This window comes from Mustela putorius, unplaced genomic scaffold (assembly GCF_011764305.1).
Source record: "Mustela putorius furo isolate JIRA1106 unplaced genomic scaffold, ASM1176430v1.1 tig00000224_pilon_pilon_pilon, whole genome shotgun sequence".
NCBI classification, from domain to species: Eukaryota; Metazoa; Chordata; class Mammalia; order Carnivora; family Mustelidae; genus Mustela; species Mustela putorius.
In genome coordinates, this window is record NW_025421321.1 from 26,756,649 (window position 1) to 26,900,827 (window position 144,179).

A 144,179-nucleotide genomic window follows, 5' to 3' on the forward strand; every position below is an offset into this window, starting at 1 on the left:
TGTTTGATGTTTCTCCCGACATTACAGTTTGTTCACTCTTCTACCAGGTTAATGGTTGGTGAGCTCCATGGGTCCAGAGCTTAACACTGTAGCACGATGAGTTCTCAGTTGCTAATATTCCAGAGAGAGGATGGAGATGTTATTAATTTTTTATAAGAGCTTATTGTGCAGTTTATATATTTTTTCAAACAAGAAAGTAATACTTGCTCTTTGGAAAATACAGAGAATCAGAAATCAGAATATAAAAATTGCATAAAGTATACCTTCCATTGTATATTAACCACTTTAAATATATAATGTTTCTCCAAGCTTACTTTCCTCAAAAAAAAAACTATTGAAAAATGTTACTCTTCTAACCAATGAACAGCTATAGACCATTTTTTTTCTCTTCCCCTAAGGTAGGATTTTATGAGTTCTGTTGTAATGCTGACTATCTCTATTTACTGAATCTCTTCCAGAATGGAATCATATCTATCTGTGAGTTCTTTTATTTATATAAATGTAGAGGCTGAATTTTCTCTAAATTATCATATAAGAAAAAAGGAATGGGGAAATTTTTCTTTCACCCTAACACAACTTCTGTTGTCTCTCAGTCATTCTCTTTGCAAGTGGTTTATGATTATTTAGGAATGCTTGGCAACATCCTGCTTATTTTGCTCTAGTTCTATATATTTTTTTCTTCCAGTACATGAAATTTCAGGACGATAATCTTCAGTATCAAAGGATGATGTATAAGATTTGGGCATATCAGTTTTCTTTACTTTCTAAATGGTCCTTAGAAACCTTTTATTTATTATTAAGGCAAAATTTACATGTTGAAAAGGGAAAAGAATAAGAGAGACACAGGGAGAGGGAGGGAGGGAGAGAAAGGGTGGGGTAGAGAAAGAGATTGGAAAAAGCAAATTGAAGATCCAGCTTTTGGATTACATCATGGTACAAATTCCATTTTATTACTTTGAAAATAGTGACATCTAGTGGATAGAAGGCATCAATAGCATGGGTATTGGTGTCAGAATTCACTATGATAGGAAAAAGAAAAAAGAAGTCTAATTACATAGACACAGAAAATTAAGAGGATTTACAGTAACCGAAATTCGCTGGTCCACTTTCAGATAAATGTTTATCTACCAATAAAATTCCAGACTGAAAATGACTTTATTAATTTGAAAGCTTCAAAGACAGCAGAATAAGGGACAATGTTATCAGTTTGGCCTTGAGCAAGGTTAAGGCAAGGTTACAGATTCTGAAGCTCATTAGCAAAAATGCACCCTGTGTATATTATGGGAACAGAGGACTTCCAACATTTTCTGCTGTGTCCATGTTACAGTATTTACCAGCTGCAAATTATTTGTCATATTTGATTCCCAATATATTATCTACAACACATATTTTGATTATGAATGCATCAAAACAGTGGTATTAGGCTTCAAATGGATAATGACTATTTAGTTCACATTATGATTCTTCATCAAAACTACCATATGGACTGATAATATGTGCAGTTTTCAAAGTAATTTTTACATACATTACCATTGAATTCTCATCAATACATATTAATGGAATTCCCATTTTATAGCTTAGAAAAAGAAACCCCTAAAATATTTAAGTAAATTAGTTGAACTAATAAAAGCATCCTCCGTAAGAAAGCCAATGAATCTAGGTAGACAGAGGATGTCAGTTCTTACCTTTTGAAATTTCAGGGCAAGAACAAATAGCATGATACTGGCTTTCTGCATAAAATGACAGTCCAGATTTAGATGGAAAAAGAGCAGTGAAAATGTTAATGACAGCTTCCACTACCATTTATGGAATGCCTTCTCCTTGGCAAACCTACTCTGAGAAATTATCATTCTTAGAGGAAGCATCTGAGATACAGAGGGTTAAAGGCCTCACCGAAGGTCATTAGGCTAGTATCCTCGGGGTAAATATTCTGTGCCCTCCTTCTGTCAGCATATACAACAAGCCACTACAACCTGAACCCGGATTCTTAAAACGAAGGTTGCTCACTTGTGTGTTATAGTTTAACCTGGCAATTTTAGATTTTAGAAAAAATATTTTTATTTTGATTCGATTGTTGCATATGGCTGCTATTTTTTAAATGAGACTGACTGATACGAGCACTAGAATTAAGATTAGAAGATTCAGGCATGCCTGGGTGGCTCAGTCAGTAGGGTGTCTACCTTCGGCTTAGGTCACAATAACCAGGTCCTGGGGATGAAGCTGCTGCTTCTCCCTCTTTCTCTGCCTCTCCCTCTGCTTGTTCTCACACACTCTCTCTCTCTCATAAATAAATAAAAATCTTTTTAAAAAAGATTAGAAGATTCAGATTTTCCCCAAATTCAATTTCTCCCTAGAGAACTCTCTGTTCTTAGGAAATTCATTTAATTTATTTAGCTGGGCTTTTATTTCCCATCTGTAATCCAGAAAAAAAAAAAATCATTTCAATCTCTCTGTAAACCATTGTAAGAATAAACAGTGTATGTGAAAGCATTTTGAAAATGGCAAAGCACTTTACCAATTTAAAATATTATTATAATAATGACGTAGTCATAAGAGTAATTAGGCTGGCTTACTTTTCTAAAGTAAAGTCAAAAGATGATCTGAATAAAATAAGCTCTTGGTGAGTCTTTCAAATTGCTGTTATAGAATTCTAGTGAAAAGCCTAAATTTTGTCAAAAATTAAGAGAAAAGACACCACTAAAATTCAAAAAGTTTGGTGTATATAGATAGATAAATTTATATTATTTCTAAGAGGCAAAACATAAAATATCAGGTGATTTGGCTGTTAGAAAATAAGCAATGCTGTCCACCCCTTTTAAGGAAGTGACTTTGTTTTCACAAGAGTTCAAATATATAATTGTTTTAAAGCCAATATTATATAGAAAATATCAATAGTAACAACTGATTTATTAAAATCATTACTATATCCATTAAGCAAGATTCCTTGCTCCTTAACTGACCAGTTTCTTGAGAAACACACAATACACACGCGCGCGCGCACACACACACACACACACACACAGAGGCATAGTTTTTCATTTGCCTAATTTCTTCCTAAATACAGAAAAATTCCATTTTAAGAAAAATGCATTGATTTCTTTGAGTTAGAGAAGGGGTATTAAATTCATTTGTATTTATTGTGCAGTAAAACATATACAGCATTATAGGAATAAAAAAATAAATATATTAGGAAAGAAGTAAGTTAGTAAATATCAATAAATTCACACTATCATTGGAGGCAAAGGGCTTATTTACCTAATGATTTGATGAATGTCTTTTAAATTCCTTAATATTCAAGGCTTAGGTTGATAATTTCTTTTATTAATCCTATATCAGAAAGGATGCTGCTAGTAGGAAAATGATATTACTATGATGATTGCTTAAAAAGATAGCTTAGAAAGTTGTGACAGCATGGAGAGACTATAAGGAATAGTTCAGCTTGGAACAGCAGGGAAACATCTAGGTTTCTAGCCTGAAAGAGTAGGGGGATGAAGTGGTAACTGGAACCTGGAGACCAAGAGAGAAACAGAGATACACAGAAAGTTGGGACAGCCCATTAGTCTGAGTCTTTGGCTCAGATCATGATCCCAGGGTCCTGGGATCCAGCCCACGCTAGACTCCCTGCTCAGTGGGGAGACTGCTTCTGCCTCTCTTGCCTGTTCTTTCTCTCTCTCTTTCACATTCTCTCAAATAAATACATAAAATCTCTTAAAAAAAAAAAAAAAAAAAAAAGGAAAGCAAAGGAAAAGGAAAAATTGTGCCATCTAGCAGGTATAGCTGGTAAGACACTTTAAGGGACCCAGCCAGACAAAGATGACCTCACATGAAAAAACAGAATGTAAATGCAGTCTCAATCTCTATCTTTCCTCTGGTCCCTGCCATTGCTCACCACTCACTGGACTCAACAACCAGTCAGAGCACGTTGTTGGACAAGAGAGTCTGCTAATGCGGTTCTTACAGCAACCTTCAGGGCAACGTGGGGAAAGGTGGAGAATGGATCTAGAACAAATAAAAGAGATCTACCTCACCTCCCTCCAAAACTTAAGTACCTTTCCTTCTGTGTAAAATCTTAGAGCAATGAACACATGGTGGTGTGTTACTTCCAAAGATAGCTACTTAATGACATTTATTATTTCAATGTTTATTTTAAACACAACCACATTATCACATGAGCAAATACTTCCTTAAGTGCTACCACATTTAAAAAGGTCGGGGGGCTTTATTTTTTAAAGCACTTTTATTCTGGCAACCACTGATTTTCCCATTCTCTCCATAGTTTTGCTTTCTCCGGAAGATCTTATAGTTGGTATCATATATTATGTATTCTTGGTACATTATGTAGCAATATACATTTAAGGTTCTTCTGTGTAGTCCTGTGGCAAGATAGCTCATTTTTTTCATTTATGAAGAATACTTCATTGTATAGATGTACCACAATTTGCTTATCCATTCACCTACTAAAATATAATTTGGTTGATGTGGCGCCTGGGTGGCTCAGTGGTTTGGGCTGCTGCCTTCGGCTCGGGTCATGATCTCAGGGTCCTGGGATCGAGCCTCGCATCGGGCTCTCTGCTCCGCAGGAAGCCTGCTTCCCTCTCTCTCTCTCTCTCTCTCTGCCTGCCTCTCTGCCTACTTGTGATCTCTGTCTGTCAAATAAATAAATAAAATCTTTAAAATATATATATATATAATTTGGTTGCTTCCAATTTTTGACAACTATGAATAAGGCTGTTATAAATATTGTTGTGCAGGTTTTTACGTGGACATAAGTTTTCAACTCGTCCCAAATATTTAGTGTGTGATTGCCTTGTAAGAACCTGAAAACCATCTTCCAGAGTGGTTGTACCATTTTCCATTGCCACCAGCAATACATGAGAGTTCCTGATAGTCTACACCCCATCAGCATTTGACGTTAACAGTGTTTTGGATGTTAGTCCTCTAATAGGTATGCTGTGGTAGGGCATAACTGCTTAAATTTGCAGTCTGCTGATGTCATACATCAAATATCTTTTCATCTCCTTATTTGCCATAGGTATGTCTTCTTAGATATTGTCCATAATTAGCAGCTTCTGATTGTTGAGATTCAAGAGTTCCTTATATATTTTGGATACAAGTACTTTACCAAACATGTATTTGGAAAATATTTTCTCTCAGTCTGTGGTCAGTCTTTTCCGTTACTAATGTCTTTAGCAGAGAAGAAGTTTCTTTTTTTTTTTTTTTTAATATTTTATTTATTTCTTTGTCAGAGAGAGACAGCACAAATGGGAGCAGCAGGCAGAGGGAGAGGGAGAAGCAGGCTCCCCACTGAGCTGGGAGCCCAGTATGGGACTCGATCCCAGGACTCCGAGATCATGACCTGAGCCTAAGGCAGCCACTCAACCAATTGAGCCCACCCAGGTGTCAAGTTTCTAACCTTAATGAACTTAGCAGCTTTTTTCCTTGGATTGTGTATTGGATTTTGTATTGTATCTAAAAAATCGTCATCAAACCCAAGGTCACTTAGATTTCACCGGTTGTCTTCCAGAAGCTTTATAGTTTTGTATATTTCATTTAGGTCTATTAATTTAGACCTATGATTTCTTTCATCAGAATATTGTAGTTTTTCTTATATAGATTGTATACCTATTTTGCTAGATTTATTGGTAATAGATAATTTATTTGTGCTATGTTAATGGTATTGTTTTTTATTTCAAGTTATAATTTCTCATTACTGGTTTATAGGAAAACAATCAACTTTTCTATATTAACCTTGCATGTTGCAACCTTCCTAATTAGTTCCAGTTTTTTGGTGTGTCTTTGGAATTTGCTACATAGACAGTCATATCTACAAAGATAGTTTCATTTCTTCTTTCTCAATATGTATACAATTGATTTCTTCTTCTGGCTCTCTTTCTCTCTCTTTTTTTTTTTTTTTTTTTCTTTTTTGCTTATTGCCTTAGCTAGGACTTGCAGTACAATGTTGAATAGGAGTAAAGAGTGAACATCCTTATATTGTTGCCAGTCTTAGGGAGAAAGCATCTAGTTTTCACTATTAAGTGTGATGTTAGCTATTGGAGGTTTTTTAATTTTAATTTTTATTTTATTTATTTATTTATTTTATTGGACTTTTTTTAAATATATGTTCTTCATTACCCTGAAAAATTCCATTCTCTTTCTGGTTTCTGAGGGTTTTTATCAAGAATAGGTGCTGGATTCTGTTAAATGCTTTTTTGCACCTATTGATATAAATCATATGATTTCTCTTCTTTAGCTTTTTGATATGATAAATTATATTAATTGATTTTTATTAATGTTGGCACAGTCTTGCATACCTGGAATACATCTCACTTTGTTATGGTATAATTTTTAAATATATTGTTGCTAATATTTTGTTGAGGATTTTTGCATCTATGTTCACCACAGATACTGATCTATAATATTCCTTCCTTGCAGTTTTTTCCCCTGGTTTTCATATTTATGTAAAGCTGACTCCTAGAGCAAGCTGGAAAGTACTTCTGCTTCTATTTTCTGGGAGATTGGAGACACTTGGTATAATCGCTTCCTTAAATTTTTGGTAGAATTTACCAGCGAACCCATCTTAGCCTGGTGATTTATGTCTTGGAAGATTAATTGTTGATTCAATTTCCTTAATAGATAAACACCTATTCATATTACCTATTGCTTCTTGCATGAATTTTTTTTCTTCTTGTGTGAATTTTGATAAATTTTATCTTTCAATTGATCTATTTCATCTAAGTTATCAAGTTTGTGTAAACAGAATTCTTCATAATATTATTTATTATTTTTTCATGTCCATGAGATCAGTAGTGATTGCCTCTTTTTAATTTCTGACATTTATGATTTATGGCTTTTCACTTTTTTTCTTAATTAGTCCAGCTAGAAGTTTGTCAACTATAGATCTTTTTTTAAAGAAGCAGCCTTTGCAAAACTAAGAGGCTCTTAGTCTCACAAAATAAACTGAGGGTTGCTGGGGTGTGTGTGGGGGTAAGAATATGTTGGCTGGTTTATGGACATTGGGGGGGATATTGTACTATGGTGAGTGTTGTGAAATGTGTAATATTGATGAATCACAGACCTGTATCCCTGGGGCAAATAATACATTATATGTTAATTTTAAAAAAAGAAACAGTCTTTGCTTTCATTGGTTTTTCTTTAATAATTCCTTATTCTCAATTGTATTGATTTCAGCTAATTGTTATTATTTATTTCTTCTGTTACTTTGGTTTAATTTGCTTTTCTATTCTAGTTCTTAACACTGAAGTTTAAGTTATTGATTTTAGATTTTTCTTCTTTTCCAATGATTGCATTTAATGCTAAAAATTTACCTCTATTTTTTTTGCTTTATCCCATAAATTTTAATAAGTTGTATTTTCATTTAGCTCAAAATATTTTAAAATTTCTCTTGAGAATTTTTGAGCCATGTGTTATTTAGAAGTATGTTTTTTAATCTCCAATTATTTGGGATTTTCTAGCTGCCTTACTGTGATGGTCTAAGAACATAATTTGTGTGAGTTCTCTTTTTTAAATTTGCTAAGAAATATACCATGTCTTTTTAGAGCTCTCAGAACTTCTGTTTATTTTCTAATTTTGCTGGTTGGGAATCAAATGTGCTCCACAAAATCAGACGATGAAATATTTTGAAATGTCATAAGATTTTGCTCAAATGAGGAGGGTACTAGAGAGGTGGGGAGGCATTTTAGAGAAAAACCTCTAATACTTTTAATCTAGCTATTTCACCATTTATTAAATCATTGAAGCAGAAAAAAAAATGATTGTATGCTTCTTTAGGCTAGAGATGACAGCCTAAATATCTGAAATTATCCAGAAGAAATACAAATAAATATAGGTATAGAGCAAAAAATGGAAAGCTTTTTGATTTGGCAAAGGGGATATATGTTGAACATTGTATGTGAATATAGGAAAACAGTAATAATTATACATTGGTTACGAATTTTTAATTAAAATTAAATTTAAAAAATTAAGAAATAGTTATACATTGGCATTACCAAGGAAAACTAAAATAGTCTGAGACGTGCTAGAAAAGTTTAAATGTATTCCTTCTCTCATTTTCATACCTTATCTCTTCCCTGCAGGAAAGTTTTGAATGACCTTACATTTGTATAATGACTTTGGTCTTTTATTCTTTTTTTTTTTCCCCCTAAAGATTTTCTTTAGAACATTCCCCTTCAAGCCTGGAAACAATTTAGCTGGGACCTGTGATAAGATCTGTAAACAGAAGTACATATGGAAAAGAGGCTAGGGTTATTACATCACACGCCTGATATGTGTAGGATCTACTTTAGAACTTGGAATATATGACGTGGGGACACTGAATTTCCTATCATGGCCTACCAAAGGGAAGAAGATCCCTGGGAAAAGATAGTGTAAGGAATGTCTCTTCGTGCCCTTTCTTATTATATGAATTGCCTTAGATATGGAAGTTGAACTTGGCTGGGGAGACTATGCTGTTATTATATTTGGAGCTTTTAAGTCTCAATGAGAGCTTCTACATTTGCATCAGAAGAACTGTGATATTGTCTGAGTCTCAAGCAAGGGTTTTATTATTAAATCTCCAGAGATGGTCCCTACCCAGATAAATTTTTAATCCTCCAGTTGTTTGGCTTTCTTTCCTTGATTTAAGTTATCCAGATCCCCCATGATTGCAGTAACAATGTAGATGCTGTTTGTCTTAAAAAATAATAATAATAATTAATTGGCAATTTTACTTAAGGTAAATTTAGTTTAAAAGGTTACATGATTTTTATTTAGTGTAGGGCATTTCTAGAAAAAGTTGTAAATTAAATTATAGTGAATCCTTATAAACCATTGTGATAAAAATTGTCTCTTTCCTATAATTGGCTCTTTTGGTTTGTTTCAGGAAACGTTAGGAGGAACTTACTTTCCCATGCTGACTTATTAAGGACTTTCATTTCTTCCTGCTTCCTACATTTTGGACATTTCACTGCTCATTAGACTCTCCACCAAGAATAATGAAGGGGACAGAAATAAGAAGAATCTGGCTGGTGTAAGGGATTGTCACAATGATTGATACAGTGGCTAACAAAAAGCTTGCCAAGTATATAGGAATTTTCTTATTATAATGTCTTCTCATGACTCATAGTTAAGATCTGGTTATGCAGACAAGCACTTATTTTACATGCCAGGAATCATTATTTTAATTCACAAGCGGTTTTCTTTGTGTAAGATGCCTTATATTATTTACTTTATAGTGAAGACTTATATTTCCTATGCATGGTGATTTTCAGTTCTGTAGATCTTCAATATTCAGTGATGCTTGTCATTAGTTTCTATCCCATTCTATGCTAAAAATAAGTTTGGTACCCTTGAACAAAGATTCACAGTATCCTAAAATTATGAGTTTTTCCACTTAGGTAATCCTGAAAAATAAAAACCTAATCATCAATAATGCACTTTTTAATGACAAATCTATTTTAAAGTTAATCTTTTTAGAAATGTTATTCTTAATTTATATCTAAAACTTAAGCCATAAATTTTTTTTTCAATATAGCAACAGTCAGATAACCAATCATTAAGTAACATATTTTTCTTTATTTTTTTACGATGCGACACGTAAAATGGAATGAAAGCCCTATGGGAACATCAGTTAAGGAATATATAAGTCCTATACAGAGGTGGAAAAAGATAAGATAAATGAGATTCAACTGAAGAATCATGAGATGAATCCATTAAAACCCAAAGGTTATATAATTCAAGATGAGGGATTTTTTTTTTTAATCACTAACAGCACAAGAATCATTTACAAATGAGGCAAGACCTCATCTTTGCCCATACAAGTAAGAGCAAACTGGTTTGAAGACTCTAAGTTTCAAGAAAGAGCATGTTTACATGGTTGCATTTCTGCAAGGGGTCCCAAGAGCCTCCCCTTCTCACCATTGCAAAAGAATGGCCCCACTTTTTAGGTAGTCAGTGATGTAAGCCTTATTTGTACAATGACATAACATCATCCTTTTTTTCATCAACTAGGACAAGTTCCGGCAGAAACTGAGATGAGAAAGAGGATATACTAGCTGTTTGTTATACATCTGGTGGAGGGAGCAAGCAAAGCTTAATAAATGGCAGAATCCTAGTTAAAAAGACAGGCTCCCATTCCTAAACAAAGGACTACAACAAATAAACAAACATAGCACATGGACTTGAGTTCATGCAAACAGAAACGTCTAAGTAGGCTGGACTACAAGAGGGTGTTCAATCCTATGGTGACTGCCCACTTTTTCCCTATCTCCTTCTTCTGCTTGCAGCTTCCTCCAACCTCATCTCCATCCTCTTTTTGGGAACTTTCTGACAGAGCAGAGAAATGATTGGTTTTTCTAGCTCTGGAATTCCTCATTGGTTCTAATGAAACATTTCATTTGCATCTACTTTGTTTGGTTATAAGAAAAATCCCTGGATATGCCATCTTAAGCATCAGCATCAAATTAATCATAAATTCTTATCAATACTACTTCTGAATATTTCTTTTTTTTTAAGATTTTATTTATTTATTTGACAGACAGAGAGAGGTCACAAGAATGCAGAGCAGCAGGCAAAGACAGAGAGGGAAGCAGGTTCCCTGCTGAGCAGAGAGCCTGATGTGGGGCTCGATCCCAAGACCCTGGGATCACAACCTGAGCAGAAAGCAGAGGCTTTAACGCACTGAGCCACCCAGATACTCCCTGACTATTTCTTAAATCTCTGTATATTTTTCCATTCCCATTACCTCCACAATGGTACAGGCCACCATCATCTTTCTCCTGGTTTTCAGCTGTATCCTGATAACTAATTTTTCTTCCTTCTTTTAAAATGCCAATAGTACTTTACTGACATATAATTTGCCTGTAGTGAAATATACAAATACTGAATGTATATCTCCATGCATTTTCCCAGTGATCCAGTAGTACCCAGCACGTTTTCATAAGCTCTGTGGATATTGTTATATAAAATTTGGTGAAATATCTGTTTAACTCTTTTCTTCCATCTTTTAATTATATTATTTTTCCTTTCATTCTTAAGTTGTAGGTATTCTTCATATAAACTTAATATTTGTCCTTTGTTAGATATATATATTGAGAATATTTTCTCCTATACTTTGGCTTGATTTCCACTTTCTTAATGCTTTTTTTGACAAGCATACATTTTCATTTTTAATTAAATCTAATTTACCTTTTTTTCTTTTCTATTTAGTGCTTCTTGAGTCTAAGAAGTCTTTGCCCAATTCTACACTTGAAAAATATTGTCATATTTTCTTCTAAGTGTATGAAATAAAATTGTACATTTGGTCTGTGAGCCAACTTCAATTACTGTTTATATGTATGAGGAAAGATCAATGTTTATTTTTTCATATGATTACCTATTTTTTCCAGCACTACTTCCTTAAATGAATTTCCTTTCTCAGATTGAATCTGACTCCTTTGACAAAAACCAATTGACTGCATATTTTTAAATCTAGACTTAGAATGCCTATTTTGTGTCACTAATATTTTTTAATCCTAATTCCAATGTGGTCATGTCTTAATTATTGTAGTTTTACAATATGTATTGAAACCTGGTAGAAAAATCCTCCAAATAGGTATTTCTCCTTCGAGATTGTTTTGACTAGTCAAGATGTATGTAATATGGGGTCCTGGGTGGCTCAGTGGGTTAAAGCCTCTGCCTTCGGCTCAGGTCATGATCCCAGGGTCCTGGGATTAAGCCCTGCATCGGGCTTCTGCTCAGCAGGGAGCCTTCTGCCTGCCTCTCTGCCTACTTGTGATCTCTATATGTCAAATAAATAAATAAAATGTTAAGGGAAAAAAAAAGATGTACATAATAAGGATTTCAATTCTGCATAAACTTTAGAATCCATGTATCAATTTCCATAGAAAATTTTCCTAATTTTTTATTGGACTTGCATTAAAAGTTTGAATTCATTTAGGAGAAATAACTTCTTAAAAATTAAGTTTTCCCAGGGTGCCTGGGTGGCTCAGTGGGTTAACCCTCTGCCTTCGGCTCAGGTCATGATCTCAGGGTCCTGGGATCAAGCCCTGCATCAGGCTCTCTGCTCAGTGGGGAGTCTGCTTCCTCTTCTCTCTCTCTCTGCCTGCCTCTCTGCTTACTTGTGATCTCTCTCTGTCAAATAAATAAATAAATAAAATATTTTTTTAAAAAAATTTAAGTTTTTCCATCCATTCATTAGCATATTTTTCAATTTATTTTGAACTTCAATTTTAGTTAGCAATATTGTATAGTTTTCAGTGTGGACATTAAAATGTATTTTAAATTTACTCCTTCATTTCTGATTTTTGAAACTATTATAAATAAGCTTGTTTTTTATTTTTTTCTTTAAATTCAATCTACCAGCACATAGCACATCATTAGTTTTTGATGTAGTGTCCAATGATTCATCAGTTGCATACAACACCCAATGCTCATCACATCATGTGCCCTCCTTAATGTCCATCACCCAGTTACCCCATCCCCCCACCCACCTCCCTTTCTGTAGCCCTCGGTTTGTTTCCTGAAGTCCAGAGTCTCTCATGGTTTGTCTCTCTCTATCTGATTTCTTCCCATTAAGTTTTCCCTCCCTTCCCCTATGATCTTCTGTGCTATTCCTTATGTTCTACATATGAGTGAAATCATATGATAATTGGCTTTCTCTGACTATACAAATACAAATGAAATTTCTGTAATATATAGAGAGCACCAAAAAAAAATAAAAACCGAAATCCTTTTTTCAGAGTATATTACAGAAATTCTATTCATGTTTGTATATTGACTTTTTAATCCGACAATTTTGTTAGGTTGTTATTTTTTAGTAATTTTTAAAAGATTTTATTTGAGAGAGAGTCAGAGCATGAGTGGTGAGGGACAGAGGGAGAGAGAAAGGGACAAGCAGACTCCCTGCCTAGTGGCCTGACTCTTACCAGTCTCCATCTCACATATATCTCTGTTCCACCTGCAGTAAAACTTATTCCTTTTCCATTTCTGAGTATTTACATATGCTAGTCTCTCCATCTTGGAAAACCAGTTTCCCTTCTTTTTCTAAAAAGCTCCTATTCACTCGTCAATCAAGTAACAGCTTTTCTGAGACTCCTTACACCTCCATAATAGGATAGAACCCCTTGTTATAATGTCGTCTAAATGCTTTACAATTCCGCCACTACGGCACTGATCCCCTATTCTGTATTTGTTTAATCATCTGCCTTTTACCACTCAATTGTAACCTGGGAAATACATTGCCACATCCTTCTAATTTACTCCTACACTCTTAAAACTTATCATAATATCTTATACATGGTTTGGCATGCAACAAAGTGATTAACTAATTTGTGTGTTTCTAGGTGCCTTTCGGAGCAGATGTTTTTGCTCTTTATCTTGGGTGAAAATAAAAGGTCAACTTAAAAAATATTCATAAATATTTACAATGTCCTAAGTGTGCTGTAGGTGGTATAAAAGTTTTCAAACAAGTATAGATGAGGGTTTCTTATTTGCTGAAAATAATTTCTAAAGTGCTAGTCAATTTGCAAAGCATTTTGAAAGAAATATAAATATATGCCAGAGAGTTGCTACAGATAATGTTATACTTTGTCAATGTTCACTGTTCTAATATTAGTTTTTGCATAGTTAATTTTTATAGTTTGAAAACCCTTTGACATTTTCTTTAGTTCCCTTCAAAAGGTTTTTCTCTCAGGGTTGTGAGACTCACACAAAACAGCTATTTTTAGGGACAAGAAGTTCAGAAGCACTAGGTTTCTTCATTCCTTTCCAACCGCAGGTATGGAATTCACAGACCAGCTTAGTAGCCCAGTAGCTTACATGAGTATATCCCTCACTCTTCCTCTAAATCCCTTTAACACAGTCTAAAAGGCATTTTCTAGGTTTAATGCCCAAATAAAAGAGAGCACCCAAGGTTGAAATCCTAGGAGACCTCACGATCTGTAATCTCTGGAACCACGCTCTGTTTTGAAAAGTACGGGAATTCAGTTTTTGATCATATGGAAAGACATTAGGCAGTACTCTGAAAATAAAGATTTTATGTAAGAATGTGCAGTTTTGATTTCTTGGAACAAAACTGACACTGGGCTAAGGCATGTCACCCACGGCAGAGTGGATCCCACGTCCCTCAACTCCTAGACCTGCCACCGTGAAGAATTCCTGAAGGATGTAAGATGTCTACATTCTTTTACTTGGAAAATTGGAGAAGTATGAAATAGGAATTTCTTGTTCCAGGTGAGAAGGGACAAGGCCCTTCCTTTTTGACACAAATGACTGTTTCCCCCCTCCCCAAAAACAGTGACGCACACAATAGTGATAAAAACACAAATGTACATGCTGCCCCCTTGAAGCATAAAAAAACCAGAAGGGAAAAAATATGAGCAGGCTTAGTGGAAAAATATATATATATACTGAAGTTGTAGAAAGTCTCTCAGTTCCAGGCAATAGATGATGCTGGGGTAGGGTTGGGGGGTCAACATTGTTCTGATAGTCACATGTCCTCAGAAATCTGGGTCCCTTGTGGAGTGGCCAGAAAAGGAATAACAGTCCTGTCTGAGGACGCCACTACCCTAAGAAGAGTAGTACGGACTGGATACATACTGGATACAGAAATGACTCCTAGCAGAAGAAGATCCAGATTCCCAACTGTTGAGACTGGGGGGCTACCCAACCAGCCAAGTGCATCACAGGTCGCCAGATGCTCAGGTGCTGGGCTCTTTGGGTGAAATTCTCACAGCTGCCTCTAGCCAAGGTGGTATATTGGAAACAAAGTTACCTCTCTCTCCTTCCTAAATTCCCTGAAACAACCAAGAGTATGAAATCAATCTCAAAGTACAAAAAGAATTGAAGAGATCGTGAAAACTACCCAATTTTGAAACTGGCAGGCAAAGGATGAGTGATTCCTTACTGAACAGACCAAACAGAATGTGCAAAGAGCTAAAGAAGAAGCAAGCCAGTATGCACTACAGAACACTGAAGTTCAGAATTTGGAGATATAAATGGGTTCTGGAAGTGAGAAGTTGGTTGGGAACGAATGCCCCACACCGGGGCAGAGAATTTTGCTTGCCTCATAGACATACATATCCATACCATATAAAACAGTGTTTGGCATATAAGAGGCATTCAGTAAATATTTACTGAAGAAATAGATTAATGAACTCAAGTCTGCAGAAAGAGAAACTAGACCCTTGCAACATGATGGGGTAATAAGTTTAATTACTGGGGAGTAGGAAAGAGGAAGTCTGGATTTAGAAACACCAGACACAGTGGAGGGTAGAGGTAGAGATAGGAGTCTGAATACAGCATTTTGAATAATGGGACCCCCAGTCTCTTCTGCTTGGCCCTAGAACCCTAAAGCAGCTTACATTCAGTGGGAACAATAATTGAGGATTTTTCTCTGGGCAAATAATCCTAACAGGAGAGACCTACACATACTGACAGGAGTCCCTAAATAAACCTCTCTCTCAATCTCTCTCTCTAGCCCCCTCTCTCTTTCCTATGTGTGCTATTATATAGAGTCATGGATCACCAGATCCTTGAGGAAAGTCCTTAATATGAAAGACAAAGATCAAAATCAACAAATAGGGGGAAAGAAGAGACTTGGAAAAAGAAACAGTGTGGAAGGTTTAATAGAATTAGAGAGTGGGGAAGCTCTTTTAGGCTGAGAGATAAATGAAATTACTATTTCTGTGAAAAAAAGAGATAGTTACAAAAAAAAAACACAAAAAGAGTAGAGAATTTAGAGAACTAAAGTGCTCTCAAAAAACAAGATATGACAAAAGAAAGGGAAAATTCAAAAGTTTTGGAAAGCAAAACCGAGCAAATCGCCAGAGACTCAAAGTACAGAGAAATAGAAACTTCAAGAGAAGAGAATTCCAAAACTGACCCAGAAAGTCTGATTACTAATAAAATAAGTTCTAGAAAAGGGAGCGGGAAACAGGACAAAATTTAGAGAACACAATTGTTGAAGAAGTTATTTTTTTAAAAGATCCACTATATTCTTTTCAAAATGAATGAGGAATGAACTACATCAAAACATAATTACAAAACTTCAGAACCCTGAGTACAAAGAGATGAGCCCCAAGCACTTCAAGAGAAAACCATAGGTTATATATAAAATATCATGAGTAAGAATTGTTTTAGATTTCTCCAAACAAAACAGAAACAAAGAAACAAAAATAAACATTTACATTGAAACCAGTAAACAGAAAAAAACGATGTATTTCATTTTTTACTTTCTTCTCTAAGTCTCTAAGTCCCAACAGACCATGCTGTGGCTGTTGCCTTGAGTACCATTTTCATGGTCCCTGAGAAGACCTGCCTCTTTCAAAAATTTTAATAGATTGTATTTGAACAAAACTTTTTAAGTTTTGAGGAAAAATTATTTTCCATCTAGCAATTCTTTCTTTATCCAGGTTATCAAACTCCAAACAAACAAAACACCCAAGTAACTTTTCTTTAAAAGGTTCTAAGCAAATTATTCCCCAAATGAAGTCATTTGTATCCTGGGGATACAACACAGAAAAGTGTAGACAATATCCAGGATGACAGCTGAGCAGCAGGCCCAGAGGGCAACCCACCCAAATTTGAGTGGGAGAACAGGGATTGCCTAAAAGAAAAGGAAATGAAACAGAAAATCTCTTGTGTTTGAATGTACTGAGAGGGAATTTTCAGATATCTGAGACTTTAGTAAAGACCAATAGGTACATAGAAATCTAAGCAAAGTTTAAAAGAAGACATATATTAATTCCAGGAAAAGCAAAATGTGTACAAGAAATAAAATAGGGGGCGCCTGGGTGGCTCAGTGGGTTAAGCCGCTGCCTTCCGCTCAGGTCATGATCTCAGGGTCCTGGAATCGAGCCCCGCATCGGGCTCTCTGCTCAGCAGGGAGCCTGCTTCCTCCTCTCTCTCTGCCTGCCTCTCTGCCTACTTGTGATCTCTCTCTGTCAAATAAACAATAAATAAAATCTTTTAAAAAAAAAAAAAAAGAAAGAAAGAAAGAAAGAAAAAAAATAGCGCACCGGGATAGCTCAGTTGGTTAAGCGTCTACCTTTGGCTTGGGTCAGGATCCCAGCATCCTGGTATCAAGTCCGGCCTGGGGCTTCTTGCTCAGAGGAGAGCCTGCTTCTCCCTCTACGTGCCGCTTCCCTCCTCCTGCTTGTGCTCTCTCTCCTTCTGTCAAATAAGTAAATAAAGTCTTTGGAAAAGAAGAAATAAACGAGTATAATGTCCAGATACTCCCGAACCATAAATATAAATCATCTGCAAATAATAGTTACACAATCATAATGGTGGAAACAGAGTATTCAGCCAGCCAAACATGAAATAACTTTCCTGGCTGAGTGGGAAAGACAATTGCACCTGTATATTTAGGGGGATAGTTTAAAGAAGCTAGATCCTCTTCTCGCACAGTATAAAAGAAGTAGGTATTACATAAAGTTAACTAAATAAGAAATTTGTCCATAAATATCCTCTATGGAAATAAGGTTACTAATATAGTTAGGTTTTAACAAGTAAAAAGTGTTTTCTTCTGAGGAATGGGAATGTGTGTGAGGCGCAAAGTACAATAAAAAGGATTGTTGATCTTGGCTGTGAGCCTTGTAGAAATTGGATCTCTTTCACTCCATGCAAGCACATCTTTGAGAAAAATAAAATCAAGTTTAAGAAATTCACCTATCCTTTTGACATGAATCCTGTAATGCTACAAACAAATATTAAATATAGCTCTGTTTCCTGAGTTCAAATTATTTTATTGTCGTCAGTTGTACCAGCCAATTTTTTAACCAAGGCTTAAATTATTTTATAGAATTAGGGGATGTCCCAGAGGCTCCAGACCAGAACATGCAGCACTCGCAGGTGCACGTACACACACACACACACGTATATGCACAGAAACATTTTAGAAAAATAAATAAGAACTTATAAATTTGATCAATTTTTGGGCAAGGGACTGGTTTTGGGTTCAGGGAGCTTTACTTTTCACTGCATACCCATTCAGAGTTTTCATTTACTGTGTGCATATATTAGCCCTTTAATTTAAACAAGGATTTAATTTTTAAAATAAAATTATAGAGTGTAAGAGAAAAAATTGATGCACCCCAAAATACATGACCACTTTCGTTTCTTTTTCCCTCTAATAATTATTTAATACATATTTGGATAAAGTTGCAAATCGATTACAGATTACTTTTGAAGGATGTTTGTGGTCAATGCACACACACAAAAAAACTTGTAAGAGAAACTTTTTAATTGATCAAACAAGGTGCATTTCCTCTTTCTCTCACTTCTAAATCCCTCGAAGCCACATTCATGTATTTGTTTAGAGTATTGTCATTGAATTTTGACTCACTATTCCAAAACCCATGTTTCTGCACGTGTTCCCTAATACATCAGGTCTACGCAATGTTGTATTATGTGGATGTATGGTGTCTCTTTTCATCATTTCTTACGACAGATTAACTTTTTACAACCAGTTTGCTCAGTGTTAACTGTGTATCGTTCGAGTTCTATTTTCTGTTGATTTACCAGTAGGTGGTGCTGGATAGTAGCTGTAAATAATCTGGTTGTATAACATCGCTGGGGGATCTGTGCTCTAATGACATACTCTGTGTGGAACAATGGCACTGAACCAAATCAGGGAAGTAGTCTGCACTGCTCTCCCAATAGCAAAGTGGATTTTCCACTATCCACATTCTCTTGTACTCTTCCTCACACGGGTAATTTCAAATACATTTTCAGGATGACTGCTGGGAAGTAGGAACATTGTCTATGGTTGAGGGGAAAATACAAAGCTCCAGCAGAAGCCCCACCTCTTTATTGATTTATTTTTCCATAGGATCAATGTGCTTTCCCTCCTTTTCTTTTCCCTGCTGGCTCTTCTGAGGGCTGAGTTCCTTCATCCTGCTTTCTGTTTGCCTGTAGACCTCATTTAGATAAGCTTTCTAGATGTTTCCTCAAAGTGGATCTGCATTTTAAAAATGTCTCTATCTTCCTCCTTCAAAATTGCTTTGTTCCATGTCCCCCTCTCCATTGGGACCCCACCTCTTAGTAAAGCACCCGCCTCGGGCCTTGCCCCAGTCCTCGACTGCACTCCACAGCTCCAACCTTTCCACCACTAGTTCCTGAGCCCCGCTTTCTGACAAGCCCTGTCCTGAGTTCTTCCTGTGGATCATCCCCAAATATTTCTCATAACAACCATTTCAAACCTGTGTTATGGTCCACCTGTGTTGGTGAAGAAACTGAAGCCGTTCGACTTTGTACATCTGATATGTGGCGAAAGGAAGTTTCCAGCATGTGTAACCCAGGAAACATGGGTTTGAATTCTGGCTCCTTCACTGAATAATTAAATTGTTCATCTCCATCAAGGGACTTAATGGGACAGAACATTTGTTTACTGATCTGTGAAACGGGAGTGAAAATGTGTGTCTCGCCAAGTTAACTTGGTCTTAAACGAGAAAAGGGATGTTTGGTTCCTACCACACTGGCAGCCTCAGTATAAGAACATTGCAAACACAAAGCTAAAATGAAGCAAAATAACCCCACAAAACAGCAACAAAACAAACCACAAACCAATGGATACTCTCCCTTCTTGACTCAAACACCTTCCAGACTCACCTGCCTTTCTCCTTTAAAATCTAAGTTCCTGCCCTTATATCACCCTCAAATTTTCTATTTCTTTAATCTGTAGGAGAGCATGACCCTTCTCACTCTGGATTAATTGCCACTTCCTGGGGGAAACAGAGGTGGTCATTTCAATCACAGCTTGCTGCTTCTTGACAGGGGTTCCACATTCTCCTGGGATTAGAGGATGTTTCTTATGTGTAGTCCTGTCTTTTAAACCCAGGCTGGGGTTCTATGTTTACTGGCTATTTCACAGAAAATAGCATAGTTGCTTTTTTCCCTTTATTTATTTATTTATTTTGTGGGGAGAAGAAAGACTTTCACTGTTTTTTATCAAAGATGTTACTCTTATGTGATTTTATGTGTATTTTCCCCTGACTTAACACCTCTCTTATTACCTGACTTAGCTTTCAGGTAGCAAGAGAAAGCTACTGTCATCATTTATCATATCTGTTTTCTTATCATTGGAGCGTGCCAATGCATTATAGCTTAATCTTTTCAAAATACTTAACCTAGATATGTGACCATTAGCTCTCTCAACTCATTCACTCTCTGGTGTTCACTTTTGAAAAATCTGGGTAGAATGGTCTATGTGTAGTCTGCAAATAGATAATTCATCAGCAAATAAACATATTACAGAAAGATGTGTTACACCTATATTCCGAAAAACAACATATTTCATTTTTCACTTTCTTCTCTAAGTCCCCATAGACGATGCTGTGACTATGGCCTTGAGGACCATTTTCATGGTCTCTGAGAAGACCTTCAAAATTTTTAATAGATTGTATTTGAACATCTTGGGCTGCCTATCGGTTCATTGCTTTACTCATTTACGAATGTTGGGGTTGCTAAGATGTAGACCATTTGTCATTAAACAGTTGGATATGGGAAATATTAGCCCTATTTGAAAATGGCCAATATTTTTACAAAAGTAACTAATCCTTCTTTTATAATTAGAGCAGGCTTCCCAGCACACCAAACTGCAAGTACCAGTGAGATAGCAGGCCTGAAACTAAATATTACTTCCTAACTTCCTACTATGTTTGAAAACTCTCCAAACTAAAATGCTGCAAACCCTTAATTCCTGGACTTCCAAGATTAGGGTAAATAAGTCAACTTGGAACAATCTGGATTAGATTGATTTAGCGGTATAAATTTAATTTAGAGGACCCTCCTGGGAGCTGCTGAAGTGATAGGGTAGCTTCAGTAGTTACAAGTACCATCTCTAAGTAATGTTTGATTCGTGTGTGAGTTTGGAGACTCCTGGTAGCTCCTAGATTGTGCAAAGAACCATATCTGACTAAGGGATCTGGTCATGCTTTGCCACTATGGGGAATGCAGTCTCTTAAGTCAAGGTGTGCTGGAAATTCAGGAAGCTGTATCTGGAAACTTACTGGTTGCTGAGGCTACTGATTCCTGCCATAGGGTTTGCTGTTGATCTTCTCTTTAGTGTAACAATGCAAGTCATGTGCATGATACTGGCCCAAACAATACCACAACCATCAATGGGTAAGTTAATAGCCTGCCATTAGAGGGACAAGTATTGGAATTTGTCCTAAATACCCACGGTGCCCTAGCTTTAGCTGTTAAGTGTTAAATTGAATTTTATTTGATCATTCACAGGGTTTATCTTCCTCAGACTAGATGAAGAGATATGTAATAGCTTTTCTAAAGAAGCTATGACCCAAAAGGTCAACTCAAAATAGGGTAACAGTGGTTAAAAGCACAAGTTTTAGAAACATAATCTCAATTTGTATCATTTTCATTCTCTTACTGTATTATCGCAAGAAAGTTATTTAACCCCTCTGTGCCTATGTTTTCTCATCTGGAAATTAAGAATAAGTTTATATCACACTGGATTGCTTGGAAATTGAAATGAGTTAAAATTCAAAGCATATTATGTTTGGCACATATTGAATGCTTAGAAATGCCAACTATTACAACTTTATTGAATGGAATCTGTTCCTATATGGGAGATGAAGGGATATATGAGATCCCCTCATCAAACTTCACATGGTGACATTTCTGAAAACCTGGTGTAATTTCTCATACAATACCCATGCTTCCTGTTGGTCCTTAGCAAGTACCTAGAAACAGATTACATTTTATTTGTTCTACTTCCAGTACATATCATTCCTCTTCCCAAAAAGTTTATCTACAAAATGTAGGTTTTATCTAAAAAAAAAAAAAATTTAAAAGTCTATCTTACACAGATGACAATTGTATGTACAATAAAACTACAGGAAAAACAATAAGTACATTTAGCAAAGTCATTGGATAATTTATTTCTATTTGTTGGTTACAATTAACAAATAAAATTTTATTTATTTATTTTTTAAAAGATTTTATTTATTTATTTGACAGAGAGAGATCACAAGTAGGCATAGAGGCAGGCAGAGAGAGAGAGAGAGAGGAGGAAGCAGGCTCTCAGGGAGCCTGATTCAGGACTTGATCCCAGGACCCTGAGATCATGACCTGAGCCGAAGGCAGCGGCTTAACCCACTGAGCCACCCAGGCACCCCATAAAATTTTAAAAGACATAATTTACAATAGCATCATTACATCCAGTCCCTAAGTATAAATTTATTGAAAAACATGTAAACCTATATAAACATTATTGAGAGAAATTCAAGAAGATCTAAGTGAAAGTGCTTATATACCACACCCATGGATTAGAACACTCACAATTGTCAAGAGATTGGTTCTCTCTATATTGTTGTATAGGAATCAGATTGCAATAAAAGCCTGCCAAATGGTAGTTTCCTGTCACCTGCCACTCCAGCATATTTGATTTTTCCAGCCTTCAGTTGAGTTCTTCCACCATTATTTTGATACCAACATTTGGGGAGACTTCATCTTCCCAGCAAAGGACCAGAGCACTTTACAACAGAACAAATCTCCTTTCACATTCCCAATGACCTGTGACAGAACTAATGTATGCCAATTCAAAGGACTGCTAACTTTCTATTGATTCCCAATCTTACGAGCCAACTATACAAGACCTAAATTTTCACAAAGCTGAACCACTCATCTGTGGACAGCCGTGTCCATATCAGAGAGGATAATAACTGGAATCAAAAGCATAGCCACTTCTGAATCTTGGGCCTGCATGTGAACAAGACTGTAAGAATATTCATTTTTAAACCACCCTCCAGGCAATTCTTAAAAGCAAGCACAAACACAGCTCCTCTTGGCTTTAGCAGGTTCCTTGTGATTAGTTTTCTCTGTTCCATTTTCATTTGACCTAATCTCTCTGGTTGCTGGCTTCACAAAATGGCCTTTCGTCTATTGGCTGTACACCTCCAGATTACTTTTTTGGCACTTCCCAAGATTTTGGGTGAGAAAATTCTGTGGTCTCTAGCAAAATGTACCTGGCCCAACCAGTTTCCCTAATCATAATATCTTAACAGATTGGGAAATGGAACATATCCTAGAACAAATACAGAAAAGATTGAGGGGAAAAAAAGACAGAAGAAATTATTTTGGAAAGTTAAATCCCACATAGGAGAGAGTTTGAAAAAAATCATCAACATAACCACAGGGTGTCTCGAGCTATATTCAAAGGAAAAGCAGGAATAGAAATCGTGCTGCTAGAAACTAGTGATAAGGAGGAAAACAAAACTACTGTCTTTTTCTTCAAGGAGAATAATTTCCAAACTGCAAAAAGAGATAACAAAAGTGTTTAAGAGGGAATTGAAAACTCAGATGAGGTAAGGAAGTAGCAAGAGTGCCCCCAGAGACCTTACATGTATTTTTGTCTCTAGACAAAGATGAACTGAATCTTAAGCACCGACATGACTTGCATTTACGATTGTCCGAAATGTTGCCAGTGATGTTTAAGAATCACGGAAAATGGCAGGAGTCCCATAAGAGTGAATATGAAGTACATTCTGAAAAGAAATAAAGATATTGGTTCTGCAATACAGATTAGAGAACTAGATGCCATAACATGTTGGGCTTCTATAATTGGCGTAGATAAAAAGAGGATGAAAACACATCACTTGAATTTTACCTCACATAGTAAGAAATTTCTAGCATATACATTAACCCATCAACACAAGATCCCTCTATACAAGACAAACATTTTTATTCCCAGTACTTTTCTTTCTGTCTTTCTTTCTTTCCTCAAATATGGAAATCGAGATTTCAGAGAGATCGTCTTTGTATGATATTACATGAAATTATCTGCCAGGACTGTTTTAATTAAACTCTTTAGCTCTCTCCAAGTTCCATTGTGATATTAGAATGCTGTTTTAATCATCTGTTGTTCAGCTGGATCTAAAAAGATCTGATTAAAGGTGAAATCAATAGTAGATTATTTTTTTTTAGGTATGACAGCATACATTTTATATACACTGTCTGCAAAAGATTGATATTAAAAGACAAATTTGTGCAATATGTTGAAAAAAAAAAACTAAGTTATCTTCTTGTAAATCAAGAGACAGATTAAATCTCCCAAATACAAAACTGGACAAGTGACAAGTTAGTATTTAAGAAAGCTATTACTAGACATGTAAATAAAAATTAAAATAGAAATATCAGATGGACAATGATTAGAAAGATTTTCAAATTACTTTGTTAGCAAAGATATAAACAAGTGAGAAATCTAATATACTGGAGGTGGCTGTGTAAATTTTTCATGCTTTCTAAAGGGCAATCTAGTAATATATTGTAAATTTTAATCTGTATATAATTTAATTCCCTTCTGAAATTTTATCTTAAGTTGAGGCCAGTGTAAGTACACAAAGGTATGTTCCATGTTAATAATAAAGGAAAAATTCTGAAAATAGCTTGTGTCAGTGAATAATGAATAAATTAAACAAATTACAGTACACCTATAAAGTATAATAAAATCCATACATTAAAAGGGACATGAGTATTATATATTTAAAATAGAAATATATGTATGATATGTAAGTTTAAAAACATAAGTATATAGAGTGTTACCAATTATATAAAATATGTGCATTATAATTCTGGAAAGGCAAACAATAAGTTGTTAATCATGGTTATCCTTGGGAGTAGAATTTCTGGAAAATTGGTTTCACTGAACAGTATTTTCTTTTTAAACCATGGTATTTCATGGAATAGAATAGAAAGTCCAGAAATAAACCCACAATTATATGGTCAATTAATCTTCAACAAAGGAGGCAAGACTATGCAATGAAAAACAAGACAGTTTCTTTAACAAATGGTGTTAGGAAAACTGGACAGCTACATGCAGAAGAATGAAACTGAACAACTTTCTTACACCATACACAAAAATAAACTCAAAATGGATTAAAAGCCTAAATGCGAGACCTGAAACCATAAAAATTCTAGAAGAGAGCACAGGCAATAATTTTTCTGACATTGCCCATAGCAACATTTTTCTAGACATGTCTCCTGAGGCAAGGGAAACAAAAGCAAAAATAAACTGTTGGGACTGCATCAAAATAAAAACCTTCTGCACAGCAAAGACAACAATATAAAAGGAGAACCTGTTGAGTGGGAGAAGACATTTGCAAATGACATATCTGATAAAGGTTTAGTATCCAAAATATATAAAGAACTTAAACAACTTAACACCAAAAAATCCAAATAACCCAATTAAAAAATGGGTAGAAGACATAAACAAACATTTTTCCAAAGAAGCCACACAAATGGCCCACAGTTACATGAAAAGATGCTCAATAAAACTAATCCTCGGGTGCCTGGGTGGCTCAGTGGGTTAAAGCCTCTGCCTTCAGCTCAGGTCATGATCCCAGGGGCCTGAGATGGAGCCCCACATTGGGCTCTCTGCTCAGCGGGGAGCCTGCTTCCTCCTCTCTCTCTCTCTGCCTGTCTCTCTGCCTACTTGTGATCTCTGTCTGTCAAATAAATAAATAAAATCTTAAAAAAAAAAACCCTAATCCTCAAGGAAATGCAAATCAAACCACAGTGAGATATCACCTTATACCTGTCAGAATGGTTAGTGGTTAGTATCACAAACACAAAAAGCAACAAGCGTTCATAATGATATGAAGAAAAAGGAACCCTTGTACACTTCCGAAGGGAATGCAGCCACTGTGGAAAACAGTATGAAGATTCCTCAAAAAATTAAAAATAGAATTACCATATGATCCAGTAATTCCACTACTGGGTATTTGCTCAAACAATATGAAAACAGTAATTCAAAAAGATATATGTACCCCTATGCTTATTGTAGCATTATTTACAATAGCCAAAATAATGGAAGCATCCTATGTCCATCAATCGATGAGTGGATAGGGGCACCTAAGTGGCTAGTCATTAAGTGTCTGCCTTTGGCTCATGTCATGATCCAAGGGTCCTGGGATTGAGCCTCGCATTGGGCTCCCTGCTTAGTGGGGAACCGGCTTTTCCCTCTCCCTCTACCCCTGCTTGTGTTCCCTCTCTCATTGTTTCTCTCCGTGTGTCAAATAAATAAATAATTTTTTTTTTTTTAAATAGATGAATGGATAAAGAAGAGGTAGGGTGTGTGTGTGTGTGTGTGTGTGTGTGTGTGCAATTGAATATTACTAGCCATAAAAAGGATGGAATTTTGCCATTTGCAACAACATGAATGGAGCTAGAGAGTATAATGCTAAATGAAATAAGTCAATCAAAGAAAGAAACATATATGATTTCACTCATATGAGGAATTTAAGAAACCAAACAAACAAAAAAAGAAACAAACAAAAAACAGACTCTTAACTATAGAGAATAAAACTGATAGTTACCAGTGGGGAAGTGGGTAGAGGGATGGGTGAAATAGAGGAAGGGGATTAAGAGGACAGTCATCATGATGAGCAATGAGTAATATACAGAATTGTTGAATCACAATATTATACACTTCAAACTAAGACAACACTATAAACTGTATGAGAATTAAAATGAAAAACTTGATAAAATCAAATCATGACATTTGATTTAAGTGGCACTACCATCTTGAAACCAAGAGTAACGCAAGTATCTATGAGATCATGAGATCCTGTACTTGACTCCTTTCCTAAAAAACATTTTTACCAGAGCTTAATAAATTCACAAAAAATATCGTTATTCATTTTTTTCTTGGCCCAAAACCAGAAGGGCCAAATCATGGGCTAGAAGATTAAATTATAAAGACTATTCCACATTAGATGATGAGATTAAGTTTTTAAAAAGACAATAAATGTATTAATTTTAGAAATGATTAAAGATAGAAATTACAATGGGAGATTGTGCCATGATCTTGTGGAAAACTCTAAATATTTTGATTAATGATTAGTTAAATATGAAGAAATATCATAGTTTACTTGCTAATTTAAAATTTCTAATAAAATTTTAGACTATTGATGTAAAAAGAGTATTTGGTTCTAGGGAGGTAGATCACTTTTTAAAATGTGCACTATAATTACCATGATCCTAAAACCAGACCCCATCAAAAAGGAGAATTACAGACCAATATCCCTAATGGGCATGGGTGCTAAAATACTCACCAAGATCCTAGCCAATATGATCCAACAATACATTAAAAGGATTATTCACCACTATTAGGTGGGATTTATTCCTGGGATACAAGGGTGCTTCAACATTTAGAAGTCAATCAACATAATAGAGCACATTAATAAAAGAAAAGACAAGAACCATATGATCCTCCCAATTGATGCAGGAAAACCATTTGACAAAATACAGCATCCTTTCCTCATTAAAGATCTTCAGAGTATGGGGATAGAGGGAACATACCTCAATATCATAAAATCTATTTATGAAAAGGCCACAGTGAATATCATCCTCAATGGGGAAAAACTGAGAGCTTTTCCCTTAAGGTCAGGAACATAATAGGGATCCCCACTCTTACCACTTTTGTTCAACATAGTACTAGAAGTATTGGCTTCAGCAATCAGACAACAAAAAGAAATAAATGGCATCCAAATTGGAGAAGAAGTCAAATTCTCCCCCTTGCAGATGACGTGATCCTTTATGTGGAAAACCTAAAAGACCCCACCCCCAAATTACTAGAACTCATATAACAATTCAGCAGTGTGGCAGGATACAAAATCAATGCACAGAATCAGTTGCATTTTTATATACTAACAAGGTAACTGAAGAAAGAGAAATTAAGGAATTGATTGCATTTACAATAGCACCGGAAAACTATTAAGTTACTAACAAGAATCCTAGCCAAAGAGGTAAAGGATCTACACTCTAGAAACTACAGAACACTTATGAAAGAAATTGAGGAAGACACAAAGAAATGAAAAAACATTCCATGCTCATGGATTGGAAGAATAGACATTGTTAAATTGTCTATGCAATCTACACTTTTAACGCAATCCCTATCAAAACAACTTTGATATTTTTTACGCAGCTGGAATAAACAATCCTAAAATCTGTATGGAAACAGAAAAGACCCTGAATCACTAGGGGAATATGGAAAAAGAAAAACAAAGCTGGAGCATCACAATGCCTGACTTTAAGTTATAGTACAAAGCTGTGATCATCAAGACAGTTTGGTATTGGCACAAAAACAGACACATAGATCAATGGAACAGATTAGAGACTCCAGAAATGGACCCTCAATTCTACGGTAAAATAACTTTCAACAAATCAGGAAAGAATACCCAATGGAAAAAAGACAGTCTCTTCAATAAATGGTGCTGGGAGAATTGGACAGCCACATGACAAAGAATAAAACTGGACCATTTCCTTATACCATACACAAAAACAGACTCAAAATGGATGAAATACCTAAATGTGAGACAGGAATCCATCAAAATTCTAGGGAAGAACATAGTAACCTCTTCAACATCAACCACAGCAACTTCTTTCAAGATGTGTCTCTAAAGTAAGGGAAACAAAAGTAAAAAGAAGTTTTGAGACTTCATCAAGATAAAAAGCTTCTGCACAGCAAAAGAAACAATCAACAAAATTAAGAGGCAACCCACGGAATGGGGAAAGATAATTGCAAATGACATTTCAGATAAAGGGCTGATATCCAAGATCTATAAAGAATTTCTCAAACTCAACTACCCCCCAAAACAAATAATCCAATCAGGAAATGGGCAGAAGATATGAACCAATACTTCTCCAAAGACATACAAATGACTAACAGAAACATGAAAAATGTTCAATATCACCAGCCATCAGGAAAATACAAATCAAAACCACAAAGAGATACCACCTTAAACCACTTAGAATGGCAAAAACTAACAAGACAGGGAAAAAAAACAAATGTTGGTGAGGATGTGGAGAAGGGGGAACCCTCTTACATTATTCTGAGAATAAGCTGGTACTGCCACTCTGCAAAACAGTATGGAGGTTCCTTAAGATGTTAAAAATAGGGCCACCCTATGAGTCAGCAATTGCACTACTAGTCATTTGTCCTGAAGATACAGATGTAGTGAAAAGAAGGGCACATCCACCCCAATATTCATACCAGCAATGTCCATAATAGTCAAACTGTATCTATTCAACAGAGAATGAATAAAGATGATATGGTTCATATATACAATGGAATATTGCTAAGCCATCAAAAAAGATGAATACTTACCATTTGCATCATCACGAATGCAACTGGAGGGGATTATGCTAAGTGAAATAAGTAGAGAAAGACAATTATCATAAGGTTTCACTCATATGTGGAACATAAGGAATAGCATGGAGGACCATAGGCAAAAGGAGGGAAACCTGAATGGGAAGGAATCAGAGAGGGAGACAAACCACGAGAGATGTGGGACTCGAGGAAACAGACTGAGGGTTACAGAAGGGAGGGAGGGAGTGGGGAATGAATAACAGGGTGATGAGTATTAAGGAGAGCACATATTTTACTCGCTTTGGCAGCACACATACTAAAAAAAAAAAAAAAAAAAAGGAGGGCACGTGTTGTGATGAGCACTGGGTGTTATACACAACTGATGAATTATTGAACACTACCCCTGAAACTAATGATATACTGTATGTTGGCTAACTGAATATAATAATATAAAATATACAAATAAAAATGAAATAATGAAATTTTTTTAAAAATCCTGGGAATTTCCTGAGTGATGGGAGCTGACTTTGTTATGCTAATGAAGTGGGAGGAAAATGTGCACTATTGAGCATACACAGAAACATCATGAAGACAGGGACCCTTTCCTTCCTCTTGTATTCCTCAATGAATGCCTAGAATAATTCCTCATACAAAATAGACACCAAATAAATATTTGTTGAATGAACAAATCAAGAGCAGCAAAAGTATTGTATTCTCAACTGGATACACATTTGAAGAGAGAATTTCACCAATTAACCTATGGCAGGACTATGAAAAATAGAGAAACTATATAGTCTGAGAATATTTAAAGCATTACAAAGTCTCCAATTTCCATCTAGAAAGGCAAAGAGTGATGGACACATGGCAGCTGTCTGTCTTCAAAGATCTGAAAAAGTGTCCCATGCAAGAAAGGCCACACAATTTTCCACATCACCACAGGGTAGGTTTCTGACAGTGGCTTTGGAATTGTAAGAACATATACTTAATCTGAATATGTTGATTTTTTTTAAACTTACAGTTGTCTAAAACTGTAAGTATTAAAATGTTTCTCTCTGACAGTACTCAAACATCACTTCTGAGAAATGATATTTAGGACATCCCTGCATGGTGTGGAAGTTTGAGTGATAATTAAATCCCTTCTCACTCTACCTATTGAAAAATATGGCACTTTGTGTATTTAGTCTCAGTTGAAATAATGCTAAGATATCAGAAATGGGCTTCAAGGCAACATACTTACATTTCCAATCCTGCGCCTCCCAGCAAAACCATCATAATAGTTCTCTAACCCTTTGGTAGTAATGAAATTGATGTCATGAGAATAGACCTCTCCATCTCCCATAAAACTGCATGTGCCTGTGTGCATTAGCACACACACACACATACACACAAATACATACTCAGGACTAGGTGTTTTTTATTGAGTGGTATTTACAATGTGGCTTAAATTAGTTTTAGAGACCAAATCATGATGATGCGCTAGCTCTGATATTAGAACCTTTTCATTAATCAAAGAATTTAGAGTTATATGTTAGCTTCATCATCTGAATAAAAAAATCTAATAAATCAATTCCACACTAGGTTGAGTCCATCATTTTGAGTAACAGTGACTAAAGAAAATTATGGGTTTATGTCTTGTCTGGGAACCTCATAAGTCACAAGTACAATACACTTAAGGCACTTTGAGGCCTCTCAAGTAAGATATATGAAGCTATTACTCATCACAATCTGTAAAGCAGCTATACTATGGCTTTTAATGGTAATTTTGTAAATATTTCAAATTTTTGTTTTTTAAGAAGATTCATTTAACTCAGTGTTATGTGATATATAGATATATATATAGACACACACATGCAATACACATAACTTCCAGCTACATACTTATCTGAATTTACTCTGAAGGAGGCATTAGAGGAAATGACATTTATACAATACTGCCGAATAAAACATAGTAAAGGACACTAAGTTGCTGTCAGTTCAGTTTCTCCTCAGGTTATATTTTAGTGGTTTTTAATAACCCCTGTGAATTATTTTTATCTGCAGGCCAATTTGTTTTACTTTAATAGTGTTTGGTTTCTTCTCATCCTTTTTAAATAATCCAATTTAAATTTATGAAAATTTCTTGATGTAAAGCATGAGCCTGGGTGTCAAGAATATCAGGATTCTGGTCCTGGTTGCCACCCTGCAGCTCATGAAGGCTGTGACCTTGTGCAGAGCACATACCCCTCTGCTGCTCAGTCCCTCATCAATAAAACAAGGCCATTGGATGGGTGGATCACTAAGGCCTTTCTAGCACATTCTCCATCTGTGCCTGTTTAAATAAGAAATAATTTAGGATTTGACTGACAACCTAGGTCAACATCATGTAGTAAAGACATGAAAAACATTTAAAAGTCTCTCCTGTGAAGTTGGTTATCTCAAGTAGAGTTCCCCAGACATCTGAGTCAAGGACTTGTGCACAAGTGATGTTAGAAAAACTAGTAGGCTAGTGAGGAAGGGAGATAATGAAGAGATAGATGGAAGTTATGCAAGAGTGTAGAGAACTCAGCAAAGTACCACAATGCACAGTAATAATGGCTCAATTCCACACAGGAACACTGAAGACAAAACACTTTAGTTTTCATCAGGGTCAAGAGAGATGGAGTATTCATACTTCCTCCCTCAAAACTCATCAGATCTTGGTTAAGTTCTTGGACCCCAGAGGGTTGTAAATGCCCACATTCAGGTCCTAGGGGTCTCTACTGCACTGAAAGCAACCTTGACAAAAAGATGGAGAAGCTGGCTACTGGGAATGAAAACACTCAAGGAAATGAAATGCACCAAGAGAACCAATGGATTCAAAAGAACATGAATGGAGAATGCAAAGGTTAGCAGCCTCTACCCCCACCGTCTCCAAAAGGCAAGCAATAAAAGAAGTTAGGTTTTTTCCCAAAGTGTCATATTATTACATATTCAGTAAAGGTATCTGAGCATGTGTATATGTCTGGCAGATTATGCAGGGTGAACAAAACATATGTGGTCTCTGACTCATGGACCTTATAGCAAAGTAGAGGAGACAGATTATGATTATAAATTATGATAATTCTATGAGGCATCATAATGAGGTCCAGTGTGAGAATGACAGGAGGGGTTCACTACAAAATAAGAAATCAAGGAAGATTTGTATGAGGCTGTGATATGTAACCTGAGACCTAAAAGAGGGACACAAAGAGCCAGATAAAGAATGGGAGTTCGGGAGGAGAGTATTCAGGCAGAAAAGACAAGGTACAAAGACTTTGATGTTGGAAGGATCTTTACAGATTCAAAGAACTGAAGTAAGTCCAGGGTAATGGAAGAGTTGTGAGCAAGGTAGAGAAAAATTAATTTCAGGAGGTAGGTGGGAGAAACCATCTTTACCATTTGACAGTGTTTACATTTTATTCTCCATGTAATGGGAAACCATTTTAAGCCAGAGATAGACATGACTAAAAGGGAAGCTATTTTAATCAGGAGACAGACATTTTAAAAATAATACTCTGAGCGCTAGATTGGGAATGGATTGGGAAAGGAACAAGAACAAGAGGCTGTGAAGGTGTTCTCCTGAAAAAAGGTAACAGGCTGAACCTGAATGATATCAGTAAGTACAGAAAGGATTCTTTCTTCTCATGAACCCAAATCCGTATCTCAAGACCTCCTTTTCAAACCAAACAAATGAATAAAAAATCAAACTGGTAAGAATACCTGATGATGAATATAAGAAGACAGAGAGGGCTGATTTTTTTTTTAATTTTTAATTTTTTTTTAATAAACATATATTTTTATCCCCAGGGGTACAGGTCTGTGAATCACCAGGTTTACACACTTCACAGCACTCACCAAAGCACATACCCTCCCCAATGTCCATAATCCCACCCCCTTCTCCCAAACCCCCTCCCCCCAGCAACCCTCAGTTTGTTTTGTGAGATTAAGAGTCACTTATGGTTTGTCTCACTCCCAATCCCATATTGTTTCATTTATTCTTCTCCTACCCACTTAAGCCCCCATGTTGCATCACCACTTCCTCATATCAGGGAGATCATATGATAGTTGTCTTTCTCTGCTTGACTTATTTCGCTAAGCATGATACGCTCTAGTTCCATCCACGTTGTCGCAAATGGCAAGATTTCATTTCTTTTGATGGCTGCATAGTATTCCATTGTGTATATATACCACATCTTCTTGATCCATTCATCTGTTGATGGACATCTAGGTTCTTTCCATAGTTTGGCTATTGTGGACATTGCTGCTATAAACATTCGGGTGCACGTGCCCCTTTGGATCACTACGTTTGTATCTTTAGGGTAAATACCCAATAGTGCAATTGCTGGGTCATAGGGCAGTTCTATTTTCAACATTTTGAGGAACCTCCATGCTGTTTTCCAGAGTGGCTGCACCAGCTTGCATTCCCACCAACAGTGTAGGAGGGTTCCCCTTTCTCCGCATCCTCGCCAGCATCTGTCATTTCCTGACTTGTTGATTTTAGCCATTCTGACTGGTGTGAGGTGATATCGCATTGTGGTTTTGATTTGTATTTCCCTGATGCCGAGTGATATGGAGCACTTTTTCATGTGTCTGTTGGCCATCTGGATGTCTTCTTTGCAGAAATGTCTGTTCATGTCCTCTGCCCATTTCTTGATTGGATTATTTGTTCTTTGGGTGTTGAGTTTGCTAAGTTCTTTATAGATTCTGGACACTAGTCCTTTATCTGATATGTCGTTTGCAAATATCTTCTCCCATTCTGTCAGTTGTCTTTTGGTTTTGTTAACTGTTTCCTTTGCTGTGCAAAAGCTTTTGATCTTGATGAAATCCCAATACTTCATTTTTGCCCTTGCTTCCCTTGCCTTTGGCGTTGTTCCTAGGAAGATGTTGCTGCGGCTGAGGTCGAAGAGGTTGCTGCCTGTGTTCTCCTCAAGGATTTGGATGGATTCCTTTCACACATTGAGGTCCTTCATCCATTTTGAGTCTATTTTTGTGTGTGGTGTAAGGAAATGGTCCAATTTCATTTTTCTGCATGTGGCTGTCCAATTTTCCCAGCACCATTTATTGAAGAGGCTGTCTTTTTTCCATCGGACATTCTTTCCTGCTTTGTCGAAGATTAGTTGACCATAGAGTTGAGGGTCTATTTCTGGGCTCTCTATTCTGTTCCATTGATCTATGTGTCTGTTTTTGTGCCAGTACCATGCTGTCTTGATGATGACAGCTTTGTAATAGAGCTTGAAGTCCGGAATTGTAATGCCACCAACGTTGGCTTTCTTTTTCAATATCCCTTTGGCTATTCGAGGTCTTTTCTGGTTCCATATAAATTTTAGAATTATTTGTTCCATTTCTTTGAAAAAGATGGATGGTACTTTGATAGGAATTGCATTAAATGTGTAGATTGCTTTAGGTAGCACAGACATTTTCACAATATTTATTCTTCCAATCCAGGAGCATGGAACATTTTTCCATTTCTTTGTGTCTTCCTCAATTTCTTTCATGAGTACTTTATAGTTTTCTGAGTATAGATTCTGTGTCTCTTTGGTTAGGTTTATTCCTAGGTATCTTATGGTTTTGGGTGCAATTGTAAATGGGATTGACTCCTTAATTTCTCTTTCTTCTGTCTTGCTGTTGGTGTAGAGAAATGCAACTGATTTCTGTGCATTGATTTTATATCCTGACACTTTACTGAATTCCTGTATAAGTTCTAGCAGTTTTGGCTTATTTTTTTTATAAATATATTTGAGACATGATTTTAGAATTTTCAGAGTTGAATCCACAAGAAAGAAGAAGCAGATGTAAGATTTGGCCATGGGTCTCCAAGGAGAAAGACTTAGGCGAATGCATACTTAATCCTATAGAGGATAGATGAAAAGAGAGAAGTACCTAAAAGAGAAGAAAAGTTCCCCAGGCTGGGGGAAAAAAAAAAAAAAGCTGTGGACTTTTTTATTTGTATAGTTAAAATAAATTTAAAAGGTAAAGAAGATAGAAGAAAGTGCCACCTTCATGGTGTGACCTTTTAACATGAATTCCTAGTAGGAACTCAAATCATATTCTCCACTCCCTTTCTCTTATATTATATTTATGTGGGGGGGTGGTGGAGTGTGAAGGGTGATGGTTGAAAAAGTTTAAAAATTTTGAGTAAATTTTATCCTCTAGACTGGAGAGATACATAATGAAGACAATCATGGGGTTTCATCATCGAAGGACAAAGAATGAGCCACTGGGCTCTATACTGGGAAGATCAAGGAAGACTAATAGAAGCAAGAGAATCATGTACTAAATCCTGGAAGTGAGAGAGAACATGGCTCCTTATAGGAAATTAAAATATAATAATAAGACTGAAATATGGGGGGCGCCTGGGTGGCTCAGTGGGTTAAAGCCCCTGCCTTCGGCTTGGGTCATGATCCTGGGGTCCTGGGATCAAGCCCCGCGTCGGGCTCTCTGCTCAGCAGAGAGCCTGCTTCCTCCTCTCTCTGCCTGCCTCTCTACCTACTTGTGATCTCTGTCTGTCAAATAAATAAATAAAATCTTTAAAAAAGAAAAAAAGACTGAAATACAGGATTTGAAAGAGGCATGCACAGAGAATGGAAACTATGAAAGCTTGAGGCACAAGAAGCCTGCTGAAAGCACGAGAAGCCTTACATGCTGAAAAGGCTGACATTGACCTGATAGTCTAGTGATCCACTGAAGAATGCTTAGCATTAAAACAACATAGCATCTTAGAAAAATGTCGGCCAGAATGTTGAAACTGGATTTATTACGGAAACCACTTAGAACACTATCATAATAATGTGGATAAAATAAGACAAATCCTAAAAAAATAAAATAAAATAAAATAAAAAAGTTGCAGTTAATTTGGAAGAAAGAGGATAAATATTAAAGAATTTTAAGCAAGTGAAATCACTGTTGCTTGATGATATCCTATCATACCATTAGTGACAGGAATAAGTGGACAGAAATCAAGAAGTGAAAAGCAAGGCTCTGATTCAAGCAACTGAATCAGAAGTTTGGCATTTTTGAGAGATAGAAAGAAAAAAAAAGAATAAGAAAAATAAATAAACTAAAATTTGGTAATATGAAGATCTGTGAAGTACATGACAATGAATTTGTTTCAGAAATGATCTGTGGGTTATCTGGGTGAAGATGAAAACTGCCAATTTTTAGACATGTAAGTTTGGAAATCAAAACAGAGATTGAAGCCAGCATCCAGACATCCTTCTTGTCAGTTTAGAACATTAGAAGTCGTACTGTCCCCAGACATGGCTGGACCAAACAAGGAACACATAGGCCTAGGCTCAAGGGATAGTAATATTTGCTTATCATTCAAAGGAACCTATAGGATATGTAGTTAACCAGTGCTCCCCTAGAGATATAATCACCAAATGTACCTACTGAATTCTCTAACATGAAGAATAAGGATATTTTTTTAGATTCCAAGTCTTGAGATGGAAAAGACCAATGAAACAGTACCAGAACCCCATGACCGCACGGGCCTCTAATCACCACTATCTACCTTCTCAGGAGACTCCTCCCCCTGGTAGCTATAGGGCAGTGGGGAGAAACTTAGACCAGAGGGCTGAAAGCTATCCACAGAAGAGAGAGGGGAAGGGACAAAAGCAGGGAAGGAATGTGTTTTGTTTTGCAGAACCAGCAGTTCCCACCAAGGAGACCTGAGGCCATCATCCCATAACCCCTTGCTAGGTATTTGCCTGATAGTGTCTTACATGAGCCAGTTTGAGCCAGAATGAAGCTGAGAACCTATGCAGAAGCCCCCCTAAGTTGTCCTGAAGTTATCTTTACCTCGTTAAAATACTAAACTCTCCTATTATGGGCAGGGTTTTCCACCATTTTTTGAACATATGATGTATGTACTAGCTAGCTGACATGTTAGGCCTGCAGAATTGAACCAAAATGCCTAAGCAATAGAATATAGACACGTTCTTTAATTTATATTCAGGGTCCCTGGCCCTACACCCTAATACACTGAATAAAAGCTTCCTGTACTAACTCTTAGGAAGACAGTGCCTAGGAAGTAAGTGTCTCCTTACTTGTAACAAGTAATGAAAAGTCCTTTGCTTTCAACCTGGGTCATATTCAATTTAATGCATCCCAAGTGGCAAACCCTTTGTATTTGGTTACAAGATCGTTGCAAGATGTATGGAGACTTGCATATAATAGTTTAAGCCAATAGATTAAATTAGATCACTCAGGAAATGCTTGAAAAAAGAATTATTAAAAACTAACCACAAGGAATACCAAATGAAACCTAAATAGAGAAAGAAAAGGTCATTTACAATAAGAAAAATCTTTCAGGGAGTAAGAGAACCAGGAAAGACATGTGTTGGGCAATTAACAGAGGAAAGAGGATCAGGAGGGAGGGGCCAGTCCAAAGGCTACAATGAGGTCAAATTGATAAGGACAGGGGACTAACCTTTTACTAGTTACTTGTTCCGTAGAGAGCAGTAGAGAAGAACTCAGACTTCAGGAGAAGGAACAGTGAATAGGAAGTGTAGAAGTGGAAAACACAAGGGAAAATAACATTTTAAAGAAACTAGAAACTGGATTCTTGGATAAAGGAGAGAGACAGAAGAGTAGCTAGAGTCTCACTTTTTTGAGTGTAGGTTTTATGCCTATGTTGTTCACCTATGCAGCCTAAAATATGGGTAAATGACTGGCGAAAATGGCAGGCATTCTACAATATGTATCTAATAAGTGAAACAACTGAATGGTTGTTTGGAACGATTTGATTTGATTTTGATTTTATTTACTTATTATTATTTATTTTTAAATTTATTTTATTTTTGACCTTTTCTTGTTGTTGTTTTTATTTCTTTGCTAAAGTGGAAGAAACCTGAGCATAATGTTCATTCTAAAGGGAAAGAGGGAAAGTTCGAAGATACAGATAAAAGAAAAATCAGAGATTGTTGAACAAGACACTAATGCAGTCTACAGGGTAGGTGATCCAAAACACAAGGAAAGGATTTGCCTTTTTGCCTTGATAAGAGGAGGAACCTCATATCTATCTATCTAGATATTAAAGATAGATATTTATATATCTATATACATATATATACACATATGTGTATATATATATAAATATATACACATATATGTGTGTGTATATGTGTGTATAAATAAATATATATAAATATATACACATATATGTGTGTATATGTGTGTATAAATTATATATATATATATATATATATATTTTTTTTTTTTTTTTTTAAAGAAAGGGAAAGGGTGGGGGGTGTGGAACAGAGGAAGAAGGAGAGAGAGGCTCCAAGCACAGTGTGGAGCCAGATGAGGGAGCTTGATCTCACAACCTTGAGATCATAATGTGAGCTGAAATCAACATTGGACAATTAACTGACTGAGCCACCCAGGCACCTTTTTTTTTTCCTTTCCATAGCAAAGAGGCAGGAAAATCGTACAGGTTTGCAAGAAGTCATCTTCTGAAAGAGTGTTAAATGTGTTACCTATTTGACCAATGTTTATCAAGTGCCTACTGATTGCCATCCACTGTGAAAGGTGCTAGAAATACAACGGTGAGTAAAAAAAGATAAGGCTCCTGCTCTCGAGTTGCTTAGGATTTGCAAGAGGTGAGAGGACTATTAATTAAATAACCACTTATACATTATCACAAGGAGAAAAGTACATTTTTCCGAAAGAGTGAATAAAATACTTACGCACTGATTTCAGGAAAGACTTACCAGAGGAAAATAAGACTGAGTAAATAATTGAAGAGTAAATATAATTAACTAAGAAGTCTACGATGGGAAAGATCTTCCACATAGGGCATGGTCTTCATGTCAGTATAGTGCTTTAAAAATGTTGAGAGTTTTTGAACTTTAAACTCTGTACACTTTGGGACTGGAAAAGATTATGCTGAGTGAAATAAGTCAAGCAGAGAGAGTCAATTATCATATGGTTTCACTTACTTGTGGAGCATAACAAATATCATGGAGGATATGGGGAGTTGGAGAGGAGAAGGGAGTTGGGGGAAATTGGAAGGGGAGGTGAACCATGAGAGACTATGGACTCTGAAAAACAATCTGAGGGGAATGAAGTGGTGGGGGGGTGGGAGGTTGGGGTACCAGGTGGTGGGTATTATAGAGGGCACAGATTGCATGGAGTACTGGGTGTGGTGAAAAAATAATGAATACTGTTATGCTGAAAATAAATAAATTTAATTAAAAAAATAAAAAAATAAAACTCTGTACACTTTGCAAATACACTTTAACAGGTGGGTGGGTATTTAGGTTGCCTAGCCTATGACAGCAGAAGTGGTCATCCAGAAATTCTGTCTTTACCTCTGCACCTCTATCTGCCCCATTGCTCAAGGGGATTTAGGCAGTGGTAGGGGATAGGGTAAGTTTCAACAGAAAATAACTAGAGGTCTCCCAAGGATTCATTTCCAATGTCACAACCTTCCATACATATGAATGACGACTGTATGTAGTTGTCATACAAGCTTTACACATATAAATAATGACGGCCATCTTCAGTTACAGGTACCAAGTCACAAACTAGTCAAGTTATTCAAGAGGATATTAAATAAATGAATGAATAAATAAATAAATAATTCACATACTAATGCAAATTAGTGTATTATTTCACAACACATTCTATTTCCCTGATTACCCTGTTGATTAAAACAGACATCACTAAACATAAAGTGGTAAAGCCGCTAGAGATTTGAAGAGTTGTTTTAATTAGGTGTCTTTTTTGGCAAATATTTTCACGGGTCTCCACTCCTGATATAAATTCTGAAATACACATAAGCAAGTGGGTCTTTATTCTTCATCTATGTGATTTTGATCAATGAAGATACATTTTCTGCAGCCCAAATTCAAATCCTGGATCTGGCCCATGAAATAGCTCATCAGGGGAATTCAATAGTTGATTTACTGTAGCAACTGTGAAAGAGGAAAGCATATTGCTAATAAACAACAATTAGCCACATGTTTTAGGCCAAGTGGAGACTATTACTCACTCTGAGAGTTTTTGAACTTTGAATTACCTGCATCTCATTCACTCACTTTGGCAGATTATTATTTTCAAAAACATTTGTCATAATGTTCATATACATGAACACTTTTCTTCTTCTTTGTTGAAGGAAGTTGAGACAATCAAACATTCAAATTGATCTAAATACTTCTTCCACTTATTACTGAGCCTAAATATGATTCTAAAGCAGGCAGTTTTGAGAGGACAATGAGATTCTGTAGGCATTTTCCAATGGGGATAAGCTAACAAGACTCAAACTTCTGTCAAATTCAGGGATCCAAGACTAAATCTGAGCTAGAAATACTATGAATGTGGAGCAATGAAGTTTCCCAAAGGGAGTTCTTCGGAGCCTATGTTTGTGCCATATTCATTTTTTCAAGGTATTTTTAATTTATAAGCTTTAATGAAACTAAATCTATAACTACTCAAAACAGACATAAATATTTTGCAATCCTAGTATGAGCTAAAACTTAGATAAGGCTGCCGAATAAATCATCACAGTCTTACATTTAAAGAAAGTTAGTTAAAAGACATAACAAAGAAAAATTTGAGTTGTCTTGAAATGGAATAATCAGCCTTAAAAAGTTGTAAGTTTTCTGTCACTGAAGGTACTCAAGTGAAGGCCAGATATCCACTAATCAGAAATGTTGTGGAATATCATAGATTGTTTAAAGTATTTTCATTAGGTTTCTTTCAATATTTACTGGTTATAATTCTAGAAAAGTTATAGATGAAAAATATTACCTAATGGAGTTACTTAAAATCATTTCTATGTTTAAATAAGATGGCACATTATTTGGTGTCCTTGGCTACATGTACCAGCTACACTTCTAACATAGAAAAAATTAGTTATTTGGTAGTTCCTGAACTGCACCTGGAGAAACAAGCTTGGGAAAGTGGGTAGGAACCAAAAAAGTATAAGCAATGACAACCACTACCAAGTTTATCCCAAAGGTCTAGTCTGATGAGAATGTTTTCTTTGGTATCACAGTCATCTATCGTGCTGAAACCAGCTGTCACAAATACTTAATACCAAGGCCATATGCCAATCTTGTTGCTATGCATATCTTATAGAATTCTGTAAAGCTCTTGTAAATAAATTCTGTCCCTTCTTCTTTGCATCATTCTCTCGGGAGTTTAAGCTCTGGCTGAAGCATCATTCTGACAAAGCCAGAATCAGGTACTTATACCCTAGCTACTGAAGAGTAGAGAAAAAACAATGTATACTTCTTCACCTAAATAATGAGGATAAGACATTCTACCAAAATGGAAAGGAAGTTTGGATTCTGATCCATCAAAATAAAGGCAAATATTTACTCCAATGCTACACTGAATGTTTTAATATTCAAGAAATTGTGTCTTTATAATGTTGGTAAGTCTTTGAGCCATAGGGGCAAGAAAGGATTTTGTGACTTTTGTGCATTTTGCTTTATGCATAAACTTTTTAATTCCCATCTCCTGGAAGTATTTCTTAGAACACTGCTCTAGTTTCTCAATACACTGGGTAATGACAATTTATCATGGACTATCCTGTAACTTTATTTTCTCTGACTAGAACAAAGTAATCAATTTCAAGGAAATAGCTGCCTCTCCCCAAACTCATGGTCTCCAATTATAGGTTTCCTGGGAAATGCCAGGATTGCTTATGGCCCATTGTTAATGATCTGAGGCCGCCTATTCTGCTAAATGTTAACTGTGGTATGGAAATGTGATGGTGTCTGCATTAGAGTTCACTAATCAAAATAATTATACCCACTCTGCACATTTCACATGCTTTCACTTAAATAGGATCAAGTATCATTTCATATGAACCTTTATATAAAGCTGCATTCTCAAGAGGTTCCCTCTCCTTCAAACTGGATGAGCTCAGATTCCCTTGCAGAAAGAACATGCATATAGTTGTGAAGGTCTCTATTTTATGATGATAGTGTATATGCTACCACTACCAAATTCCTCCCCATTCCGTGATCCTAGAATGACACAGACACAATAGAGATCAGTATGCTTGCCTGATTTGGGGCAGCCATAATGGAAAAAATAATTAATAAAATTCAGATCAAATTCAGTTAATTCATCACCATACGGCAACACCCACACCCTTAATTTGATCATTAACATCACATTTATCCCAGAAGAGGAACAGAATATGATGAGAAAATCCTGGAAGAACAAACTTTATCCATAATTTAGAGGTATTTTTTTCACTCAGTGATATTTTCTTCCCTTTGTCCTACAACCTGTGATGTAGAGTACGTGTTAATGAGCACTAGAAGCTTCCTTCACCTTAGTACTAAGGTTATTACTTTGGTTTATATTGTGCCTTCCTTGTCAACCAGTATCCATCATTCCACAAATTGGACAAATACCAAATAACATAAATACTACAGGATAAAGGAATAGTAAAGAAACTTCGCTCTTGCCTGCCATTTTCACCATGCTCACAAAAGGAGGCTATAAACATATTTAAGAATAGAAAGGAATGCCAGATATTACTGGATCGCACCATTCGTGATTTTTCAAATGCAGGATATTCAAAATTTGATAAACATGGTATAGCGGACAATGAAAAGGGAAATGTAGGCAAAGATGGACTGCCTCCACTGTAAAATTAGAAAAACCTACATAGTATCTGCTTTTTAAACATCAAGAGAGACTATGTGATAAATGTAAGCTACCACCTCCAATAAGTAGCATATGGTTTAAGCAGCTCACAACTTCAAAGAACCTATTATATGTGTGTCTGGTGTGTGTGTTAGTCCGGGTCCTCTGAGAAGCAGATGTTAAGTTGGGGTTAAATGTTCAAGGATTTCATGGGGGGAAATGCCTTGTGAGAGAAAGTGGGACAAGAACTGGAGAGGCTGGGTGAGTCATCAAACTACTTGCTGTGTTAGTCTGACCCCAGCCAAGGAGAGACGGTGGGCTAGTTGGGTGGAAGCACTTTAGCAAGCTTTATGTCTCAGGAGGGGTAAGGAGGGGTCACTCAGCAATCTTTATGTCCCAGGGAGTCCTGGAGCCAAAGTTATTGTGTTCCTGGAATGTGCCTGCATTACAGTCCCCGTCATGCTCGGTCATTATGGAAACAGCCATAGGAGCAGTTGGGGATTTCAAAGCACAGAAGCGGAGTTCTTCCAAAAATTCCTTCCAAAGTTCTGCCATAAGAAAAAGATTTTTCTGTGTCATTAAAATAGGCCAAAGGCAAACACTTCTGAGAACGTGTCTTCCATAATAAAGTCTTGGTATAGAATCTGGCAGGAAATCTGGATTATTGCTAACAGTTTCATAGATCTCTCTCTATTGCGCTTTTATCTCTGTAACTGGATTCACCTCAAGACATTTGGAATGTCACTTTACTTAGTTTTCACTTTCTTTCTTTTACTTATTTACTTCTCAACTGTCTGTAATACCTTTTTCTATTCAAACTGTTCACTCAGAAGTTTCATCAGCCATCTCATTACCAAATGCAATGTTTTGTTTTAAATATGGGTGCATTCTAGTGGACTTTTCCTTGAAGCTTCTGAGTTTTGCGCACTCCCTTTGACGTACTCCTCCCTTGACTTCTGTTACTCAGTGTTGTCTTCATGCTCTAGGTCTCTAATTATGCTTTCTAGGCCTTTTTTATTAGGTCCATTAACTTCTCCCAATTTGTTGTCCTTAGACTGCTTATCTCTAAATACCTTTTTTACTTAGAGGGCTAATCATTTCCCACATTTCTAACTCCTGAACATCCTGCCTACATCTGACTATTTTTGTACCTGTCATATCTTTCCAAATACTTCTTGAACTTTCTGCATGGTAACTTTCAAAGGCACCTTAAATGGGAAATGTCCCAAATCAAATAACTTTTGTTAACTTTCTTATTTTAGAAAATAACACCACCATGAACTCTATTTTAACATATCTTTAGCCATTTTAAGTTTTTCTGTTCTTATATGCTTTCTGAAGATAAATGAAAGAGTTCAAACTTACTGCTAAATGTTAGTCAACAGGTAAAGAAAACAATCTTTTTATTTTTCATATTTAAAAAGTTTATATTTTATAAATTATAAAATGAATACATTAGTTAAGTAAATTAATTATATGTGAAATAGAAAAGTCAGAAAAGAACAAAATATACTATATATCATATCATGGTATAGTATTCCTAACCTTTTAATATTTTAAATTATGCTCTGTGAACACAGTTGTATTTAAATGTTTCCATATCTGCATAGATATATCATTTTGCATAAAAGTCTAGAAAAAGGATTGATGGATCAGACTGAATGAACATTTTTGCTAAAATGTTCTATTAAAATGATATAACTAGTGCCTTCCAAAAATAATGCATACAACTGTTCATTTATTAATAAAATTGTATAATAAATGTTTTCATATAGATCTTTGTATACATTCATGTATATTTACATTTTGTAAATTCCCATAACTGAATCAATCAATAAAATCAATACTTAGAAAATTCATATCATTAGGGAAATGCAAACCAAAACCACAATGAAATATGATCTCACACCTATTAAGATGGCTATGTATCAAAAATACAAGAAATGACAAGTACTGGTGACAAGGGGGAGAAAAGGGAACTCTAGTGTATTATTAGCAGAAATATAAATTGGTACAGCCACTATCAAAAACACCATGGAATGTTTTGAAAAATTCAAAAAAGAAGGACTACCATATGATCCAGCAATTCCACCTTTAGTTATTTATTTGAAGAAAATAAAATCACTAACTTGAAAAGATATATGCATGTCCAAGTTAATTATAGCATTATTTATAATAGTAAGAGGTAGAAATAATCTGAGTGAATATCAAGAAATAATAGATTAAAAATGATATATAGCTCTCTAAATATCTCACATATATATCATATACATATTTATATATACACAATGAAATACATATGTATATACACACAATGGAATATTATTCAGCCATAAAAAAGGAAATCCTGCTATTTGTGACAACATGATGATTCTTGAGGACATTATACTAAATGAAATTAGACTGAGAAAGATAAATACTGTATGATCTCACTAATATATGGACTCTAAAACAAACAAAAAAGAACTCATATATAGAGAACAGACTGGTGCTTGCCAGAAGTAGGGGATGGGGGGGCAGAGAACATGTGAAGGTAGTCAAAAGGTACAAACTTCCAGTTATAAGTAAGTCATGGGGATGTAATGTACAGCATGATGGTTATACTTGACAAGACTGTATTGTATACTTGAAAGTTGCTAAAACAGTGTATCTTAGAAGTTCTCATCCAAAGAAAAGAAATGTGTGATTATATATGGTGATGGATATTAACTAAACTTTATGTGGTAATCATTTTGCAACAAATACATGTATCAAATCATTACATTGTATACCTAAAACTAACACAATATGACATGGCAATTATATATCAATTGAAATAAAGAAAATTCACAAGTCTTTAAGAGAGCTACAGTGACAAAAGCACTGCTAGTCTGCACTAAATTGGTGCATGACTGAGAAAGAAAGACTCTGGACATCTAACTTCTTGGAGACTGAGAAGATTACTCACCTAATGGGACCATTTCTTCAAAAATGACCAGAATGGATAGAAAAAAAGGGACACCTCAGAGGGAAAAACCAAAAAGTCATAGAAAAGAATTGACAGAGGATCCATTTCTATGGAGCAGAACTAGGCTTAAATGAAGGAACACTCCAAAACCAGATGGAAACCTAGAACATTCACTCAATGGAATTTCAGGATTTCTATGAACCAGGGACTACTGTGTGTTTCTCATTCTCTTCATTTTCATAAATAAAAATTACCCTGTTTCTTCATTGTATACTGGGTGTTTTGGGACACATAATTTGTCTTTTTGGTTATAGGTCTCTGAACCAAGAGGGGCCATATGCAGACCAATATAGATAATAAAACCATAGACTCTAAATTTCATGCTGTCATTGGATCTTCCTTTTGATGATCATGGGAGGGGGGAATGTGGTTCATATTTGAAAAGGATATGAATAATTATGTCCTCCATGAGGTAGAGTATGATAAATTGGTTATATTAATACCTCCACTTCTTTTTTCCTCTCTGTATGCATATATTTGCCAAGTAATTTCGTGGTTCCTCTAGCCAAAGACATAGAATCGATTTTCCCGTCATTTGAATATGGATTGGCTTTGTGAGTTGTTTTGACTGCTGGGATGTGGCAGAGACAACCATGTGACTGACTAATTCATAGACACAGCAGCTAAGATATTATTGTTTATTGTATGCCACTGAGGTTTTGTGATTATTGCATAACATTATTGTGTCAACATACGCCCTATTCTACTTTTTTTCCCCCTTGGTACGTACTATCTTGTAACCCACATAATTGCTTATCATTGTATCTCAGGTACCTAGTCTAGGCAAGGCATCTAATGAAAGCTCTATATTTTTTATTGTTTTAAATTCATTTAATTAAATGAATATTTTGAGACAGATGGATCTATTTTAGAAACTCACACAAGCATTGAGTAGTGGTTTTATTGCTCACCCCAATTTTCATATTATTGAAAGAGAACTCTGTAGAAGAGGTAAAAGAATAAACATCATCAGGATTTAATTCACGAGGATCATCTCATGTAGTAATTATCTCCTTGGCATTGAACTGGCCTCTTTGTTTTCAATGGGTGTTGTTTCAAATGCCTTGTTTCAAATGAAGATGCTCCCCTTGGATAGTTCAGCTTGATGGTATTTAGCAAGTCCTTCAGTGTCCATAATAATAACCTCCAGCTTACACTGCCAGACTAACTCTCAATTCCTTCCTCCTAAGATCTAATTTGCAACCTATAATTACCATAATTATTTAATGAATGAGACATTTTTTATATTGATTGACTCTCAAATAGTCATTAATTATTTAAAATCAATACAAACTTACATTTGTTTGGATTGTAACCTTTCATCATCATCGCCTGTGTTTGTTTTGTTTTCAGCAGCCTAGGAGACAGTGTATGTAATATAAAATATCCCTAAAATAAACTAGGTAAAAGCAACAGCATCTATTTTCCACACTCCATTAATAGTGTAGTCATAATTCACACGTTATTAGAATTTGAACCCAAGTTAATTAACAAAAATATTCCTAAGTTACACCGCTGTCTGTTGCATCTGCAATTGATTGTTATCTACAAACAAACACACACAGACCTAGGACAAATCACAATAAATTTAAGAAGACAGGTACAAGCAAATTGGACTATGAAAGTATCATGTCTCTTTGCTTAAGTGTCTTCCACAAATCCCAGAGAGATGTGTTTGGATTTAATATAATTGGATTTGCAGTTTCCTTGCAGTTTAATGCGTGAATAACTGCAATTACATATGACTCAACTCTCCCAGCTAAACAAATTTATTTATTAAGCTATTAAATAGAATCTATAGATCATAGGGATTGGAAATCATTTGGAAATGCTAGTTTTATATTTGACTAAGTAATTCTATTTTTTAAGTAATTATTTTCTGATCACCATTTTCAAATGGTACTGGTGAGGTGAGACTGGAAACGCTGACACAATTTAAACTTTGAAATGGACGACCCCTGAAATGGTCTCTTGTCAGCTCTTCTGTTTTGTTTTTGTTTCGTTTTGTATTATTATGGTTTCTTCGATGTTTCAGCAGTATTATAGGCTGTGCCCTTTCAAAAATTCGTATTTTGAAGTCCCCAGTACCTCAGAATGTGACTGTGTTTAGAAACAGGTTTTCTCAAAAGAGGTAACTGAGTTAAAATTAGGTTATATGGAAGGCCCTAAACAAATATGACTGGTGTCCTCCTAAGAAGAGATCAGGACACTGATATACAAAAGGAAGTACCCAGTGAGATGCCCAGTGAGAAGATGGCCATATATATGCCCAAGAGAGAGGCCTCAAAAGGCACCAACCCTGCTGACACCTTCATCATAGATTTCTAACTTTCTTCAACTTCTGGTGTTCAGAGAAGTAGACTTGGTTCATGTTTAGATATCTGGGTAGCACAAGCATACAACATGTTTGGTTTGAGAAAAACTACCTTAAAACACTTCACTGACGAGGATTCAAGGGATAAACCAGAAATTCTTGGTTCCTTATTTGTACTTTTCCATTCTTAACCTATTTACTTATGGAATTTCAGTTGTTTTCAGAGAGGTAGTGTGACACTATTTTAACTAGGAACTGGATGTGATCCAGTTCTGACAAGCAAAATCAAAGGTAAATCAACGAGGTGGGCTTTACAGAAGATCTGTTCTCTTCCCAGGGTAAAGAGAATAGGTTCAGCTGACTGACATATTTTTCTCTTTACTCTCCCCTCTCTCATGCTTCCTGGAATATGAACACAATACAAGGAGGCAGAAAAACCATTTTTGAAACTATCAAAAAATAAATGTCAGATGAAAAAGATAATAGAGTAGGTATTTAAAAGATCTTGGACCTTCCCTGAGTAGCTGTACAAATCCTGAATTAATTACCTTCAGACTTCCCATAAAATGAGAAAAATTAATCCCTATTTGGTTGTACTATTGTCATTAGGTTTCTGTCACATGTGGTCAAACATAATTCAAACTGATACAAAGGACTTGATTAGACAAGTGCACTATCATGGATCTTAAAGCACAAATTCTGACTAGTTATGTTGGTTAAAGCATTAAGTTACCGGTATTTAGTACTGAATTGATTCTTTATAATAAAATGGTTAGCTTAATGTTAACAACTGCTATACAACACAGCCACTAAGGATGTAATTCTTGTTAATTCTTAGTGTTGTTCAAGGGGACTGAATGCAACATGCATGCTTAATGAAAGTCTACAAATGAGGAAATGTGTAAGGACATGACTTGGCAGCAACATCCTTATTAAAAGAAAATAATGATGGCACATATTATGGCATCCATTTTATTCAAATTACAAGACAATAGAATTTAGAAAATAGAGATCAATACAATGCAGCCCAGTTGAGATATCATATTTTATATTTTAAAATAATTTATATTCATTTGTTTATGTAAAAATTTAATTCCCCACAAATTGCTGTTAAGTTTCCATCCAGCTATCATTCAGTATTGTTGAATATTGAATGTGTGTATATGTTTATTTAAAAAGATAAACCATATGTGGCTCAATGTATGTATATCCTTTTTTTTTAAGATTTTATTTATTTATTTGATAGACAGAGATCACAAGTAGGCAGAGAGGCAGGCAGAGAGAGAGGAGGAAGCAGACTCCCTGCCAAGCAGAGAGCACCATGCAGGACTCCATCCCAAGACCCTAAGATCATGACCTGAGATGAAGGCAGAGGCTTTAACCCACTGAGTCATCCAGGCACCCCTCAATGTATGTCTATCCTCATAGTTAGGGGGATGGAGGAGGGAATGCCTTGGAGGGAAAGGAACAGAAAAATACACTTCTTTGCATATAACATATATTTTATTTTAATCTATATAAATATTTTAATAATTATAATACAAAATTAAAATTTAAAGGTACAATTGCTAAATATGAAACAAAATTAATTATATACACCAAACTTTGTACTAACTTGAGAATATAATCACACACAGAGGAAAATCTGAGGTAACGATCAAACAGAGCAGCTTAACTGAATACTCCTACTGTAATATTTCTGAAGGACAAAAATGAAGGAAAATTAAAATCTGAAATTATCTTCAGTAATTACAATGTTGATGATAATGTTGATGTTATTATACTGAGGCTGTTGTGTCTGTATTGAATTAATAATTACTTCAGTAATTTTGAAATAAAATGAGAAAAAGATAAGATCAAAGAGGTTAAATAAAAGCCTTATACTCTTGAGTTTGATTAATTATATGAATTATTTGAATTAATTATTAATATATTAAATAATTATGAGTATACACTTAAATTTTTTATTTTTAAAATAAATATTTCTTAGATCTAAAAACCAAAAATAGTCTAGAAAACTAACCCAAGGGAAACAAAAAATCCTAGTGTTCAAATTATAGTTTCTAAATACTATATCCCACAATAGGAAGTAAGGGCCTTCTGTATGGTTAGATCTGGCTGGCACCAGAAATTTGTAAGAAAAATCTGTAGAATCTTGTCATAAACAGTATGAAAGCTAAGGATTATTAGTGTCATGTCAAAAGGACATAGGAGACAATTTGACCAGGTTTCTAGTGGACAAAGATAAAATAATTTAAAAATACAAATAAAAACAAAAACTGCAACATTTCAAAATACATCAAATATGTTTAAAAACCATTCATTCATTTAAAAAAGTGGTAATCTCCTTTGACTACTTAAAGGAAACAAATTATTCTTTTAATTGGTAAATAAAGGGAATATATCAATCATGTAGTCTATCTTTCCTATATAATGTGTACTTTTCAATATCCAAATAATTTCCAAGGGATGGAGTCACCCTAAAAAATTATTTTATCTAATAAGTAAAGAAAAAGTTAAAAGAAAAAGTCAGCATTTTGTAACTGCTAATGAAATATTGGATCTAGGCAATAATTAAAAAAAAAAAACTGTTAGATCAAGTGGCAGCCATCAGGTATACAGTAATCCCCTCTTAGCCACAGAGGGTATGTTCCAAGACCCCAATGGATGCCTGAAACTGCAGATATCCAAATCCAAATATACCATGATTATTCCTATGCATACCTACCAATGAAAGAGTTTAATTTATAAACTAAGCACACTAAGAGGTTAACAACAATAACCAATAATACAATAGTTATAACAATATACTGCAAAGTTATGTGAATGTGTTATCTCTCTCAAAATATCCTATTGTATCATACTCACCCTAATTATGCTGGTAATGTGAGAAGATAAAATGCTCAGGTGATGAGAAGAAATGAGGTGAAGGATATAGGTATTGTGATGTAGTATTTGGAAGATTCTCCTCCTGACATATCATCAAGTGGCAGCTTGAGGAGAATCTTCCAGACCATGGCTGATTGTGGGTAAGCGAAACTATGAAAAGCAAAACCATGGATAAGGGGATGGAAGCGGGAATGGTACTCTACGGCTCAGATACGTCATCAGAAATATACATGCCTTTCAGCTGCAGGGAAGAATTGCTTGGAAGAGAGGAAATGGGGGAGAGAATGAATTTGTAGGTTACAAGTGTTCTAAAAGTGAAATAAGTCAATATTAATATGTGCGTTTTATCTGGACCCTGACTCAAACAAAAAGTATTAGGCAATCAAAGGAATTTTCAGTTAGAAAATCAACTTAGAAACTTGATATTTTAAGGAACAATTGGTAAATGTTTGTTGTGACACTGGTTTTGTAGTGATGCTTTGAAAAGGGACTCCTTATTTTAAAAATGCACGTAGAAATATTTACAGGTAAAAGTATAGTATTTCTTTTTTCTTTTTTTTTAAGATTTTATTTATTCACTTGATAGAGAGAGATCACAAGTAGGCAGAGAGATAGAGAGAGGAGGAAGCAGGCTCCCCGCTGAGCAGAGAGCCCAATACGGTACTCGATCCCAGGACCCTGAGATCACGACCTGAGCTGAAGGCAGCGGCTTAACCCACTGAGCCACCCAGGCACCCCAAAAAAAGTATAGTATTTCTTCAAAATAATTTGAGAATAAGATTAGGCATGGTTGAAAATGGGGAGGTATAGACAAAACAAGTTTGAGCATGAATTTTTAGTCTGATCATATTATTCTCTCTCTATTGGTTATGAGACACAGGTGCATCAAGAATGTACAAAATCAATAAGATATACTCCATGAACTAAAGTAGATCATGAATTGGTGGAGAATAAATTATGTCACAATCTTCTATAATCTGTAACAGATTATTTTTAAGTGTTATAGCAAAAAGCTAAAGGACCACAGAGGAGAAAACAATTTAGAAATCAGACCTTGTAATTACAAAGAAGATGACAATTAAGCTGAGCTTGGAAGAATTACAGCATGCATGAAGAAAGAACACAAAACATTCCGGAATGGAGAGGAGTTCTGTGACTGGATAATAATACTACATTGAGCTAGTTTTGAGTGAGGAGTACTGGGAGATACCTCTAAATAGATTTGTAGAATCCCATTGTATAAATTCTGGAATGCCACATTAGGTCATTTTTACTTTGCTATTATCTTGTTATCTCAAGTGGTTATGAAAGCGTCTTTGTCAGTGAAGGAAATGAAATATATTTTATTTGATTTATAACTCTCTTATATTTAGCTATATGGTATTGGACCTCCATGTACCCTGTTCCAGGCCTGGGAATATTAAGAGATCCAGCTGCATAATGGGTTTAACCAGTTGTGGTCTCCTACTGAAAAACAATTTTATGCTCACTAAAATTGATGCTGTAATGATCATTATTATAAATACTTTTCACGCATTATATATATTTCATTTAGGTTAAACTTCTAAAAATTGATAGGATATATATATATCTTGATAGTTATTGTAAATTTGATAGATACTATAGCATAGCCTTGAAAAATGTGTGCCATGATCTTCTCAAACAAACGTGTAAGAGATTGCCCATTTTTTCACATCATCACCGATGCTGTGTATTTCTAGTTCAATTTTCCCAATCTTATACATGAAAAATAAACACTATTCCACTCTTTTAATAGTGTCTTTTACATTATGAGTAATACTGTATATATTCTTAAGTTTATAACTGATTTATATTTCTTTTTTTTTCTGTTGGACTCCTCTTTAAAACATTTGTCCCTCTCTTTATTTTGGATTGTTGGTTCTTTATTGTTAATTAGTCCAAGGTCTCTCTATGCATTAAAAAATTAACATTTTTCCATCATATTTTTGCAATAATCTTTCCAAGTACGTTATTTTTTAATTTTATGTTACTTTTCATCCCACAAAAATGTTCACAAATTTTATGTAGTTGTAATTATCTGTTATTTTATAAACCCTGTTTTTATTATTTAAATCATTCTAAGTATTATTAAAGAGATAGGAACTGCTAAAATAAAAACATAATTTATAAAAATAGATGTAACACATAAGGAAATGTATACACACATTCATACTGGATTTCTGAAATATAATTATATTTGGAAAAAAAATGATTTTCAGAGAAAGGAATGATCATGTGGACACAAATGATGGGATGACTGTTAAGTTCAGCACTAAGAATATACTAATAAGCAAGATATGGAGAAAAGATTTACATGGTTGGTTAATGGGTATGAGATAAAGAAGGAAAAATTAATTCTTTAAATAAGCTAAGATTTAATATAGAATTTGACCAAATGGAATCAATTTTCCATAATGAGTAAACTGCTCACACATTTTGCAGGGCAAACTGATACTGTAGTGAAAAAATTACAGTAAATGAATAGTGAACAAAAGTAGTTAAAATAGCACAGATCAGGTAGCTAAACACTCAAGAAAAGATGGAGGACTTTGAGAGATATAGGCAAGAGGAATGAGAATATGATCTTGGGTTGAAAGTAAGAAATAGCATACAGAGCGCGTACATGCTGGGGAACTTCTCAGGGGGCACAAAACCGTCTTTGATGTGTCCCAAGAGTCTTTGTCAGGATATTATTTTGAATTTTCCGTGCATTTATTTATCAGAACTGTGTAGAATTCCTCGTAATTGCCAGGGACTATTAAATTAGTCATGTTTCAAGAATGAATAAGACAAGTAAGATCCTTGCTTTCATAGAACTTACATTCTAATTGCATGAGACAGAAAACTACAATCAAATAAGTGAACAAACCAAGCTCCCCTTATAATCAAAGTGATGAGGACTGAAAGTGGATTAATAGGAGAGAGTGTTGTGGTGGCTGGAGTTCCTCTTGGAAGTCACACTTGAACTGAAAATGGAATGTACGGCAGACAATGTTTTGTGGAACTCTTGCCCCAAATTCATAAAAATCCTACTCCTCTCTGTGATAGTATTAGGACAGGAGGCATTTGGGAGTTCCTTAGGATTAAATAAGGTGGAGCTGTCATGAATGGGATTAGTGGCCTGTAAGAGTCAAGAGAGAGCTTGCTTCCTTTCTGCTCTCCACCTTATGATATAAAATGTCAGTTATCTGCAACTCAGAAGAGGGCCCTCATCAGAACCCAGTTATGCTGGTACTTTGATCTCAGACGTCCAGCCTCCTGAACTATGAGAAATAATGTGCTGTTGCTTATAAGTTTATGACAGTTTGTTGTAGCAACCCAAACAGACTAAGGCAGAATGATATGTATATAGCTATGGAGATAAGACTGACATGCTGTCCAGGAGAAGAGAGCATCAGGCGCAAAGGCCCTGAGGCAGTAAAAAGTTTGGGATGTTCAAGGAAGAGAAGGAAGATCATGTGGCAGAAGCAAAACAATTAATTCCAAGATGTAGAATAGTTTTGTTTTGGTTTTTTTTCTGTTTGTTTTTTTAAGCAGGGGAGTGACCTGATCTTATTTTTGATTTTAGAAAATCACTGAACTTAGAATAATGTCCAAAATCACTTATGATTTCCCACAAGGTGAGTAAAGTGAGTGCCCAACCATTGCAGAACCCAGCACTGGCCCTCCCCACACCAGGACTGGTGCTCCCGTGGCTATAGGTGACTCCTGGCAGACTTCTATGAACCCAAGCCCCTAGCCTATTCCGATTCTGATGCCTGCTGGCCCCAGACCCCAGGTGGCGGCTATGGCCCCCCTCTTAGCCCTTCCATGGCACCAGGAACTTATGTGGTCCCACAAACCCAGGCCACTTTTATTTAACATATTTTCTACCGATAAATAAATTACTTAAAATTGTTTTCTGTTACAGATAACATATACAGTCAACATATATGAACATACACTTTTGCCTCCCTGTCAGGTCCCACTCTAGGAAAAACTTCCTTTAATGGAAATGCTGGGTTATCAGAGAGCTACTTTATGTCCCTAGGGATCTATAGGCACCTGTGGAAGTCTGATTAATATGTGGCTATAACCTAAACCCAGCCAGATAATTTCTGATTCCATGCCTCTGTAAGCAAAGAGTATAGTCATAATCCCTTAATATTTCTCTCCCATTTATCCAATTCACCACCAAGTCTCCTGACTCATTTAGAATGCTATGCGGCTATCAGTGACAGCTGAATAAAAACAGTGATGATTTATTTATTTTTTTTAAAGCAGTCTTTTTTTTTTTAAGATTTTTATTTATTTATTTGATAGACAGAGAGAGATCACAAGTAGACAGTGAGGCAGACAGAGAAAGAGGGGGAAGCAGGCTCCCCGCTGAGCAGAGAGCCCAATGTGGGGCTCAATCCCAGGACCCTGAGATCATGACCTGAGCTGAAGGCAGAAGCTTAAACCATTGAGCCACCCAGGCGCCCCAAAACAGTGATGATTTAAACAAGAGAGTTTATTCTCATTTTCTCACATAAAAACTTTTTCATGCCTGATGTGATACTTTTACTCCATGAAGTTTCCAGACTCAGGTTTTTTCCAGTTCACTATTTCACCAGCCCTAGGACATGGTCCTTGACCTCACAATCCTATGTGATTATTAGAGATGCAGCCCTTGGCTCACGGTCTAGGTCAGAGAACAGAGTGAAGAAGTGTCAATGTGCATGCACTAAGTCTTAGATGATCTCTTAGAAGCCCACACAAAATATTTCTACCTACATATCATCTTGCAGAAGGTACACCTGGCTAATTTTATACGAGACTGAGAAATGTAGTCTTTATCCAGCTTGACATATGAGTAGCTAAACACTGGTGGTTAAATTTCTAAGCGGGGAAAGAAAAAGGAAGAAGAGAATATTAGTTTAGATAGATATTAGTCTCTTTCCTATGCCCAAATCAAAATCCTAAGCACATAAACTTCTCATCAGTTCTCAGTCTAGTGCTTTTTTATTAAGTTGGGACTACTCCAAGAGGTTATAGGTCAAGAAGGAAGAGCCACAGATATATAAGTGTCCAAAATTACTTTTCTAGAATGTCTTTCTTAGTTCATCATCAAATTCTCAGAGATGCTTCCTTACACTCTAATTTAGGGGACACTGACTTATTTGTGTAATGTCTCTGAACTACCTCTACCTAGAAGTAGAGAGATACAAAAATGATTATAAATACCTGTTGTTTTATTTTTTTCATCAGTGAAACCAATGCTTTGATTGCTCACAGCCAACAGATGTCACTGTTTTTCGTTAACACAAACACACACAATATAAATTCTTTGAACAAAAAGGAGGTATAATACACACAGAGGTCTTAGACGTGACAAAAGGAAGGGAGAGTGAAATCTGATAGGTCATTTTCATGCCTCAAGGATCGTTCACCTTTAATACCTACACAGTAAATTCGTGGTAAGGAAGTCCAGTGACAGGAAAGCAAGAAATGAGAGACAGAAGTCAGGCCCTAAGGAGCTGCACATGAGAAAGAGAGGTAATGGGAGCACAGAGGGAGAAAAGGCATTCAGTACAGCAAGATAAAGATGGGACAAGTGCAGGATTGAGAGAAATAAGTGAAACAAGGAGAGAATCCAGGAAATCTGAAATGAAAAGTGAGTCTTGGCCAAGATTTCCAGAGGGACAGGAAGAGGGTGATGAGGGGTACTCGAGGTCAGCCTGCACATGTTTAGCCAGTTATAATAAGGGAAAATTGCTTCCTCATTACAAGGCTGGGAATGATGTTGATCATTTCTTCTTCCTTTTAGAAAACTGCATGGAAGTTATAATTGGCATGAGGACCCTTGCTCAATGGAAAACTCAAGAGGCATGTGCCAAGCTGGATGATAATGATAGCTGTGACCCTCAAATCGTGCAACCTGATTTTTAGAAAGAGACAGGCTCAACCCCAGAGACAGGATGGGTTATATGCAGGTCTCTAAAGAGAAGAATGAGGATCTCTTTTCTTGAATTGGCTGTAAAAATGAAAGTTTATTTAACAGGTATAGAAAAGGTGAAAAGAGATACACACACACACACACATATACACGGAGAGATTTTTTTCAAATAAAATTATTCTTTTGGAGAAGATTAAGAAAATGATTCCTGGGGATTTGACATTGTATTTAATAGAAATTTCATTAGCTTGATATAGATATCTTATTTTCTGGTCTATTTTTACTTTATGCCTCAAAATGGAGCCTCCTTTCTTTTCTCAAATGTCTAAAAATTTTAGTGACAAACATAGACAAGTGAAAGTCTTAAACATAAAGCCCAAGACCTTTGGTATTTGTGAGCTGTTTGCTATTAAGAACTTATCAATGGACTAATAATAGAAATATCTTTGCATATTAAAGAAATAACTTCATGATGAAAGGAATGTTCTTTTTGGCTTTATGATAATTTATCTAGATTGCTTAAGTCCAAAATTAGTTAATATGAAGTAAGTAAACTCCAGACACACATGTGTACAAGGTTCTGATAGAAACCACCCTGGTTTGTTGCCGCACTCAGAGATTTGAACCTAGCTTAGCAATCTTACAGAAGCTGGCTTGATACCAATGGGTTGTCTTGCCAGATCATACTAAGAGCTAAAACATCTGGAAAAGAGTCACAAAGACTATATTTCACCTTTAAAAGGTGATAATAGAATCCACATGTCTTTTAGTTATGTAATACCTTTGCTCCAAAGATGAAACTCAGCACTGAATTCCTGGGATTGTGTGTGCATGGTTACACTGTACATTGCCGTATATCACTTTTTCTTTAAAGAGCATGGGACTTACCATTGCAGGCTCCAAATGTTAAACACTAATGCAATTGGACTTGGTAAATCTCTACTGAACTCTGCAAAATACTCCATACATAGAAATCTGTTAGGGCTCTGAAAGTTTGGGGTGTAATAGAACTTTGGTTTATGTGGCTTTTTGCTAAACTTAAAATTAAAGAAGTCTGGCCTCTCAGTTAATGTTCACTCCCTCAGCAATCACCCTAGACTGAGGGGAGAATGTCTCCTTGACTTTCCTTTCTACATTATAGAATACTGTATTGAAAGAGAAAGAAGAAAGAAAGAAAGAAAGAAAGAAAGAAAGAAAGAAAGAAAGAAAGAAAGAAAGAACGGAAGGAAGAAAAATGGAGTACGGTTTGTTACAATCAAACTTGTTTGCTTATAAATCCTCACATGGATATCTGGAGCTCTGAAGTGATTTGGTTTTCAACAGATTTAACTCTTTGGGAATACTAAACTTATTTCAGATATTTTGGTGGAGTATAGAAGCTTCTTTAATACCCTTCCTTTAGGAGGTAAGGGCTTAATGAACGCCACTGTATCTCCTTACAGGTGCATACTGAAGGTCTACTTTCGAGGGACACACTGTTATGCTATGCTTACTGTGTGCGGAGGCACAAGACATGTTTGCTTTCTGTGTGGGGCTCACAATGTGCTGGGAGAGATGGGACTGTGCAGAGAGGGAGATAACAGTGACAACCAGTATTTGGGAAGACTCTTTTAAGATTCGCAGGAATCCACAGGAAACAGAAGCCATTAAGAGCTTATGGTGGAGCCAGAGTCCACAAAGATCTCAGTCAGAGTCTGGTATTCAGCCTGAGTCTTGAAGCAAGGTAGGACTTTAAGAGTTATTAAAAAAAAAAAAAAAAAAAGTAATTTCAGGAAGATTGGTGCCAAGCAGGAGCAGGGACTGGACCTGCCATATTCAAGGAAGACTGGAGTCATTCTTGGGATAGTCCATAGGCCGTGGTCCTTGGGATCTGAGAATATATATATATATATATATATATATATATATGTTGGGGTGTAATAGAACAATATATATATATTGGGATCTGAGAACATATATATATCTCCCCTCTCTAGGAGCTCCAAATAAAATAAAAATGAAAAGAGGTCTGTGTTTATGATTTGGGAAGCTTGAAACTGCTTCCTGAAGGAGCTGTAATGTGCAGTGCCCACCACAGAATGTGAGGCAGTATATATGAAAGCAGGCAACAAAGTTGGCTAAAGGTGCCCAGACCATAATGAAAAGGGCAAAAAGATTATGAGAATAAAGGAGAGTTAAGAAGTTTAGATACACAAGATAGATATGCAAGTGTGAGTACGTTGTATGCTGAAATTAGCTTTCTTTGACATGTGGCAGTTCATGCGGAAAATATTAGGCTTACAATTCCATATGAGAAAGGCTTGGTTTCAGCCTGTTCAATTATAATACTATAGTATATTATTTTCTATCAAAGCAATGTTAATCATCAGAAATATTGGAATCAAATATCGATTGAGTTCAATAATTATCAGCTTTTACACAAAAAGCTAAACATAAAGCTAAATTTAATTTTTTAGTCATTTTTTATTAATCTTTATAACACAATTAATGATGGATTTAGTGACCTCTAAATGAGAACATTTGCAGCCATTGGATAAGAAAAATTTCTGCAGTATATTTTCCATGAAGAGTTTGATTTTACCTCATGGACTCAGATTTCATTAAAAACCATTAATGATAAATTAATTCTTAGGAAAAAAATAAAACTAAAGAACCATAGATATTTTCAAAATAAACTCTCTGACACTTCTTTTGTCCATCGGAACTATCATCTCACTCAGTAGCCAGCAAAGAAACTGCTGGTGCCAAAGACAATAAAATGACCTGTGTATGGGATTAGGTTTGTGTTCAAATGAGGTAGAAGATACTTGATTCCACAGGAAAGTGGAATTAGAGTCAAACTTGAAAGAATTAGTTTTTTGGCTCATTATGGGCTCACTTAAGAGTCAAAAAGTCTGTCATAGAAACTGAATACTATTGTAAATATTCTTGTGTTTTATGTCTTCTTGACAATATCTTATTACAAAATCAAACTGAAAAGTTTGCAAATAATGGCAAAAATTCTTATTAATATATTAACCCAAAACAATAATATTTAAAATATTTAACCTATTTAAAGACCTTTTAAAAATTCTGTAGGACCATTTAAATATGCTTTTAATATGACTTGAGTATAAAATCTGACATCATGAAACTCCTAGAAGAAAACATAAAGGATAGGCTTCCAGACATCACTCTTGGCAATAACTTTTTAGATATGAATCCAAAAGCAAAGGCCAGAAAAACAAAAATAAATAAATGGGGCTACTGAAACTAAAAAGCTTCTGCACAACAAAGGAAATTGTTGATAAAATGAAAAGATGGCCTACTGAATGGGAGAAAATATTTACAAATCATGTATCTGATAAGATGTTAATATCTAAAAGATATAAAGAATTCATACAGGGGCACAGGAGCTACCATATCTGACTCTAGAACTCAGTTCAGGTCTTAATTTCAGGGTCATGAGTTCTAGCCCTGTGTTTTGCTCCATGCTTGGGCATGGAGCCTACTTAATTAAAAGTTTTTAAAAAATCATACAATTCAATAGCAAAAAAAAATCTGATTACAAAATGGGCAGAAGATCTGATTAGACTTTTTTTTTTTATAGATATACATCTGGCCAACAGGTATGTGAAAAGATGCTCAATATCATTACTCATCAGGGGGATGAAAATCAAACCATAAGGAGCTATCACCTCACACATGCTAGAGCAACTACTATAAAGAAGACAAGAAATAACAAGTGTTCATAAGACAGTAGAGAAAAGGTAACATTAGTGGGCTATTGCTGGGAATGCAAATTGATTCACAGTCACTACAAAAAATAATATGGAAGTTACTCAAAAAATTAAAAATAGAACTATGATGTGATCCCCAAACACCAAATACCAAATACAAAAAAAAAAAAAATACACTAATACATAAAATTTAAAAAAAATACACAAAAAATATCAAAAAACCAAATACACTAATTTGAAGAGACATATGCACCCCCATGTTTGTTGCAATATTATTTACAACAGCCAAGATATGGAAACAATCTAAGTGTCCATCCGTGCATAAGTGGCTAAAGAAAATGTGGTATATAAATACAACAGATTATTATTTAGCCATCAAAAGAATGAGCTCTTGCCATTCCAACAACGTGGATGAACCTCAAGGACTTTATGCTAACTGAAGTAGGGCAGACAGAGAAAGATCTTATTTATATATGGAACTTAGAACAAAACAAACAAGAGGTGCCTGGGTGGCTCAGCTGGTTAAACGTCTGCTTTCGGCTCATATAGTGATTCCAGAGTCCTGGGATGGAGCCCCACATCAGGGTCCCTGTGCAGTGAGGAATCTGCCCTCTCCCTCTGCCCCCCCACTCGTGCTTTCTCTCTCTTTCTAATAAATAAATCTTTAAAACCAAAGCCAAAAAAAACAAACAGAAAGACAAATTCATAGACCCAGAAAACAGATAAGTGGTTTTGCAGAGGTGGGTGGGGAATAAGGGGTGGGGTGGACAAAATGGGTGAAGGGGTCAAAAAGTACAAACTTCCAGTTATAGAATAAATAAATGGGTATGTAATGTACAACATGGTGACTATAGTTAATAATACTGCATTGCGTATATGCAGGTTGTTAAGAAAGTATCTTAAAAGTCTTCATCACAAGAATTTTTTTAGAACTATGTATGGTGATGGATGTTAACTGGACTTATTGCTATGGTCATTTTGCAATACATGCAAATATTAAATCATTATGTTGCACACCTGAAACTAATATAATGTCATATATAAAATATCTTTAATCCATTTAAAGATCTTTTAAAAATTCTGTATGACCATTTAAACATACAAAGCTTAGTTTCAGTTGACTTTAATAATGCAATGTGATTTGAAAGATAGCCACATGCATTTATCAGCATGAAGAACAGAGATGCTAGTAGACTTAGGTTTGGCTCCTTTGGCCCTTTACAGATTGTTATGACTATTTTTTGCTGCTCATTATCTCTGCAAACTCTCATCCTAATTCTCTCTCTCTCTTTCTTTTTTTGTTCAAATTGTCTTTGAATTATCAACTTTAATTCTCCTTTTGTAAGCTATCCAAATCCTGTCCATTCTTCGACATCAATCTCAATCCTTACTTCCTCTAAGAAACTTTCCAGAAGGTTCTATCCTGCAAGTAGTTGCAACAGAGACTGTAAGGTCTGTAAAGCCTATTTGCAATCTGCCAGCTTCTTTTCTAAAACAAGGTAGGAACCAATGTTTCCTTCTCCTTCTCTACTGTTAATTTTGTACTCAGTTATCTTTCAAATTCTATGTATTACTTTACATTCTTATTGATTGATTCATCTGAGAATAAATAAATGCTGCACCATGCTGATGTCCAACTATTGCAAGCCAATGGGAAATAACAATTATCATTTTTTCATATTTTGAGTACAATAATATGTCTCAAAATTTTTAAAAAGTAAAAATACTAAAGCTAATTCCATTTACAAACTTATAGTATGTAATATATGCTCCAGTATCTTCCTCATAAGAGAAAATGAAAACACACTAGGTTTGGCATTGTTTTTACATGGCTCGTCATTCTTCAGCAGGGGTTGGCAAACTCTAAGTCCTGTGACCCAAACCCAGCCCACTGTCTATTTTTTTTAAATAATGTTTTATTGGCACCTAGCCACACCTGTTAGTTTAGCTGACATTGTGCTGCAAAAACCGAGTGGCCCAGCTGTAACAGAGACCTGTGTGGTCTGCAAAACTATTTGCAATCTAGTCATTTATAAAATGTAATGGTCCCCTTTCTAGAGCAAGATAGGAACCACCAAATATATTTATAAATATATATATAATTATTTAATAAATATATTTAATAATATAATACATTATTATATACTATTAAAATAAATATATTTAATAAATATTAATTAATAAATAAATATAAATATTTATATATATAAATATATGTGGTGGTTCCTATCTTGCTCTAGAAAGCATATATATATATCTATATATATATATATATATTTAATATATCTAAAAGCTTAGCTGTTACTGTTTAAATATCATACACCAATATAAAAAGACAGTGAAGGTGCCTGGGTGGCTCAGTTGGTTAAGCGACTGCCTTCTGCTCAGGTCATAATCCTGGAGTCCCGGAATCAAATCCCACATCAGGCTCTCTACTCAGCAGGGAGTCTGTATCTCCCACTGACCTCTCCCCTCTCATGCTTTCTCTCTCTCTCATTCACTCTCTCTCAAACAAATAAATAAAATCTTTTAAAAAAAAAATAAAGAGACAGTGATTCTTGGAGGAGTGGTTGATTCAAGGATTGTAGCAGGGAAGACAAAGATGAGCCTGGAGCATTTAATGGGGACAGTAGTTGAAAAGGTGCTCCAAAAAAGATGGGGCCATATCCAAAACGGACAGAAGCCAACCTGAAAAAGTTCTCAGTGGCCAAATCTGAAACAATTTGAAGCATAAAAAGTAATGATAATATTGGACTATAACCCATAGGAAAAATGTTAAAGTCATGAATAAGTCTATACTTATACAAGTAAATGAAACTCAGAAACAAGAAACGTAGAAAATCACCATTAAAGTACCACAATAACATTGTTTCAGGAAAAAAACACCCAAGAATGGCTGCAGAAATTAGTAAGAATCTGAGGAGAAACAACATATTGGCAGAGGCTCAAAGTATCTCCCCTAAGATATTTATTAATTTCAAGTGAAAAAATAGTAACAGTGGAGAAACCCAGCAGATACCACCTTAACCAAGTGTTCAAGGTTAACATCCCCAGTAAAAAGACATATGGACATCATTTACCCCTTTTTTAAGATGCACTGAGAAGGTCATGCCATCTCTGTGGTATTCTTGCTAAAAATGCAGCCTCAATCTAATCATGAGAAAATATCAAACCTACCCAACATGAGTTATAGTCTACAAACTAAGTAACAAGTACTCTTCAAAAATGCCAAGGTCATAAAAGACAAAGAAAGACAGATGAACTGTCACAGATTGGAGGATACTAAGGAGACACAACAAATAAATGTAATGTAGGATCCTATATTGTATCCTGAAATAGAAAAGAGATATAGTGGAAAAACTGTGAAATATGAATAGGGTTTTTTTTAAGTTAATGATATCATTACAATGACAGTTTCTTGTGTTTGATCATTGTGCTATAGTTATAGAAAATAATAAAATTAGTGGAAAACAGGTAAAGTTTATGCAGGATTTCTCTATACTATTTTTGCAACTTTTCTATAAATCTAACATTAATTCAAAATAAAAAGTGAAAAAAACGTGCTTAAAAGAAGAAAAATCATAGTTTTTTAACTAAGCAAAATAGAAACCCAATGTGTTTGTTTTGTTTTTCCTTTTTAGTGACAACATTCTCGGGTTATAATAGCATAGAATTTCCAGAAAAGGAGAAGAACTGCTGTCTGTTGTATTGTTTCTTGATAGAATACTTCCTTTGATTTTCTCATACTCCCAAAGCAACTGTATTTTCTTGTACCCAGAGAAAGACCTGGTATCTGGGTGTTGCTAGTAGAAATGACTGTCATTATTTTAGAGAATATTTTAATGTTGGAGGAAGGAAAACAGAAAGTGAGAATGCATCATATGCTGAAAAACCAACTAGAAAAAGAAAAAAACAGGGGTGTCTGGGTAGCTCAGTTGATTAAGCATCTGCCTTTGGCTCAGGTCATGATCTCAGGGTCCTAGGATTGAGCCCCAGATTGGGCTTCCTTCTCAGCAAGTAGTCTGCTTCTACCTCTCCTTCTGCCCCTCCCCCCACTCATTATCTCTCTCCCAAATTAAAAAAAAAATCTTTAAAACCAAAAAAAAGGGGGGGAACCCTTCCTTTATTTCAAAAAATAAATTCTTCTTGAACTATATAATTTTTCCTAAATTTCTATTAAAATTGGAAAGAATTTTGAAACAAAACACATTTTAATATATTAATTTCAATCATTTGGCCCACCACTCTGCTAGTCACTTTTGAAAATTAAGAAGCAAACAAACAAAAAGCACATTATCTAAGTCTTTGAAATGCTTACAATCTTTGGAAGCAACAAATGAGCTCACAAGAAATAAGAAGAATAAAACCATATGTAAAACCATAACAATGAATTCAAATGGAATATTCAGAAAAATGAAGATACTTTCTAGAGTGAGCATTGTTCAGCATCAATGTCATTGGAAAGATTAATCTGCTCCTTGAAAGAAGATAATAATATTTCCAAAATGTTAGCTTTATTGTAAGGATTAAATAAGACACTGTGGAAAAGAAAATTAAGTCCCTTCCTTACAAGATACATCTTAAAAATTTCTAGTATATAAGAAATGTAGAGCAAAAATACCATCTTAAATTACTGAAATAAAATATAAGAAAATATTCTTTAAACAAGACACAAAAGGCAGTCATCAAAGTTATATATATATGTATGTATATATTTTTTTACTTTATTAAACATTTTAACTTCTTGAGCCTAAGACTCTATAAATATATTTTTTTAAAAAATCAAAAAGATTTGCCAATTAATAGAAGTGAAAAAATCAGAATCAAGAATATATAACTAACTCAGGAGGCCTAAGAGTCTGAATGGAAATAAAATTACATTTTTATTATCACTAAGCTTTAACTGAAAGTTTAGCATTTTCTTCTATAACAAATGCAGGCTACAAACCAGTGTGACATGAGTTATACCTGAGACTGTCAAGCTTAGAGTTCATGAATTTTTTTTATGTAACATTATAGTTGTTGCAGCAATCTAGAAATAGTTTATACTCATCACTTCCTCCAAATTACAGTAGTGTAGAATATCCATTATATCTTGCTATTTAATGTATTAAGAAAGGCATGTGTTACTTTATTACAATTTTTTAAAAATATTTTGCTAGCTATAGTTTCATATAACTGAGTTCCTTGTGATCCTATTTCATTAAGGAAAAAAATTTTTTTTAATTTAGTCTGAAAAGGAGTCTTCAACAGGCTACCAAAAGGCCCTTGGTGCAACAAAGGTTAAGAATCACTGAACTGTGTTGTTATGATTAAGAGGTTATAAACAACAGTGAGAGAAAACAGCTCGTGTCAAAATGATATATATACAATACGGTATGATTTGTATGGGTTTTTATGAAAATCACATGAAATAATATCATATATTTTCCCTGAAATCATATTCATGCATAAGAATCTATAAATATAAATGTAAGGAGATACAATAAATTCATGATAGTTTTTGCCTCTAGGAATGGGGGAGGTGAATAAGATATAAAAATGAGGATAAAAAAATACTTCATATTTAGCTAAATATTTTATTTCTTTTCTTTAAAAAATGAAAGAAAACTGATGACATTTTTAAGATCTATAAATCCGGGGTAATGGATTTGCTGGTGGTTGTGCTTTTAAATTTTTTTTAAACATCTCAAAATAAAGTTTTACTATAGTTTTAGAAATTAATTTTAGAAAAAGATACTTCCTTACAGTGTTTTGCACAATTCTTAATATATAACAAACATTTCATATCTTCCAGGCATTTCTATTACTGCTATTAAAAATAGAAAAGGTGTTTGGAAAACAAATGTGGAAAGGATTAGCCTCCCAGGTGGGGAAATCTACGTGGGTAAAGACACACTAAAAAGGAGCATGTCAAGAGTTAATGAGATGTTGTCAACAGTTTTTAACAGCGATCCTTCAATCTAGAAGTTTTTTTTTTTTAAGAGTTTATTTATTTATTTGACAGAGAGAGATCACAAGTAGGCAGAGAGGCAGGCAGAGAGAGAGAGGAGGAAGCAGGCTCCCTGCTGAGCAGAGAGCCTGATGTGGGACTTGATTCCAGGACCCCGAGATCATGACCTGAGCCGAAGGCAGCGGCTTAACCCACTGAACCACCCAGACGCCCTAGAAGTGTTTTTATCTTTGCAGTTCGTGCCTCAGAACAGATGACTCTGAATTTCCAGTTATCGGTTATGTGGGCAAAACCAGAGCTGGGAAACCTGTAAGTCCCAAGCAGACCCTGGTGCTGTGATTGCTTACTGGGTAACTGAGCTTAGTGAGATCTGCAGGGTAAGGCAGAGCTGGTGTCAATTAATTCTGTGGGGAAGAAGCTCATCAAACCGGCTACCCTACTGAACAGGAGATCCGGCCCTTGAAAGGACCCTGGCCAAGGATGAAGGACTCCCCTTCTTGCTAAGCAAAATGAAATAAATTAAAGAAGGCCTCTTATGGAAAGCACTTGGTTGGTTGCAGGAGGCAGACCCATTGCAGAGTATATTGGTGAAGTTCTAAAAAAAGTCATTCCAGTTTTCTTTTCTTTTCTTTTCTTTTTTCAGGTTATTTCTCAAAAAGGCATGCCAAAGAAGATGGTTTTGTAATCCAATAATTAAATAAGATAAGAAATACAAAATAGTGTATAATTTATCCTCTTCTTGAAGAATCACAATATATACTAGAATATTAAAGACCGAGGAATCCTATTTCCTTTTTCAACCCAGCATCTCCCAAATTGATTATTAACATATCATAGAAGTTTTAGTCTAAGGAGATCATTTTGGAAATACTTTCCTAGTGTTTCAAAAAATCAAAACAACTTTAAATATTTTTTGTAGGGGAGGGAAATTTCCTAAACATCCATTTTAGACTTGAAGCATGACACTAAAAGATGATTACAAATATATTAGAGTGCATAAAGCTGGATGAATTTCCAAGGCAGCAGCTTATCTCAGAAGTCTGATCACTGTCAAAGTCTCTTTATGGTTTATGGTCCTGTCAAAAACCCTCAGTTTTCCCATATGTACATATATGGTACTCTTTCCTTCCCAGTTAATTGTGCCATAAATAATTTCTTCTTATCTGCATATCGATTACAAGGTAATGAATGTCACTTCATATTATGTGAAATACAAATCAAGCCCTAGACCCCATGAGATAATTTTCTTGGCCAAACTCCCAGGCCCTGTACTTGGGATGAACTTCAATTGTGTCTCTAGGGTTAGTGAGTGTTATGTTTCTAAGTGATGATCTGTTTATTTCATGCCACATTTGCAAGCTGTCTTTTCCTCGAATGTACCATTAAGCATTACACTGAGAATTTTTAAGGTGTTCAATTCACTTTATTTTTGTAAATGTTCTATATTGAAATTTATCTCAATGTACAATTTGTTCATACCTTATCTCTCCAGAGAGCTTTGAGGTTACTCCTGCCCTACAGGGGGCTTGCAGAAAAAAAAAAAAAAAAAAAAAAGGCAGCTAAAATTCATAGTTGACAAAGGCATATTTTCTTCTTCCCAATCTTTAACATGCTTCCTCCAATGAAAATAATGCCTTCCTTGCAAATGAACAAAAGGAGACTTCTCATTCATTGACTTTCCTCTTATTATAAAGTCACATACCTGTGCCAATTCTTTTTGGATATGTTAGTGCAGTTTCTTCCTTCTTTAAGTAAAACTTGGGGTGTCAATTTCACACTGGAAATTTATTTGATATCAGTGAGAGGAATATTTCCATCTGAAAGATATTATCTCTGAGATTGAGTCAGGTTCCATGCTGAGAAAAGGATCAAGGAGCCATAACAACAGTTGAAGAAGTGAAACTCAATGTGTAAAATATTTTCAAATGTAGAAACAGCATACAGTGAAGGTGAAAGATTGAAAAAAGCATTTTCCTCTGATGACTTTGAATAACTGTATCTTTATTTCAGGGATGAAATGCTCTTGTGCATTCGCTTAAAATCTTTTCTCCCAATAGCAGTACTTAAGCAATCTCCGCCTGAACGATAAGAGGTAGGCACTAAAAATGATGTTTTTAATATTAAATTCAACTACTTTATCCTAAAATTCAACACCCCCCCCGGTGATGCAAGGGGTTTAAATTATTTTCTGAGATTTCAGGGTTTCCATTTGGTTACCAAACTCTTTGACCCTGTTTGCCCTTAAATGCAAAATTATGAATTTGATGAAAATTCACATCCTAAATTCATCAAGGTGTATATAAAAGGTAAACTTTGAAAATGGGCACCAAAGATATTTCCAAGCATTCTATAAATCATATCACTTTGCTGTTCAGAAGACTGGTATCGTCAATGTTTTTAAATGAGAAGAGAGTCTTAATTGCAGGATCATTCTGCAAGACCATATTTCACACCCACCTCTTGAGACAGCACTTGGCTTATGACATGGGACCTAATACACCTGAGCTATGAATGATTATCTTCTGAAAGAAGCCAAAGCAAGTTGAAATATTGCAAAAAAGCTAACCCAAAGGATACTCAAGAAACATAATCATTGCAGGGAAAATACTTATATGTTTTGTTAAGTGGAGGATCCATAAATGTAACAGAAACTTGTACATTCCCATGGTTGAGCTCAATTACATCCTTGTGGTTTTTGGTGCTCTCATTAAAACACGTCTTTGAAAACTTACAACTATATTCATCTTTCTCATTCCATGTAACTACACAGATTTCAGGCTCTAATTGTATTTTGTTCTCTTCGCCTTGCCATGCAAATAGGGTTGGTATAGTTAGAAAATATACTTCTATGGGGAGCATAATAAGTTTTAAAGACGATATTGGTATTATTTGTCTTGCTCAGTGTTGAAATGGATTTTTCAAAATGTTGCTGGATTAATGAGTTTTTCTTATATCTATTTCATCTTCATTGTGTTTTTTCATGTTTTAATATTTTAATGTAGTTCATTCAGTTACCCAGGGAATAATTGTCTAGGTTGTCCTTTAGACATGGCAAAATAATATATTTGCATTTCAAATACTATACTTTCATTTTTTATGAAAACTCATAGCTCGCTTGCCAATTAGTACGTTCATATGCTAGGAAATATTTAGATATTTTAAAATTATATATATACATAGGGGCACCTGGGTGGCTCAGTTGGTGAAAGCCTCTGCCTTCAGCTCAGGTCATGATCCCAGGGTCCTGGGATCAAGTTCCGCATCGGGCTCTCTGCTTAGCAGGACCCTGCTTCCTCCTCTCTCTCTCTGCTTGCCTCTCTGCCTACTTGTGATCTTTGTCTTTCAAATAAATAAATTTTTAAAATCTTTAAAAATAATTATATATATACATAAATCATATGTATTATATATATTATATATATATAATATATATATAATATGTGTGTGTGTGTGTGTGTTTAAATATGTGTATTTGACCTTGAGGAGAAATCTGGAGATATTTCTAATTTACTTGATTTTTCTTTCTTTTTTTTTTTTTTTTTTTTTAGATATTCAGATGCAGGGTAAATCTGGATTTTTTGTAATTTATGAATCATTAAAATTCCAAACAATAATTTTAAATTATAGGAAATTTAAAAGATGTTAAGTCTTTTTCTAACAACTATTCTTCTAAAATGCATTTTTTAAATAGTACATCACCTGATCTGAGACTTTCACTCTCTCTGCTAACTCTTTACCTGAGGTGCTAGAAAAGCAGTCGAGAAGCTTAGTGACGTAGGCTAAGAGCTATTGCATCAGGCTGGGAAAGTCCTTCCAGAATTTACCACAAATCTTAGAGTGAACACGGAGGTAATTCATAAAGTGAGGATGTTTTGAGCCTGGTAAGGCATCCTGTGGAATCAAGTTGCTCAGTACTACCTATATCTCTAGAAAGAGAAGGTGCCATGAGGGCTCCAGACAATTCCTTCTCTAGGAGTCCTGGTTCCACCAAGCAGCTGGTTACTCTTCCTCTGACGCTCCCTATGCAGGTAAATTGTTTTACGCAGTCCTACCTATTTATTTTTTGTTTTCCTTGAAAGACAATATGATTGAATTGACAAAACCAATCTCTCCCATTTCAACTTGGGAAGATACTTAACAACCCTAAACTTTGGATTTTTTTTTTGAAATCTAAAAATGGAGAAATTAATACTACTTCATTTTTAAAGTTGTGATAAAGAATTAATGATTTAATCCCTATTAGTATGATACATGATTCACAGTCAATGCTTATAAAGTCTTATCTGTTATTAATTTCCAAAAACAACACTAACCTCTCTGAGCCTCTTGGCCCCTTTCTATCAGTAAAGTGGGGATAATAATGTCAATTTTATATATCTTTCTATAGATTGAATGAACAAGCTAAAGGTTGTTAAATACTTGGCATAGTGACTAAGATATGTAGTAAGCACTCAAGAAAGGTGATTTCCCTGCCTGCTTTCTGGAGCAATGGTGAGACTCAAGATAGAAAATATGTAATATTTTGCTCTATTCAGCTACCTATTTTGAAAAATCAATCCTGTAGTTTTGCTTTAGTTTTTATTTAGTTTTTAAAAAAAAAAACTTTTTGAGATTTTATTTATTTGAGAGAGAGGCAGAGAGAGTGAGAGAAAGCAAGCACGTGTGGGGGGAGGGGTAGAGGGAGAGGAGAAGCAGACTCCCCACTGAGCAGGAAACCCAACGTGAGGCTCGGTCCTGGGACCCCAGAATCATGACTTGAGCTGAAAGCAGACATTTAACCAACTGAGCCACCGAGACACCCCTAGTTTTAGTTTTTAATAACTCCACCTTTAGAAGCATAGTACAATGAAAGAATCGACAGCCTCTTTATTTCTTTTCTAGCTTTGAGTGCCTCTGCCATACTTGGGACTGTCATTCACTCTTGGGTCTGTCCTCAGTGTCAGCCCTAAGCATCAGGAATTTCCTGATTTAAAAGCACATGTTTTTAAAATATAAGGAAAAGAACAGAGAAGATTCAAAAGCTGGTTAGATAAAAGATTAAAATCATGTTTAAACCAGTTGTCCATACAATGTAAGACCAGTATTGCTGAACAAGAGCATATTGCGGAAGAACAAGCATATGGCAAAATGGTCAGGACACTAGAAATGGAGCCCGCAGTGTTGAAAACCTGTCAGGGTCCACCACCACCAGCCCTGATGTGGGCGAATTGCTTCAGCTTCCCTTAGAAAGGAAGATCCTAGATCCTGAAATGGATCCATAAAACGTGCCTCATAGGGTTGTTCCGAGGATCAAACATGAACTAGGTAGTCATTTAAGTAGAATGCAATGGTATACAATTACTCTACATTGCTCTACATTTGCTAGAAAGAAGGGAGCAAAGGAAGGTGGATAGGAAAGCAATAAAGCCTGATGGCATAGAAAGCAAATGCTGAAGAAAATTAAAATACCCCAATTTGTTAATCAGGTATTGCATTCTAGGGTACACTTCTGGTTTGCATACTTTCCTCCCTTTTTAAAAAAAAAATAAATTTTATTTATTTATTTGACACACAGAGAGAGAGCACAAGCAGGCAGAGTAGCAGGGAGAGGGAGAGGAAGAAGCAGGCACCCTGCTGAGAAAGAGCCAAACATGGGACTTGATCCCAGGACTCTGGGATCATGACCTGAGCCAAAGGCAGCTACCCAACCAACTGAGCCACTCAAGTGCCCCTCCTCTCTTTAAAGAGAGCATAGCCAAGCCCCCTCTGTCCCTGCAGATCTTATATCACAATCCCACATGAAATGTTTTCAGATTATCCCTAAACATTTAAATGTAAAAAATGAAGCAGACCTCGTTTGAGAAAAGATGAAATAAAAGGGGCTGATATTTTTCTAACTTGAGAATTTTCAAAACTAGATTGATATAGGATATTTCTAATAAGCTCTAATTATAAATACATTTGTGTGGCACAATTTAATTTATTGGGAAACTAATTTTATTTGATCTTTTTTTCTTTTTAATGTGAAAGCAAAACCTCCACAATGTTGCCATAATACCATAAATATAATTTTCCAAACTGGAAACCATGGCAACTGTTTTTAATAATAGAATATGATTGGCTGCATATGAAAAAATAAAACCACTTTCTAAATAATTAAATTGTTTCTCAATATAAAATAATAATATCTCAAACATTTTCCTGTTTTTATGTGTACAATGTGATACACTGCTTCGGTCTGTAGGGAAGCCTATAATTACTAGACTATCTTTTCATATACTATAGTCTTTTTGTCACTAATCCATGAATTAAAATGATAATTCAAAGAAAATAACCTGTCTGGAAAAGAGAAACCTGAAAATTAAGTCCTGAGAATTAGGTCCTTTAGAATAAATTCTCTTTATGTTGGTTCATCCAATTGAATACATTTCCTATGATTTGGGAGGAAGAGTTTTATCATTTTTAAAAGGGGTCAGGACAGGAACACTGATTTAAATCAGATGCCTGTCAATTTGGCCTCACATATCTGCATTCAGATATTCCAGGAGATTAAACAAAAAGCCAAAGGCTTTTCATTGACACAATGTCTGTCCAAACAACAAAAATCTGCTGAAAAGAGAAAATTTGAATTCAAGCATCCAGCTGTTTTAGCTTCCTAGTAGGCATTTGACATCACTGCAATAAAACATCTGCACGGCTAAAACTGCTCACCTTTCCACGACATCGTCTAAGGGATCTTTTTAAAAGCAGGCCATAGTGGAATCATTTTGCCAAGTTCCAAGACAGAATTCAAACCATATTGCCTATATGCTGTTCAAATGTCTTGCGAAATAAGGTTATGGGAAGACATAAATAGATAAATGACTGGATAACAATAAACAAATGAATAATTCATACACATGAAAGGTTCAGGCAGCGATATTCACACACATGGCTCTGCTAAGTGAAAAAGACATTCCTGTATCCAAATATAGTGTCAGTACCAGAACTAGTGAATAATATTTTATTTCTCCAAAGGTCAGTATGATACTACTCAGTCTGCCAAATTCTAATAGCTCTTGTCCCCCGTTCATTAGTGGCAAAGTCAGAGGTGGTGGTAATGATCTTGATCCGAGAAATTTCAATCCTGTTTTCAATGAGTTAATCAGAGGAAGGCATATACCCCCTTCAATGTCTTGAATATGACATATATGAGTTGTTGTTCAGAATATATTTCTCAAAATCATGTGTGCTCTTAATAAATATTTATGGATACTCACGTATTTCTCAACGTGTTGTGTTCCATCTCGTAGTTTCAGCACAGATTCTGTTGTATAACAGAGCATTTAATTTTCATAAGGGTACTGACCTGACCGGTGAAACCAATCTTCTTGTCAAGATTACTAGAACCTTTTTTTTTTGAAAAATAATAAATGTTTACTTTTTTAAGGATTTCTCTTTGAGAATCCCAACTGTCACAGAGCTCTCTTTCATACTATTTATTTCTACTAGAACCAGTCATGTAAGACCTATTTCCAAGTAACTGTATACTGCACTTCTTTCATATGGCTTATTTAGCATCTATAACCAACTCAACTTGGCCACATAGAAAGGAGGAAAATGTACATTATAAAAATAGAGAGGCGGTCTGAATATTACCATAGCTGTTCACAAAAGAAAAAGGAATGTATTTTGCTGACCAGTACCTGATTTGTGTGTGCATTTCTGGTAAGAGTAGATAAATGAAGGAATACTGATTTAACAGTTCAACAGCTCTATTCATTCTGGCTTTGATTATAAATATGTAGCAAAGAACTCAGCTAATTCATCCCTTCTGTCACATACCCACTTTGAGCTTAGCCCAGGAAATCCCAAAATTCATCCTGTGAAACTCAGAGACTTTAAAGATTTCAATACTACAGGGTAAGCATTCATTCAGAATGAATTTCAACTCATACCTTTCAAAATTATTTTATTGAAATGTTACATTATAGTACTCTTGATAATTTCATTTTTTAACCAATTCCTTAAGTTTCTTTAAAAGGTGATTATAGTCATATTTTTTCAGAGGTCATTCTATATACAACTTCAGAGCTGGAAAAAATCCTTTGAGATACATCTAAAGCAGTATCTTCAATTCATCTTAATATATAGGTGAATGATAGTTACCAGGGACAAGTGGTAAGTATTTTAAACATATTTTTTTAAAGATTTTATTTATTTATTTGACAGACAGAGATCACAACTAGGCAGAGAGGCAGGCAGAGAGGGAGAGGAAAGCAGGATCCCCGCTGAGCAATCCCAGGACCCTGAGATCATGACCTCAGCCAAAGGCAGAGGCTTAACCCTTTGAGCCACTCAGGCACCCCAGTATTTTAAACATATTGATAAAACTCTCACAAAGAGAGAATAAAAATATCAAAGAAAGTATATTACTCTGTTTTTAAAGAACAATAAAAAAATATTTGTAATTATTTAAATAAATAAAGATCTTTAGTTGTATATTCAGAGAATCTTTAAAAGCATATGTTTATCATTCATTAGAAAAGTACATTTCTGTTATAAAATGTGCATTTTTTATAAAAAATGAAAGTATAAATAGTAATTTCCAATTTTCCTAGCACCATTTATTGAAGAGACTGTCTTTTTTCCACTATATATTTTTTCCTGCTTGTGGAGCATAAGGAATAACACAGAGAACATTGGATGAAGGAGAGGAGAAGTGAGTTGGGGGAAAATGAAGGGGGAGACAAACCATCAGAGACTGTGGACTCTGAGAAATAAACTGAGGGTTTTGGACAGGAGAGAGTGGGGGATGGATGAGGCTGGTGGTTGGTATTAAGGAGGGCACGTAGCATGGAGCACTGGGTGTGGTGCATAAACAATGAATTTTGGAACACTGAAAAAATTAAATTAAATTTTTAAAAAGAGATCTAATTTCCTTCTTTTCCAAATGCTTAAATGTCAAGTAACCAATATTTGTACTAATGTGCAAATTGAAAATGACTTGAATATTACTTAAGTGTTGTAGCCTTTCAAAAGCAAGTACTAACTTGGAAAGACTCCTAATTCATTTTTTTTCTTCTCTATCTACAATCAGTTTTCAATGAGAAATCATTCCTAGAATTCATATGTTAAAGTAGCAAAAAAGGGAAAAGTTATAAAATACTTTAGGGGTTAAGATCTGTATCCTGATCAGTAAATTTTATGACCCAAAGTGAGTCCCCATGGTATCATTTATTATAGCTAAAATGATTGCAACTGGGGGCCCATGACACTATTACCTGTTTCTGTAGATTTATTGAAAATTAGCAATTCCATTTATATCTATGAGATTTCAGGGATTTCACTGTTATAGACTAGAAAATTGATAGATTTATGTGTCTAGTGAATCTAGTTGTACCGACTAATACAGCAACAGAGAAAATTTAGAGGTTTGTACTCCTGAAGGAGTTAACCTTTGGATAAAGAAACATTTCTCAAGTAGAATGTGAGAAATTATTGAATCCATAAATTGTCACTGCTGCAAAGTTAAAGAGAGAGAGAACCAACAGCACAAGTTTAACTTTTGTACTTTTGTGTGAGAAAGAACGAGAAGCGAAAGTTACCAAAGCAATTTGTACTATGACTTGGTTTGCTAATAAAATTGCTCCTGTGGTATTTATTGCCGAAGTAGAGGATCCCTCAGCTCAAGGCTTTCTTTTGGACTGCTTGCCTCAAACTGTATCATAGGACCTGTAAGAATTTCCACAACATCGTGAATCACAGAGTACACATCACATATCCCTCCTGCTCTGTCCCAAGCACAAAGTAGACGTAGAATAAATATTTCCCTTTTGTTGTTGTTGTTGATAATTCAGATACATATTGGCTGCTTGCGATTTATGTGAATACCAGAGATGCCCGTTCAGCTTTCAAACAGTTGTATGGAAATTGTCTACCTCTCAGGGAACTTGACCGTGCCTTCTATGTTAGAAAGTAACCATATGGTCCATATCTTAGAAACTTTATTAGGCTTAAAAATCTATTATATTATGGTCCAATAGCACATGTTCATGAAAAGTACTTTTACTTTATACCTTGTTTTATTCTTTTTAAAGATTTTATTTATTTATTTGACAGAGAGATCACAAGTAGGCAGAGAGGCAAGCAGAGAGAGGGGGGAAGCAGGCTTCCTGCTGAGCAGAGAGCCCAATGCGGGGCTCGATCCCCAGGACCCTGAGACCATGACCTGAGTTGAAGGCAGAGGCTTAACCCACTACACACATATAAGTATCTTAGAGCAAAGCTCATATTTAATTTGTTCACATAGCATGGATACTGGGTACTAGTAGCAAGACTCTGTCTGACAGGTCCAGGCCCAAGCTGAATCAGTGGTTAGGTATTGTCCATACCATTTCCAGTTTTAAAGGGTACTGCAGAAATACCAAAGACGTATGGTATAATCCCTACCATCAAAAAGACTAAACATGTTTTTAAATCAAAAACACTTACACACATGCACAGTCTGTGTGTATGTATATGTATACATAAAGATATATACACATGTACACATACATGTTTGTATGTGGACACACAGGGGAATAGGTTTGGTGATAGAAAATCAGAGCATCATCTGAGGATGGGAATGATATCCTATAAATAATGGGGCTTGACTTAGGTACTAAAATATAACAAGATTTTCTTAAGTGAAATAAAGTGAGGGAAGTGTTTCGTGTAGTGCTCCTACTTGAATTTAAACTCCTAGCTTAATGTATAGAGGTCACAATGAAAACATTCTTTTTTTTTTTTTTTTGGAATATATAATTGAAGAAGAACTGGCATAAATTAGGGTGGGGATAATCAAAGAGAAAAACTATTAATAATTACAGTTCAGGTATTCATAATATTCCTCTAGTTATCGGTCTTACAGAAAAATTTACACAAAACTTTTTAACCATTTATGATCATTGTTACAGAACAAGGCATGCAGAATTTAAACGAGATGCATTTAATTCTATTCTTTTATCATATGACCTCCTTACTTCCTGCAAGTATCCTATGTAAAAAGTTATATGGGGTTTTCACACCTGATTTGTTTGCCACTTATATCCCTTGCAAAATTCTTCTTAGATTGATATCGAGAGATGACAAATGACAGCATGGAGGAAAAAGTGGGAATGAACTCCCTAGTTCCATAAATGCCTTTTCAAAACAAGGTCCACATAATTTCTTTTTTCTTCTTTTCATTAAAATTCACAACATGAAAGCCAATTTTTGTTTTCTTAACAACAGATGAAAATTGTTTCTTAAGGTCTTTACATGCCAGCATATCGCCTTTTCCCTGGTCTAATACTAAGTGACAGCCCCATATTGAGCAATTTTAAACCAGGTCTTCGATTTACGGCAGACATGTCGAAATTTGTGATAAATGGAATAGATATTTAATGACACCTAATGTGTAGTGATACAGTATAATATAGGTGGTTTGGCTTAGAAAAGACTTGCAAACATTATGCAACAAGAGCAGAGCAGCTGAAAGCTTAGCATAATTCCATAAGATATTCAGCTACAGAAAGATTTCATAACGAAAAGATCAAGAAAATAATACATTTACTTGAGAATGTGAAAATTACCTTGGAACTTACTTTGCTATTTGCATTCCATCTTGGAACATGCCAAGGTTTGGAACTTGAGTTTTTTATGTATTGTTTATTGGAAGTTCTTAGGTTTCAAGAGAATAAATACTTATTTCTGCATAAGCATACTTCTGAATTTAAAGCAGAATACACAATCACTCTAACTGTCAGAATATGAATCCATCAATGGTCTAATACTATGTGTGTAATTCTATGACAAAATACCCTTCATTTTATGTAGTTAATAGTTTTATTCTCTTTAATTGAAAGTGTGGTATACACACACACACACACACATATACCACACATGTATATGTTTGAAAAATATAAGAAATTTTAAAAAATAACTAATGATCATATTAATCAGCTGTAGCCACTGTTACTCCGTTGATGTGTTTCCTTACAGTCTTCAGATTATGTATATTTAACTTAGTTTTTCCTTCAAATGGAATTTTAAAATATTTGGGAGTCTCTAACATGGGTTTACAATAATCTCTATGCCCTTAATCAAAGAACAGCCTTATTTTATATGGATATCATCTTTCTAGAGAGAGTGAATACAAATGAAACAACAGGAAAGGAAAGGAGTGTTTGCCCAACAGGTTAGATGAACTACAAAAGTGCTTACAAGTGAGAGCCCAGGGAGTCTCAGAAAAGGAGGAGTAAACAGCTAGAGAGTTAAATATCAATAACTTTGTCTATTGTTTAGAATTAATCAACCTATTAGTATCTATCTATGAGGGACCAATCTATTAGAAATTCAATGGAGAAAAATTAGACCAAAAAAGTTTGCAGGAACAGACTATCTACAGAGAAGAAAGCCCTTCTCATCCCAGCTGGGGTCAAAAGGCTTGGATAGAGCTGGTTTAACACTGCATGGGACTAAGGAAGGATTTTCTTCTCTTTTGCCCTCCCCCACCTGCCAGTGGTTGGGGGAGAAATGAAAGGAAGAGAAGGTAAAGGTGGATCCAGGAGACGACACCACTTCATGATACAATATGTAACCCTCTCTGTAATTTCTCCTCCCCAGGGCTCCTTGCCCACCTGTCTTCAACACAGATTCAGAAAACATAAATACTTGCTGTGAATGAGTGTCTTGTAGAAGTCAATGAAAGTAATGCAATTTAAGTCCAAGAGGTTCAGGACAAAAGGGCGATTTGGTGGAAGACAATACGAGGAAGTAAGGTGTAGGTACAATCTCACAGACAGCAAGCGGAAGGCTTCTGGACTCTCACAGAGACATGGACAAAAGGCTTACGTCAAGTTTAACTAGATTTTTGAGGGATACAGTGGCCTTAACTGCATGTAGGTCACCCATTTATGCTAATTCATATTTACGTTGTTTTTTTTCTCAAAGATCTTTTTATTTGAGAGAGAGATAGAAATAGCGACAGGGATAGTGAAAGAAAGCGGGAGCAGGGAGGAGAGGGAGAGGCAGGCTCCCTGCTGAGTAGGGAGCCCAACGCTCAAGCAGGGTCTGGATCCCAGGACCCTGAGATCATGCCCTGAGCCAAAGGCAGATATTTAACCAACTGAGCCACCCAGATGCCCCCTTATATTGTTTATAAGACAACGTTTTTGTAAGTACATTTAATTGGTTCTATAATATCATTATGATAAAGTTTTCTAGCTTTTATATCTTATTTGTTTCCAGCTTTTTGTTTCCAGGGTTTTGTTTTTTTTTTTTTTAGCTTTTATTTATTTGTTTTATTTGTTTCCAGCTTTTTGAGATTTTAAACAAAACTGTCAATAGAATTTTCCATAAATCAGACAAGCAAGTCTAATGATCTCATTAGCATAGATGAATGCCTAACCTTGTAATGAAAAATTAAATGTTTACAAGTTATGATATACATCACAAATCTCTTTGAGATAATTTGTATTCATTTCCACTGTCACCAGCAGAGACTAAATTTATCCGTTTCATTGTAACATTACCAGCAGTATTATATTTTAATAGTATTTAACTTTTCTAACATTGAAATATTGTCTATTGGGATACATTTCAAGTACTAACAGTTCCAGACCTTCTTTTTTAAACTGGGGCTTAGGAGTCATCAGAGCAAATCTAGAAGTGGACAGAACTGATCGTTTGAGCCAGGAAGTGGTCATTAATTAAAATTAAGACATATGTATTACTTTCATTTTATACAAATGAGAGTTTCATGTCCTCTTGAGGGGAAACAGAGACTCTGAAGAGGTCCCAGAGGAGACCGAGATGAGGACAGTAAGGTGTACTAGTAAATGAGATGTAGTATAATGTCACGGAGGCCACATGGTTACTACATGGACTAAGGTGCGAGGTCAATGAACATAAGGAACAACTGAGCAGACTGTTGATTCTGACTCTGATCAGATGGGCTAAAAAGGGAACGCATTCCTCTGGGTGCCACTTGCTTTAGAAATCAGCCACCCAGGGAATCAGAGGCAAAGGAAAGGAAGCGGTTCTGAAGTCAAACAGGCTGGAAAAATAAACCATGGGAAACAGGTAAGACATGTTTTCCCTTTCTAGGGGAGTGAGGGAGGACTGAGAAATGTCCCACAGGAGCTGCGGAGGAGCCATAAAGCAATACTGATCAGTGTGGTCCTGGTGGTTCCAACCAGCTCAGTTACCAGGGCTTCTTGGGGAAGAAGACAATGTGTGGGGAATCAGAAGAATGATTAAATGGGATTATTTCTGGCCCATGGAGCATCTTTCTACCTAGGTAATTCTCTCCTAAACTGTTTGTTCAGTAGGAGATGGAAGTCGGACAGGATGCGGACCTCCTTCCAGCATTTAATCAGGTTGGATATAGCCAAGCCCACATGGTATTAAAAGCCAGATGTCTACTGCAAGAAGCTACATATGAGACTGTAACATAGAAATTATAAAAAAAACTGATACACTCCTGAGAACCCTGTTTTCAAATTGCACACAATGTAGACACTAATCCCTGACTCTCCAGGTTGTAATGCACAAACAGACAAACAAAAAAGGAAAAAAGACAAAAAAAAAAAAAAGCAAAGAGACAAAAAAGAGAAACGCTCACTTTGTGTACACTATTGGCTGGACAGCAATTGAGACTATAGGAAAATAGGGAATAAGAGCAGGAGAGGAAAGAAGGATGGAAGATACTAGTTCTCTCTAGGCTGAGGACATACAAGATATCACCCTCCCCTTTCTTAGTGGTAGGGTGGTGTAACACTAGCAGTTTATCTATGTCTTACTGCCTTCCAGGGACCTCAACAGAAGGCAGGAAAATTGGAAAGCAGGGAGCTCCTAAGAATGAGAATATATTTGCTCAGATTAGATCAATTTCTTCATTTTAGCTTTTTATAAGTGTTTGGGGATGAAGGGAGAACCTCCCATTTTGCACACAAGCATACATTGCTCACTTTCAAGGCTCAGCACTGGGGATCTGGTGAAGAAAAGATAAACCTCACTTATAGTCTGGATGTACCACTGAGAGATGGGTATGGAGGCGCTGTTTGATCATCTATCCACCTGCAGGTACGAAGAGAGGCGCTCTGAGAATATTGTTTTTCCTAATTCGTATCTACTTTGCATCATTTTTGCCAGCTTCTGGAACTAATTTTTAATGGCTCTCATATCCTAAGTGGTGGAGGGATAAAGACAATTTTTGTTCTAAGCCACTGAGCATTTCCCACACAGTTGAAGCTAAAAATGGAATATCCATATCCCTTAAAGAGATTACATTATTTCTGAAGGGTTAACTTCATATTCCATAAATATTCCATATTCCATAAATAAGTTTGCTGGTAAACATACCAGGACAGAATTTCTCTCTCTCTCTCCTTATTTCTCTAATATGTGCCCTCTGCGAGGAGACACATGTGCCCTTCCTCCCTACCTTGAGCAAATATACTTTGATAGTAATAGAACAAATACATCACTGAGGGGCATTCTTCTAACCGCAGATGAACACACTTCCATGGACAAATCATAGCTCTACGGTCAGCCTTTTTTCCTTGTCAATGTTTCAGCAATGCTCACAGCCAAACTAAAGGCATGAAATCAGGAATTTGCTGGGTAAGAGGATAACCTACCTCAGGCCAAAGTCAAAATATCTTCTTCTCCTTTATTTTGGTTAACCACTGATTACCTCATCCCCTCATTCATATATCTCTGATTAGTTTTTAACAGCTTAGGCTCAGTTAGGAGTCGGAAGTATTTCACAGCTGTCCATTCTTTAGGATTATAATGTGGGTGGTATGCTGCAGAACCTTGGCAAAAATTAATCTCACCTATTCATTAATATTGTATTGGAGTTTTCTCTCCCAGTGACATGTAACTGGAAAGCGTAACACGTGACACAGTGTCTCTTCCTTGCTGACCATATGTGAAAACACATTGTTGGCCCACAGCTCCAGATAGTATTCCTTAAGCCTATTACTTTTTGTAATTCTGTATTACTTTTTGTAATTCTGCTTCTGAGAATCTTAATATGCTTGAAATTTTTGCGCGCCCCCCCCCAGTTTTTTCCCACTGCTAAATGATGATGACATCCTACTGGCTACTCTGGTAGCACCAAGTATTTCCAGTAAAGCCATTTTCTGAGAATCTATGGATATATTGAGCTTAATAACAGACATATGCATCTAGTATCTGTCCAACTTGACTTTGATAATCATGGCTATGCAAACCTACTCTATGACTCTTATAATTACTATAATTATTTGCCTTTCAATATGACAAGTAAATACTTTTCTAAATGTGGATAAAGGGATGTTAATGAATATGACACTTACTCCTTTATTCAGTCAGCATTGATTAAACATCTTTTAGGAGTTTAGTACTCTTTAGGTTTGGGGCAGATAATCTCTGCTTCCACAAACCTGACATTCTAGCATCACAGAGTGAAAAATTATAAGAAGACAAAAGTAGGGTAAGGACTGAAGAGTAACAGGAGAATAGCTAGAAGCCTGGATTTGGGTGAAAAAGAGGGAAATGGAAGGAAACAAGGTCAGAGAGATAGCGTAGATCCGGTGGTACGTTGAATCCAGTTATACGAGCTTTTTATAAAAATTTTAGGAATTTTGTGACCCCACTGTTGAACCATTGGCACCTTAAAATCTAGCATGGGGACAGCATTTACATGGAAATCAGCAAATGCTGCATAGCCAAGATCCCCTTCCCCCAAGAGATCTGATTGTTAAATATTTGCCTACATACCACTGCCTAGAGCACTAGGGTTTTATAGTCATGGAATGTATTGAGATTATAAATTAGATAGGAAATTACTGGAGAGTTGTATGCATGGCAGTAAAATGTCTCTGCCTAATACATTAAGAGCAGACTATGATAGAGAACGAGTGGAAACATAAAAGACCCTTTTTGCATTTGTTACTGAAAGTTCTTCAGCTGAATTGAGAATTGAGAATCAGAATTTCTCCATCTTCCAATTTTTCACAAAGGAGGCAGTTTGAGATGATATGACCTTGGGCAGAGTTGCCTGAAAATGGAACTTTCACAGCAGTGGCTCAACTCCATGAAATCTTTGGCCAAGGATGGTTGAGAAATGCTCACACTTCTCTTTTCAAGGTATTGATAACAGTTCATCTGTTATCATCTGTTATTGTTAATGGGCCTTAGTCAGGTGCTAAACTTTGGATTACAAAATAATTGCTTTAAATGTATATTTACTCCTGATGAAATTTTAAAATATGTCAATGCTACATTTTGTCCCAAAACTCCCAAAGGAAACACTCAAACTTTCATGAGATGTAGATTAGAGGTGAAGAGAAAATGAAGGAGACTAGTTTCTGAAGTAACCTCCAAGGTTCTCATGTTCTTCTCCCTGAACGGCTCCTTCAGGTAAAGAGAAATGGAGAAAAGGTGGAAGAAATCGAAAAATAACTGTGTTCTGAAAAATTCCAATGCCTCTAGAGAAACCAATCCAAAGAACTAAAGAAATTCTTCCTCTTGACACTGCTATCTCAAGTATCAATGGTGTTTTGATTAAAAGATTCTACTTAAAGTCCTGGTCTTTTAATTACCGGAAGCTGTTGATAACTCCTAAATATATCTAGCTTACCCATGATGACTGGAACCTTGGAATATATATAGTGCACTATTTGTTTTGTTTTTGTTTTTCTACTAAACAGAGGAGTCAGATTGCTGGCATTTTCCTGGAAAAAGGGATACCATGTTTTTCTTTTCTTTTTAAAATTTAAATTCAATTAGCCAACATAGAGTCCATTAGTTTCAAATGTAGTGTTCAATAATTCATCAGTTGCCTGTAACACCCAGTGCTCATCACATCATGTGCCCTCCTTAATGTTATTCACCCAGTTACCCCATTCCCCACCCACTTCCCCTCCAGCAACCCTCAATTTGTTTCCTATAGTTAGAGTCTCTCATGGTTTGTCTCTCGCTCTGATTTCTTCCCATTCAGTTTTCCCTCCCTTCCCCTATGATCCTCTTCACCTTTTCTTATATTCCCCATATGAGTGAAACTATATAATTGTCTTTCTCTGATTGACTTATTTTGCTCAGCATAATACACCACCTTTTTTCTTTTTAGGTAAAGCTTTTGGCTCAGTAACTATATACCTATTGTGACCAGCTTTAAATTGAAAAAAAAAAAAAGAATACTACCAGTATCTACTACTTTATGCTCTGTCAGTACTCCTGCGTACTCCTGCAATCACTGTCCTAGCTGATAGCATTCAACTCATGTTATTTGTGTAGCAATATATCCTGCATTCTCAGTACTTTAGAATAATCCTCTGTGGGGCACCTGGGTGGCTCAGTGGTTAAAGCCTCTGCCTTCAGCTCAGGTCATGATCCCAGGGTCCTGGGATCGAGCCTCACATCAAGCTCTCTGCTCAGCAGGAAGCCTGCCTCCTCCTCCTCTCTCTCTCTGCCTGCCTCTCTGCCTACTTGTGATCTGTCTGTCAAATAAATTAAAAATCTTAAAAAAAAAAGAAGAATCCGCTGTAAGAATACATGAAATATGTTTAGACCATTATACAGTTGATTGACCTTTGGGTCACTTCCTGTAATTACCTATCATGAATAATACTTCTGTGAACATTCTTTAAATGTCTTTTGACAAACAAGTGTACATATTTCCTTTGGGCATATATGCAGAAGTAGAATTGACATGTCAAAATGTGCACACGATCAACTTTGGTATATACTGCCAAACAGATCTCAAGACTGTTTTTAATGTTTATACACCATAAGCATTGTAAGAAAATTCCAGTTGCTCTACACCTCAACCAATATTTGCTATTCTTAATCCTTTCATTTGGATGTTGTTTTGGAGGTAGTGGTATTTTTTGTCATTTAAATTTTCGCTTTCCTGATGATTAATGAGAATGATCCATTATGTATATGTTTATTGGCTATGTAGATATATTTCTTTGTAAATTGTCTGTTGAAGTCTTTTGACCATTTTTCTTTTTTTTTAATTTTTTATTTTTTATAAACATATATTTTTCTTTTGACCATTTTTCTATTGGGTAATTTTTTTTAATGGATTTGTTCAGGTGAATTTTTTCTAAATACCAGTCCTTTATTCTATCTGTATGACATCTATTTCCACTATTTCAATGATACCACTTAATAAACAGAATATCTTAATTTTTAATGTAGGACAATTAATTTTTCTACAGCTAGTATTTTTTCATCCCATTTCACAAAACCTTGTATACCCTGAGGTCATGAAGATGCTCTACTAGGTTTTATTTTAGAAGGTTTATTGATTTATCTTTCACATTTAAACTGGTGAGTCAAACAGAATAAATATTTGTTTATGGTGTGAAGTATGGGTCAAAGTTAATTTTTTCTCATATAATTATCAAATTTATCTGGAGCCATCTATTTGAAGGTCATTCTTTTCTCTACTCCTCAGCCATAGAACGTTTATCATAAAGTGATTGATATATTTGTGTGAGTCTGCTTCTGGCTGAAACACTGTGCTAATTGTTTGTCTCCTGGCTTCCAACATTTCTTTCTATGATTCCTCTTCTCCAGCATCTTAACCTGAACTGCTCCTCAGCATTTCCAAGTAGACGGTTTCTATATTTCATCTAACTTCTTTAACTCTTTTCAACAAGAGCATTGTCCACCACAAGCATAAGTGTTTCTGAATCAGAAGTCCCCAGAGTCATCATCATGTGCTTTAAAAACAGAGCCTTTCACTTGTGGTGACAGAGAGAACATAAAGAGAGAATCACTAAATTCTACAATGAAACTAAAATTCACTGTATGTTAACTAACTGGAATTTAAATAAAAACTTGAAAACAAAACAACACAACAAAACAGAGCACTTGGGGAACCTACAGTAACTCTTGAGTCAGCAGAAAATTCACATTATGACAACTCAGAGACTACGATAGAGGTTCCCATTTTATGTTTAATTCCTGTGTCGTACTATAACTAATGAATATTTGCAATTCATTAAAAAGTAATGTTAGTTTAAGGGGCATCTGGATGGCTCAGTGGGTTAAAGCCTCTGCCTTTGGCTCAAGTCATGATCCCAGGTTCCTGGAATGGAGCCCTGCATCAGGCTCTCTGCTCAGCAGGGAGCCTGCTTCTACCTCTCTCTCTGCCTGCCTCTCTGCCTACTTGTGATCTCTGCCTGTCAAATAAATAAATAAAATCTTTAAAAAAAAAAAAAAAGTAATGTTAGTTTAAAAATAAAATTAAATGAATAAAACACCTTATTTAATTTTTTTCAGGAATGCCCAAAATAAAGACTAGCTATAAAAGATGTTGAATAAAACTGAGAGTTTTAAATGTGTTTAAATAAAAAGATGTTATTTTTGAAATATGTAAGTGTATATCAGGAATAAAGTATCATGGTAACATAAGAAATATAAATTTGGAAGTATAGAATTGACCAAAGGAGCACTTTGAAACTACCTGATGTTCTTAAATCTGGAGCAAATTTAGTACTGTGCATAGTGATCAAATCATGGTTCCTAAGTTCCAGAAAAGTACAATTATATATAGTTAAAAAAAATTTTTTTCCCCTAGGCTTCGGAAGTATATGTAATGGTCAAGCTTTCAGTAGGAAATAAATTATGGTATACTTAAATTATATACTTAAATTGTAATAAATCAAGGACTGGTTATTTATAAAGGCTTTGGGGTCCAGGCGAACCAGATGGGATAGTGCAGTGACCTGTGATTAGTAGCAGTAAAATAATTGTAACTCCTAGATGTGAAGAATCAAAGAAACCATTACCAGAACCAGACGATAAGCATACAGAGAAGGCCACCTTGAGAGGAACAATGATCTTAGCTGAAGGGTCACAATAAACCCAAAGACACTCTGTAAGGAGAGGGTTTTCCCTACAGAGAAAAGAATACCCAAAATACTCTGACCTTAGTCCCCTTTTCTCTTTCCAGGCTACTACTGACCAAACCCAACCAGATGTCCAGAGCACAGGAAGCCACTGTTTATAGTCCATACAGATCAGTCTCTTTCTGGATACAGAGCAAAATAGGGTAGAGATGTTGGCAAGAGGGAAATCTCTACACAAAAAAGCAATTTGAAATTCTATCTTTGTTACCATAGATTTACTTTGTTGGCTTTTCTTCAGGTTTAACTATTATGCACTAAAATATAATTTCAAATCAATTAGACTTTGGAAATTTAGGCAGATTACATTCACATAGATGATGAGTATTTAACCTTACAGTAAGAATAAATGCGTATTTTGTGTGGGTAAGATCTCAGGAATGAGTTTTGGGGGAGAGGCAAGGGATACAAATCTATCAGAAATATTCCTCAGAAGGTTCTACTACAATCGTTATGGAAATAAAAAAGCATAATTAGTTCACCTGGGAACATTTTGAATCCTTTAAAAACCATTTGGCATTGCTATTCCCTATAAGGAAATCTAGATTAAAGGAATCAGTAATTAAAGTAGAGGGCTTCAGATGTACTTAATAGAGATGTTCTTTACTGAAATACTAGGAATAATATTGGCTTGAAGCATTACTGTGATTTAAGAAATAAGAAGTAGGAGGCATGCAGCTAGCTAAGGTGGAGTATTTATAGACAGTTTTTGGATGTTAATCAAAACTCTACCAGGAAGGTTTAGAATAGAATGGATACTTTATTAGGTAAGGTTCAATCTACAACTGTGAGTCAATTGAAAGTTAATAGCAGCTTTGTTAAAGGTCATAGATAAATGGCTACTGTAGTTTTAATGAATATTTTATTCATGTCACCTTTAAATTAGTTAAATTTGGAAAGAATAATGATGTAATGCCAAAGGCTCCTTCCTGGAACATTAAAAGCCAAATTTAATTTTAAGACTTTAGTACCAGTTTCAGCTCTCTGATACAAGATTTTAAGGTATTCAGAGGCTTCCTTTTTTTCCTTTTTAACACTTATTGTATATTAGAATTTGTTTCTTAAATAAATATGTTTTAGGAAAACAATGTAGCAGAATGATCAGGGAATTTATAATAATACAGAACTCCTTTTGAATGCACATTCCATCAATTACTACCATGTAAAATTAGGGAAAACTTTTCTTCTTAGAAATGAGAAACACTTAAATTTTTTTAACATAAATACAAGCCTTTCAACTAATATCACTCACTATTCTCTATGAGAATAGAGAATTTATTTTATTTATTTTATTTTATTTAGATTTTAGCAAATCTACTGAATCAACTAAAATAACTAAAGAGACCCAGGGAATTTTTCTTGTAAACCATGTAACATTGAGCATTACAAAAACTCATGAATTACAAAGGCCAGTTTGAATGAAGAAAGAAGCTATGCAGTCAGAGAGAAACTGCAGGTAGAGCTTCCAGATGAGGTTCTCAGACATTGAGGGGAAGGAGCCTGCCTGAACAGAACAAGCTTGGACCTGTGGTCGTAAGCCCAGCCTCAGAGTCATGACTCAGAAACAGGTGTCAGGGATGAAAAATAAGAAAACAAAATGAGATCAAAGGATCTACATAAATGGAACAAGAAGATGTTGGGGAATCCAATTTATTCATGTGCATGGGGACCATCTGTCTTGGATCACTTTAAAAGGCCAGGTGAGCACTCACACTGCAGTGTCTGCTAGATCTTGAGGGCCCGTGAGGGTTTCTTCCTGCTGAGACAAGATGCCCTAAAGAGCCATGAACACATGGAACATTTTGAATGCTTTCCTTAGTCATCAGTTACTGAAGCTTTATTAGGATTAAGCTAAGCCATGTGGCTTGCTTTGGTCATTGAAATGTGAACAAAAAAAATTTTTTTTAAAGATTTTGTTTATTTATTTCACAGGCAGAGATCACAAGTAGGCAGAGAGGCAGGCAGAGAGAGAGCCGGAAGCAGGCTCCCTGCTGAGCAGAGAGCCTGATGTGGGGCTTGATCCCAGGACCCTGGGATCATGATCTGAGCCAAAGGCAGAGGCTTAACCCACTGAGCCACCCAGGTGCCCCAATGTGAACAAATTTGATGTAAGTCCCTTCCAAGAAGAAGACTTCAACTGCTGAATCATGATTAATCATGCTGCTTCCCCTCTGCCACATCGACTGGCAATGCTTCTGGTGGTGAAACATCTGTAAGACCGGGTCTCTGAGGGAAGATAATGAAAAACCCTACCTAAAGCATTAAATTTTTGAACATAAATACAAGCCTTGGATGTGTAGAATAAGGGAAAAATAACTTCTGTTTGTATTAGTCAGCTCTTGTTAGATAAGGTTGTAGGAACAAACAACCCCCACACAGTAGTGGTTTTCAATAACAAATTTTTATCTCTCTCTCAGGTTACATCATGGCCAGGGATTAGCCACAGCTCTGAATCTCTATTCTATGTGTATTCCCCAACCCAGTAGGCAGACCTAGAAAGCATCCATGTCTTAAACTAATGCTGTGGAAAAAACAATGAGAGTAGAAGAAGAATCCTACAATGGCTACTAAACTGTCTGTCTGAATGTGGTATATACATCATACTCATTCACACGTCATTGGCAAAAGCAAGACAAATGGCCTAGTCTCGTGTCAACAAAGTAGGGGTATACATTATCCCACAAGGAAGCACTGCATGTCACATGGGAACCAACAGGGCTGCATGATATTGTGATAAGAAGGAAAGTAAATAATTGGAAACAATAATATAATCTACCACATTACTTTAAACTATGGAGTTTGTTTCCTTAGCATAGCATAGTTCATCCTTTCTAATGCAAGTTGTTAAATATATCAGATAGAAGGTATCTATCCATCAATTAAAAGCTATCTGTCAATAACTAACTTATTTTTTAACAAAAATAGATGTTGAAAAATTCTAAATGCCTGTCCTAACAGGCTAATAATAAGCATAGACACAGTTATTTTAATCCTAATTCAACATTATTTCCAATAGATCAACAAATCGCAATGTTTCAAAGGGTCACTAGAATACTTCAGTAAACACTATTTGGCCTATAATAAGGTTCCTGGAAGTATGAATAATGTTTTTAGATAAATGAATGTAAATGAAATTAATAAGCTCTATAATACTCATCACTAATATATTAGATCCCAATTTGATTAGAAATACATCATCTCATTATTAAAAATGCTTAAAACCCATATATCTTCTTCTTTATCTAATGAAGACGTAGGTTAATTACCAGTCTGTCAAAAGATAATGTGATACTCTAGAAAATATTATAGTAAAATGACTGGTACAGCTATGAGCCATACTGAGAAATCTTGTGACAGAAAGAAATTAACTCATGCCATTTGTACACTGCAGGCAGTAAGCAGAAGTTCAGAAATAATTGCATGGCTAAAATCAAGTGAAATCTTCAGACTTGCCTAATTACATGGTATCTCGTAGAATTAATCAAAATGACTTTTTTAATGATTCACATTCCCCCTATACTCAATCTCCAATTTCCATTCTCAGACTTGGTTTATGTAATATCATGAAGCGTTTGTTCACTTGAACATTTGTTCACTTAGCAAATAAGTCCTGAATAATTCCTGCAGGTCAACCACTGCAAATAAATGAGATTAAGGTACCCATTGCCCTGCCCTCGTGGAACATCCATTTAAGACACCCAGAATGTTCTGTTTTGTTTTTATTTTTGAAGACAACTTATTTCACATACTTCCAGGAATAAAGTGTAGTTCTAATTAAACCACAAAAAAATGGGCTTAAAGATCATTTTCAACAAAACAAAATGAGTAGAGCTCAGCTTGCCTTTCTTTGTGGATAGTATGGAGTTTTAGACTGAAGTGCACACCTATTAGTTTTCTGTTTTTCAAGTTCAGGGTGCCATTCAACTACTAAGAATTATGTAGCTTTTCTACATGTCTATAACAAAAATAGGAAAACTTTACCTTTAGCTCAAAATCATGAAGTAGTTGAATAAAAAGTATAAATCAAACATCAAAGGGGCAAATAGATCAATAAGATCAGCAAAGTGAAGCAGAGTGACTGTATTCCCTTCAAAGTGTTCAAAGTTTGGAGAGAATCTAGGACTTGCTGGTTTTGACTGGTTTTAAATACAAATTATTAAATATTAAACTGCAAACCCATAGAATAATACCCAAGTTTAGCTTGTGTTAACCTAATCACATGAAAATTCTAACCACTGATATATATTTATAATCCCATTTATCTAGAGGTCATTTAACTGGATTTATGGTTCATTGAAACCACTTGCTTTTTAAGACCATCTTGCCATCTCCTCTACCATATTTTTGTGTAAAATATAACATATATTAAAATGTAGTAAACATTTTATTAAAGATGGCTAAGAACTTTGGCTTACATGACTGGAGAATTCAGAGTTGGCTTAAGGAGGGTCCACACACTATATCTGCTCCCAAGACAGATGTAGTTCTTCATAGAAAATAAATACCCAAATATGTCCCTGGAGTTCAAAACCAACCCATTCATTAAGAGGTGAACAAAAGTATTGTATAACAGAACAAGCATAGGAATAAAATTCATAAGACCTGGGTTTCTCTTTTGGGATAATTAGAAAAAACCTTCACTAAGTTCCACTTTCCAAATTTCTAAAATAGAGATAAATAGAGTAAAATGTGGATAATGAATCTTTCCTTCATAGTCACTGTGAAAGACATACAAGTGGAGATATAGAAAGACATAAAAATTCAGAGGGAGACCAATATAAATATAAAGTAGGATGTTCATTATCATAAAAATGGACATCTCTGGGTGCAAGGTTGTTAAGAATTTAACAGGCTTGGAAAGCATGAAGATGTGTACCTAGAAATACAAAGTTTTAACATTAAGCAATTATCAATTTGGTAGGAAGATCACTTCAAAATGATATTTTCATTTGGTAGGTCATGGATATTTAAAGTTCATACAGAGCTCTAGGTGAAGAAAAAAAAAAAACTTTTAAGGAATTGCTTGGAGGAGTTTTATTCTCTCTGAAATAAGTTCTGAGTAAAACATGATTCTTCTGGGTGATCCTCATCTCAAAGACCCCCAAAACTTTTGTGAAATGCAGCATAACTTTAGCCTACTTATTTTACAGATTATGGGAAGCCATCTGAGCATTATTTTTCCTAGAAATCCTTAAAAATTGGGACCTCATGTGAGTAAAGTCCTTTGTGGGTGGCAAATCAGAAGAATGAGGATGATGGTGCTATTAGTGATGGTCTTACTTCCAGTCCCTGTCAATATCACATGTTTCAACTGCTATGGAAACTTCGAGGTGCATTAAGGTCCAGATTGGGTATAGTGGTTAGCTGTATCTTCACTTGGTTACCAACCATTTAGAATATCAGATGAGTGGGGTGCCTGGGTGGCTCAGTGGGTTAAGGCCTCTGCTTTCGGCTCGGGTAATGATCCCAGGGTTCTGGGATTGAGCCCCGCATTGGGCTCTTTGCTCAGCAGGGAATCTGCTTCCTCCTCTCTCTCTGTATGCCTCTCTGCCTACTTGTGATCTCTGTCAAATAAATAAATAAATCTTTAAAAAAAAATATCAGATGAGCTTCTTAAATTTTGAGATGTGTAAGGTTAAGCTTTGTAGGCATGTTCAGGCAGATTAAAAGTTCTATGACATAATCTTTGCAAAGTACTCAGTATACGTGGAAAAACCAACTATCAAATTCTAATGATATTTTTTTCAAGGAAATAAAAACAAACAAACCAATTAGAAAATCTGTATGGAACCACAAAAAAAAAAAAAAATCACAGATAGCCAAAGCAATCCTGAGAAAGAAGAACAGAGCTGGAGGCATCATATTTCCTTATTTCAAATTATACTGCAAAGCTATAGCAATCAAAAGAGTATGGTACTGGCAAAAAACAGACACATAGACCAATAAAACAGAATCAAGAGTCCAAAAATAAACCCTCACATGCTGGGATAACTAGATACTCACATGTTGAAAAATGAAGCTGGATCACTATCTTGCACCACTCAAAAGATAAACAAAATGGAGTTAAGATTTAAGATTTAAACATAAGACCTGAAACTGTAAAATTCCTAGAATTAAAAAGGACAGGGAAAGCTCCCTTGATAATGGTCTTAGCAATGATTTTTTTAATCTGACACCAAAAATGCAAGCGACAAAAGCAAGAATCAACAAGTAAGACTACATCAAATTAAATAGCCTCTCCACAGCAAAAGAAACAATCAACAAAATGAAAAGGCAACCTATGGAATGAGAGAAAATATTTGCAAATCATATATCTAATAAGGAGCTGATATTCAAAACACATAAGGAATCCTACAACTCACTAGCAAAAAATATAAACATTTTGATTAAAAAATTAGGCAAAGATCTGAATAGCCATTTTTCTAAAGAAGACATCCAAATGGCTAACAGGTACATGAAAAGATGCTCAAATAACTGATCATCAGGGAAATGCAAATCAAAACCACAAGATATCACTTCATACCTTTTGTATTGGCTATCACCCAAAGGACAAGAAAAAGTCTTAAAAAGAATGTGGAAGAGAAGGTACACTTGTGTGTTGTTGGTGGGAATGTAAATTAGTGTAGTCACTATGAAAAACAGTGCAGAGATTCCTCAAAAATTAAAAAAATGGAACTATCATTTTATTTAGCAATTCCACTTCTGGATATATACCTGAAGGAAATAAAATCACTATTTCAAAAAGATACTTGGGAAGACTGGGGTGGTTCAGTCAGTTAAGTGTCTGACTCTTCATTTCTGCCCGGGTCATGATCTCAAGGTCATGGGATCAAGCCCCTCATTAGGCCCCAGGCTAAGTGGGAAGTCTGAGAGTCTCTCTCTCCCTCTCCCCCTCCCCCTGCTCTCTCTCAATAAATAAATAATTTTTTTAAAAAAAGATATCTGGGGCGCCTGGGTGGCTCAGTGGGTTAAGCCGCTGCCTTCGGCTCAGGTCATGATCTCAGGGTTCTGGGATCGAGTCCCGCATCGGGCTTTCTGCTTAGCAGGGAGCCTGCTTCCTCCTCTCTCTCTCTCTGCCTGTCTCTCCATCTACTTGTGATTTTTCTCTGTCAAATAAATAAATAAAAAATCTTAAAAAAAAAAAAACTATAAAAAAAAAAAAAGATATCTGTACCTCCCCATGTTCACTGAAGCACTATTTACAATAGCTAAGACATGGAAACAACATGTGACCATCACTGATGAATGGATAAAGAAGACGTCAAAAGTATATCTATATCTATATGTACTTATATTTATCTATTATCTATATCTATATTTATCTTTATCTATATAGATACAGAAAGGAAATGTATTTCTATAAATACATATTTGTATATATTAAAGGAGGAAATCCTGCCATTTGTGACAACATGGATAGACCTTGACGACATTATGCTAAGTGAAATAAGTCAGACAGAGAAAAAGAAATAATATACAATCTAACTTACATGTGAAATTTAAACAAAAACGAACACCTAGATACAGAGAAGACATTGGTAGTTGCCAAAGGTGGGGTGTGAGAAAGTGGGCAAAATGGGTGAAGGTGGTCAAAAGGAACAAATTTCCCATTATAAGATACGTAACTCCCAGGGATAAAATGTACAGCATGGTGACTATAGTTAACAGTACTGAATTGTATACTTGCAGGTTGATAAGGGAGTGGATGTTAAAAATTCTCATCACACACACGAAAAATCGTTACTGTGTGAGATGACGGATGTTAACTGAACATATTGTAGTAATCATTTCACAATATATGCATATATCAAATCATTATGTTGTACATTTTGAGCTAATATAATGCTATATGTCACTATTTCAACAAACAATGGAAAATTAAAAATAGAACTACCATATGATCCAGGAATACCACTTCTGGAGATAGAGTCAAAGGAAATGAGATCAGGATCTTGAGGAGAACGTTATTCACAATAGCTAAGACATTGAAACAACCTAAGTGCCCATGTACACATGAATGGATAAGAAGAGGTGGTATATAAACCCCTCTCCCCCCAGCAACCCTCATAAACAATGGAATATTATTCAAACATGAGAAAGAAGGAAATCCTGTCATTTGTGACAACATGGATGGACACTGAGGATATTATGCTAAGTGAAATAAGTCAGACAGAGAAAGGCAAATACCATGTGATATCCCTTATCTATGGAATCTAAAAACAGTCAAACTAATAGAAAGAGTGAGTAAAATAGTGGTTACCAGGAACTAAGAAATGGAGAGATGTTAGTGAAAAGGTGGAGATTTCCACTTATAAGATGAATAAGTTCTGGAGATCTAATATACAACAAGTTGATTATAGATAACAATACTGCATTATACACTTGAAAGTGTAGCTGATCTTAAGTGCTTTCACAAAAAAGAAATCATTATGTATTGTGATGGAGGTGTTACCTAACGCTACTGTGGTAATCATTTTGCAATATATAAGTGCATCAAACCAACACATTGTACTTTAAACTTCCACAGTGTTATATATCAGTTAGATCTCAGTAAAACTGGAAATAATTTTAAGTAAAAACAGAACAAAAAAAATTCTTCACCCATTTTTTAATTAGGCCATTTGTCTTGTTATTGCGGAGTTGTAAATGTTCTTGATGTATTTTGGATACAGGTCTCTTATCAGATATATGATTTGCAAATATTTTCTCCATCTGTGGGCAGTCTTTTCATTCTGCTTGATGGTATTCTTTAAATCAGAAAAGTTTTAATTATGATGAAGTTCAATTTATGTATTTGTTTATGGTGTTAATTGTGCTTGTGGTGTCATAAGAAATTACTGCTTAGGGGTACCTGGGTGGCTCAGTGGGTTAAAGCCTCTGCTTTCAGCTCAGGGCATGATCCGAGGGTCCTGGAATAGAGCCCCGCACCGGGCTCTCTGTTTAGGAAGGAGCCTGCTTCCCCCCACTCTGCCTGCCTCTCTGCCTACTTGTGATCTCCATCTGTCAAATAAATAAATAAAACCTTAAAAAAAAAAAAAACAAAGAAACTACTGCTTAAACTAAGATTATAAAGATTTACTTTTCTATTTTCTTCTAAGATTTTTTGTAGCTTTATTTAACTCTCACATGTAGGTCTGTAATCCATTTTGAGGTAATATTTTACATAGATAGTATGAGGTTGGTGTTCAACATCATTCTTTTGAATAGAGATATCCAGCTGTTCAAACACCATTGGTTGAAAACACTGCTCTTTCCCTCATTGAACTGCCTGGATATCCTTGTGAGAAATCAATTGACCCAAAAATGTAAGACACTATTTCTAGATTTTCAGCTCTTATGCATTAATGTCCTTCCTCACGCCAGTAGTGCACTTTCATTATTATTGTGACTTTGTAGTAAATTTTGAAATTGGAAATTGGGAGTTACCCAACTTTGATCTTTTTCAAAATAAATTTTGGCTACTCTGGGTACTTTATATTTCCATATGAATTTTAGATTCAGCTTATTGATTTCAATATTTAAAGCTGATGAAATTTTGACAGGCATTGCACTGATCTGTTTATCAAGTTGGAAGGCATTGCTGTCTTCACCGTATTGTCTTCGAATCCACCAACTAGGGTATCTTTCCACTCATGTGGACTTTCTTTACTGTCAACAATGTTTTATAGTATTTAGTGTACACATCTTTTATCTTTTGTGTTAAATTTATTCTAATAGTTTATTTCTTGATGCTATTATAATTAGAATTATTTCTTTAATTCTATTTTTGGAATCCTCATTGGTATTATACAGGTACACATTAATTTTTATGTATTAATTTTGTATCCTACAAGCTTCCTGAACCTATTAATAAGTTCTAATAGTTTATTTTTGGATTCCATAGAGTTTTTTATGTATAAAATCATATCATCTACAAATAAAGATAGCTTTATGTCTCCCTTTCCAATCTGGATAACTTCTTCTCCCCTAATTGCCCTTGCTAGATTCTTCAGCACAATGATGAATAGCAGTGGTGAAAGAAGATATTCTTGTCTTATTCTTAATCCTTGCAGCAAAGCATTCAGTTTTTCACCTTTAAACATGATTTGAGCTGTGGGCTTCTGTACATACTCTTTATCAGGATGAGGATATTCTCTTCCATTCCCAGTTGGCTAAGTATTTTATCAGGAAACAGTGTTGACTCAGGTCAAATGCATTTCTACATCTGCTGAGATGGCTGTGTGGTGCTTATCTTTTGTTCTAATAATATGGTGTATTACACTGATTGATTTTGATTTGATGTTAACAAACTCATTTTCCTTAGATAAATCCTTCATGGTCATGGTATATAATGCTTCCTATATGTCTTCGTAGAATTAGTTGGGAAATGTTCCCATCTCTTCTATTTTTTGTAAGAGTTTGTGAAGGATTGGTGATAAAGCTTTTTTTTTTTTTTTTTAATGTCTGAAAGAATTCATTAATGAAATCTACTGAGTCTGGGTTTTTCTTTGCTAGATTTTGATTACCAATTTAATCTCTTTGACTTGTTAAAAATGTATTCAGATAATTTCTTCTTGAATCATTCTCAATAGTTTGTCTTTCTAGAAATGTTTTCATTTGTTTTGTTAATTAATTTCTCATGTACATTATTCATAGTACTTCATTACAATCTTTTTTTAAATTTCTCTAAGTTTAGTAATACTATTTCTTCTGTCATTCTTTTTTTTTTAATATTTTATTTACTTATTTGAGAGAGAGACAGTGAGAGAGAACATGAGCGAGGAGAAGGTCAGAGAGAGAAGCAGACTCCCCGTGGAGCTGGGAGACCGATGCGGGACTCGATCCCGGGACTCCGGGATCATGACCTGAGCCGAAGGCAGTCGTCCAACCAACTGAGCCACCCAGGCGTCCCTCTTCTGTCATTCTTGATTTTAGTAGCTCGAGTCTTCTCTTCTGTATTCTTATCAATTTAGCTGAAAGTTTACCAATTTTGTTGAGTTTTCCCAAAACCTAACATTATATAAAAATTGTCTATTATCTTTCTAGTCTCTATTTCATTTATTTATGCTTTTATTTTTTATTATTTCCTTCCTTCTCTTTGCTTTGGGTTTAATTTGATCTTCTTTTCTACTTTCTAGGTATAGAGGTTAGGTTATAAACTTGAAATCTTATTTTTTAATATAGGCATTTACCCCTTTAAAGAAAATTCCTATTAACACTGTTTTAGTTGCTTTCCATAAGTCTTGGTTTCCTCTGCTTTCAGAGCTTTCAGTTTCCAAGCTTTCAGCTTCATTTATCTCAAAGTGTTTTCTAATTTCCCTTGGGATTCCTTTTTGACCTGATGATTATTTAGAAGTGTATTAATTCCACATATTTATGAATTTCAAAATTTCCTTCTTTAATGACAGTTAATTCAATCCCATTGTAGCTAGAGAACCTATTTTGTATAACAAATTATTTTCACTTATCCAATCTTCTTGTTTTTTTCTTTAGATTCAATTAGCCAACATATTCTTTAGTTTCTAATGTAAAGTTCAGTAATTCATCAGTTGCATAAAAAACCCTGTGCTCTTTTAAGAATGTTCCATTTGCACTCAAGAATGTACACTCTTGGGGCACCTGGGTGGCTCAGTCCTTAAGCGTCTGCATTTGGCTCTGGTCATGATTCCAGGGTCCTGGAATCGAGCCCCACATTGGGCTCAGGGGGAAGCCTGTTTCTCTCTCTCCCACTCCCCCTGCTTGTGTTCCCTCTCTCACTGTGTCTCTCTCTGTCAAATAAATAAATAAAAACTTAAAAAAAAAAAAAAAGAATGTGCCCTCTGCTATTGTTGGATGGAGGGTTATAGAGATGTTTTTATGTCCAATTGATTAACAGTGTTGTTTAAGCCTCCTGTTTCTTTGTTGATCATTTGCTTAATTGTTCTATCCATTATTGAAAATGAAGTATTGACCTCTTCAAATATTTTTGTTAGAATGTTTATTTCTCTCTCCAGTTATGTCAGATTTGTTCTTTCATTTTTGTCATTTGGGGGCTCTTTTGTGTATATATATTTATAATTATAATTTTTAAGTCTTTCAACGCTGTTGCCATTCTTTACCATATTTTTTAGTCATTTTCTCAGCGGTTGCCCTGGCAATGAAATTAACATCTTAATTCATAACAATGTGGTTCAAATTAATACCAATAAGTTATAATAGTATACAAAAACTTTGCACCTTTCTTTTTCTTGGATCTTTATTTTTTTTCTTCCAAGATTTTACTTAAATTAGTTAAACAGTGTAGTATTGGTTTGAGGAGTAGACTTTAATGATTCATCACTTGCATGTAACACCCAGTGCTCACTACACATGCCCTCCTTAATGCCCATCACCCATTTAGCCCAATCCCCTACCCAACTCCCCTTCAGCAGCCCTCAGTTTTTCCCTATAGTTAAAAGTCTCTTAAGGTTTGCCTCCCTCTCTGTTTTTATCTTATTTTCTTTTTCCTTCCCTTGCCCTATGTCTATCTGTTTTGTTTCTTAAATTCCACATATGAAGAAGATTGTATGGTATTTGTCTTTTACTGACTGACTTATTTCACTTAGCATAATATACTCTAGTTCCATTCCTGTTGTTGCAAATGACAAGATTTCATTCCTTTGATAGTTGAGTAATATTCCACTCTAAATAGATATCACATCTTCTTTATCCATTCATCTGTCAATGAACATCTGGGCTCTTTCCACATTTTGACTAGAGTGGACTTGCTGCTATTACCATCTGGGTGCATGTGCCCCTTTGGATCAGTATTTTTATATACTTTGGATAAATATCTAGCAGTGCAATTGCTGGGTTTAAGGGTAGATCTATTTTTGACTTTGGAGGAACCTCCATATTGTTTTCCAGAGTGGCTGCACCGGTTTGCATTCCCACCAACAGTGTAAGACGGTTCCCCTTTCTCCATATCCTCACCAATGTCTGTTGTTTCCTGAGTTCTTAATTTTAGCCATTCTGACAGGTGTAAGGTATTATCTCATTGTGGTTTTGATTTGTATTTCCCTGATGATGAGTGATGCTGAGCACTTTTTCATGTATCTGTTAGCCATTGTATGTCTTCTTTGGAGAAGTATCTGTGCATGTCTTCTGCCCATTTCTTAACTGGATTATTTATTTTTTGGCTGTTGAACAAAAACTTTGCTCTTATAACTTTAATTCCTCCCCCTCCTTTGTGCTATATTATTGTCATACAAATTACATCTTTATACATTGTGTGCCCAACACAGTCTTATAATTATTACCTTATTAACTTGTGTTTTAAATCAGATAGGTTTAAAAACTTTAGAAACAAAAGAAGGATAACAGAAACTAAACTATCTTTTATAATTCCCTGTATAGTATTCTTTATTCATATCAATTTGATTTGCTCTCTATCATCCTTTCATTTTACCCTTTATATTTTATTCCTGGGTATTCTGGTGATGAATTCTCAGTTATGTTTATCTAGAAATGTCTTACTGTATTCTTCATCTTTAAAGGATAGTTTTGTTGGATATAGGAAATTCAGTTGATACTCTTTTTCTTACAGCATTTGGGATAAGTCCTTCTGATGTTTTATGGTCTCTGATTTCCGATGAGAAGCTGTTAGGTTTAGAAAGATTCCCTTGCACAATATGAGCTATTTTCATCTTGCTGTCAGATTTTCCCCTTGTCTTTGACTTTAATAATTTGACTATGATATGTATAATTATGGACTTCTTTGAGTTTATCTTACTTGGAATTAATTAAGTTCTTAGATGTATAGATTTTTTTTTAAAGATTTATTTATTTATTTATTTATTTATTTATTTATTTGACAGACAGAGATCACAAGTAGGCAGAGAGGCCGGCAGAGACAGAGAGGAGGAAGCAGGCTCCCAACGGAGCAGAGAGCCCAATGCAGGACTTGATCCAGGACCCTGGGATCATAGACCTGAGCTGAAGGCAGAGTCTTTAACCCACTGAGCCACCCAGGTGCCCCTAGATTGTTTTTTATTTAACTTGGGACATTTTCATCCATTCTTTCTTCAAATTTTTTTCTGCCCATTTTTTCTCTTTTCTCTCTGGGACTCCCATTACAAGTATGTTGGTACATCTAATAATGTTCCACACAACTGTGAGCTTCTGTTTATTTCATTTACTATTTTTTAAATGTATAATCTCAATTGAGCTATCTTGAAGTTCACTGTCTCTTTCTTTTGCCAACTCAGATCTGGTGTTGAATCCCTCTAGTAACACTTAAATTTCAGTTATTGAACTTTCCAATATCAGTAATTCTATTTTATTCTTTTTCACACTTTCTATCTTTCATGGTATACTCCGTTTAGTAAAATATCACCCTTGTACTTTAATTCTTTAGATATGATTTTCTTTAAGTTATTGAACATGTTTATAATAGCTGAGCTAAATTCTCTGTCCCATGTGGTAGGCAAAATAATGCCTCTTCTCCAAAGATGTCCATTCCTTAATCACTAGAATCTGTATATTTGCTATCCTGCATGGTTCAAAGAACTTTGTAGATGTGATTTTAAGACTGGGAATTATCCTGGATTATCTGGATAGGCCAAATCTAATCACATGAGTCCATAAATGCAGAGAAACTTTCCTGGCTATAGTCAAAAGAGACACAAATATGAAAGAAGAAGCAGAAACATACATAAGTATTAAGAACTCTATTTCTGGGGCACCTGGGTGGCTCAGTGGGTTAAAGCCTCTGCCTTCAGCTCAGATCATGATCCCAGGGTCCTGGGATTGAGCCCCGTATCAGGCTCTCTGCTCAGCAGGGAGCCTGCTTCCTCCTCCTCTCTCTCTCTCTCTGACTGCCTCTCTGCCTACTTGTGATCTCTGTCTGTCAAATTAAAAAAAAAAAATCTATTTCCCTGGCTAGCTCTGAAGACTGAAGATAAGAAATAATGTCATGAGCTGAAGAATGTGGGTAACCTCTAAGAGAAAAGGGTAAGAAAATAGAATACCCCAGAGACTCCAGAAAGGAATTCCTCGATTTTAGCCCAGTGACCCATGTCAGACTTCTGACCTACAAAACTGCAAGATAATAAATTTACATTGTTTTAAGCCACTATGTTTTGGGCAATTTGTTATGTCACCAGGAGAAAAGTAGTGCATTTAGTAAATATAACATCTGAGCTTTCTCAAGGATAATTTCTATTGATTGCTTTTTGTGTGTATAAGCCATACTTCCCTATCTACATCTTACAATTTTTTTGAAAATTGAGTATTTAAAATAATATAGCATAACAACTCTGGAAATTAGATCCCTTAACCAGGATTTATTATTACTATTGTTGTGTCTGTCTATTTTTGTTGTTGCTTTTGTTGTATCCTGTTTATTCAGTGACATTCCTGGACTAATTATGCAAAGTCTGTATTCTCTGTTGTGTGTATCCACTTAGTCTCTGTTTGGTTAGCTTAATGTTTAGTTATTGATTAGAGAGATTTCCTTAAAAGCCTTGAACAAATGTCTTTTACCCTTTGTCAAAAGGCCTTTGTGTACACTGGGGCACAGCTTCAATGCTCCAGCAAATTAGAACTCTGCTTTAAGCACCACTTGAAAGACCCTAAGAGATTAGGTCTCTCCTTTGCATGCACACAGCCCCTCAAAAGCACACAGTTTATGCATGCACATGGTGTCTAAATTTCCAGAAACAAATAGAAACTTTCCAAAGTCCCCTATGGACTTCTTATTCTGTTCTATGGATTTTTTGGCAAATTTTTTGGTTCATCACTTATTTTCCCCAACTGATACCACCACTTCAGGCCATGTCAATATTAACAATTGCTGCTAATTAGCAATACCCTAGAGATACAATCCATTCTTCCCTTTCCAGTGAATGTTACACTGTAGGTTTTCAAGGATACCAAGGGATTAGTGAGAAAGAGATGGAAAGGGGCAAGTTAAAATGCCACAAAGCCTACTGTTATTACAGTAATGTAGTCATTTATTGAATAAACTTCTTGTTTTTGATCTTTGAAAACCTGTAGCTTGTTATCAGAATTCTGAAAAAGCTGATTTCAATAATTTTGCCAGTGTTTTATTGTTTTACATGAGAAGCAGATTCTCAGAAGTCCTTACTCTACCTTTACGGTTCTGTCCCTTTCAGTACGATTTTTCCTGTCATTCTGTAAGTCTAAAATTATTTCTCTCTCTTTTTTTAAGATTTTATTTATTTATTTGACAAACAGAGATCATAAGTAGGCAGAGCAGGCAGATAGGAGGAAGCAGACTCCCCGCTGAGCAGAGAGCCCGATGTGGGGCTCGAGGCAGAGGCTTTAACCCACTGAGCTACCCGGGTGCCCCTAAAATTATTTCAAAATAGTAATTTAAAATACATACACACACTTAGGAACTTTCAAATATATAATATTATATTATATATTATATAAATATATATATATAATATATACAATATATACACTATAATATAGTATTATTAACTGTAGTCATCATGCTGTACATTACATCCCCAGGACTTACCACAAAGAAAAAACATTTAATTATGTGTGGTGTGGATATTAACTAGACTTATGGTGATCATTTCATAATATATTCAAATATGAAATCATGCTATTGTACACCCAAATCTAAAATACAAATATCATGCTATATGTCAATTATATCTCAATTAAAAAAAAACTTTAAAAATCTTTAAAAAATAAAATAAAACCCATATACATGTAAAATATTTGCTGAAGAAAATAACAAAATCTGATTTGTGAAAAAAAAGTGGTTTATCCATTAGGCTTATCCTTCTACATAATTTCAGAATATTATGATACTTTTTAATGAGGTTTCAATTTATTTTTCATTTTGACCTTAAATATACCTAAAAATACTTAAGTTACTAAAGAGTAACATAAGCATGCATGTAGGTGAAACAGATTAAAATTCCACAAATTATTTGGATCAACGATATATAGAAAAATGAAGACTTAATTCTGTTAGTTCTAATTCAACTTCAGATTCATAAGCATCTTCTGTAAGTTTCATAGGAAAAGACAAAAGAGGTATATTTAAATTTTTCTCCAACACACTGAGTGAGTCTCTTTGATTTCCCCAAATGCCTAACCTCTAACATTTTATCATTTTGAATACTCGCCATTTTTAAAAAGTAGTTATTTTTATCACTATGAATGATTAAATTATACTTTCCTATTTATGGTTCAGGGATTACAAAAAGAAATAATTATTTTAAAAGATAAAAATTTTCTTATTCATTAGGGAAGTTGCCCTAACCAAAGGGAATTTCAGATGAATTCTCATATAGAAAGAATATGTTTCTTTTATAGTATATCCTATTTGATTTCCATCCTATTTATCTTTGATCAAATGTTGTTACTGCATATTCCTTATGGGAACCAAAAAACTTCAATGTTTGATATTTTACATAGCCAAACCTGTCTAAAGAAAAATCTTGAGAAAGGAAAAGCCAGTCTCAAGAGCAGCTGCTCAAATGATGCCTAATTAAATTTTTACACACAGATTAAAAGGATATGCTAATAGTTTGTGTGCACTCAATGAGAATTTGTAAAACAAGTTAGGTAATCAGAATTTATAAAGTATTGAGAGATACTCTTAAATTCTATCTGCTGCTGCTCCAAGTGCTGTGTGGCAGTATCTCACAGTCTGGTGCGCAGCCTGCGAGCACATGGGAACTACCTGGGCAGCTTTAAAAAAACAATTATAATGCCTAGGTACTCATTCATCGCATTTCGAACTAATGGATATGAGTGTGGCTTGAGCATCAGGATTTTCACAGCTCCCTAAGTGATTCTAGGATGCAGCAACAGTTTTCTAGAGCAGTATAGTGCTTAAAATTTACTGTGCATATGAGTCCCCTGGGATCTTGTTGGAGTCCAGGTTTTGATCTAGTAGGGTTGACTGGGTCCTGAGAGTCTACATTTCTAACATGGTCCCAGATGACACCTAAGCTACTGGTGGTTGGACTTCTATGCATGGCATGATACTTATAGAAATTAAAAGTTAACACTAAAATTGAAGTCCATAAACAGAGGCCATTCACTCTTGAAGGAGAGTATTTCAAAGTATAATTGAGACTAGTCTCACAACTAAAGTGAGAACGATTCCCATGACAGTATTCTCTCCTGTCCTGTAAGATGACTCTTCCTCAACTCCCCCTGACTTTGTTACATTTGAGGCTATTACAAAATATGTCTGTCTTCAAATAGAGTTCAAGAAACCATACCTTCCAAAATAAGTTTATCTTTGCCAGCCATTTGAACTCCCTTAAATTCTATGCAACTCAATACTGAATTTTCTTTCATTTTTGCCATTATAAATTTTATAAGGGCAATGGCTATGTCTCATAAACCTTCTAGAATAAGTTACGGACATACAAGTTTCAATAAATACTTGCTAATTAAGTAGTGTTCAGATATACCTCAGATATCATACAGATACTGGGAAGCACTTAGCCTAAGAAGTCAGGTTGTAAGAAAAAATGAGTGGCTTACATATACTGCTATTTAACTTGTATGTGCTTGAAATCCTATAATATACTTCTTCCAAAAATAGGAATACATAGCACCAGTTGTCAACTGAATTTTTCTTCAAGATCTCTTGGACATTGAATACCTATACAACACATATCCTGTAACTGCATCATACTTGAAAATGGGGGCATTAGAAACAGCTTTATGGGCCCCAAAATCCTCTTCAATCTATTAACTGAGGCATTCAGTTCTCTTTTCTGAGCTTCAAGCTTTCGGTTTCTGCACTACAACCTTATTAAAATGTTAATACTCTGCAGGGGAAACATTTCTAAAATGTATTATTAATAATCTATTGGTAAGTATAAATGAAGAATTTAAGATTCAGTTTGGTATGGTGTAAGAATACCGAAGAGAGAGCACATGGTGTGTTTCTATACATGGCAGTTCCAAAGAAACCTAATATTCCCCAAATCCATTCCTGTCAGATTAATTACAGCTCCCATTGAAACATCAGATCAGAATAAATCAGAATAAACCAAACTTACTTCATTCAAGTATTTAGAATGTGCTTCATGCCCACTATATACACAACTGTGTAGGATAATCCTAATAGAAGTTTTATCCAAAGAAAAAGTTACATTCAAAGTAGAAATTAAAATAACAGAAAGTAAAGGAATGAATTTATCAACCCTGGACACTTACTGTATAAGGTGTGTTGTAGAGGCAAAGTCACTAGTTACTCTTCCATGAGGATGACATAATCACTGATCCCAGTGAAGCATTCCAGAGTCTTGTCACATTTATGAGGTGTTTAATAGTATTCCTCTATATGAACTTTAGCCTTCATTATATGTAATTTTTAATTATGCAAAGTTTACATTGAACTTCCTAGAAAAATCAATTTGATAAAGCTGATACATTCAATCCATATTTAAGAAATTTGCAAAATGGACTCAGTTGCATTGTCCTCTTTGAGTATTTTTTTTTTATTTATAATGTTTAAAATTCCAAAAAGGGAAGGAATTGAGAAAAAAAGACTTAGGAAACACATCCACACATCCACAAAAACAGGATCTAAATCAGTAACTCACACTGTTGGTAATAAATACAAACAAAGGTTTCAGAAAGTTCTTGATGAAAAACCTACAATGCCTGTGAAACTGTCACTCCAGCCATGACAGAGGACATTTCCATTTCCATCCATTATATAGTCACTTCTTCCTTTTGCCCCTGTCCTGGGCAACTGTAGATCAACTTTTGTTCTATATGTTAATTTGCATTTTCTAGAATTTTAGAATATACTTGGCAGAAGTCATCATCACATTATATACTTTGAATGCAATTTGTAGTGCATAAATAATTCTGCCAGGAAAGTAAAAAAAACAAATAATACGACAAGTTTTTAAAAGTTTAAGCTTTCTGATCAAAGTTCTGTTCATTGAGTCTCAAGATGTCACAAGGTTCTACACTATATTTGCTTCTCAAGAGTGATGAAAGCTTTGGAAAAGAAAAATGAATCTCTAGAAGTACTACTCAGACTGCTGTAGGAGTTAGCAAGGACCCCAAGGAATTGATAGTGTTAGCTTGGTATCCCCAAGATATTTTCACTTCCATGTGTATCTCTATGTGTTTATTCAACTGAACTATGAGCAAGAGAAAAAGAATTGCTAAAAATACTTCCATTTGACTTCCTAGTCAGACTAGAATATCAAACACAGACCCAACTCCTTCCTTTCCACTCCAACAATTTTTTGAAAAGTTAGATGAAAGAGCAATTCCTTTAAGAACTCGATTAAGAACCACAAGGGGTGCATGAGTGGTGCATCACCTGAATGTCCCAGCTCTTGGTTTTGGAGTGGGTCATGATCTCAGGGTCATGAGACTGAGCCCCAGTTTGGGACCTGTGCTCAGCGTGAAGTCTGCTTGCCCCTCTCCCTCTCCTCCTCATTTTCTCTCTCGAATAATTAAACAAATAAATGAAACCTTAAGAAGAAGAATAATTCCAGGAAAGTGCCATCCAAATCACAGTTAAGAAATCAGGCTCTTGTGAATTTCTTGGCAAGCTCTAAAAATGGTTCCATAACAGTAGATGTCAGCACCATGTTTTATTTTTTCTGGAATAAAAGGTCTAATTGAAGTATTGTTTGAAATTACTACCTCCAGATACCCCCATAGGAGTTTAATCATCAGATGTCCCTTTCATTAACAACTAGTTTTGCTCTGGAATGTTGTGTTGCAGTATCACAAGAAGATGTGGTAGAAGAACTAAGGTTATACAAAGCTTTTTGGAATCACAGTAAGCAGTATCTCAGTAAAGGTTCACAGGACTATAGATTTACTTCAATTTGTATAGGAGATAGTCCCAAATCCCACCATTTTTAATGCTAGAGAATCTAAAATTACCCCTGGATGAATTCTTTGGTTAATCAAGGAATCACCTTGAACTGTAATTGCTTTGGAATTCTAGGGTTTGAGATACATTCTTAAAATAGGCTCCATTCAAGAAGATCTGTGTTTCTCTCACTCCCCTTCTTCCCTCTCTCATTTTTATAGTCGATGGTATCATCTTCACTTAAGAACATTCATTTGCTAGCCATGCTTTTTGCCAAGAACCAGAAAGAAATCATGGTGTTTTAGGAAGTTGAGATCTTGGACACTGAGAATTGATAAATCTCATTTCATTATGATGAAATACCTTTGATATCTTGACACTTTGTGCCCACATAATTCTTTAGAAATATATCACTGATCTCAGAGTCCTCATGTGGCATACTGGTACACTGAGGAAACAAATATTCCAAAGTTGCCAAAAGACCAATTCCAATCTAATTAGGACTTGCACTGCTTCAGTGAAGGCTACATAAACACTCTGTTGTTATTCCCAGCAGCAGCTTTGTCAATAACTCCCCCAGAATCTTCAAATTTATAACAGAAATCAGCAAACTATTGATTCTCTGACACTGATAGATCTATTCAGATTTACTGCCTCCTTTCTCTCACCTCTGCCCTCTACAATAGAGGGCACAAATGCCAGTTGCTCTAATCGGCTCCTAAACACTGAAAGATCATTATTAAAGTATGGCTGGCATCCCTGATCATTAATTATAATCTTGTGCACATATGCAGTGTGATTGCAGGAAATAATCAGCTTTGTCTGCCAAATTGGCAACATTTAGAAACTAATTTGTTATGACACAGCATCAAAGATATTTAAACAACAAACTCAAGGCTCTGCTACTCTGCGTACATTGTTAAATATCAGATAACATCATTAAAAAATAGTTAACATATCCAGAGGGAGGTGGTATGTATCCTTGAACTTCTGTTCAAGTGGAGTTATCAAAAACAGTTTTTATGTGCTCCCAATCCTACAGTTTGTGTGTTGGGGACCCCTCTCCAGAGTGACTGCTGTTTAAGGGTCTGCCCGGAGGAGCAGCTGTCAACTTAAAGTAATTAAGTGGGCATAGGAAGTATGATTTAAAGTGTGCCCAGGGCAAAGATTAGATGTGGATTGCTACCTTTCCGTTTGGGATATGCTAGAATTCATTGACCTACTTAATGCTTCAGGGGCCAGATCACAGCAGCAGATTCCTCACACCAGTGTCATTGTATGAAGGAGAGGAAATGGTGTTCACGTAAGCTCTGTTCATTCCATTCTTGATGCTGGCTCATTCACTCTAGCAAAAGAATGCTCAATTTCTGAATATTGATACGTACATTGTACGTTTTGTTCTTTACCAACCTTTCTTTCACTCCAGACAGCATCACAACTGATCTGAGCCCATGTTTCTCCACAATTATTCAAGGAACTGCAGATTCACTGTTTTTCCTCCACCATCTCCTTTTATCGCACTCAGCAGAATCAAGCCCAAGCCATGAGCTTCATCCTTCTGCTACTCTTCCACTCCCTAACACCTACCAAATACACATGCATGTACATTTTTATTTCATTCTTTTGTATATGAAAATATAGGTGAAAATACGCTGTTTTATAGCAGTTTCTAAGGATTCCAATTGCTTCTAGAAATACTACTCTTGATTCATTTTTGTGCCCTCCCCCAAAAGGCAGTTAAATATGAAATAGTGCTAACAATATACCCTTATAAAGCAAAAGCCCTGAATGTTTGTGGAGGCAGCATTTTCCCCCATTCCTGAGTGGGTATTAACTTTATTCTCTCTCTACCCTTCTATTTACTCCATCAGGATTGAAAGTATAATTTGGGGAAGAGTAAGCAAGATCTATATAGCCAGAACTTCCTTTCTCCCTTTTAAGGCTCAACTGCCCAAGAAGCAGCTATTGATTCTCCATTGTTCTTCCAGGGCAGCTCTTTGCCTACCTCCACCAGCTGGATGCCTCCCTAAGCCCAGTACTGCCTGTCAAGTGTCATTAGGTCTACCTAATTTCGAAGCTTGTTTAGCAGGTCCATTTGGCCCTCAAACTAAGTTTAAGTCCTCCAAATTAGCACTTGCCAATAATAAAATTAACATTCTGAACTCTGTTGGCCATCCTTTTGTTTCATTTTTATTTTTTCTAAATCCTGGCAAGGAAGTAGGGTGCTATTTATTGGACTTCCCCAAAGGTTGCATTTGCTATCTTGTCCACAAAAAATAAAAACAGAACAGTAGAATCTGGGAGAACAAAACACGTAATTGAGAAACTTCTTGTAAGGCCAGCACATGGGGAGGCCTGTGGTTGTCTAGGGCTGCCTGTAACCATGTGGTAAATCTGCCTAATATAAAGCTATAGCCTCCAAATTGCATTTATTAATAAAGAAGTTGGCATTTTGGTCTCTGTCTATTTTTTTCAGAACCTGGATGGGCAGAGGCTTTTGAAGAATAGAAGTTAAAATAATAGGAAAGAAAGAAATAAAAATCGCTGAAATAGAATGCAAATAATAATCAAATAATTTTTCATTCTCTTCATTTTGAAGAATGAAGTTATACAGAACTATATGAAACACTCTGTTTCATGACACTCCTCATCTGTGCTTGGTTTTTTAGTTATATTATGTTTAATAATGTACTAAACTCCTACTACTTCTGAATTTCTTTGGTTGAATCCATTTCTTATCCCAACCTAAGAGCCACTAAGTCATGAATCTATTCTGTTTTTTATGTATATTCACTACTGATGTAATCTCATGCAATCCACTGGCTTTAAATAGTAGTTGATGGTGTATCTCCAACTCAGCCTCTCCCTTAAAACCCATATGCATATACCAGAGGTCTACTTAATACTTCTGTACAGCTAATGAATATTTCCAACTTAACATAGCCATTACCGACTTTAGGTTTCCCTGCTCAGATCTGTTCCAAGTGCCTTGTGAGGAGACCTACACGAAGGGGTTCATGTGGAGGGACCAGTGGAGGAGAACCAAGGCTCCCCCAGTTCTCAACCTGAGCCAACTGTCAGACCTATAAGGGAGGCCTTGCAAGACTGTGAAGCCCCCAGCTGACTGCCAACTGACCACCTATGTGTGAGTGAGTGCCACTGCGCCGAAGCACAGTGAAGGTGTCCCAGCTGAGACCTTCCCAAATGGCCAACACACAGACCTGTCCACAAGTTAGTGGTGGTTGTGTAAGCCACTACATTTTCAAATAGTTTTTGAAATAGCAATAAATGCCCAATATACTTCCCTAAGATGATCACTTGGAAACATAAGGCACTTATGCCACTCATCCACTCAACGGTTTTTAGTGACTTCTTACCACAGTTAGAATGAAATCCAAATTCCCCCATGACCATAGTTTCCAAGACCTACATCATGTAGTTCCTGGCTCTCATCCTCCCTCTTACCACTCCCCCTCATCCATCAGACCACAGCCATCATAGCCTCTGTGTAGCTCAATAGGAGAAAGGCACATTCTGACCTTGTGCACATGTTCTCCTCTCCCCCCAGATTCTCTTTTGCTAAACATTAGCCTAGTTCACTCACTTCGGCACCTCACCTGTCTTTTTGCTGAATCATCACCTCCTCAGAGAGGCCTATCCTGACCACTCCATCTAAAAGGAAAATAAAAACAAAGGAACAACAAAAGAGTCCTAAGCCACTGTCCTCTTACCCTACTCCATTTTCCTTCATCACACATAACCTTACCTGATATCTTATGAGATTCTGTGTTTGCATGTTGCTCATTTTTTATTATTGACCTCCTTCAAGAGAATATGGCCTCCATGAGGGAAGAAACTTATGTTTACTATTATTTTTTCCAGCCCTAAAACAGTGCCTGGTACATGCTGACAAGCTGTGTGAATGAGTGGTGTGGTTCATCTGGGGCACAGAGTAAGTGAAGAATAGCAATGAGAAACAGGCCTAATTGGTAGAAAGATTCCAATTCCAGTGCACATTGCATATTGTTTGCACCCAACCACCTTTGCTCCACTTCCTATTTGGCACCTATCCCCTGGCCTTTGTGTGCTTTGCTTCTATTGGTTTCCACCTAAACCTTTTCTTGAGGACCTTATTTTGTTAGGTTCTTTCACCATTTGGCCAAGAGCCAGAAATTCTGGGCATTCGTGTCCCTCCTGGGGCAGCTTATAGCTGACTGGCCAGGAATAGAAAGCCAGCCCATCTCCTGTGCCTCAAAGTGGAATAAACTTTGGAGTTTAATGTATATTCCAGAGCATCTCTGAGATCCGGTTGGTACTAAGATGTCACCTGAAATCATGCCTTTGCTTGGATCTTTCCACTTGCCTATCCTGGTGCCTACACCTCACTACCAATTGCTCCAGGGAGCTTCTCATTAGGCAGGCACCTGTACGTGAAACCTCTTCCTACAACCCAACCTAAGGAAAGGGTCTCCCCCTGTCAACAATGGAAAGTCATTTGTGACCTCTACATAGAAAAATGGTAATGGCAGGTATTTCTTGGGTTCTAAATATTCAGCCATATGTTAAGGGCTTTATGTGCGTGATCTCTTATAATCCTTCCAACCTTATCACTATGCAACTTCAGTGTGTCATTGTGTTTAATAAGTTTATAGATTGTTAAATAGAGGCAAAGAGACCAGTGAGGAGGCCACTGCAGTAGTGTTCGGCAAGAGAGAATGAGGATCTGAATCTTATCGCCCACCATAGAAACAGCAAGGCAGCCACTGCAATCTAAAGGAACAGAGTTTGAGATTGTCACTGCCCATAAATAGAGGGTCCCTCAAATTTTCCAAGCCTTAGTTTCTCAACTGTAAAGTAATAGGTTTGGAAAAAGTTTTCTCAAGAGATTCTTTCCTTCAGACATCTGGGAAGAAGACTGGATGTGAAGCTTTTGGAAGTGAACTGAAATTTTCTAGGACTTCTCCCAGCATGGCTTAGTGGGAAAAACACGGGCTTTAGAGCAGGTCATGCTTAAGCTAACATTTGTGCTTAGCTTCTTTTCAGCTATTTGAATCTAGATAAGTTATTTAAATATGTTGAGCTTAGAGTACCTATCTACAAAATGGGAATAATATGTTTCTTACAGGGTGCTGTAATGCGTAGAATTCCATGTAAAGTACTTCCAGGGTGCCTAGGAAACACATAGGAGAGTGGTTGATCTGGAGCTTTACCTCATCTTCCTTTCGTCAAATCTAGTTTCCTCTAGCTCAAAAATGGTTAATAAATGCCCTCATTATTTTGTGCCCTTTTGTTTAATTAGAAGTGTGAGAACAAATTGCTTTCTCCTACTTTTTTTTAATAAAATAAAATTTATAAATTTTATTTTGAATTGAATAAGATTTTGCAGGCTGGACTGAGAGACAAACTATCCTTTTTAACACTGTAACTATAGGAAAATTTGTTTAAAATTTCAAATAATTGACTTTCAAACAAATTTTCAATGGGATAAGCTCCTTAGTTGAGACTTCACTATGAATTTGTTGATGGGATCAAAGAATCATAAATATACATTTCATGAAGGAAAACACTGCATTAGACAATGTTCACATGGTCACAAAATGTTTCCTACCTTAATAAGAGAGAGTAAAGGGAATTTAAACAGGAGAAATACATAGCATCTTCTCATTCTGAAACATGTGTATCGATTTATTAAGTCTTTAATTTCTCTCATCAGTATTTTGAGCTTTTCAGTATAAAGGACTTATACATCTTTCATTATATTTATTCATAAAGGTTAACACTTTTGATTATTTTAAATTTTTTTAAAAATCATTATTTAACATTTTACTAGTCTATAAAAATTATTATAGATTTTTGTATATTAACCTTGATTCTAGCAAGCTTACTAAATTCATTTATTAACTTCAATAGTTTATATAATCTCCTAATTTCATTTGTATACAATCATGTTAGCTGAAATTAATGACAGTTTTATCTTTCTTTATAAACTTTGTTTCTTTTTTGTCTTAGCACTGGCTATGATGCTCAGTAAAATCTTAACTATAAATGATGATGGTGGACATTTTTGCTCTATTCTTAAACTCAGGGGGAAATACCAAGTATGATATTCACAGTAGCCTTTTTACTTGATAGCTTTTATAATATTAAAGAAACTTCCTTATATTTGTAAGTTGTTGAGATTTTTTAAAAATATGAATGTTACTGGATTTTATCCATATATTATGGATAAAATATATGGATTTTATCCATATAGTATCCATATATTGAGATGATCATACTCTTCTTTCTCCTTTGTTAATGTGGTGAATTATATTAATAAATTTTAGAATGTTAAATCAATTTAAGAGTGATGTAGGAGGGATGCCTGGGTGGCTCAGTCAGTTAAGCATCTGCCTTCACCTCAGGTCATGATCCCAGGGTCCTGGGATCGAATCCTGCATCGGGCTCCCTGTTCAGGTGGGGGCCCGCTTCTCCCTTGCTTGTTCTGCCTGCTGCTCCCCCTGTTTGTGTGTGCACTCTCTCCCTCTTTCTCTCTCTCTCTGACAAATAAATAAAATCTTTAAAATAAAACAAAAAGAGTGATTGTAGGAAATTCCTCTTAGACGCTAATATTTGAACCTAACTCTTGAAAAGAATGTACTTCCAGCATATCATGAAGAGTACTTACTTTTCATAATGTTAATTTAAAATATATGGAAAACATACTCAAGCTTTAAGTTATCTCATGCACTTCAGTTTTGTCTAAAAAAACACAGAATTACACATGGATTATCCTTTTGCTTTGTCTTGCTTTACTAAAGGGTGGTCAAGAGGAATAGCCTGGAACAGCCACCATTAAAGAATGTGGACAGGGCATAGTTCTTTGGTGGCATAGATGAGTTGCCTGTGTAGTCCTTGCACGCCTCCTCAAATTTCATGTTTTGTGTCACTGAGTTTCAATTATGTAAGGCCAAACACAATTCTGGCTGGAAAAGTTCACATTTACCTAAAATAATCCAAATTGGGTATAGAAAAAAATGATGGAGAGAATAATACATTAAGAAGTTAATAAATCGTACCCCCTGGCTTGCAAAAATATTGTGAATTTTTCCTCTGAACTCATTATAATCCAGAAATAAAAGGCCTCACCAGCTTCCTGGCCCAACCATCTCACACATGCACATCCTGACAGTGCTTTATCTCTTTTCACGCTCTGTCCTGGGAATCAGGCATGCAAGGTGTTACACTCTTGATGTACACTTTTGACCAATAAGAGAAAAAGCCTATTGACAAATCATTCTCCCTTTTCTCTCCTGATGGACTGTGTTGAGGCATAGCATCTATGGCTTCTTGGAGGACATTGCCATGGGATTAAGCCATCAGTTGCACCTACAAATGACCAACTAATTGATGTACCACCATATGACGCTCCTTTCTTGTTTCCCTCCTTTGGATGTGGGATTTATTCCAGGGCTGCAAGGTTGGTTCAACATCCACAAATCAGTCAATGTGATACAACACATCAATAAAAGAAAGAACAAGAAACATATGATACTCTCAATAGATGCTGAAAAAGCATTTGACAAAGTACAACATCCCTTCCTGATCAAAACTCTTCAAAGTGTAGGGATAGAGGGGACATACCTCAATATCATCAAAGCCATCTATGAAAAACCCACCGCAAATATCATTCTCAATGGAGAAAAACTGAAAGCTTTTCCGCTAAGGTCAGGAACACGGCAGGGATGTCCATTATCACCACTGCTATTCAACATAGTACTAGAGGTCCTAGCCTCAGCAATCAGACAACAAAAGGAAATTAAAGGCATCCAAATCGGCAAAGAAGAAGTCAAATTATCACTCTTCGCAGATGATATGATACTATATGTGGAAAACCCAAAAGACTCCACTCCAAAACTGCTAGAACTTATACAGGAATTCAGTAAAGTGTCAGGATATAAAATCAATGCACAGAAATCAGTTGCATTTCTCTACACCAACAGCAAGACAGAAGAAAGAGATATTAAGGAGTCAATCCCATTTACAATTGCATCCAAAACCATAAGATACCTAGGAATAAACCTAACCAAAGAGACACAGAATCTATACTCAGAAAACTATAAAGTACTCATGAAAGAAATTGAGGAAGACACAAAGAAATGGAAAAATGTTCCATGCTCCTGGATTGGAAGAATAAATATTTTGAAAATGTCTATGCTACCTAAAGCAATCTACACATTTAATGCAATTCCTATCAAAGTACCATCCATCTTTTTCAAAGAAATGGAACAAATAATGCTAAAATTTATATGGAACCAGAAAAGACCTCGAATAGCCAAAGGGATATTGAAAAAGAAAGCCAACGTTGGTGGCATCACAATTCCGGACTTCAGGCTCTATTACAAAGCTGTCATCATCAAGACAGCATGGTACTGGCACAAAAACAGACACATAGATCAATGGAACAGAATAGAGAGCCCAGAAATAGACCCTCAAATCTATGGTCAACTAATCTTCGACAAAGCAGGAAAGAATGTCCAATGGAAAAAAGACAGCCTTTTCAATAAATGGTGCTGGGAAAATTGGACAGCCCTCCCCACTTCTGCTCCTCAGGATTATATTCTCCAATAAAGTAGCAGCATACAAGCCCACTGCTTCAGGCACTGCTTTCTGGAAAACCCAAGCTAAGACAATACATTTCTATATTCAGCATTTGTAATCTTTCACAGAAATTGTTTAGTCAAATAATTATCAGGAAAATCTATTTCTTCATTTGTTCAGGGAAATCACCATACACAAACTTTTATTTTAAATTTCAAACATTTCTCCTTTCTTGATTTAGTCCTGATCCAGTATTTTTATTTTATGTTATTTTTTATTGTAGCTGACACAAAATGTGACATTAGTTTCAGGTGTACAACATAGGGATCCAACAAATCTATAGTTATGCTATGCTCACCACAAGTGTAGCTATCATCTGTCACAGCACAACCTCATTACAGTACCATTTGGTTATATTCCCCAGGCTGCACCTTTCATCCCCATGACTTACACATTCCATAACTGGAAGATTGTATCTCCCACTTCCTTCACCCATTTTTCCCATCCCAAGAATACACTTTTCAAAACTACGCAGTCCTTTCACATTTCTTTCAGGAACTATTTGGGTCATGTTATCATTTGAAAATCCCAGAGAAAAGCTTAGGTAGCATCAAGCCTAAAAGTCTAAATAGTTACAGAATTTAACTTGCTAAATCATAAGATTTGGTGTTGATCTGCCATGTCTTCATTTATCAATTGTGTGGAAATCTATGCAACAATTTAAAAATGTTTAATACTCATCACACCGAATGAATATTAATTTTTCTTTCAAATAAAAATATTTATGTTATTTTGAATTCCCCTAATTGATTTAAATAATAAAATAAAATAATAATAAATAAATAAATAAAATAATAAATAATAAAAATAAATAATAAAAATAATCATTACAGAGCAATTAAAAAAATTTTTAAATCTCTTTAAAGGTACATACATGTTGTATTTATTTCTAGGCCTGAAAAAGGTATGAAAAAGTGCTTAATAATAGACTTTAAAAAGCTGTGCTTCTTTGCACCTGCTCCCCAATGTTTATAGCAGCAATGTTCTCGATAGCCAGACTGTAGAAAGAACCAAGACATTCATCAACAGATGAATGGATAAAGAAGATGTGGTATATATATACAAAAGAATACTACTCAACCATCAGAAAGGATGAATATTTACCATTTATATCAACATGGGTGGATCTGGAAAGTATTATGCTGAGTGGAATAAGTCAATCAGAGAAAGAATTATATGCTTTCACTCAAATGAGGAATGTAAGAAACAGCAAAGAGGATCATAGAGGAAAGGAGGGAAAACTTATGGAAAGAAATCATAGAGGAAAACAAAACTATAGTTAAGACTTTTAACTATAGGAAACAAACTAAGGGTTGCTGAAGGGGAGTTGGGTGTGGGGATGGGGTAATTGGGTGATGGGCATTAACGAAGGCACGTAATTTGATGAGCACTGGTGCTACATGCAACTGATGAATTACTGAACTCTACTTCTGAAACTAAAAATGTCCTGTATGTTGGCTAATTGAATTTAAACATAAAAAACTGTGCCCCTCTATATTGATTTGGAAGAGCAACCCTCAGTTATGTGAGAGATTATCAGATGGGTAAAAACCAAACTTTCAGATGATAACAAATAGTTTCACTGGCCAGGCTTAATATATAAAGTAAGAAGCTTTGTGTAAATGGGTATTCTGCCTCAAAATACTTCTCAATCCAAGGGGAACCCTCCCACACTGTTAGTGGGAATGCAAGCTGGTGCAACCACTCTGGAAAATAGCATGGAGGCTCCTCAAAAAATTGAAAATAGAGCTACCCTATGACCCAGCAATCACACTACTAGGTATTTACCCTAAAGATACAAACATAGTGATCCGAAGGGGCATGTGCACCCGACTATTTATAGCAACAATGTCCACAATAGCCAAACTATGGAAAGAACCTAGATGTCCATCAACAGATGAATGGATAAAGAAGATGTGGTATATATATACAATGGAATACTATGCAGCCATCAAAAGAAATGAAATCTTGCCATTTGCAATGACGTAGGTGGAACTAGAGGGTATTATGCTTAGGGAAATAAGTCAATCAGAGACAATTATCATATGATCTCCCTAATATGGTGAAATTGAGAGGCAACATGGGGGAAAGAATAAATGAAACAAGATGGGATTGGGAGGGAGACAAATCATAAGAAACTCTTAATCTCACAAAACAAACTGAGGGTTGCCAGGGGAAGGGGGTTAGGGGGATGGTGGTGGGGTTATGGAAATTGGGGAAGGTATGTGCTATGAAGTGCGTAAACCTGGCAATTCACAGACCTCTACCCCTGGGGCTAATAACACATTATATGTTAACCAAAAAAAAAAAAAAAAATTTCCAAAAATATACTTCTCAATCCTTTATTAAGTCTTTACTGAGTTTCAACTTTATTTAATAATATATTTATTTTTAGGTGAAACCACTATTATCTTATTAAGATGAAGGCCAAATGGGAAGAATAATGCTTTGAATCATAGCATTTATCAAGTATCACCATAAAACCAACAAGTCTATCAAATATTTACTAAATGCTCTCTAGGTGCCAAGATTGAATACTTTATATGAATTAATTCATTTGTTTCTCACCACAGTCCTACAAAGCATATATGCTTATTATCCCCATCTTATAGATAAAGACCCAAAACATTTAATTGCCCAAAAGTTACAGTTAATAAATGATAGAACTGATATTTGAACTCTATAGATCTGATTTTATGCTAATAACCAGTAAGATTTTTAAAATACTGAATTGCTGAGTATATTCTTTCTTTGCTAGTAGCAGCAACTGGGACATGCTTCAATAGTTTCCTCAAATGCTAGGGATATCATCTTGTGTATGTGAATGACAGTTTAACAAGTAGAGAATCCGAATATCTTCCAGGTGATAAACTCAACACCTTGGTAATGGACATTTTCTATTAGAGAGATTTGAAAGCACCCAGATGTTCTACAGACAAGGACACCATTTTATTTTTCAAAGTAGTCACACTTTAAGGCCATAGAATGTTCCAAAATACTATTACTCAACGTATTTTTGAAACCTTTCTGGGAACTGTGTGTAGGACTATTTCTAAGTTGCCAAAGAAAATCATCACCATTCTTTTTTTCTCTCTTGAATCAGAAAAAAGTCACAAAGATTCAACATCCGTTGAATTACCTATATGACTTCACTCCAAATCAAATTCTGCCCTTGAGAACAAATTTTTATCATCACCTCAGATAATCGAAAGAATATATGCAAATTCCTGAATGGAATTCTCAAAATATGTTAAGGAAAATCAGTGACTACTGAAGTGAAAGAAAAACTACTATTTGGAATGCATAGGACACAAAATTATATTTTTAAAATGTATATATATATATACATATATATATATATATTATTTTGAAGTCCAGTCTTGACTGCCTTTGTGTGAAGAAATTTTGAGATTCAGTCAGTGAGGAGCTAAAAGAGAAAGTGAGGGTATGAGGAAAGGAACATAGGACAGGTGTTGAGGGAAAGTACCTTTAGCCTATTGCATACAAAATTTAACAAGTGGGTCCAGTGATAATTTTCTTGCCTTGCTTTTTTCAAAAGGTGATTCCTGGACTGGTATCTGCTGCACAGTGTGATTTATGCTACAGAAATATTCTTCAATCGACTGAGATACCTCATCAGGATGCAGTGTCCATTAATAGTCTTTCCGGTCAAGGTAAAGACATCAGATCTAAGTATATGTAGCAGCTCTCTAAGAAGGAATACTTTCTGTATAGTTTTTGATTCTTATATGTATGGGTCCTTTGCCTGTTTTTGTAAGCCATGGACTAGCAGGAATGTATCATCCCAGGGAAAGGCAGGGGTGGGAAATAAAAGTAGAGCTGCCAAGGCAAAATACTTAAATTGTGAGATTGCTTCTCCGTCCTTAACATAATAACTGTTTACTTGGGGAGATTATACTTCATCACAATGTTTACTTTAGTCAAAGCAGTTCATACAACAATTTCCTACATTTCCCCATATTTCTTGGGATATATCATTCCATATTATTGAAATTGCATTCAGAAAAAGCACAGTTTTGTGCAAACCATTTCACTAGTCAATTGCTATTATCAACCATTGAGGTAACAATAATGTTTATCTTTTTTCCCTATCTCGTACAATATTTTGTAGCATTCTGTTTTTATTAAAGCATTCTAGAATATTTGAGTATAACTATGTATTGTGGGTTTTTGTTGTGGCTGCTGGGTCATTAGTGATAAACATTCTTTTATTACCTACCCACCCTAAAGTTTGAAACGTAAAACTATCTCAGTCATTTGAGAGTATTAAGTAGAAGATACCTCAATAGATTTGACACAGTTTACTGCTTTTCCTTAAAAAATACCTACAGCTCCAGCATGAGTAACAAATGTATTTTCCTTTGTTCTGCATAATAAAGGTAAATGTGAAATTAAAATGAGCACCTTCTCAAAACAAAAATTGAACACATATGAATCTGCTGTATACAATTCACTATAGCTTTAGCCTTTGGGTTTTTAACATTTTCCTTTCCTATGTTACTGTACATAATAAACAGTGAGAAAAGTACAAGGCCATTAATTATCCCTAAACAAGACATAACCTAATGTTGTTATTTGAGTTGGTTCACTATTTCAAGAAAGAAGTTTGAACTTTGCTCTAGAAATGGGCAATTATTTACATTTTTTTACTCCTGCTGGTTTTTTTTTTTTTTTTTTTCCTTCTTGAAGTCTGTTAACGGCATTTTGGGTCATCCTCATATGCAGATCTGAGATATCTGACAAGAAACAGAGACGTGCACTGTATATTTTGTTGACTACAGAGAATTTTCTCTTTCTTGATTTGATTGATCTCAAAGGAAGACCTCTCTGTGAAATGAATGTATCAGCATGAATAGTCTACAATTTTATTCTACACTTTTTGTACTGTATTCAAAACACCAGGCTTAAAGGGAAAAAATGGCCCTTAAAAGTTACCATGTCATACAAACAACTACAAAGTAAAATGTACATCATACACAAAAAGGGTTTAATGTAAGCATATGAAAACTCTAGTGTTTAGAAAATGAGTATGGACAAAGACTGACAATCAAGTCGCAGTGTCCAAGATCTCCTAACTTTGCACCAAATTAGGGCATGAATAATCTTAAATGCATTTGCATTCATCTTTGCAACTTCTAAGAATAGTAACTCCCTCAGTCTTTCACAGGGATAGTGCCATCTGTGTCTAATTCTCTCTTGTTTTTCCTAAAATATTAGGGGCACCATCAACCCCATGTTACTTTGTATTTGTCAGGCAAAATATGTTCCATTAGCTATTCTTTTAACAATGAAGCTAAATTGATGTCCTAACTGTGGAATCTTACATAAAGGTGTGTAGTGTAATTTGGCCTAGCAGCTAGTTCACATGAAAAAGATTTTTGAGGAACAACTGGAAGTGTTTGAACTTCAGGAGACCTATCATTTCCACATTCAGTTTGGCACAGAGGAAACAGAATGACACCATTATGTCATTTTAAATACTGAATAGGTTTGAGTCAGTTTTTAAAATGCCTGTATTCTAAAACAAAAATAAATCACAAAGATTTTAGCTTTTGTATTCTAATGTGGGATTACTATAATCAGTCACACTATTGTAACCAATCATTCTTGGTCACAACATGGCCTCTTGTCTTCTGCCCTCTTGGTGCCCATCCTGTTCTTCCAACCATGTTTTACACACTTAATGCACACCCTTTCTATTCACTTTCCATATATTTATTGGCGTAAATTTGTATGCATGAATAACATGCAGCATGGATTTAAGAAATAGTAAAATGATATTTTACTCTGCATGTCCTTATGCACCTTACTTGCATTGCTTAATGCTGTTTTTGAGATGTACCTATATAGGGACACATCAGACTACCTGGAAGTGAACTGACATGAATTACTGGCTCACACAAATAACTGTGTCGATTTAGGTGTGTGTTTGTGTGTGTGCATATGTGCTCAAACTGGAAAGACAACCAATTAGAGTCAAAAACTCAACCAGACCAGCTTTGGGTATTGAGAGATGATAACCAAAGGCTGATTAATTCACCCAGAAACAATCAGTCTATTTAGGTCAAACAACTAGTTGATGGAATTTTTGTCTCAAATGAATAGTTGTTAAGACCTTTATGAGGGGCTTATAACGGTGTTCCATCTTTGTTGCCTAATAAAAGGTCCGTTAGAATAATGACTTGATATTTAACTGGAAGTCATTAGTCTTCCTGGAATCCACTTGCCAAGCTCTTAGTATTTTTATTAATATTTATAACATTGATATTTCAAGGATAACATTTTAAATCAACAAAAGGACAGAGACCTTGACGCTGTTTCGTGTCCCACTAAGCAACGCAGGTGTCAGTGATTCAAGTCTCTAATTAGCATAATGTCAATGTACCGTCTGTCCTATCTCTAGCACATCATTGCTTTTTAGAAATCCCACTTTCTATAAGTTTACATTTTCAAAAGCTAAGGATTTCCTTAAAGTGAAAACACCAAATCAGTTCTTTACATAAGAAGTAGGTACTTTAGGGGCGCCTGGGTGGCTCAGTGGGTTAATCCTCTATCTTCGGCTCAGGTCCTGATCTCAGGGTCTTGGGATGGAGCCCCGCATCAGGCTCTCTGCTCAGCAGGGAGCCTGCTCTCCCCTCTCTCTCTGCCTGCCTCTCTGCCTACTTGTGATCTCTGTCAAATAAATAAATAAAATTTAAAAAAAAAAGCTTTAAAAAAAAAAGACGTAGGTACCTTTAAATTATAGTCCAAGAAAAAGAGTCACAGGGCTTTCTTATATAAGCATAGGGGACATTTAAATGAATTATATTCAGATGTTTTACAAAGATAATGGACATAAGTAGCAAATAACTTTTTAATTAATTTAAACAAAGTATCAATGATCGATTACAGTTAATTTCAAATTAATTATTTGGTGACTGGTATCCAAGAGATTGATTTGTTTAGCTGCTTGATCATAAGTACCTGGAAGCCTTGCTTTCCCTGATGGAAAGGCTAAAGGCTTTAAGGTTTTGAGCCTTCAGGAGTAGTAGGAACATACAAAGTCATCTAGGGAGATTTTCAAATCACATATATTTCCTTCATTTACTTTGGAAGATATGTTCTTTTGCATATGACAATGGGGTGAGTTTATTTTTTTAATGTCTTCAATATATAATATGCCAAACTTAAAATCTAGACATCGCATTCTAAATAAACTCTTACAACAATTTTATACATGAAGAAACAGAACTGGGAAGGCAAGTAACTTGTCCCAGGTCACATAAGGAGGCTTCGAGCCAGAAATGAACTAAAGGCATCGTGACTCCATAGCACACTGGTTTTCCTTTGTAATACTCAGTTCTCACATTTGAGGAAATGGTTCCATCTACAATAAGCTAAACCTTAAAACACACCTGGACCTCAGAAATCAGCACTTGAGAGATGGGAAAAGGTCAGCCTTCAAATTATCCTTTGAAGCTGGCCAGGTATCAAAATTACCTTGTTGAAAATTGATGTAGGGAAAGATTATAATCTCATTGATGAAATGATAGGACTCTTCACGCAGGGACAACACACGTAAATAGGTAGTTGTAATCTTTTGGTTCCTCACTTTTTGCTCATTCTAACTTAAATAAAATATTGAGTAAAAATGTGGTTATTCTTTTCTCACTAGTGACTCAAACTTTTCTAAGTAGAGGTCTCACTTTTTCTTTAGGTGGGGCAGAGGCTATTCTGATTATTAACTGTTGTTATCAAGGAGGAAAGATTCAGCAAAAGCATGTTAATATGAGTCTATGTTAGCTGTAATTTGTAAACATGACAACACATTATAGGTAGCAGAGTAGTGAGTGGAACTGTCTTTAAAAAAGGAGTCTTTTATGTAGATGGGGGGAAATCACATAAAACTTGGTAACATTATGTGAGCATTGCAAAGGAAACTTTTTGATTTATGATACAATGTCACACACTTGGGGATACATTAGGATAAAAGGGGATATCAAATATCATATTTCCTTTTCTTTTTATTACAGGTACAACTACGAGACAATATTACCAGATGGGATCATCAGAACCCATTTACAACTGTTACGCTTTTTGAAAATAAGGCAATTGTCTCGGGTATGTATGCATTCATTACAGGCCAACTGTAACTAATCGGAGCTGATGATGGCTTTTCTGAAAAACTGTAGAATGTCAAATAGGACTTCTATTTTACAAATGTAATAAGCTCAAAATTCAAAGTAAAAGATACATAAAGCAATGCTTATTATCTACCCACTCACTTACAAATGTTTAAGTTACTCATGAAACGTGCTGTTTACCTATTTTTATAAATGTATGATGTCATTCAAAAAGTCACACCAAAGACATGCTGTCTGTATATATCAAACATAAGAGTGGAAAAGTCAATTAAATACCTATATGGTACTTTTTTGTTTGGGTTTTCAAAATGAACTATTTCTCCAACTTTGAGTTTACCGTGGGTGTTTAGGAAAAGAATACTATACTGCTAAAATTTGAGATTTTGTTGAGATTAAAAGTAAAAATATACTCTGTGCTCTAAATTTTGTAGTACATTAAATTATTTTAAAAATAACAACTGCAATGTAGAGATTGTGATACATTGTGTACCTGTATATATGTGTATGTGTGTGTGTGGTTTATATCTGTGTATTAGAAAACAAGACTAGTAATTTTTTGTTTAAAATGAAAATACCTGGGTGCCTGGGTGGCTCAGTGGGTTAAAGCCTCTGCCTTCGGCTCAGGTCATGGTCCCACGGTCTTCAGCTCGAGCCCTGCATCAGGCTTTCTGCTCAGCAGGGAGCCTGCTTCCTTTCTCTCTCTCTGCCTGCCTGTGATCTCTGTCTGTCAAATAAATAAAAAAAATCTTAAAATAAAATTAAATTAAATTAAAAAAATAAAATGAAAATACCAATATGCAACTGATGAATCACTAAATTTTATCTCTGAAACAAATAATACCCTATATGTTAATCAAGATGAATTTAAACAAAAAATGTTTGAAAAAAGAGAGAACACCAAAAGTAGCATTAGTGGCATAGCCTTTGAGTTTCTTCAGATTCCCGTATCAAAATGAATAGAGGAAATGCATGGTAAAATCAAAAACCCCTGCACAATATATATATACAGCAAATCTAGGTGAAAAGTTGTCCACAAAAAGAGTCAGGTAGGGACACACTACCACCAGGACAAGGTGCTCCTGGGGTCACTGTCAGTAAAGAAGAAAGCAGAACCATAGTGAACCATGCAACAAGAGAATCCCAAAGTAGCTACCAGGTCTTCACTGGCTGTTTGGTGTTCCAACTTGAGAACAGCCGCTGAACTGGAAGGAGTTTACCCCATCCAACAGCAGGTGAGTCTAAGGGCCTCCATTAAGGTGAGAAGGGGACAGAGGAGACTGACTCCTGTGAACTGGAACCCAGTCTGAGGAGAATCTGCTGAGCAATATATGGACAATATACAAAAAAGAAAGAGCAATTTCAGGTACAGTTGTGGGGGTTGAAGGCAGAACAGAGCCAAGAAATCTCAGTGAATGAGGAGACAAGTTGGTGAATCCTAAATGAAACAACAGAAGAGAAAATATGTATGTTGAAGCCATCTTGAAACACACCTCCTTCTAAAGTCCAGTAAAATTAACTTCACACACACACACAAAAATGAGCAATGGAGAAAGGAAAAAGTCAAATTCTATTTGGTTATTATGAGATGAAAGAAAAAAGATCAAAATAACATTCCTACAAACATAGCAAGCATTCCAGAAAGACATGCCTACAGAACAGATCAAACTGCACCCTACTATTTCAAAACAAGCTAAAAGGCATTTTAAAATGATCAAAGATATAAAGGAATAACATATATCATAACTAAAAAGACTCATGATTGAGGAAACAGAACTCAGGAAACAATTAGGAATAAAAGAAAATAATCAGAAATGAAGGCCAGCTAAGAAACAATACAGGAGTAAATAAGCACAGAGGTTAATGTTTTAAGAAAAAGCGAAGATAAAAGGGAAAACTTTTTTAAATTAAAGAAAGGAGAAAAAGAGAAAGCAACAAAACTTAGGACAGGCAGAAGAGAGAACATACAGTAAAATGAGTTCCTAAAGAAAAATACACAGTTGTATTTCCAGAAAACATTCTTGAAATATAGAGTTTTAAAACCCCACTCAAAACTACATATTGAAAGAGCTCACATCTGAGAATAAAACACAGAATGAACAACATTAGTATAGCTTTTAGTGAAATTACTGGACCATAAATAAAAAGATCATATTCTATGCATGTAGGCAAAAAGAGTAAGTGTCATATAAATGGAATAAAAATTAAATTATTAGACTTATTGATAGTAACATGATTCTCAAGAAAAAAACAAAAACCTGAAGCCAAATATTTTCTGCCCAGCAAAATAGACTTCCAAATGCAAGGAGCAAAAACAAACTGTTAATTATGTGCAGAAAAACAGAAAATACTTTTTCCATGAGTTCCTTCTGAGAAATGAAGAACAACCTTCAGACATGAAAATAACCACAGAAACCCTGACATAAGGATGGGTGGTAAGCATTAAACATGAACTTACAAATGAAGGTCAAAGGGAGAAGATGATCTGTCTAGCCCTAATGCTCTGAAGTTTTATAAATAGTACAACTATAAAAGATGACTTATGGCAAGAACATATGCAAGAGTTTTTAAAAATAATTTCCCTTACATATTAGTGATGGTAGTATTGTTCCTGTTATTTTGATAGTGCTGCACTCATAGCATGGGATATACTTTATAATTTATAATTCATAATTTATTTATAAATTTATTTATTTATAACTTATAACTTTATCATCCCGTCCATCCTTGAGAATCATGCTTTTGGGTGTCCCAGAAAGAGAATTCATATGTATGATAGAAGAGGTTAAGTAACAGAATTATAGGACTGTATTTAAATTAGAAGTATCTGTATGAAATCATGAGTCACTCACACACACGCACACGCACACACACGCACACGCACACGCACACATGTATGCATATGCACACGCACATTCTAGCTCTGCCCACTCAAATGGTCTAGAGGAAAAGGCCAAACAATTGAGACCAAGAGTACTCTCTAACGGCTGCATGCAATGGTCTTCAAATACCGTTTTCCACTAAATGAACCTAGAGTTTCTTGAAAGGATGGCAGTTTCAAGTCTACGGCAAAAAAATAAGATGAAACGGAAGCATGTGCCACCCTAGTCAGCAAGGAGGCTATCAAAATCTATTAGATTTGTGTCAAAAGAACTTTGGAGTGAACTTGAAAAAGCTCCCAACTTGAAAAGTTGGAACAATGGGAGCTTCAGCCATGTCCATAGTAACAACTGGGTGAAATCCACACAAATATGTTAAACCACAAGTTGCTAAAGAGTAAGTATTTAAGTAAGAGAAAATATGATTATAGGTTACATTTGGAGAATAAGAATCTAATCCTTTTCTTAAAAACTGATTTTTAAAATATCAAGCAATGATCCAGCTTTTCCTATAAAAATGGAAGCATTTGGTAGCCAAAGAGTATCTGAGAGGATGAAATCTTTTTTTAGAAGTATTCTGGGGGTGCCTGGGTGGCTCAGTTGCTTGAGTGTCCCACTCTGGATTTTGTGATCTCAGGATCATGAGATCAAGTCCTGCGACAGGCTCTGTGCTTAGTGGGGAGTCTGCTTGTCTCTCTCACTCTGCTCCTTCATTCTCTCCCCCTCCTCTCTCAAATAAATAAAAATAAATAAATAAAATATTTTAAAAAATAAAATTATTCTGTCTAAAAATAATTTTTAAAAATTACGGGATTAGAATCCCACCATATTTTCCAACTACCTAAGTTAATACATCAGTTTAGGCATTGAACATCAACAGCTATTCAAATCACAAAAAGGGAAACTTCTGGATATTCTGTCTACTTAAAGGAGACACCTAAAATCTGGCCAAAGGGATGGTAACTGATTCTGATAAATCCTCTGTATCCAGCTATCTGTCCAATCTTAGGAAAGCAAGAAAATATAGGACCACGTGGAACTGCCCCAGTGGTATGTGATGAGCAATTCCCAGGCTTTCCAACTCTGCAGGGCAGAGGCTTGTGCTCTTCAGCAAGTACATGATAAAGAAAAGAAACGTATAGAAGGGGAAATGGTAGATTAACAGAAATTTTTAAAATGATCAAATAAAAAACAGTATAAGATGATAGCTTTTAGGGACACATCCTTAGGTTATAAACAATAAGAAATTCAAGGAAGTGATTGTTATAAAAATCAGAAGAGTGATAACTTCTGGGAGAAGAGGGAGGTAAAGATTAAAATAAGGCACATACGGTGAGGGTGGCTGAAAAAAATTCTAGTTTGTTTTGTTTTGTTTTGTTTTTTAAATTCTAGTTCTTGACTGGAGTGGTGGTTACATGGCTTTTATTTGAAATCAGCCATTAAGCTACACATGTATTTGGTGTGGTTTTCTGGATCATTTTATTTTATAATAAAAATTTAAATTAAAATAAAAATATATTAATAATCAATATTTTACACCAACTTTAAAATAATTCATCTCACTATAAAAAATAAATGTAATTATGTAAGATATATAATTAGTTGAGATATCTTTGTGAATTCTTAATAATTTAAATAATCGCCTATCATTTTATGGCTTTATGGCAATCACACCTTCGAGCTAGGAACAGTTTAGAATTTAGAGCAGCATTGACAAAACTACAGAACTGCTTCAAGAAATGTTTATCTACTGGAAGCTGATAATATGAGAAGTACAGTAATATCTGAGGATTTCACAGTGGTGCCATATTTTGATCCTCCATACCAGAAACGAAGCTTCCACTTGCTCAGGCAGAGAGAAGGGCAGAAATGAATCATGCCAAAGAGGCCGATTCTGCAGAAATCACTTCCAATCCTTCCGGTCACTTCACTGGGTAAAGTGTCACCATGAGCAGAAAGCCAATCCTCCATAATGATGATTTACAGTTGGAAAGTGGCTTTAGGACAGATTTACTATTGCCCTACTCACACCACTCTGTTTCTATCACCAAAAGACATTTTTCCTGTAAAAAGCAATGTTAGGAAAGGACATACACATCAGAGCATGTTAATAAACCCCCCTTCCTTTTCCCCTCCAAGTATAGTGAACTGTTAGAAAGGAAAGAGGAAAAATGCATAACTATGAGAGTAAATAAAATATTGAAGGCCTCCAAACCTTGTATGGCAGAGGATAAACATTTCAGCAAACACTCAAATCATGGGGCATATTTATTATTTTGAAATCTCAAAGTACAGCAATAATTACAAGATTGACACATCTTTAGGGAGTATATATAAATATGCATTTTTTGTTCTCAAGCACCAAGATTCTACAGATAAATAAGAGCTCCCATATATTGGTCCTTTACTTACAATGTGACAGACCAAGGGCTACACTTACATATTCTCATTTAATCATCCAAAAAAAAAAAAAAAAAAGACTAGAACACCAAAGCGTGAGTTGACTAACTTTATCAAAGTTATACAGCTTATTTTCTTTATCTATGTACTGTACTCATACAAAGAGATGTAAAGATGTTACAGATCAGCTGTGGCCCAAGGACAATCCTGCAAAAAGATTAGGTCAGATGCAAACATCACAAGAGGTGTTCAACCTCTCGTTCCTTAACAACCCTCCACATGTACTTGTGTGAGTAATTCTCTTGGACCATGTAAGGCCTATGGGGGAGGACCCACATGGTTCTTCTAGGCAAGACTACATGGAGAGAGAAACGAGGGAAGCTGGAGGTATGAACGGATTCATAAAAGTGGTGGAAGGAGGCAGCTATCAATCCAGGATAGAGATGTATTTGACCTTGCGAAGGAACCCAGGCAAAAATCCTCAGAAATAGGGGAATTTTCCAAAGAAGCCAAAAAGTGCTCAGGAGAGAAACAGAGATGGAAGTAGACTACTAGCCTCCAAGAGCTACTGGGTCCGGAAATCAACATCAGTTCCTGACTTGACTCTACATGTGTAGCGGGCTGCATCCTGACACCTTCTGCAGGCACCAAGACATGGTCAGAAAGTACTTTGCTACACAAGCTGGTGGAAGGAGCATAAGAGCCTCCGATGGGAGAAGAGAGAAAACATGGACTCCCTCACCCAGACAGGTGAGGTTTCCCACCTGCTCCAGGGGAGGAAAAGCGTCTAGAATTTAAATAAATGCGGGGCTCTAAACATTACCTGATTTTGATGGTACAGATCAGACTTATCATGGAACCGAGGCTGCGTTTTGTGACTTAACTTGACTCTATGACCGTTTTAGAATTGAAGAGTAAGGAGAAATGCTATGAGGCCTGCCAAGAACAGAGAAAGAAGAAGCCCCTGAGATGAATTTAAATGGAGAAAGGAAATTAACACCAAGTTGTTTTATGATGACATCCCCTGAGTTTTGCTTGTTCAACACAGGAGTGACTTCTGGCCAGTTATGAACTCCATGACTTGCCAGTGGAATGATTATTTTTGTCATATTATTGCCTCTATATGCCTCATATATTACCTCTCTTCTGATTCAGAGAAATTGCAGCTGACGTTGATATCATTCACATGCCAAAATGGTGTTTAAAGGAGGCTGACTTATAGTTCTTGTTTTCAGGGAGATATTTTTACTGTGAAATGCATAAGCCCTATCTGAGTTACCTACAGGGTGTCACCCTCTCACCCCTCAGCTGCAACTAGCTTTTCTATTATTTGCATCGCTTACAAGGAATTTACTGGACTTTATTATAATTTTGATCACATATACATGTTTTGTCTTTATCATATGTAAGTGCTCTGTCTTTTCCAATTTAGATTACGTTCTCTTTGAGGACACGTGCTTAAACATATTCTTTTTCAAATTAATCCATAACATCTGACAGAACTTTACTCCTAAGTGCTGGAGAAATATGTAATGTCTGAAAACATTAGTTATAAGTTGGCAAACCATGTTTCATTTTGTGACCTCAAACACTTGTTTCTACTTCTATATCAGCTTGATGTGGAACAAATCATTGTTTAGCTTTATGCTAAAGAAAGCTCTCAAATAAAGACCCACTTAGCTGTGTGCTTTGATTTAAAGCCTGTCATCTGTATATCAATAATCTTTCATGTGAAACTTCTGGAATGTGGAGGAAAAAGATGGCAGAAAAGGGCAGGAGAACAAAACGGATTCCCTCACTAGGAAATTACTGGTAAATGGTTTTCCCCTCAAAGGTGGAAAGATGGTCATATTTGCATATTGTACATACATTTACAATGAGGTAGAAAGAAATCCTATTTGCACATTTATTTTTAATTTTGTTCAGTGTGCTTTGAGCTTCCCAGGCTAATTTCTAACAGTTGTGCCCCTGATAATGCTATTGAGTAGGGGTTGTCGGCATTCAGCTTGCCTTGTTACAAAGATATTTGCCTGTTATCCTGACATGACTGACCATCTGAGAAACAAATACCTACAAATACCACTTATTGATTCCTTTTGTTTATTCCACAAATGTACTTGAGCATATCCTAGGTTCCATGAGTATGCTTTTAATGTTCCAGAACAGCATTCTCTGCTTAACTATAACCACCGTGAACACAGCACTCACCAGACCACTGTCTCCATTCCCGTAAGAGACTGAGCATCAGGCGATTTGATTTGAATGACCCTGAGTGGGCACTACCACCTCCCTTCACACAACTCCCGCTAACATACTGGTTTTCATTTTCCATTTGGCTCATCTACTGCCATAAATACAACCACTACTTCAATTTAAAGAAACAGGGTAGCAAAACTATCTGCAAATCCAACTGCCCTCCTTGGTTACTTGTTATTTTGATAAAAACATTTGACTCTTGGGCATTGCCACAAGTCTGACATTGATGTTGAGAACAGAAGAATTTGGAGAAACACAATTGTAGATAAGAAAGTAGAGCCAGAATAGTGGCAATAATCACACTCCAATTATGGCCACCTTAGGTAATGACTGTCCAAGAAGTTGAAATTTGCAATTATTTTATTTTACCTTTACTTCATCACAGCTTGAGGTTAAAAAAAAATACTGTAGAGACAAAAATGATCTCTAAAAAGTTATCTATAGTAGAGTATGTATAAAGTAACTACAATGTGAATAAGTGAGTCCTTTAAGTGGATAGGAGGAAACAATACAATGTTGCTTAAATTTAATTGGTAGAGATAAAATGTGAAGCTAAGTTCTGTAGAATACCTATGAACAAGAAGAAAAGAGAAACTTAAATGTGTGGGAACTCAAAAAGATATTGTAAAAGCAAGCCTTGTTCCAAGAAGGAGAGAATTTGGGAGCTGGTTCTTAAAGAGAGTGATCAATGTGGATAAAAGAAGGGGTGGTGGAGAGGCGGCTGAGGCAGGATAGCACAGTGTGGGCAACAGCAACAACATATGACTGGCTTCATTGTAGCAGAATCAGGGTTAAGAACTAAGGATGACAAATGGAATCAGAAAGTTAACATGTACCTAGCAAAGTCCTGGATTGACACAAAGCATAATAGCACCTTGAATAGGAAACAGAGCATACAGGTGACAGAGTACACATTCCAGAAAAAAAAAAAAAAAAAGCTTATTCTTTACTAAGTTTTACCTACAAAAATAGCTAAATAGGTGCCTATTTTCCAATTGGGGTAGCTATTAATTTGCAAGTACACCTGAATCTTTTTTTTTTTTTTCCCCCAGAAATTTCTGATAGTGGATGTGAAGCTAGAGAGACAAAGGTAAAGATACCTTAGTTTTTTAGAAGTAATGAGAGAGGGATGCCTGGGTGGCTCAGTTGTTTAAGCAACTGCCTTCAGCTCAGGTCATGATTGCAGGGTCCTGGGATGGAGTCTCACATTGGGCTCCTGGCTCAGCAGGGAGCCTGCTTCTCCCTCTGCCTGCTCTGCCTGCTCTTCCCCCTGCTTGTGCTCTCTCCCTTTTTCTCACTCTCTTTGACAAATAAATAAATAAGTAATCTTTTGAAAAAGAGAGAGAGAAGTAATGAGAGAGCTGGATTTGGAAATAAATTTTATCTCACCCTGTATTATCAACTCATTATGTTGTGAAATAGCCACATTGTCTTTGCATAAAAAGGGAGCACAAAGAACTGGTACAACAATTACAAATACAAATTACTTTGTCCCTAGTATCAGTTTAGTGATGAGCCAAGGTTTTCTTGCCCTCATACCCACAGTCTAAAACATCTCATAACTTGTGGGCATAATTTCCTCATATCAAAGGTATTTATTCTCGCAGTGAAGAAAATCAGCAACATTAATCAAACAGCAACACCAATCAAACAGCAACATTAGATTAGCATCTACACATTTTTAACTGAGTTTACAAGTCAGGTATTTTCAGACAATTACTGACTTCTTGGAAGTCAGTACTTATGACTTATTACTGACATTATAAAACAGGAAAATGCAAACCACAGACAATTAGTTTCTATGTAGTTGAGCTACATAACCCCTCTCCCCCAGCTATGTTTACCATCTTGACCTTTTCCTAAAAGGTAATGATGGATGTCCCATTTGGCTTATTTAATACAACTGCTTTAGCATTATAAAACTTACTATTAGAAGCACAAAACAAGTACTAATAAAACAATATTCAGCCATGAGTAAGCGTTTGCTTATGCTGTAAGAATGTAGGATATAAACTGAACCAGAGTGAGCTAGGCATTAAAAATGGTCAAAGTTGCATGGATATCCAACAGTATGGTGATAGATAAATTCTCACAGAATTTCACTATATTATGTTAAAAAACCAACTCACTGGAATCTTATTTGGCTGCATCTTGCTATTTTGTCCCACTGGGGAACAGACATGATTTCAAAACATGAAAGAAGAAAAAAATCTAAGGGGGAAAACCGCTTTTCTACAAATGACTGTTTTTTTAATAGTTGTGATATTAAAGAAGTAGATATTCTGATATATGGAATGATCTGGACCGACTTACTTTCTCTTTGCATTATCCTGAATATTCTTGCTTGTGTGTGTTTTTTTTTAATTCTGTATTAAATTTTGAAAATCCTTGCCAAAATTGAAAAAATCTGTCCAAATTTTTATTGGGCTAGCAATAAACTTAAAAATTAACTAAAATTGACATATTAATGATGTTGAATCTTTTCATCCAAAAACACAGTATGTCTTTTCAGTTGTTCCATCATCTGTGTTAGTTTGGGTTCCCCAGGAAACAAACTCAGATAGAAATCTGTGTATGGAAAGTCTATTGTCTCTGGAACAACATCCATGATGGAAAGATGAAGGCAGGATTGGGCTGTGGGAGAACTTGAACTATGATGGAGACTGTTTAGCCAAACACTGAGGAAGCTTTGGAGCTGGGAGAGCCCTTAGATATCCCAAATTGAAAAAGGCCTCTGAGGCCTGCATGGACCAGTTGGGTCATGTGAGCTTCCCCTAAAGCTGGCTATAACTGGGTGAGTCAACACCCTTGGCTAAAGAGAATGTTCAGGGAGGTACTCAGCTGTGACTGGCCAGCAGCCCACACTCCTGGCAGTGGGGAGAATGAGTACCTTATTCATGCTAGAGGCATCTTGCATGTGTACCATATCATCTACTACAGAACATGCTTAAGCTACTAAGATCCCCTTGCTTCATATAGTAAGTGTACCCCCACTGTAGGAGTGCTGACAACCCTGACTCCATCTTTGGCCCACCATCTTGTGTGTCTCTCTGGCACACATAGGGCACAACTTTAGATAACTACCTTATGAGCTCACCACCATGCTCCCTGATCCACACAAGTTGAGGATTAAGGTCCAGATAGGGGCAGAGAATTGGGGTGGAGGATCGTGGTGTACCACCTGGATCTGTCTACCTGATTCCCCCATCAGTAAGTTACCCTGAATAAAACTCTGTATAAACAGAGTTGCTTTGTTTTTTGGTATTGAATTGTCCTCTCAGTCTGGAGGACACATTACTAACCCTCTTCTGTCTTCTAACCCCCATCTAGAAGCATCTCCTCCAGAACTCTGGTTGGAAAAACTTACAAGAGAAAGGTGAGGAAGACCAACTATAGCACTTACTGTTACAGTCACTCTTGGGGCTACAACTGATACTCATTTCTCCATTCCTCTTCTAAGAGTCTCAATTTCCCTCAGTCTCAGCTGCACCTCTCCTGGTATAAGTGACTTGTGATGGGATGCAGGCCATCATCCCTGAGGGGGGATTCTAAGTCCCTGGTCTTCATGATTTCCTTGGCCTATGACTGTTTTCTTTTCATTCACCATAAATGTTGAGCAGGGAAATATCAAGAGACATCCAGTGATCACCTAGATGACAAGCATTCTTCCCTGTCCTTATTGTGTAGTAGAAGCCCTACCTCTTCCTAATGAATTCCTAAGGAATTTTTTTTTCCTTTCTTTTCCTTGCCTACTGGAAGAAAGCCAAAGGAATCTGAAGTGACCACACAGCAGTCAAAGGCAGGTTTAACAGGATTATTGCTATGTTCCCTAACAGAAATGTTTTCCCCTTTCAGAACTAAGACCTCAGACCTACAAAGCTTAGATTTGTGGGAATAAGAAGCACAGATTCCTCCAGTGGGTTCCTGGGAATGATGGCCTAGCCAATACTTGATCCTCAAGACAACATTTCTAATGTGCAATGAATTGCTACTGAGACCATCTAGCCTTATGAATTACTAGAGAACTAAGCTCACGGTGAGCAATTCTGGCTGCATGGCTTCCTAACTTCCCAGGGACAGACACTCCATCTCTATCAGGGACCAACAGTATGCCAGGAGCTATGAATGATCACTGGTGTATGTTATAGATGGTATTACTTTACTCCAGAACTACTGGTATCTATATTGTGATTCTCCTTTGAGGTTTTCCAAAAACTCTGTGTAACAGCTTTTCTCACCACAGATACTTCTAATACCATAGAGTCTGCTGGGTTATAAGGCCCAGAGGTCAGGGATAAATATGTTAGAATGTGGACATTTTAAAGTCCTTTCCTACTGTGAGTCACACTCACATGCTGGTGACGTTCCATGACATTTGGTAGATGGGTGTCCTACCAAAGCGTGGAATGAGCTGCTTCTGTAGCCCAAAGAAGTTTACCAGGAACTGTTGCTTGTTAATGATGGGATCTGAAAAATTTAATAATTTGTACTTTACCTTGAAGACTATATCCTAGCATGCCTCAGATCACTCCACTGCTATAAACATTACTAATGTGATGGGTCCCTGAAGCTTAATAGATCATTTCTAGTTTATTCAGTGTGGACAACTGTTTTTTCCAAGTTCCTATCTAGTAGCCTAGAAGCACTGTTTGACAGGGTCCTTTCCAGGATGTAAAATCCTTTATCATAGGAAAGTCAATATACTCTCCCTTGTCCAACTTCTGATTGTAGCTTCCTTGGTCCCAGTCAAAACCTACTCTCCTGATTCTTGCTAGTGTAGCTTGGTTAGGTTTTTTAGCTCTTTCAATGTACAATTACTGTTATCCCTTGGAAGGCCCTAAACTTTACTAAATTAGTGATGTATGTTCATTCTAATTATTGGTCTGGTGGCCAGAAGAGACTATAAAGGTAAATCCTTGGGGAGAGAGATTACATCATGCCTTGTAAAACAGAGTTCTCTGTATTTTATTTAACTAAGTGTGGGGTTCTAATACTTAACAGTAAGGAGTGGGACTATAGACCTAGAGGATTAAATGGAATATGGAGTTTCAATACTGTTGAAGGCAATTGACTCAGATATCCCATCCCAAGGCTCAGAGTCCCTCTCCTTCCCATCCAGGTTCAAAGCACAGCAAACTTGCTAGACCAAGAACTCATCCTTCCAAGGCATTATGCTTTCTTTTTTTTAATTATGTCCTAGGCATTATCTTCAGCTTTTTCTATCTTCTATCTGTAAGAAATTGGCATCTATGGAGGAACCCAGTGACTTTTACACTGATGATAATAAAGGTGGCCAATCACTCTTCATATTTCATTATCTTCCTCCAAAATATAGCTTGTACTCATCAAGAGTCATAGGATTCCATATTCCATATAATTACTACTTCCCCTGAACCTCTCAAGCCCCCTAAAATATTGAAGCTGTCAGTGAAGTCCTTTTTCTGATTTCCTATGCCAGTCCACCACTCGTGAAACTTTTAACAACTGCATGCCCAGATTGCCAAAACCCAGCTACAACTCCACCTACCACCGGTGGTGTTGCCCTCTTTACCCAGCAGTCATCAATGGTCCAGTTCCAACAACCCAGTTTAAGGCTTATTTCCTCATACCACTCTTGGGACCAACTGCCTTAAGTCAGGTGCCCTAAGAAACAGATTCACAGATGCAGATTTGCATGCAGAATATTTGCTGGGGAGTGCTCTAACCCACATAAAAACACCTGTGAAAGAAAACAAGCCATAGGACTGGGCGGGGGGGGCGGGGAGCTAAACTGAGATGAACTTGCAACAGAGGCCTCAGCTGATTCTACTAGAAGCTCAGAGGCTAAAAAGGCTCTTCAAAGCTATCCTAAATGAAGGCAAGAGGATAAGTCAGTGTCCTGCCATACCAACCAGTCATTTCATGTCATCTTCCCAGAATGTAATTGGCCTCTTGAACAGTAATACCTAATATTGGATTAATTAATTAATTAATTAATTGTCAATTAACTTAAAAACAGAAAATAGAAACCTTTAGAGATCTTCAAGTCTAAGAAAATTAGTCCCATGTACCCTTTAAGAATTTTTTTTTTTTTTGAGAAAGTATTCCAATATAGAGAGAAGAAGATCTGAGATTCCAAACCTAGAGTGCATCAAAAGAAATTTATAGAGGACAGATGAAACACCATCAGTGGCAACCTGTGTGTTTGATCATGGTTCCTCCAAGGCCCAAGGTAACAAAGTTCTGTTATTCTTGGCCATCTAAAGAACTGATGTAAAACTTTAATAAAATATTTTCAATTTGTAAATCCTTACTATTCTTAATATACCTTTTGTTGAGGGGTGCCTGGCTGGCTCAGTCAGAATAGTATGCAATCTTGATCTCAGGGTTGTGAGTTTGAGTCCCACATTGGGCATAGAAATTAATTAAAATTAAGTAAATAAACTTTAAAAACCCCCATGTTGATTATTGAAATGTAAAGTTAAAAGGAAATAATATAATAGAAAAATAGTCAAAAAATATAAATCAGGTCCATAAATTATTATATCCAAATATTTCCTAAATATAAATTGTCAAGCTCACTAATTATTAAAGAAATACAAATTTAAAAAACAATTAAATGGATGTCATTTGGCCTATTGTTTTTAAAGATTAAAAAGACACTTTTGTGCAGGTGATAAATTATGGGCCTTTTCAGACATTGCTGCTAAATGTGAAAATTGTTTTAATAATCCTGGAGGATGATTATTAACTTCAACAAGGTGCTAAACTCTTGAGCCAGCAAGCAGCCCCAGGGATAGTCATAGCATTTCTTTATAATAGTAAAAAATGGGAAATAGACTAATAACCAAAAAGAGGGTTGAATACATAAATTATTCTATGGAATTATAAAGTGAAACACTGTATTGCTATTATAGAAAAAAAAAGTAATATCATGGCACTATTTCAGTACTCTTTTTAAGAAAGAAAAAGAGTAAATTATTACATAGTAAGTATGTAGGTTGATAATGTAAAATTGTATATTTTATGAGGCTTCTAGATGAAGACTAGAAGTTTTGATCTGGAGATGTGTGTGTAGGAAAAGATGACTGGCAAAAGAAGTTGGCATGAATGAACTAATGGGGGAAAAAGCTGAGGTCTCGGCATAAACTGATTTAGGTCCTTGTGACTGGGTGTGTGCAAAGAAGCTGGGATTTTTGCTTGTGAATGTTTGCTGTTTTGGTTTGGTGGAGGGTGGGCAAAGATTGGAGACTGATATCCTTGGGACGTTGGTCCCAAGTGACACGATGTTGCAAAGAATCAAGGAGAGGGCCATTCTTCTTATCTACACACAGATTTCAGTCTAGCTGTGGTACCAGGCGAACTGACGGCTTCCATTTTTTCATAAACTCATTCAATTTATAAGTATTTATTGAGCCACTACTCCACGATAGTACCTGTTTTTCCTGCTGGGAATATAAAAATGTACAAGACATATTTTCTGTTCCAGTGGAAGAAAGACAATTACCAAGTAAAAAATTAGTATGCAATATAATATAATATGATATCATTATATAAAAGATTTTATATAGTTGTGATATATAAAATCACAATCATATCATATATAATTATACCCTATATTAAATATAATATGTGATATTATATATTAGATTATATAATACATTATATATGACAAATGTTAAGAAGAAAAATTAATCCAAGAAGTAGTATGGTAATTAAGGGACTGATTTCATTGAGGTAGTCTAACCAATACAGAGATATTTCAACTAGGATTTGAGTGAAGTGATAGAGTGAGCGCTGCATATATCTGGAGAGCATGCCAGCTTAAGGAGAGAAACATGTGAGGGTCATGGGGTCCAGAGACCTCGACAATTAGTGAAACCATACAGAACCCCATGCTAGGGGCACAGAGCACCAGAGGAGAGAAAAAAGTCAGACGGGTGGCCCCAGGCAGGAATATGGCCAAGAGAGCATCCTGTTCCTACTGAAAGTGGATACAATCTTACTTAGGTTTAAAAAGAAATCTTTCTTGCTGTTTTGTGGTGAACAGGAAGCAGGAAGATTGGTTACAGGCCAGAGAACGCTATATTACATTAGAGTGGTCAGGATTTACTTACAGATAGAATTTGTATTGTGAAAGAAAGGAAAAAAGTCAATTATGGCAAGCCCGATTTTGATCTGGGCCACCGGAAGGAAAAAACACCAATAGAAAATCCATGGCTGAGTCACAGATGTTTTCGTGCAGGACATCATCAACAGTAGCAATTCTAAAACTTCCTCAAGTGAATTTCTGAGGCCCAGATATCAAATCAGAACCTAAGTAAGAGAGGAAAACATGGAAGATACATCATGGTGATGTTTGCTGGAAGACTGGCTTATGGACAATTGTGAAAGACTGGCTTAAGGAATTTCCTTTGGGCTTTAAAAAACTGGGTAGTTCTTGAAAGAGGGCACTAAGATCCTGAAGTCAGGTATATGGATGGATGGGTGGATGGATGGATGGATGGAAGAAAGAAAGAAAGATTGTATAAAGAGAAGCAGAGAGAAACTCTGTGTGTGTGTGTGTGTGTGTGTGTGTGTGTGTATAAAAAGCAAAAGAGAGAGAATGGGTATGTTCCACAACGTTAATGGTGAATGATTTTTATTCACTCTTTTCCTTGCTGCATGCGTATTAATATAATTAAATAAGATAAAATGGAGGGTTATTTTTTAAAATTTATTTTTATTTATTTTCAGCATAACAGTATTTATTATTTTTTCACCACACCCAGTGCTCCATGCAATCCGTGCCCTCTATAATACCCACCACCTGGTACCACCCCCACCACCACTTCAAACCCCTCAGATTGTTTTTTAGAGTCCATAGTCTCTCATGGTTCACCTCCCCTTCCAATTTCCCCCAACTCCCTTCTCCTCTCTAACTCCCCATGTCCTCCATGCTATTTGTTATGCTCCACAAATAAGTGAAACCATATGATAATTGACTCTCTCTGCTTGACTTTTTTCACTCAGCATAACCTCTTCTAGTCCCGTCCATGTTGCTACAAAAGTTGGGTATTCATCCTTTCTGATGGAGGCATGATACTCCATAGTGTATATGGACCACATCTTCCTTATCCATTCATCCATTGAAGGGCATCTTGGTTCTTTCCATAGGTGGCAACCATGGCCATTGCTGCTATAAACATTGGGGTACAGATGGCCCTTCTTTTCACTACATCTGTATCTTTGGGATAAATACCCAGGAGTGCAATTGCAGGGTCATAGGGAAGTTCTACTAAAAGTTTATTTTTTAAAACACAGGTACAGAAAAGAGTGGCTCTGTTACATCTCACATTCCCTAGGAGAATTAAATCACTATTTTACATCGTCATTAGACTTAATAATCCCTTGCTCTTTTATGTGGACACCAAGATCTAGTAGCAAAATGAATGTAACCATCACTCAATGAAGCCATGAAATTAGAAAAGCACCCTGCATTATTTTATGTACAATATAAAATCTTCTCAATATTCTATCAGTTGTAACACATATTGTTTCCACTGCTTCTTGGACTAACAGTTCTCTTCCTCAAAATGCATAGCATCTCTGGCCTATATAAGAGGCCAGACAGCCAACCCAAGGAAAGCAGAACCAATACTCATAGTTCTTTTGGCACGAGTGAATGGGCACGAGAAGGGCCTGTATGGAATGTCTTAGTGATCATCCAAAGTCTAGGTGAACAAAAACAAAAAGAAAATCTAACCCAAGAAGTTATTTCCTGCTGTGTTTAAGACATCTTACTGTGTTATGGAACAGATGGGTAAGGTGCACTGAGAGTTAAGGAAACTAGACCCACTTTCAGTAAATAGGGCAGTCCAGGTCTCAAAAACAGCCTTAGTGGAATCTGTGCTCCATGCCTTCCTTCCCCAACAGAATCATTAGACTGCCTGTATGGGGCAACATATGGGAGCCAAGGATCCTTCTGAGTTCTACAGCTGGGGTATGGATGCATTGCCCGCTACCCCCTGTAAAATACTACATCATGCTCAGAAACATGAGGATGTCTTTGTTGCTGTCTTCCCTATAGTACTTTTTGATCCACTAGAAGAGCTGGAAAATGTTATTCCTATTCATATAAATTTATATTTCTGAAGCTCTACAATGTTATTTGTTTCAGTGATTTTCTTTCACCAGCAATGAAACCCATGGGTTGATTATAGGCTAGGTCTGTAAAAAATTGAAAGGATTTCTTTTTATCCATTTTGCATTTGTATGCCTTTTCAGTTCCATAGGGAGTCCCCCTGGGTTCTATTCTGGGAGCAGGGTGAGGAACAGTTTTAGCTTTTCATTTGTAAGAAGAAAATCTCCACAGGTTGGAGGGTTCACTGGATACTTAAATTGATATCCTCATCGTGGTTATACTAAGCTATGTAAATCTTTCCATAATGCAACATGAAAATGCATTTTAAAAGCACATGCCAATATATGTATAGTCTTAGATTTTACTCATCTTAAGAAGCACATAATATTCTTAACATTTACCCAAATATAGATGAAATTTGAATACTTTTTGCATTGAGTGTATAGTTGATAATGTGTTATATTATCCAATTGTCTTTTTTTTTTTAACCTGTCTTATCTTTCTCTGCCAAGACAATGGTCTGCAAAGCTGAAGGTAATATAGGTTTTACTTAAATCACTATGGAAGCTCAACAATTGCCAAGAAAGATAACCTTGTTAACAGTTTGGGTGTTTTATGAGTGAAACAAAGATACTATACCTATAGAGAAAGTTGGTAAATTAATTAAAAGACTGAATATTTATTTCAAACAAATACAATGACTCTCATATCTGCTCCCTGAAGACAATGAAGAAGACTATGCCTTAGTCTATTTTAGCATCTTCCACATTTAACAGAACATCTAGTTGCCCAAGAAATAATCATATAGATTGGATGAATGGTTGGATGGATGGACAGATAATGAAATAAGGAGTCTTTTAGGGATTGGCTGATGAAAGAGTGAGGACAAGTGCTTGATAATCCAGCATAGCGTACAATTTTCAGAGTAGCAAATAGTACTTTCTTTCTTTATCTAGGGAAGACGGTAAAAAGCGCATAAAGAGAAAGATTATCCCCCATGCTCATGAACAAAACAAAGATGTCCATTGTCACCATTACTACCTAACATAGTACTGGAAGTCTTAACTTCAACAATCAGACAATAAAAAGAAATAAAGGGCATCCAAATTGGCAAGGAAGAAGTCAAACTTTCACTATTTGCAAATGACATGATACTCTACATAGAAAGCCCAAAAGATACCACCAAAAAAATTGCTAGAATTAATACATGAATTCAGTAAAGTTGCAGGATATAAAGTCAATGTCTAGAAATCTGTTGCACCATTCTGATACACAGATAATGAAGCAGCCAAAAAAAAAAAAAATCAAGGAATCAATCCCATTTGCAATTTCACCAAAAACAAGATACCTAGATAAACCTGACTAAAAAGGTAAAAGATCTATACTCTGAAAACTACAGAACACTTATGAAACAAATTGAAGAACACACCAAAAAATGGAAAAGCATTCCATTCTCATGCAATGGGAGAACAAACATTGTTAAAATGTCTATACCACCTTACACTTTGAAGAGTTTTGATCAGGAAGGGATGCTGTACTTTGTCAAA